The sequence below is a fragment of the Poeciliopsis prolifica genome, unplaced genomic scaffold (genome assembly GCF_027474105.1).
Source record: "Poeciliopsis prolifica strain line A6 unplaced genomic scaffold, Auburn_PproV2 SCAFFOLD073, whole genome shotgun sequence".
In the NCBI taxonomy this organism is placed as follows: Eukaryota; Metazoa; Chordata; class Actinopteri; order Cyprinodontiformes; family Poeciliidae; genus Poeciliopsis; species Poeciliopsis prolifica.
Genome location: NW_026562448.1, coordinates 88,777 through 232,500, shown reverse-complemented (window position 1 = coordinate 232,500; position 143,724 = coordinate 88,777). Strand labels below are relative to the sequence as shown.

General features: G+C 45.7%; 4 protein-coding genes, 1 long non-coding RNA gene and 2 pseudogenes across 8 annotated transcripts in view; 5 read left to right on the top strand and 2 right to left on the bottom strand.

Moving 5' to 3' along the window:
- LOC129352200 (11-beta-hydroxysteroid dehydrogenase type 2-like) overlaps positions 1 to 18,902 on the top strand; it is a 21,405-nt gene extending 2,503 nt beyond the window's left edge. The window contains 6 exon segments of the mRNA XM_055021064.1: positions 4,872 to 4,914; positions 4,916 to 5,082; positions 14,437 to 14,622; positions 15,540 to 15,677; positions 18,116 to 18,185; positions 18,187 to 18,902. Coding sequence (XP_054877039.1) covers positions 4,872 to 4,914; positions 4,916 to 5,082; positions 14,437 to 14,622; positions 15,540 to 15,677; positions 18,116 to 18,185; positions 18,187 to 18,517 — 935 coding nt within the window. The 3' untranslated portion in view covers positions 18,518 to 18,902.
- A 7,783-nt stretch (positions 18,903 to 26,685) lies between these two features.
- Positions 26,686 to 39,784, top strand: LOC129352206 (palmitoyltransferase ZDHHC1-like). 3 transcript variants are annotated; one of them, XM_055021074.1, is made up of 12 exons: positions 26,686 to 27,366; positions 28,152 to 28,218; positions 28,428 to 28,642; positions 29,827 to 30,002; positions 30,384 to 30,485; positions 31,009 to 31,133; positions 31,213 to 31,368; positions 31,443 to 31,558; positions 32,414 to 32,511; positions 33,071 to 33,179; positions 33,357 to 33,438; positions 38,025 to 39,784. In XM_055021074.1, exons 3-12 carry the CDS (start codon positions 28,430 to 28,432, stop codon positions 38,468 to 38,470), a joined length of 1,623 nt encoding a protein of 540 aa, XP_054877049.1. In that variant the 5' UTR covers positions 26,686 to 27,366; positions 28,152 to 28,218; positions 28,428 to 28,429; the 3' UTR covers positions 38,471 to 39,784. The 3 variants fall into 3 exon arrangements, with proteins under 3 accessions (XP_054877049.1, XP_054877050.1, XP_054877048.1); XM_055021075.1 differs by lacking the exon at positions 28,152 to 28,218 and having other exon boundaries at positions 26,687 to 27,366; positions 38,028 to 39,784; XM_055021073.1 differs by lacking the exon at positions 28,152 to 28,218 and having other exon boundaries at positions 26,687 to 27,366.
- Positions 28,635 to 41,582, bottom strand: LOC129352208 (uncharacterized). Its single transcript, XR_008604863.1, has 3 exons — positions 41,475 to 41,582; positions 33,010 to 33,149; positions 28,635 to 28,777 (listed from the first exon to the last, which is right to left on the bottom strand). It is a non-coding gene; the product is annotated as an uncharacterized LOC129352208 (long non-coding RNA).
- LOC129352207 (tubulin polymerization-promoting protein family member 3-like) lies at positions 41,546 to 46,135 on the top strand. Of its 2 annotated transcripts, none has more exons than XM_055021076.1 (4): positions 41,546 to 41,664; positions 44,661 to 44,885; positions 45,050 to 45,203; positions 45,855 to 46,135. In XM_055021076.1, the coding sequence occupies exons 2-4, from the start codon at positions 44,698 to 44,700 to the stop codon at positions 46,050 to 46,052; spliced, it is 540 nt and encodes a 179-aa protein (XP_054877051.1). In that variant the 5' UTR covers positions 41,546 to 41,664; positions 44,661 to 44,697; the 3' UTR covers positions 46,053 to 46,135. The 2 variants fall into 2 exon arrangements, with proteins under 2 accessions (XP_054877051.1, XP_054877052.1); XM_055021077.1 differs by having other exon boundaries at positions 41,566 to 41,664; positions 44,658 to 44,885.
- A 1,678-nt stretch (positions 46,136 to 47,813) lies between these two features.
- LOC129352215 (transient receptor potential cation channel subfamily M member 1-like) lies at positions 47,814 to 82,391 on the top strand (annotated as a pseudogene).
- Positions 82,392 to 89,660: 7,269 nt separating this feature from the next.
- Positions 89,661 to 125,927, bottom strand: LOC129352132 (galanin receptor type 1-like; annotated as a pseudogene).
- A 13,453-nt stretch (positions 125,928 to 139,380) lies between these two features.
- On the top strand, positions 139,381 to 141,744 carry LOC129352220 (chymotrypsin A-like). The gene is made up of 7 exons (XM_055021089.1): positions 139,381 to 139,477; positions 139,653 to 139,756; positions 140,417 to 140,496; positions 140,562 to 140,640; positions 140,715 to 140,895; positions 141,303 to 141,436; positions 141,525 to 141,744. The coding sequence occupies exons 1-7, from the start codon at positions 139,381 to 139,383 to the stop codon at positions 141,684 to 141,686; spliced, it is 837 nt and encodes a 278-aa protein (XP_054877064.1). The 3' UTR covers positions 141,687 to 141,744.
- The last annotated feature ends 1,980 nt before the right edge of the window (positions 141,745 to 143,724 follow it).

The window sequence follows — 143,724 nt, the reverse complement described above, 5'->3', positions numbered from 1 at the left end:
GTTTCAGTGTGTGTGTTGGTGTTTTTGTAATCACCGGCGGTGGAACATTTCAAAATGGCCGCCCTCTCAGCTCTCTCAAAAGTAAAAGACTCGTTGCCATTGAGACCGGGAGCCATCAGGCAGCACTTAAGCTCGCCTCCAACCGACGTCGGGCGAAACTCGGCGTGTCAGAGAATGCTAAAACGATGTAAGCAAAACAGACGACCTTTAACCTTTGGCAGGAGCCAGATAAGACGCTCCGTTCTCTCTGTGACCTCAACGGCATCAAGCAGGCATCTGCAACTGGCGCACCTCCAAATGTCCCTGAGCCGCTGCCATTGAAAGGTTAGAGGTCATAGGTGAGACGGCCGGGCGCCGGTCTAAACAATCGATCATCCTTTCTACAAAGATCAGATTCAAAACTGATCAGCAACCTGGCGAGGGTCAGAGGTCATGTACAAACCATCTGGACTCCATCCAAAACATTTCTTCAGCTGTCAACCTTCAAAGCAGGTTCAGAGGTCAAAGGTCAGAGAAACGACCAGAATCCTCAGAGCTCCTCCTCAGATTCTCCAGGCTTCAGGACATTTGGAGGTGACTGGGTTCGGACCCGGTCAGCTGCCAGGTTCTGTTTGTCCAGTCTTGATCCGGGTCCTTCCTGTGACAAGTGATTGACCCAGTGACCCTAACCCAGTGACCCTAACCCAGTGACCCTAACCCAGTGACCCTAACCAGTCATTTATTCTGCTGGTTTTTCTGCCCCAGTCGTTTTTATTGCTTTCGTTATTTTGCTCTTTATTTCTCCGGTTCTTGTTTTTCTCCAGGTTTGGTTGGTTTTTCGCCGAGTTCTCTCTGTGTTTCGTGACTTTTTGTTTCTCCTCTTGCTATTTTTGCCTCTGATATTCCGTGTCATTCTGTTCCCACGCGCCCTCCGCCCCCTGCTGCTGCCGGGTTCATCAGAGTTCAGCTTAATGTGAAAACCAAGTCAATCGGTGGCGAAGAGTTCGCCTGGTTCAGCGCTTGGCGCTGGTCGGACTGTTGTGCAATGCGCTGCGCTCCGACTGGGTTTCTGCTTATGGAGAGTTTTTCTCTCAGAAGAAGCAATGCTGACCTTTGCTGTCTGTAAAAATGGAGGAAAACAACCCAGAGCTGCAGAGCGTTGCTCAATACTTGTGCAGAGACTCGTCACGATGGTCCGGTACCACAGAACCCTCTGCAGCACCACAGAACCAGCGCCTGGACATCACAGGAGACGTGATGAAATGTTTGGGTGAACGCCAGCAGAGGAAGAACATCTGATGTTATTTATAAAGAAACAACAGAACCTGACGAGTCTCTGATCTCATTACAGACCTGAGAGCAGCAGGGGGCGGCGGCTTTTAATGAGGCTTCAGAATACAGACCACCTCAAAGTATTTCACATTTGTTATTGGGACACGACATGATCACGAGTCTCATGAAATATTTTCCCATCTTCTGGCTGTTACATAACCTGGAGACAGAGAACATCTTGGAGCATGCCCAGAGATCCACAAATTGCTCAACAGCTCTCTGATCCTCATTCCTGCTGTCTCCAGCCTGGCAACCGGCGGCCCGGCTGAGCCCAACAGAAACCCAACAGAAACCCTAAAGGAACCCCACAGAAACCCCACAGAAACCCAACAGAAACCCAACAGAAACCCAACAGGTGCCTCTGAGTGTAACGGGTCCAAACACAGCAGATACAGGACCGACCGATACAAACCTTCTCAACATTTCTGAGAACATCAAGTTTTATCTGCATGTCTCTGGAGCGAGCCGACCCAAAGTCAGAACCTGGTTCCTGTGGAACCTGGACCATGTGAACCAGGACCAAGCAGAAGGTTCTGCTTGGTCCGCCTGGACCCCTGCAGCCTGGGTAATCGGAGCTGCAGATGTTGCTGCTGGCCTCCACTCACACACAGATGTGTTTCTAACCCTGTTCGTGTCTGTGTGTCTGACAGCGTTGGTTTGTTTCTTCACCGTGGGGCCCCTTGGAGCCCTGGCCCCGTTGCATTCCAAAATGTTCAGCTGTCCTCCTCCTTTGTCTAAAACTGGACTCTTGACCCCGCTCCCCCTGCAGACAGAGGGAAGCGCTGAGCTCTCCTCCAATCGGATGCAAGCATTCAGCAGTTACTCTGGAACTCAGACATGAATTATGCAAGCTCAATGAAACAATTAGTTCACAATTGGTTAATAATTAGCTAATAGTTTTAGTTGGAGCACCAGGCTCAGCATGATGCCGTGTTGCATTCATGATGCCGTGTTGCATTCATGATGCAGTGTTGCATTCATGATGCCGTGTTGCATTCATGATGCCGTGTTGCATTCATGATGCCGTGTTGCATTCATGATGCCGTGTTGCATTCATGATGCCGTGTTGCATTCATGCTGCGACTCTGGCAGTAAAACGGCTTCCTGCCCAGGGCAGCAAAGCCTGAGGGGAGGCGCATTGATGCAGGCTGTTGGTTCCAAACCACTTCATGGTTTCTGCTGCTTCTTAGTCGGTCCAGTCAGTGTGCATGAGCGCCCCCCTGTGGTGAGCATGTTGTAAGAACATGCTGTGTCTCTGCTGATGCTCCTGTTGGTGTCTGACTGAGCGGCAGTTAGTGTGCACTTTGATTCGGTTTCTGTACATTTAAATCTGCTCCACTGTGCCGCAGCGCCCCTCGGCTCTGGTCGGACCCCCACACCTGCTTTCATCGCCCCAGCTGTCAGACTGCGACTCGGAATGACCCGGCAGGTGAAGCCAGCTGGCTCGGCCTGCGGCGGGGAGCCGAGCAGAGGATGGATTTCACTCCCACTCAGTGGCTCCTTTCTCAGGACGCGATGCTGGACGTCCTCCAAGGACACGGCAGCAGCAGCGTGCCAACGCCTCGCCGCGCTCGCCAGCAGAGCCGCCACACAAAGAGGCCCAAAGAGAACAGAAAGTTCTGCTGTAGGCCTTGGAAGAGCTGGACAACGAAACGGGTCGCAAGACCACAGAGGATGGACATCAGAAACCTGAAAGTCCATTTAGTGGTTGTGGGCCCAACAGTCGGCTGGTTCTGCCAGAATCATCAATTAAAACATGATGTCAATATGGATGATTTTCCTGTTTCTCCCAGCATGTTGAGTTTCTCCACTTCCAAGTCTTAAAGCAGCTGCTGCAGGTTGAAACCAACCAAATGCTTCTGATCGGTTTGCTCTGAATTCACTTCATTTGGAGAAAACGAGGCAGTTCAAAAATATTCATATCATCAAAACAGGATGTGAATTGAACACGTCACTTTCTTTGCCTTTTAGTCGAAAGACTCAAACCTGAAGTCTGTAGATTTACTTCTGCACCAGATTCACAAAGCAAAAAGCACCAAATGGAGGAAATTCATTTGGAGCAATTTTAGCTTCAGATCTGGATGCTTTAGTGCAGGGGTGTCCAAGTCCAGTCCTGGGGGCCACTGGAGGCCCTGGAACCTTTAGATGAGCCTCTGTTGCATCAGCTGACTGGAATAATGAGCCATTGATCCACACAGGAGGAGGTGATGAAGCCGTTTCATTCCAAACCTGCAGCACTGGAGTTTGATACCCCTGCTTTAGGGTCAGAGGTCACCATGTTTAGATTCTGAATTCCAAACTGTGACCACACGATCATGAATAAGAACATTATGTCTATTACATGTGATGTATAGATCAGTGTGTGCTGCATAGAAAGGATGTCGCTGTTTGTTTCTGTCACATAAATTTATAAAAAATTAATAGAAATCTGTCAGTGAAGCAAAATGATCCTGAGTTTTCAGCAGTTTGACACAAACATCTAAAACAAAGTTACTGAGTGGCTGAGTGGAGCTGCCTCAGGATCAGAAGATAAACCCACAGCAAACACTTCTGACCTCTGAACTTTTCTGCAGGTCTATGTAGAAAAGAAAACATCAGACGTACAGATTTGTGTTCAAGCAATTAAGAAGTCTGTAATCAGGTTTTAGTTTGGATTTTATAAACCTTTTGACAGAATCAATCACAGTTTAAAGGGAACCACGATTAGTGATAAAATAAACCTTATTTGGGAAATATTTATCTTAGATGTAAAAACAATACAGTAATAATACTGTAGGTTATTTAGTTTTTATATTGTAATAAAGTATTGTCACAGGAATGTCCGGCCGGATCGGTGATGTCAGTAGACAGGCTGTATAGCTTCTGTTAGCATCTCAAAGAGCGTCCAGCTCTGCCCGTCTCAGCACAGCATTTATTGTTAGCTCGTTAAGGTCTGCTGGTATAAATGGCTCAAAGTTTTGTGGAGAAATGTCCAGGTCCAGATTAGGTCTTTGGTTGTGTTCCTCTCTGGCTCTCCTCTCTCTCATGTGGGAAATTATCCAGATTCGCCTCAGATTTTATTCTTTTTATCACAGCCGATAGTAACATGGTGTGACATTATGTAAAATTACACCAGTCAAACGCAATATGGTCAACATCTACTGGGGTACCGTTGGCCTTCCTGTGTTTACTCTGTAGACTCCAGTACAGAACGGGCCTGGTGACGTCATCAACCCATCGGTGAAAAATGGAGACCTCCATGGATGACAAAAACAACAAAAGACGTACATTTTTTGAAGTTTTGGTGTAATAAAAACAGCATTCATTTAGTTAATAGGAAAATTAAAAACATATTTAGGTCAAAATGTAAACTAATCCTGGATCCTTTTAATGTTTAGGAAAGTGAGACATAAAAGTGGTGCAGAAACAATGTTTTTACACCTCAAGAGCTTAAATGGAAGATAGATAAATCTGTTAAATTACATGAAATACTTTTGCAAGAAAGAATGAAATGTAATGATGGTTTGGCATGGAAGCAGGAAGCATCATTGATTCCCAGTTTTCCCTCTGTGTCCCTGCAGGCTGCGACACCGGCTTTGGGAACGCTGCGGCGAGACATCTGGACTCTGGGTCTGGACGTTTTCGCCACCGTTCTAGACCTGACAGGAGACGGAGCCAGAGCTCTGCGCAGAAGCTGCTCGTCCCGCCTCACCCTCCTGCAGGTGGACATCACGCAGCCACAACAGGTGCAGCAGGCGCTGCTGGACACCAAGGCCAAGCTGGGCCTCCGAGGTGGGTAAAGGTGGAGCACGTCCATACGCACACACAGCATCCTGAGCTAACACACAGTGGGATGCAGATATGAAGGCATCAGGAAAATAAACCTTAAATGGATCGAAAGCAGAAAAGTTTGAAGGGAGCTGAGGGTTTGGGGGACGGAGAGTTGGGGGACGGAGCGTAGGGGGACGGAGCGTTGGGGACGGAGTGTTGGGGGACGGAGTGTTGGGGGATGGAGAGTTGGGGATGGAGCGTTGGGGGACGGAGTGTTGGGGGATGGAGCGTTGGGGGACTCTCCCAACTCTCCATCCCGCAACTCTTTCCCTCAACTCCTTCCCCCAACGGAGTGTTGGGGGATGGAGCGTTGGGGGATGGAGCGTTGGGGGATGGAGCGTTGGGGGACGGAGTGTTGGGGGATGGAGAGTTGGGGGACGGAGTGTTGGGGGATGGAGTGTTGGGGGACGGAGCGTAAGGGGATGGAGCGTTGGGGGACGGAGTGTTGGGGATGGAGAGTTGGGGGACTCTCCCAACTCTCCATCCCGCAACTCTTTCCCTCAACTCCTTCCCCCAACGGAGTGTTGGGGGACGGAGCGTTGGGGGACGGAGCGTTGGGGGATGGAGTGTTGGGGGACGGAGCGTTGGGGGACGGAGTGTTGGGGGACGGAGCGTTGGGGGACGGAGCGTTGGGGGACGGAGTGTTGGGGGATGGAGCGTTGGGGGACGGAGTGTTGGGGGACGGAGCGTTGGGGGATGGAGTGTTGGGGGACGGAGCGTTGGGGGATGGAGCGTTGGGGGATGGAGCGTTTGGGGGATGGAGCGTTGGGGGACGGAGTGTTGGGGGATGGAGCGTTGGGGACTCTCCCAACTCTCCATCCCCCAACGGAGTGTTGGGGGATGGAGCGTTGGGGGACGGAGCGTTGGGGGATGGAGCGTTGGGGGATGGAGCGTTGGGGGACGGAGCGTTGGGGGACGGAGCGTTGGGGGACGGAGCGTTGGGGGATGGAGCGTTGGGGGACGGAGTGTTGGGGGATGGAGCGTTGGGGGACGGAGCGTAAGGGGAACATGGACGAAGTCTTAAGCTCCAGATGTTTGGCAGCAGCTGCTGGGATTGATGGACAGGTGGCCTGGGACCACAGGAACAAACATCCACTTAACTGGTCTGGATGGTTTGGAGCATAAAAACTAGTCCAGATGGACATGCAGGTCTCCGTCTGCTTTGGACCGGTTCTGGTTCATCTGAATGAAGCTCTACAGCCGCATTCATTCCAGTCCAAGTTTCACTTCCTCTGCTGGTTCTGCTGGTTCTGCTGGTCCCTGCAGTCAGTGGACTGTTTGTGCCACAGCCTTCTAGGAAACCCTGGAACAAGCAGCTGTTCTGGGACCAGTCCCAGAGGCAGCGGCGTCCACTGGGACGAAACGCGGAGGGGCGGTCTCGTGTTTCACCCAGGAGTCAGCCTCTCTGTGATTGGCTCAGAGCTGCAGCCTCTCTGTGATTGGCTCAGAGCTGCAGCCTCTCTGTGATTGGCTCAGAGCTGCAGCCTCTCTGTGATTGGCTCAGAGCTGCAGCAGCCTCTCTGTGATTGGCTCAGAGCTGCAGCCTCTCTGTGATTGGCTCAGAGCTGCAGCCTCTCTGTGATTGGCTCAGAGCTGCAGCCTCTCTGTGATTGGCTCAGAGCTGCAGCCTCTCTGTGATTGGCTCAGAGCTGCAGCCTCTCTGTGATTGGCTCAGAGCTGCAGCCTCTCTGTGATTGGCTCAGAGCTGCAGCCTCTCTGTGATTGGCTCAGAGCTGCAGCCTCTCTGTGATTGGCTCAGAGCTGCAGCCTCTCTGTGATTGGCTCAGAGCTGCAGCCTCTCTGTGATTGGCTCAGAGCTGCAGCCTCTCTGTGATTGGCTCAGAGCTGCAGCCTCTCTGTGATTGGCTCAGAGCTGCAGCCTCTCTGTGATTGGCTCAGAGCTGCAGCCTCTCTGTGATTGGCTCAGAGCTGCAGCCTCTCTGTGATTGGCTCAGAGCTGCAGCCTCTCTGTGATTGGCTCAGAGCTGCAGCCTCTCTGTGATTGGCTCAGAGCTGCAGCCTCTCTGTGATTGGCTCAGAGCTGCAGCCTCTCTGTGATTGGCTCAGAGCTGCAGCCTCTCTGTGATTGGCTCAGAGCTGCAGCCTCTCTGTGATTGGCTCAGAGCTGCAGCCTCTCTGTGATTGGCTCAGAGCTGCAGCCTCTCTGTGATTGGCTCAGAGCTGCAGCCTCTCTGTGATTGGCTCAGAGCTGCAGCCTCTCTGTGATTGGCTCAGAGCTGCAGCCTCTCTGTGATTGGCTCAGAGCTGCAGCCTCTCTGTGATTGGCTCAGAGCTGCAGCTCCCACAGGCCTCATCATTAGAGCTCAGAGACTTGGCTGCTGCTCACAGTCATTCAGGGATACGCTGGCTGCTGTGTGTGTGTGTGTAGTTGTGTGTGTGTGTGCGTGTGTAGTTGTGTGTGTTTAGGTGTGTGTGTGGGTGTGTGTGTGTGTGTTGTAAGGAATGAAGGTAAAGGTCACAAACACTCTCTCAGGGCTTCTATTTGTTCTTATGTTGTGGGGACATAAAGCTCTGCGGTGACTCTCCTCACTTTGAGGACAAAGATCAGAAGTCTTCATCACGAGTCATTAAAGTTTAACACAGCGGTTTGAGGTCTGGGCCAAGTTTCCAGGAAAAGTCAGGGATGCATTGGGACCTCCTGCGAGTGAGAAAATGTTTATGGAACATTGAGCAGATTTGTTTAATCCTTCGGTTGCAGAAGTATTCAGAGGGTTTGTTGAGGCTGCAGACGCTGCTTTGTCCTCAAATGTCCCTGGGACATGTGTCCTAGAAAGAGAAATCGAGGGATGGAGGAATGAAAGATGAGATGTCCTCAGTCAGAGTGGCTAAACATGTGGACCAACGAACCCAGCCTTGGGTAATTTGCTTTATTTCATCTTTAGAGCTCAGCTTTGATCTCCAGAAGCATTTGAAGCCAGAATTGTTCTGAGTTCTTATAAAGACAATAAAAACAATGGTTTGTATTTATTGTCTTTATTCTGGTTTAACCTGATTTTGTTAAACACCTCACACCTTCTCTCAGGCTGGCTTCCTCCTGATGGTCCAGTAGACCCGGTTCTACTGGATCCAGAACATCTGGTTCTGACCCAAACCAGCCTGTTCCCCTGCTGGCCTGTGGGGGCGCTGCACCAAGAACCACTGCAGGAAACGACACTAAAACCTGAAGACACTGAGAGCAACTTCCTGTTTCACCAGATGAAACAAGATGGAGGCGTCAGAGTTTAGTGATTTCTCTTTAGTCTTTGGTTGAAGACCAGGAGCCATTTCTGCTGCTAGCGCTAGGCTAACATATTAGCTTTGGTTGGATTTACCCAGAATGCCCTGCGCTGTAGTCACTTCCTGCTTTTGGAGTGGTCTCGGTCCGCTTGGCGTTCACATTCAAACTAGAGTTCTCATCAACTGAATACTGAGGTTTGGAGGACCAGAGGTCAGAGGTCAATTAGTGTTCACGCCAAATGGACTGGAGTTGAATTAAAGCTCCAGTCCAGAGCTCGGATTGGACTGGAGCTCAGGCACCCCACCTTGCCACCACCTAAGGCAAGGTGGTGGAGGAAGTATGATCCAGGCTTGCAGGTATTGCGTTGAACATGCTGAGACAGACTGGCGACCTGTCCAGGTGACCCTTTTTATTATTAATTCCCACACACCTGGCCCCAAACATGATTTACCCAACATCAGTTTTTTAACAGTGGAACTTCGACATTTTTTTTGTCTTTTTCTTAATAATGAACTCCACAACTGTTCCACTAGACAGCTTGGAATTTTTAACATTTAATATAGTTACTGAGAAAAACAAAACAAAACATCCATCTGAATAAATGATTTCTGGTAAAAACCTAATAATTTTGTATTGATTGGTTGAACATTTGTTGTATTTGAAATTTACCCGGTAACACTTATACCCTATTTACCTGAGATAAGATCCAACTTGTGTATTTTTTTGTGAGTTCTGCTTAAATCAAGCCGAATATACAAAAATGGTTCGGATGGATGGATGATGATGGATGGATGGATGATGGATGGATGGATGGATGATGGATGGATGGATGATGGATGGATGGATGGATGATGATGGATGGATGGATGATGGATGATGGATGGATGGATGATGGATGGATGGATGGATGGATGATGGATGGATGGATGGATGATGATGGATGATGGATGGATGGATGATGGATGGATGGATGGATGGATGATGGATGGATGGATGGATGATGATGGATGGATGGATGATGGATGATGGATGGATGGATGGATGATGATGGATGATGGATGGATGGATGATGGATGGATGGATGGATGGATGATGGATGGATGGATGGATGATGATGGATGATGGATGGATGGATGATGGATGGATGGATGGATGGATGGATGGATGGATGGATGATGGATGGATGGATGGATGATGATGGATGATGGATGGATGGATGGATGGATGATGGATGGATGATGGATGGATGGATGGATGATGATGATGGATGGATGATGATGGATGGATGATGGATGGATGGATGATGATGGATGGATGATGGATGGATGGATGATGGATGGATGGATGATGATGGATGATGGATGGATGGATGGATGGATGGATGATGGATGGATGGATGATGGATGGATGGATGATGGATGGATGATGGATGGATGATGATGGATGGATGGATGATGGATGGATGATGGATGGATGGATGATGATGGATGATGGATGATGGATGGATGGATGGATGATGATGGATGGATGATGGATGGATGGATGGATGGATGATGATGGATGGATGATGGATGGATGGATGATGGATGGATGGATGGATGATGGATGGATGGATGATGGATGGATGGATGGATGATGGATGGATGGATGGATGGATGATGGATGGATGATGATGATGGATGGATGGATGATGATGGATGGATGATGGATGGATGGATGATGGATGATGATGGATGGATGATGGATGGATGGATGGATGATGGATGGATGATGGATGGATGGATGATGATGGATGGATGGATGGATGGATGATGATGGATGGATGATGATGGATGGATGATGGATGGATAATGGATGGATGGATGGATGATGATGGATGGATGATGGATGGATGATGGATGGATGGATGATGGATGGATGGGATGATGATGGATGGATGATGGATGGATGGATGATGATGGATGGATGATGGGATGATGATGGATGGATGATGGATGGATGGATGATGATGGATGGATGATGGATGGATGATGGATGGATGGATGATGGATGGATGGATGATGGATGGATGGATGGATGATGATGGATGGATGGATGATGGTTGATGATGGATGGATGGATGATGATGGATGGATAATGGATGGATGGATGGATGATGATGGATGGATGATGGATGATGGTTGATGATGGATGGATGGATGATGATGGATGGATGATGGATGATGATGGATGGATGATGGTTGATGATGGATGGATGGATGATGATGGATGGATAATGGATGGATGGATGATGATGGATGGATGATGGATGGATGATGGATGGATGGATGATGGATGGATGGATGATGATGGATGATGATGATGGATGGATGGATGATGGATGGATGATGGATGGATAATGGATGGATGGATGATGGATGATGATGGATGGATGATGATGATGGATGGATGATGATGGATGGATGGATGGATGGATGGATGATGGATGGATGATGATGGATGGATGATGGATGGATGATGGATGGATGGATGATGGATGGATGGATGATGGATGGATGGATGGATGATGGATGGATGGATGGATGATGGTTGATGATGGATGGATGGATGGATGGATGGATGATGGATGGATAATGGATGGATGGATGGATGATGATGGATGGATGATGGATGGATGATGGATGGATGGATGATGGATGGATGGATGATGATGATGGATGGATGATGGATGGATGGATGATGATGGATGGATGATGGATGGATGGATGGATGATGGATGGATGGATGATGATGGATGGATGGATGATGGATGGATGGATGGATGGATGATGGTTGATGATGGATGGATGGATGATGATGGATGGATAATGGATGGATGATGATGGATGGATGGATGATGGATGGATGGATGGATGATGGTTGATGATGGATGGATGGATGATGATGGATGGATGATGGATGGATGGATGATGGTGATGATGGATGGATGGATGATGATGGATGGATGATGGATGGATGATGGATGGATGGATGATGGTTGATGATGGATGGATGGATGATGATGGATGGATGATGGATGATGATGGATGGATGATGGTTGATGATGGATGGATGGATGATGGATGGATAATGGATGGATGGATGGATGATGATGGATGGATGATGGATGGATGATGGATGGATGGATGATGGATGGATGGATGATGGATGGATGATGATGATGGATGGATGGATGATGGATGATGATGGATGGATAATGGATGGATGGATGATGGATGATGATGGATGGATGATGATGGATGGATGGATGATGATGGATGGATGATGGATGGATGGATGGATGATGGTTGATGATGGATGGATGGATGATGATGGATGGATAATGGATGGATGGATGGATGATGATGGATGGATGATGGATGGATGATGGATGGATGATGGATGGATGGATGATGGATGGATGGATGATGATGATGGATGGATGGATGGATGATGATGGATGGATGATGGATGGATGATGGATGGATGGATGATGGATGGATGGATGATGGATGGATGATGATGATGGATGGATGGATGGATGATGATGGATGGATGATGGATGGATGATGATGGATGGATGATGGATGGATGGATGGATGATGGATGGATGATGATGGATGGATGATGGATGGATGATGGATGGATGGATGATGGTTGATGATGGATGGATGGATGATGATGGATGGATGATGGATGGATGATGATGGATGGATGATGGATGGATGGATGATGGTTGATGATGATGGATGGATGATGATGGATGGATGATGGATGGATGGATGGATGGATGGATGATGGATGGATGATGGATGATAGATGGATGATGGATGGATGGATGGATGATGATGGATGGATGATGATGATGGATGATGGATGGATGGATGATGGTTGATGATGGATGGATGGATGATGATGGATGATGATGGATGGATGATGATGGATGGATGATGGATGGATGGATGATGGTTGATGATGGATGGATGGATGATGATGGATGGATGATGGATGGATGATGGATGATGATGATGGATGGATGATGGATGGATGGATGGATGGATGATGGATGGATGGATGATGGATGGATGATGATGGATGGATGATGGATGGATGATGATGGATGGATGATGGATGGATGGATGATGATGGATGGATGATGGATGGATGGATGGATGATGGATGGAGTTGAACATGAACCTCTCTGGAGGTCAAGGTTTCTGTCTCAAGCAGAAACGTTTAAATATATTGTTGTCTTGATAATCCAGTCGAGTTCCAAGAATAATCTGAGGTTCTGTTGAGCTGACTGGTTCCGGTTTCCTTATTTGACAGGAAGTCACCTGGTCGCTCCCTCTGAGCCTCTACAGGCCGTTCTCAGACCTAAACACGGATCCCACAGTGACCGAAAACAAAGCATGAGATTCTGGGTCATTGACCCCAGAAGGGGCGATCAAGGCTTGTTTACAGACAGGGAGAGAGACCGACCGACTGCTGCTGACCCGACCGACTGCTGCTGACCCGACCGACTGCTGCTGACCCGACCGACTGCTGCTGACCCGACCGACTGCTGCTGACCCGACTGCGGTCTTATCTGCACGGACCCACCCTCCAGATGTTACATAAACCCTCGGAGACCATTGGTAGATTTCCACAACTGACCCAGAAACAAGGAGCGGAGGTCCTTCACTAAGACCCCAAAGCCACAGAACCCGGTCCAGTCAGGACATCAGAACCTGGTCCGGTCAGGACATCAGAACCTGGTCCAGTCAGAACATCAGTAGGTCAGAGCAGTCTGTGTTTTTCCACTTTCCTCTAATATCAAACATTAACATTCAGGAAATTAAAGTCAAACCAGAACCGTTTAGACTCAGCTCAAAGGCCTCAGCTTCCACTTGATGACTGAGTGTCTCTGTGTGTCTCTGAGTGTCTCTGTGTGTCTCTGAGTGTCTCTGTGTGTCTCTGTGTGTCTCTGAGTGTCTCTGTGTGTCTCTGAGTGTCTCTGTGTGTCTCTGAGTGTCTCTGTGTGTCTCTGAGTTCTCTGAGTGTCTCTGTGTGTCTCTGAGTGTCTCTGTGTGTCTCTGAGTGTCTCTGTGTGTCTCTGAGTGTCTCTGAGTGTCTCTGTGTGTCTCTGAGTGTCTCTGAGTGTCTCTGTGTGTCTCTGAGTGTCTCTGTGTGTCTCTGTGTGTCTCTGAGTGTCTCTGTGTGTCTCTGAGTGTCTCTGTGTGTCTCTGAGTGTCTCTGAGTGTCTCTGTGTGTCTCTGAGTGTCTCTGTGTGTCTCTGAGTGTCTCTGTGTGTCTCTGAGTGTCTCTGTGTGTCTCTGAGTGTCTCTGAGTGTCTCTGTGTGTCTCTGAGTGTCTCTGTGTGTCTCTGAGTGTCTCTGTGTGTCTCTGAGTGTCTCTGTGTGTGCATTTGTTTGTAATACCTTGTGGGAACCATTTTTCTGATACACGCTACACTGTGGGGAGCCACTGCTCCTTATTCCCAGCATCAGCATGGTCTCTGTTAGGGTTAACACCTGTTTAACATATTTAACAAAGATAGAAAAGACAAGAGTCAGTATTCTTGCTATGGACAGAGATGTGCTCTAGTTACAATCTCCTACCGCTCTGAGCACGCCCTGGCTCTCAACGCCTTTTATTTCCTTAGCTTTCCCTGGTTACGTGAGGGTCACAACCTCTATAGGGGGAAGGGTAACAAATGGCTGCAACTCAGAGATAAACACATTCCAACATACATAGTAAGAAAAACAAGAACTGGTTGCAGGTGCGACCTCTTGACCTGCACTAAATCCGTTTAAGGCCATCTGGGTGAGATGTTTCCAGAGCTTCCTCTTCCTCTGTCAAACCGACTCTTACATGCACGTCTCACCAGGGCCGCACCAACTCAACAACTCACAAGAAACAGCAATACCTGGGTTAACTTATATACAATTATTCCAACAGTCTCCACAAGGGGAAACGCCGTTTATGGGAATAAGGATACAGTTTAGGCAGTAGAAATAAATGTGTGTGTGTGTGTGTGTGTGTGTGTGTGTGTGCAGGTCTGTGGGGTTTGGTCAACAACGCAGGTGTGTGTGTGAACTTGGGAGACGCAGAGCTGTGCTTGATGTCCAACTTCAGACGCTGCATGGAGGTTAACTTCTTCGGCACGGTGAGCGTCACCAAGAGCTTCCTGCCGCTGCTGCGACAGGCCAAAGGTCGCATCGTCAACATCTCCAGCCCAGCCGGTGTGTAACACACACACACAAACACACACACACAGTACATAACTCAAGGTGTTGACTTTGTGGCACACATTTGTATCCAGAGCCCAGCAGTTGGTATGTTTCTATAGAACAGGGTGAGAAACTTCAGGCCTGAAGGCCCAGAGACGTGTTTCTACTTCAACACACCTGAGTCACTTAACGAGCTCATTAGCATGAGCTCCTCAATGCAGAACCTGAGTTCTGCATTGAGGAGGAGATTCAGATGTTTGAAGTTGGATGGACCAGGAAGACATGTATGTAAGAGTTGCAGAACAGCAGCCCTGGACGGCCTGTTGTAGAAACCAACACTGTTGTAAACTCATGAACTCCATCCTCCCGGACCTGCTGGATCTCCATAATCCTGAAGAACCTGAGGCCAGAACCAGAACATCTGCGCTCTGGTTCCGAGCTCTGACATCTGAAAGTTGGATTGGATTTAATTCAGGTGGATCAAGATGAAGGCGTTCGCCACCTTAATAACTGAGAAATAACGGATTTCTTAGTGAAAATGCTAAAAACTGCCAGTGCTTTTCTCTCCTGTTCAGTCAGAACCAACTTTCTGTTGGTTCAGCATTTGGCTGCAAAGTGACAGAGTGAAAGAGTTCATGGGGTGTAAATACTTTGGCAGGACTCTGGACCGCTCCAGAGTCAGCCACCTGCCAAAGCAAACAGACTGAGCCAGTCCAACTCAAACTGTCTGGGAGCCAAAACTAATCAATCACAGATCTTAAGGACAGATATTTTCCACCCTGGACAACAAGTTGAGCAAACTGTGTTGTGACATTAACCCATTAAAGTCCAGCTCTGCGCTGACTCACTGGGGGCCGACGGTGGGCAGAGCAGGCATCTCCTCGGTCAGGTTGGTGACATCAGAGTGACGCTCCGACCTCCTCTTCCAGGTGACCAGCCGTTCCCCTGCCTGGTGGCGTATGGAGCGTCCAAGGCGGCGCTGAACCTGTTCACTGAAACCCTGAGGCATGAGTTGGTTCCCTGGGGGGTCAAAGTGAGCACCGTCCTGCCGTCGTCATTTAAGACAGGTAAGCCCTGCCCCCAGACGCCGACCTGGACAGATCAGAGCAGTTCCCCCTGCTGGCCATTGTCCAGCTCTACACCTGTAGCTCAGCTTGGACAGAGCGGCCAACGATAACTAGATGTCTCAAAAACATATCATGTTGTTAAATACAAATATAAATATTCAAGATTAGGAGACTATAAGGGTTGAGAAACCTTGTTTGCCCCTGGGATCTGTTTCTCTTTTATCTTTGAAGGAAGCAATGAGTTTGTCACTTTGGAGACGGATGGCCAGTTGGTCTGGTAGGAAGAATGCGTCGTTTGCATACGACCCAGAGTCTCTGGAACTGAACTTTACGACCCCAGAGGGGGACGGGAACTGAACCAGAGAATCCGGGAACAGAGCAGGATGCTTGCAGTTACAATTGCCCTGACAGGAAGACAAAAGGACAACAGGTGCCAACCAGGGGTAAAGAGGTGACACCAAGCAGGAGAGTGGATCAAAGGCTAGATGTCCCAAGAAACTCTAGTTTTATGGTCCAGAGACAACAAACAACTGTAACGTCAGGAGATGCAAAGACAGAATCTTGAGAATGTGTATTGGGTTTGCTGCTCCTTCTATGCAAATGTTTGTAATTAAGCCTCGTAATAAAATATGCAGTTGCAGAGAATCAGGTTAGAACTGGTCTGGAGACAGAGACAACAGGATGTCTCTGGGCAGAGTCCACCGTTCAATTGGAAGATTGCATAAGAAAATGTAACCGTCTCCCTGTGTCCTTAATGTCCAAAGAGATTGTTAGGAAATAGATCCAACACATGTAAACAAATTTAAATCGTTAGGATCAAAACTCTCTACATTTATGAGAAAGCGTTTACTTCAGTCAGCTTCCAAGCTCAACACCAGTACAGATCAGATTTTAGTGGCTATCGACCCGTTCCGCTCCAGTACCGACCCGTTCTGCTCCAGTACCGACCCGTTCTGCTCCAGTACCGACCCGTTCTGCTCCAGTACCGACCCGTTGCGCTCCAGTACCGACCCGTTGCGCTCCAGTACCGACCCGTTATTCCCAGCATTAGCACTACAACGAGTCCTTCAAACACTTGAAAACTGAGATGAGTGACCATCTCAGTCAAGGAAAACATTTATTATTAAACTAAAATTTTCTATTCACAGACAAAAGTAATAAACCAAACTAATAAAAATTAAGGCTGACCAGAAACTTTCCCTGTGGAGTCTGACATAATTACTGATCCATAATAACCAGATTCTCATTATTGATCCCTGAGAACATCTCCACTCTTTCCTGCTTGCTTTCTCATCCAATCAGATCTAAAAGAAGAAACGTCCCGTTTGAAGTCAGACAGAACCTCTTGGTACACCCAGTGGTTCTGAGAGCTCAGACTCTTCCCAACCCAGAGATCTCGTGTGAGAACAATAAATAAACGCTGCTTGGTTTTCCAGTTAAGGAATGAAATCATTCGATCTGTCTCGGTTATTATAAGCTCCAGTTCCAAACTGAGCTGGATCAGAACCAACAAGAAGGAAGAAAGGTACCAGTAAGAAGAGCTGGTACCGGTTCTCATGGCACAGCTGCATGACAAAAATGTACCTCTTCCTGTCACAACTCACCTTGATGAATTTTTACCACTCTTTATGTGAACTTATTGGTTTTAGTTTGTGTTGATGCAGAGTCAGTTGTGAGTCAGGGAGAAGATCCTACTGTTGGACCAAAACACTGAACTCACTGCTGAGATCGACGCGAGACCAGTCGCCCCGACGCGAGACCAGTCGCCCCGACGCGAGACCAGTCGCCCCGACGCGAGACCAGTCGCCCCGACGCGAGAGACCAGCCGCCCCGACGCGAGACCAGTCGCCCCGACGCGAGACCAGTCGCCCCGACGAGCGACCAGTCGCCCGACGAGCAACCAGTCGCCCCGACGCGAGACCAGTCGCCCCGACGCGAGACCAGTCGCCCCGACGAGCGACGAGTCGCCCTGACGCAAGACCAATCGCCCCGACGAGCGACCAGTCGCCCCGACGAGCGACCAGTCGCCCCGACGCGAGACCAGTCGCCCCGACGCGAGACCAGTCGCCCCGACGCGAGACCAGTCGCCCTGACGCGAGACCAATCGCCCTGACGCGAGACCAGTCGCCCCGACGCGAGACCAATCGCCCTGACGCGAGACCAGTCGCCCCGACGCGAGACCAGTCGCCCCGACGCGAGACCAATCGCCCCGACGAGCGACCAGTCGCCCCGACGCGAGACCAGTCGCCCCGACGAGCGACCAGTCGCCCCAATGAGCGACCAACCCCTTTCATGACATTGTTCCGACCACCCTGGCCCTTTAATGCATCACATCATATGAGCTTCGTAGCATTACTGGTCATTGCAGTAAAGTTTGTTTGGACAATTGGTGCTGTCACGATGTCAGTTGCCATGATAACTCTGCACTCTTCTCCTAGCTCCCTCCAGCAACAATGCGTACTGGGAGCAGCAGCACCAGCAGCTCCTCCAGAGTCTGTCTCCGGCGCTGGGAGGAATACGGCGAGGACTACATCGCCGAGTCCAAGAACCTGTTCCAGAGCTTCGCTGAGCACGCCAACCCAGACTTCAGCCCCGTGGTGGACGCCATTGTCCATGCGCTGCTGTCGCCACAGCCGCAGACACACTACTTTGCTGGGCCCGGCATCGGCCTCATGTATTTCATTCACAGCTACTTCCCACTCAGCATCAGCAACCGCTTCCTGCAGAAACAGTTTGTGAAGAAGAAGCTGATGCCACGCGCGCTGAGGAAACAGTCAGGTCTGGAGGCGAACCTCGGCCTCATCAACAACAACAACGAGGAGAAGCTGCAGCCGCAGTAAAGCGTAGAGGACCACTCCAGTAACACTCATAGAGCCAGAACCCTTCTGTTTGACTCCGCCCACCTAGGAGGACTCACCTGGACGTCGGGAGGCGGAGCCTGTTAGCCATAGAAGTACGAGTCGATCAGAGAACAGCATCAGGTGTGCTCTATGTGCCTTCATCACTAAGAGAGCAGAACACACATGGACCAAAGGGGGGGCTCACGTCAATCATTCAGTCACCGGTTCCTTAGACTCCAGCCGCTTGACATCCCTGAACTCCTGAAGTGAGCGCTCTCAGTCAAACAAGCTACTGCCCGACCGTCAGCCTCTCTGTTTTACCTCATCACACTCCTCTGAAAGGACGTGGCCAATCTCTTCAAAATAAAAGTCCCCACATTGGTGATACCAAGCCTCAGTCCTTCTGCGTGAAAGCTGCTGTACCTGTAGCACATTGCCACAGCCTAAGGCACATATTTCATGAAAAATATCTATTTAATCAGACACATGCTCCAGATTTTATAACTGAATGTAACACACACACACACACACACACACACATCAGATCACGAGAGGGAACCCACCAGCCGCATGGTTTTTCCGTCCCTGAGAAATGTTTGAATCTGTCCCGGTCTGCAGCAGATTTCCAGAGCCGATCCGTTACCGTGTGCCGAGTCCGAAGAACCATCTGTGGAAAGGCCCCATTATACTGTTTTATAATCCAACTATTTATGGCTTATTTTCTTCTATCACTTAAACTGTGAATTTTATACAAAAAACGAAAGACTGTAAAACAAAATGTATGTTCACTTTGTTCATTCTTTCATAGAAATAAAGTTGACTTTTTCAGACATAAGAGCTGCTAATTTTTTGAAGATCTAATTGGAGATCAGTTTCAGGAAGCAACAAGATCTAATGACTTTAGAGCTTGTTGAAAGAAAATGAGTCGTTTATCATTTCATGTCATAAAAGAAAGCAGCAGAGCCACACCTGCAGCTCTGTGTGTGTGTGTGTAGGTGTGTGTGTGTGTGTGTAGGTGTGTGTGTGTGTGTAGGTGTGTGTGTGTGTGTGTGTAGGTGTGTGTGTGTGTGTGTGTGTAGGTGTGTGTGTGTGTGTGTGTAGGTGTGTGTGTGTGTGTGTGTAGGTGTGTGTGTGTGTAGGTGTGTGTGTGTGTGTGTGTGTGTGTGTGTAGGTGTGTGTGTGTTTGTTCATTGAGATGATTGATGCTGCTAAATTTGATTGAATGATTTCAACATAAATTAAAAGATTTCAAATTATTTAAAATTTCTATGTAAGATTTTAAGGAGCTGAAAAGTTTACTTTATAAAAGATCAAAGAACAATATTCATAGTTGGATTGTTTTGTTACCATAGCAACAATCTGATGCTGTGAGGTTGATCTTTGAGTTTGAGCCGTTTGTTCACAAATATAAATGAATAAACTGTAATTATAACTGATAGTTTTTAGATTGGCCAGTTAATCTACTTTAATCTCCCAGATTAAATCCAACAGAAGCTGCTAGAACATCAGAACTTGATTTTCTTTTAACACCATCTCTCAAACTCGTAACATTTAAAGACACAAAGTTAAAATGAGAAACACAGAAAAGTGAGAAGGTTACTGAACGTCTGGTGTTCAGGAAAAGGTAAGAATGAAGCACCGACTCCCTTCCACTGACCTCTGACCAGATAAGGAGATCAGAATGTATTCATCAAACTTGTGAATGCTTAACTTTACCTTATTTATTAATCTGGCCTATTTAATCTAAAAAAACTTTAGAAATAAAGAATACATTTTCCTTGAAGCATAAAGCAGCAGCTTGTGTCTGTGCAGTGGTGATTCCTGCATTACCTCAGGATGTCCAGTCGGGGGTCCTGGCCTAACCCTAACCCTAACCCTAACCCTAACCCTAACCCAGGATGTGTCCTGGCAGTGGACGTGTTTCCTCCGGTTCTGGCTGGATCCATTTTGGGCCGGACTGCAGCTCTTGTTTGCAGGATGCCAGCTCCTTTTGGTGAGTTTCCAGAAGCATCTCGGTGGTTCTCAACCCAACCAGTAACGAGGCCCGGTGCGGCGCCATCTTGGCTAAGATGTCAATGACTTCTTTGCCAGTATCTTGGTTATTTTTTTCTTTAAAGCCTGAATTTTTAAATTCCAACAGTGTTTCTATCGTTCTAGTTCCCACAATCTTTCCTTCATCTCCGCAGGAGCCTCTTTCCAGGCCAGATAGTTTCGTTTTCAGTCTCTCATATCAGCTGCGTTCATTTCGGCTAGCTTAGAGATGTTAGCAACCACCATCAATCTTGTCTGTTAGCTTGTTAACAGCTTGTTAATGGCTTTTAACAAGCTGTTAACAAGCTAACAGTTTCATCCTGAGAGCTGGTTGGTGGTCTGCTTGGTGGTTATACTGCTCATACCACTTCACCCTCCTGCAGGTGGACACGTTTCTTCAGGAATTTCTAGTGTAATTAGAAATCCTTAAAACACTTTATGGAGACTCAACACAAGCTTATTAAATAGTACTGCATTCAAAACGGAAATGGTAGAGGAGCTTAAAAGTTACTTAAAATTGAATGATAATGGAACAGTTAGCCCTACAATTCTGTGGGATGCTGCTAAAGGATGCATTTGGGGTAAAATAATAGCAAAATGTGTTCATTTGAAGAAGATTGGAGAGAAAAAACTAAGACTTGCAGGAAAATTTCAAAGGTTGGATCAGCTGCATTCGATTAAAAAAAGCCTCCCCTTACTAGAACAAATGAGGCCTATCAAGAAGAAGATTCACAAAATTTTAAGTGAGGAAATTGAAAAGAATAACGTAAATATATGAGGCAAAGGTATTATGAGGCAGGGCCTAAAGCTGCTATGGTGCTTTCATGGAGGCTGAGGAAACAACAGGTGGAAAACACAATCTATAAAGTTCGAAACCCAAAAACTAACAAGAAAACTAATAAACTTGATGAAATTCAGAGAGCATTTGAAGGGTATTATGCAGCTCTGTACACACAGCTGGACAAAGTGGGTAATCAAACAATTCAAACATTTCTTAACTCCCTGGATCTCCCATCTCTAGGATAATGACAAGTTAATGGCAGAAATATCAGCTGAGGAAGTGGACCGTGGGATATGAAGAGCAGCAAATCACTGGGCTGTGATGGTTCCCATAAAGCCATGAAGGAGCCGCTTCCTTCAACACCCTCCCGTCATCACGGCGAGAGGCGTTTGGGTTCTGTGAAAGATTTATGCAGTTTATAAAAACTATGTACTTCTCTCCAAAAGCAAAAATTAAATGAATGGAAGCCTTTCAGATCAAATAACATTACAACGAGGATGTAGGCCGGGTGTCATGTTCCGGGGTTTTTTAGCTCCTTTGTGGAGGTTTTGTTTGTGCGTGCAACTTTTCTACCACTAGAGGGAGCCATATCCATTCTGTTGGAGGGTGTGGATGACTGTCATCCCACACCTGAGGTGAATTGAGCTCATCAGCGAAATGTTCAAGAGAAGCAGACTGCGAGTTCTTCAGCGCCTGAGTGTTTGCCAGCCACGGTACCTCTGAGCCCCTAGAACAGGGGTGGGCACTCCTGGTCCTCGAGGGCCGGTGTCCTGCAACTCTTGGTTGTCTCCCTGATCCAACACACCTGAATCCAACAGCTGAATCACCTCCTAAATGCAATCAAGTTCTCCAGAGTCCTGCTAATGACCTCATTATTTGACTCAGGTGTGTTGAAGTAGAGACACATCTAAAAGTTGCAGGAGACCCTCCAGGACCTGGAGTGCCCACCCCTGCCCTAGAAGCTTGCTTCTGTTTATCAGCTCTTTGTGAAAATCTTCCTTGTTGCTGTTCTTACCTTCAGGTGTTTCCTCCTGGCTCCCCGTGTTCCAGTCTACCCTCGTGACGCCGTGGAAGGAATCCACAGGTTGCTCGAGCCCCCAGACTCACCTCATTCCGTGCACCAACCAGTTTCTTCAGGAAATCCACGACTGGCAGTTGCGCCGCTCTTCTACAGCCGCTGATCTTAACCTGCCTGTCCGCCCTCCGACATGCTCCCGTTGCCTCCTGGATCCCTGCCGACAAGTCTCACAACTGCCTGGAACCACAAAGAACTGAGACCCCGGACATTACCGTACCCTCTCGCCTTTCAAAACAGCCGTTCACAAGTAAGATCTGTTCCTTCACTCACAACGCTGTCATTTCCCATAAACCTGAACTCACCACCAACTCTGCCTCTCCAGTGAACAGTCTGTTTCCTGACGCTGCCTTCCCCCCTGGACCCGACCCGAGCGTCCAGTACCCACCAGCAGTATTTTCAATAAACTTTACTCTTAACTCACATATTCTCCTGAGTCGTGTTCTGCATAAGGGCTGGACTATTTACTCCATTATGACACCGGGCTGTCCTTGAAGCCGACTCTTGAATGTTTTTATCGAACCACTGGCTCAGGTTATTAGAGAGGAGTCCAGGTTGGAGGGGGTGACAAATAAAGAATGTGGGAAACAAAATATGTTTATATGCAGATGATGTTTTAGTACTAATTAAAATCCCTGAATCTGGCATATCATCGCTTATGAACATCCTGGAAACTTATGGAAAACTCTCAGGATATAATCTCAAAATACCAAAAAATGAAATTTTGACCTTCCATTGTGTTCTGTCAAAACTGTTAAATAGTTACCAATTTAATTGGCATCAATTACAAATGGAGTATATTAACAAAAAAATTTGCTCAGTTATATGAAATTAATAACAATCAAATAAATAAGAAAATATATGAGGACCTGGCCAGGTGGAGCCTGCTTCCCCTTGACCTCTGCAGTAGAATCTGAACAATGAAGAGAAATGTTCTTCCAAGACTATTGTACAAATGTGCAGCACTTCCAGTAGAGGTTCCAGCAAAACAGCTTAGGGAGTGGGATCAGCATTTCATAAGGCAAGAAGGCAAGAAGAGGCCAAGAGTAAGATACTCGACCCTGCAGCTGCCTGGGGATCGGGGGGAAAGAGGGTTGGGAAAGATTTCTACCGTTATTTGCAGGTCCAAAGTTTCTTTAGGAAGGAAATCAAAATACCTGACTTGGGTGCAGAACCAGGAATAGTACAAATATTTATAGTTTCAAAAATACAACAGGCACCATCGGCAAATATTACAGAAACTTTACATCTAAGAACTCAACTGATTACATCAGACAAAGATGGGAAAAGGAAGCAGGAGGAACTCTTTATCATGGCAGCGTTTCTGCTGGAAGAATCTAGTCCGACTTTTATTACGCCAAAGCAGAGGTGGAAGCTGGACTGAGTGCGGTCTGGTCGCTGCAGACTGCTTTCATATCTGTTAGGACTGTCCTCAGTTGAAGACCTTCTGGAAGGACGTTAATCGATTCATCTATGAAATTAGGGGTATAACTTTAGTCCTTTCATTTCCTGCTATGTACCATGGAATACTTCAGCACTGGGGACACATACCTGTCGAAGATATTTATGATTGCAAGCATGAAAGCGATTACTAAATGTTGTATATTTAAAAAATGATCATTGTGAAAACTTTTTCTTTTATTTTAAAAAAAACCCAAAACAGCTATTTTACTAATGTTGAACCAGGACCGTCTGGCCTGGTTCTGACCTGCTTCCATTCCAGAACCTGGTTCTGACCTGCTTCCATTCCAGAACCTGGTTCTGACCTGCTTCCATTCCAGAACCTGGTTCTGACCTGCTTCCATTCCAGAACCTGGTTCTGACCTGCTTCCATTCCAGAACCTGGTTCTGACCCGCTTCCATTCCAGAACCTGGTTCTGACCGCTTCCATTCCAGAACCTGGTTCTGACCCGCTTCCATTCCAGAACCTGGTTCTGACCTGCTTCCATTCCAGAACCTGGTTCTGACCTGCTTCCATTCCAGAACCTGGTTCTGACCTGCTTCCATTCCAGTTTGAAATGATATATAATTAGCACCAAATGCTCAGAAGCAGGACACATAAATAAGGATTTGGTTTGATGTTGACAGAATGTATGAAATATTCTTTCATTTCTCTTTGGGATTGAATTTAAGAATTTTTAAAATATAAACCTCATCTATTTTTGAACTATTTTATTCAGAAATGTAAATGCAAAAATACAGTTCTTTGTTGATCTGATGAAATATTTTCATTTTCTGTCTTGTTCAAAAAAAGTGAAAGAAAAAAACACTCCACATATTCTCTAATTTCAGTTAATTCTAACCCATTGGCTGACGCTATCCTTTATATTCTATTATTTTCTGTTATTATTTTCATTTCAATTTGTTATAACAAATATAAATACAAGGCCTGGACGGGAATCGAACCGACATCTGCATGAAGACTGTGTTGCTGTGGCAAACCATTTTAAGATAAATTTGGGCTTTCCGGCCTTACAGTCCAGATATCTCTAATTGTTTTATGAAGATGTTTTAGCAATTTATGATATCTCTAATTACATTCTGACGTCAAAATGACGTCACATTTACCATTGAGTTGTCTGGAGACTTCAGTTTAAGATATTTACAATAAATTACATTTCAGAAATCTTCAACTAAATTATGACTAGTCATAAAGTAAATTCAAAATATCTCAATTTTAGTTTTGACTAGTCATAATCCTAATTATAGATATCTCGAATGATGCCAGTTCAGGATATCTTAAATGTATTTTTGGATTGGAGAAATGTAGTTTTGACTAATGAAAACTAAATTAAAAGCAAATAATGACTAGACAAAATTAAACTAAATTAAAGATATCTTGAATTGTAATTTTGACTATCCGTAAAAAATGTTCCTGACTTGCGTGGCAATTTGAAAGTTTAATAAAACAATGAAAAATAGAAAAAAGAGTTTGAAAATGCACAACGTTCATGTTGAAAATGCTTTGACAATAGCAATTTGAGCTTTTCAAAGTGCATTCGGTTTGTTGGACGTGAATAAGCAGGAAATTCTTTGCTGATTTGAGAAGCAGTTTCATATTTGAAGGCTATAAGACTCTTTATAGTCTTATAAGCAACTTTTAAGGCCGATGTTGGCAATATCCAACATTGCTGAGCTCTTTCTAATTTTCTAATCTTTCTCATTTGTGGCATTTACTGACAATTTTGTGCAAGAAAAATAAAGTTCTGCAGGCCACTGTTGGGACAGCAGGAAGGGGCTTCACGCAATTCTTAATTCAAATATCTAAAATTGTAATTTTGACAAGCCATCATTAAGTTCCTGATATCTTACATTGTAATTACGGATGTGTCCCGTTTAATGACGGATCCAGTGTCGTAATTTGAAATATCTTGAAAGGAATTTTGACTCGTCAAAATGTAATTGAAGATGTCGTCAATTATTATTCTTACTAGTCAGAATGTAAATGCAGATATGTGAAATTACAATTCCGGATAGTCCAAATGTAGTTTGTCTAGTCAAAATGCATTTTTAGAGATCTAGAACCAGTGGCGGAGCTAGACTTTTTTTCAAGGGTGGCCAAAGGGTGAGCAAGGCTTTATCAGAGGGTCCATATACAAATGGACAGTTCCATGGAACGAAAGGAAAAAATATTTGTTTCCTTTCGTTCAAAATTAATTAATATAACTAGTTAGGTTATAATTCAAAGCTTTCATATGACATAGCCTACTTACATTTCAGTCATTATAAAACTTAATGGTTTTTCTCATATTCTTACCACACATTTCAAGCAAGAGCTGGGAGAAATAAAACATTAGAGGGCAGCATGTCACTAAAACATGTTAAAAGAATCTGTCTAAAACACGATCTATCAGCACTAGCATGGCTAATATAATAAACCAGGCACCATGCAGCGGTACACAACCATTTTGTTTCTTTTTAGAAATGTATGACAAGAGCCGCCTCTCATTAGGAAGGTAACAGCGGTTACTGCTGAGCGGTAAAATGTTGGAAATACCTGCAGAACTCCTGATGCTGTAACTCTAAAGCCGTTGATGTGTTTAGGATCAAGCAGGAACCAACATGTCAGTTTAACCAATGAACAACGTCGGGCATCGGGCTGCCTTCAGGGAGAGTCGGAAATTACAGTTTTCCTGGCAAATCTTTGCCGATCTCATAAGTATTATATTTTAAAATGACCATTTCCAGTGGGGTGGCAGTAGGGGTGGCCAGGGGCCTGTTAGGGTGGCAAGTGCCACCCCGGCCACCCCTCTGGCTCCGCCACTGCCTAGAACGTAATTCAGGATAGTCAGACGAAACCGAGTTTATGCTAAAATGGCTTGCCATATAGTCAAAGTAATCCAGACTTTCTCACACCGGTGCGTCAGACGTCGGTCGGTTTGTCCTGGCTGACGTTGACCAATAGGAGCAGATGTGGAGCGTTACCAAGGAAACGGCGTTCAAGGCTACGTGACGGTGAGAGGCTACAGGAGCGCAGCCAGTGGAGCCGAGGCGCAGCTGCTACAGTATAATTTTGATTTTTTTTTTTTTTTTTTACAGATTTCTGATTAAAAACGAATATTTCCGGAAGCGTTTTGGATCTCCGCCGAGGTTGACGCTTCTGTGGCCGGTGTGGGCGCTCAGTCTGACGACCAGCGGTTGTTTAGGGTTAGCCCGTTAGCCGGTTAGCCCGTTAGCCGGTTAGCCGGTTAGCCCGTTAGCCGGTTAGCCCGTTAGCCGGTTAGCCCGTTAGCCAGTTAGCCGGTTAGCCAGTTAGCCGGTTAACCGGTTAGCACGGGACCACAGAGCGGGCTGCATCTCGTTTCCTCTCCCGGACCTTGGGCTCTGCTTTGTGGATGGAGCTGAGCTAGCCGCCGGGCTGGGACCGTCTGGCCTGGTTCTGACCTGATTCCTCCGGACAGACCGACCCAGGGATGCGGGATGAGATGAGGCGCCGCGGACCGAACCAGTCGTGTTAGCCAGGTGAGCTGCCTCCAGAACCGGGCTCGGTTCGACCAGAGGAAGCGTCTCGGGTCAGATGGACCCGCTACACTGAATCAATGATGATCAAGATTGATCTGATCATTTCTGTTGGGATATTTTCGTGCTCAGTTTAACGATTTAAGGATGAAAACAGTGCAAGATTCCAGGCTGACAATTAGTTAAAATAACACCATCTGCTCTCTATGAAATATGTCTATAACTGTAAATCGATTCAGTACGGATTATTTATCCTGACGTCATCTTCAGGGAGCCTTTCCTATTGGTCCATGTCCTGTCAGCTTCTCGTGAATCACAGGTCTCATTCAGGTCCACTTGGAATTATTATCACAACAATCTGAGTCAGTTGATTATAGTATCTAAACCCAGCTGACAGCAGCAATCACCAAGCATGTGGCGACAGTGGAGAGTACCGCTGTGTTCCAGCAGGAACCCTCCAGCAGAACCAGAACCAGAGATAATGCAGCAGCAGTCCGATCTGGAAAACCCTCAGCATGATGCTGCCAGCACAGCTCTGTGACTAGTGGAGGAACTCGACCGGCTTGCAGCTTTAACCATTGATCTTATGGATAAAATGCATTAAAATGCAAATAAACAAATAATTCTTTTTAAAATCTAAAAGTCAAAAACTGGATTTGATTATGGATCATCTGTAGCATGAAAAAAGCTGAACATCAGTTCAGAGTAGAGTTGATTGGCTGATGAATTATTGATTAGTTGATCAATAGCTGGATGCCAAAGGTGATTAATTGAAGGTTATTTTTCAGAATGTGAACCATGTGAAGTTAAAAGCCGGACCCGGCCGGTTCTGGAGGAACGGATTTACAGAAACAGGTTTTTATCTGAAATGTTTCTATTTATTGATCCGTTTTTATAGAGTTATTGGTGATTATTCCAAAAATCATCTGAGCTCCAGATGTGAAATACTGACCAGTTGGACCAGTCTGGAGTAATGAGACCAGTGACCCCAGAACCAGGAGCTGAATGGATCTAGTGGTTCTGGTTCTGGGTGAAGCTTCAGTCTGATGATGCCCCCCCCTCAGGGATGGAGGTGTGCGGCAGGAACCCGAACCGCACGGCGCCGACCCCTGACCCCCAGCGCTCTGAGGTGCCGCTCTGCTCACGGACCAACGGCTGGACCTGGCCGCCTCACCCCTTCCAGCTGCTGGCCTGGCTGCTCTACGTCTACTTCGCCGTCACCGGCTTCGGCGTCTTCGTCCCGCTTCTGCCGCCGCACTGGGTCCCTGCGGGCTACATCGTATCCTTCCTGCTGTTGGCCGGGGTCAGAGGTCAAACCGCGTCACCCTGTGCATCTTGTTGAGCAGAGAGGGCCCGATCCAGTCGTTCAGTTCCGGTCTCAGCCGAACCGAAGTTCTGATCTTCCAGAGGTGATCTGGAGTTTCACAAAAATCATAAAAATAAACTTGCTTAATGGAAACAACTATTTTGAAAACTCTGGTTCTGATAAAAGATATCTCGAATGATGCCAGTTCAGGATATCTTAAATATATTTTTGGATCGGAGAAATGTAGTTTTGACTGATGAAAACTAAATCATAGATATCTTAAAAGCAAATGAGTAAATTAAACTAAATTAAAGATATCTTGAATTGTAATTTTGACTATCCGTAAAAAATGTTCCTGACTTGCGTGGCAATTTGAAAGTTTAATAAAACAATGAAAAATAGAAAAAGAGTTTTGAAAATGCACAACGTTTATGTTGAAAATGCTTTGACAATAGCAATTTGAGCTTTTCAAAGTGCATTCGGTTTGTTGGACGTGAATAAGCAGGAAATTCTTTGCTGATTTGAGAAGCAGTTTCATATTTGAACGTTTTGGTGCTGGGATGAAGTGCTTTTCATACATTTATTTTCAAAACTGCAATGGAAACATTTTAATCACTTCATCCGAGTCAGATGATCAACAGCTGGGCGTTACTACTGGTGGAAATGCAGAAGACGACAACAGGAAGTAGCAGGAGGAGGACATTGGGTTTTGGCTCCATCACAGCTTCACTTCATTATGTCATTTCAGTGTGTTGAATTATTCTGGAAAATCTCAGTTTTTCCAAAAGTTGCCACTCTTACGTAGACTGGGCTAGTTGCTGCAACGCCTGAGTAAGACGCTGACGTCTCCTCTGATTGGCAGATGATGATGAGCGCGAGCGAGCGGCTGGATTATTATCACGAGTAAATGTTACGTTTTAACGACAAATGAACAAAGTTAATGTCTTTTCTTTAATGGAAACACTATGAATGTGAAATTGTGTTTTTTGACAGCAGCAGAATATTGACAAAGATTTTCAAACATTAGTAACAGAAACGCAGCAACAAAAAACAAGGAAACGGCGGGACGGCAGCTCAGCTGCTGTGGCCGAGTCCGGCTCCAGGTCTTCAGATCTCTCATGGTCTCCACCTGTTGCTGATCCCTAAACGCCACTCAGTGCACCGGCATCCTGTTCGTGTCCCACCTGTGCGTCCACGTCCTGGCCGTGTCCGTCGATCCGGCCGACCTCAACGTGAGGATGAGGAGCGACAGAGGGCCGGTCCCCGCCTTCGACCGCTCCAAACACGCACACGTCATCGAGAACTCCCACTGCTACCTGTGCCAGGTGGATGTGTGAGTAACAGCCTCACAAACCGCTGCAGGCGTGTTTACCTGCACCGCCGCTTAGGGAGTCATTAAATCGGCCCCAAGAGGTCGGAGTGCCCCCCGCAGGCCGCTCAGTGCGCACACAGCAGCAGCAGCTCAGTCAGCCGGTTCGGCTCCGACTCACATGAGCAGCTTCTGCTCAGGAAACACGGCTTCAGAAAGTGATCAGTAAAACATGGAGGACAGAGCTGCTGGGCAACACGTGGCATTAAGTGCCTGTGAGGTGGACTGGAAACCTCCCATGATCCTCTGCTGCTCATCCAACATCTGAAACATTTAACCTGGCATACTGCATTGCATCCTGGGGATTGTAGTATTTTACTTCACTTGGAGTGTGTGTTGTTTCAGGGGCCCCAAGTCGAAGCACTGCAGCGCCTGTAACAAGTGCGTTGCTAACTTCGACCACCACTGCCGCTGGCTCAACAACTGTGTGGGCAGCAGGAACTACAAGTGAGTACTTCCTGTTTCCTCATGTCAGCTGGCGGGTTGAAGGAAGTTCTGCGGGTGACAACACGACGAAAGCATCAGGACACTTTGAGGGAAACGCGGGGAACTCCAAGTCTTCCTGCCAGTCTGAAGCAAAGCTACATGTCAGAAAATGAAAAGCTGATTATGATCCAGAAAGCATCTCTACTGCTGGGAGGAGCCCAGTTTTGGACATGAAAATGTTTATTAGTCTGAAGTTTTCATTGGTTGGAAGCAGAAACTCATCAGAGTGAATAGTGTTAGCAGTGTTGAAAACATGAACATTATGTGTGACTTCATATTGTCTCATATTCCCATTTATTGAGATGCAGCAGCCTGCTGAGGGAAGCAGAGTTCTGCTGCGTCATGACCGGTTTCCTCACTGCTGCATCCGGACGCCACCTTGGTCGCACTTGTGTTACTGTCCTCTTTGTGACTTCTGATTGGCTGACCCACTACAGTGGGGCGGGGCAAGACATGTGTCCTCATGTGTCTCCCTGTCCTGCAGGTTGTTCCTCCACAGCGTCGTCTCCGCTCTGCTGGGCGTCTCTCTGGTTCTGGTCTTCGCCTCCTATGTCTTCGTCGAGTTCTTCAGAGACCCGTCGAACCTGCGCAGCGACAAACATTTCCTGGGTAAGACTTGACCTCTGACCCCGTGGAACAAGGCTCAAAGCTTGGAGCGTGAGACGGGACGTGTTTGTCGTGTCCACAGTCCAGAATCAGACAGGCGTGTGGTTCGTCTTCCTGCCGGTGGCTCCTCTCAGGTCAGCGGCCGCCGTCATCCCGGTTCTGGCTGCCGTTACCATGGCGACGGGCCTGCTGTCGTCCGGGCTTCTCTGCCACCTGCTGTGCTTCCACATCTACCTGAGTAAGAGCCTCGCCCTTCTCACCTGCGTGCCCCGCTGGCCGCTCTGGCTCACCTGGAGCCCTGTGTCTCCTCAGTGTGGAACAGACTCAGCACCTATGAGTACATCGTGCGACAGCGCCACCGCCTGGACAGTAGAGACCCGAGGACAGCCGCAGCAGCTAAGCAGAACAGACGTCCATCTGTCGTCCAGGTAACAAACCGTTCACTTGAATGCTGCGTCCTGACGGGGCGCGTCCTGACGGGGCGCGTCCTGACGGGGCGGGTCCTGACGGCGCTCGTCCTGACGGGGCGCGTCCTGACGGGGCACGTCCTGATGGGGCGGGTCTTGACAGCGCGCGTCCTGACGGGGAGCGTCCTGACGGGGAGCGTCCTGACGGGGAGCGTCCTGACGGGGAGCGTCCTGACGGGGCGCGTCCTGACGGGGCGGGTCCTGACGGGGCGCGTCCTGACGGGGCGGGTCCTGACGGGGCGCGTCCTGACGGGGCGCGTCCTGACGGGGCGGTCCTGACGGCGCGCGTCCTGACGGGGCGCGTCCTGACGGGGCGCGTCCTGACGGGGAGCGTCTTGACGGGGCGGGTCCTGACGGCGCGCGTCCTGACGGGGCGGGTCCTGACGGGGCGGGTCTTGGGGGCGCGTCCTGACGGGGCGGGTCCTGACGGGGCGCGTCCTGACGGGGCGGGTCTTGGGGGCGCGTCCTGACGGGGCGCGTCCTGACGGGGCGCGTCCTGACGGGGCGGGTCTTGGGGGCGCGTCCTGACGGGGCGGGTCTTGGGGGCGCGCGTCCTGACGGGGCGCGTCCTGACGGGGCGCGTCCTGACGGGGCGCGTCCTGACGGGGCGCGTCCTGACGGGGCGGGTCCTGACGGGGCGCGTCCTGACGGGGCGGGTCCTGACGGGGCGGGTCCTGACGGGGCGCGTCCTGACGGGGCGCGTCCTGATGGGGCGGGTCTTGGGGGCGCGTCCTGACGGGGCGGGTCTTGGGGGCGCGCGTCCTGACGGGGCGCTTCCTGACGGGGCGCGTCCTGACGGCTCTGCTGTCCTGACAGGATGTGAACTACTCAGGGACCCTGGGGTACACCAACCCCCAGCTGGACGTCCAGCAGGGACAGGCGGACACCTGTGCTGGTTCCGATCCGGTCCCCAGGTAACGTCCAAGCCCAGAGCAGGTCCTTGTTGCCATGGAATCGCCGAGTGTCTGAGCTGAGGGAGTGTGTGTTGTGGGGAGGGTTTGTACGACGCACATCCACACCAAGTGTCATCACAATGACCAAAACAAACAAGAAACACTGAGGGCAGCTGACTTGTCATGGCGGATGAAAATAAACACATTAGTCTTTAAAATACCAGAATTTTTCCAGAAGTATCTGATGACATGACTTTAAATCATGTGTTAAATGGTAAATGGACTGAACTTATATAGCGCTTTTCCAGTCATTTTGACCACTCAAAGCGCTTTATGATTAGTTGCTCTGTGGTTGAGTCAAGTTTTTACCAACTACTTTTTACACTTGATCAGTTAAAGCTTTAATGTGTTAACATGTTGAAGTTATTCTGCTCTGATTGGGCTCTTTGGTCTCACCTACAACCTGCAACCTTAAAATCCTCTGAAATTACCAAGAGATGTGGCAAAACAAGATCAGACCTGCTCCCTGGTGGTCACAGCTGGAACTGCACCGTCACGCCTGCTCCCCTCTCTGTTTCAGGTTCCTGGCCAATGGCAGAGCGAGGAGCGCGTCCGATCCGGTCCATGACGAGGAGGCTCCGCCCACCGCCTCCACAGAGCTGAAGGCACACACACACCAACACACACAGGTCAGCACACACACACCATCATCACAACCCAAACAGGTGTTTTGTCTCATCTCAACTCTGAACTTCATCTGAACCATGGTGATTTCGAAGCATTTTCATCCTGCTCCGTTTGGCCCACTCTTTATGATTCTGGTTCTGTTCAGTCACTTCTCTGTGTTTATCTCTTTTATACCACAGAAGAAGAAGAAGAAGAAGAAGGGGCGTCAGGTTGCAGCGGAGGTGACCAGAGGCCACTGCCCACCTGTAGCTCCGCCCCCAGGTATGAGCTCGCCTGCCTCTCTGCTAGCGGCCGACCCGCCGGCTCTGGAGCTAGCTGTGAAAAGCGAGTTTGCTCCAGCGTGGAGAGCGGCCGTCTGCTGCCGCAGGTCTGGATGATGAAGACCTCTGATCGGCTCAGAGGCCCAAACAGAACACAAACTTTTAAATAAAGAGCAGAGATGAGGCGTCCAGCTGCTGGTCGATTCTTAGTGAAACCGGTGGGACTTCTGATGCATTTAATGAACATCTGATTGTTCACTATTTGTAGAAGTCCTGATTAAAAATCAAAATTTGATCATAAAAATCAGCGAGATGTTCATTTCTGGAGCAAAGTTAAGCCACCAAGTTCCTGCAGAGCCAGGGCTTTTTCCATCAAGAAAACCAAGCGGTGCAGAAGCAGGGCTCCCACACATCTTGTAGCCTCCGACTGTCTTGCATGAGCTTAACTCCTCCAAACTCTACATCCTCCTCTTGGATATGGCGGCGTCTCTCCTTTCCTCTGTGTCCATCCGAGGACTTCTGAAAGACCGTAGCCCGGCTCGGTTCTTCCTCTTTCCTCCATTTCCTGTTCATCCTCAGCTGGATACCAGTTTGGCCACCTTCAGGTCTGCAGTGTGGCTCTGCAGACTTGATGAGGGTATTCATGGCCAGGAGATCGGTCACAGAGATGGTGCACCCTGCGATGATACTTTCCGTTGAGTCAGTCGCAGCCGTCGCTACGCTAGTCATGGTTGTAATTGGGCCTATAACAGATAGGCTTAATGACAGAATGTGATTAATTGTCTCAAAAATTATTGCAATAAACAATAATATTGTTTGAAGACCATTTAAAACTGATTTAATGGAAATTACATAATAATACATGCAATTTCCTGCCAAACATAGATACACTTTATTGTCAGAAGAACACTTAACATTGGAGTTGAGAAACAAAACAACCAAACCAAAAATAAAATGGATTCTCAGTCTCCATTAACAATAAATTTACTTGAATGAAAACTAAACAACATGAAGCCAAAGTGGAAATAAATACTGCATTCATCCAAAAGAGTGCAGATTATGAAGTCTGTATTCTATATGGTCCTTCAGTAATCACTAGATTTAAATGGAGAAGACGGGCACGTCCGACTGCCTGATGCAATAGTTCACACAACACGATTTTTTACCCCAGTTTCCCTTTAGGACAATCTTAGAATGTTGGCCGTCTTAAGATTGTCACTTGCGATTTCGTAACCGATTATTCTGTGGTGTGTTACTGTAGATTGTCGTTGCCTCTCCAATCTAAATCAGGGGTTTTCCCAAACTGTTAACGCAGCCTGTTGAATGTAACAGGTAGCCAATCATAAAGCACGGATTCCCCTCCGTGCTTCCTGCAGGAAAACACAGAGGAGAATCCCAAAAAGCTGACAGGCGCAACCTGAAATCCAGCGGACATTAGAGATGATATGTGGAAACAATATTAATGTCTATTCAACAGTTTGTGGAAAGAAATAGAAATGACAAGGGGAGGAGTTTCTCAAATGCTACCGCAGTTAATAAGCCCTGTAACTTCTCAGCTGCTTGTCATTAAAGTGACATAAATAGGTTACAATGATTTTCATTCAGTCAGGACTGACACTAGTCATATGCATTGCAGGTAGATTGTAGTAAATGCCTTTTTTTAAATGAGTTAACTAGACTTGTAGCCATTATTTTGTGCCCATTGTTGGACACCACACGGCACGATTGAACCTGATTGAACCGTTATACTGAGGAGTTCTGTCGACTAGTATGTGGTCTCTCAGGTTTTGAAAATGGGCCGACAACCTGCAGACAGCTCTAAGATGGTGCAGCGTGCGCTGGGCATTACGCAAATGAGGAAGGGAGGGTCAGTGGAGAACATCGGAGTTGAGCCCTTTTCATTCAGTGTCATCAACAGAAAGAGAAAAAGGCCGGAAGAAACGATAAAGCCGGTAATTAAAATGAGATTGATAGTTTTAAGTTATCGTGCGATTAATTGACTTGTTTATCGCGACAGGCCTAGTTGTTCCTAGATGTTCCTGGCATCATTGCGTGTTTTGAATCTTTCATCTTCACGCACTCTCTTCCAGGTGACCCATCCAGGGATGTTCAGTCCCTGCTTTTATCCAGATGGCTAATTAGCTACTTTGACTCCACAATTCTCTCTTAAGCCGCACCCATCTTGAGGCCATCTCTGCTGCTTCAGTGATGCAATGGGGGGCTCTTGTCTTGCGTTCTCCCTCAATACTCTGACCAAAGACTCAGCCATAAAATCTGCAGCAACCTCATATGTGAAGCATTTGCTCTCCAGCCTGCCTGCTTGCAGTCACTGATCAGCCATTTGTTCTTGGAGAACTTTTTCTCAGGCTCTTGTTCAAACTTCCCCTGGGACTGTCAGCTCCAGCAGCACGATTTGCTGGATGACCGCAGACACAAGGACGTGTGTCTGAGCAATGAGGCAGCAATGAGGCTGGGGAACTTCAGTTGCTTTTCCAGATTCACCAATAGCTTCGTCTCTCTAGCAGAGGTAAGGATGCTTTAATCGGAGAGACTTTGCTCAAATGAGTCCTGTGCGGATGGTTGATCTTTAGTTCATCATAAAAATTACAAAACATTTATCACTGTGTTGATATCTGGAATAATATAAAGATCTGTCCCTGTCCCCATACTCCATGTTGTTTTGATGTAAAATAATTAGCTTTGGTTTCAAACAATAATGGAAGATGTTGTAGTAAGCTTTCTTAGCGGGTATATAATTATAATGATAATAATAATTGCTATAATAATATCAACAGCTAGAACTGCAAGCAGTTGTGATGGGTTCCTTGCTCTGCCTGAGTCAAACTGCTCACCGTTTTCCAGGATGGCTTTTGGACCCGAAGGGTTTCAAATGCAGGAATCTTGAAAATAAATGTACTGTCACGCCCAGTGTGAGCCAGGGTCACTTGTTGATCTCCACAGTCAGCTAAACGGTGTCTTGCATCACCTCCTTCAAAGAACACGCTGGTGTCGTATATGAAGAGGATTTAATGCAAAAACGTATGAAACCCGTCACCGGATCAAAAATTTAATTTTAAGGCACTTTACACAAAAACAAATCAACAAATTCAGAAAACACAGCAAACAAATGTCTCAAAAAGGACCATAATAATAAGACATTATCCTATGAGTCATCCTACCCAAATAGGACAATAAAACTGGTCAGAAGTTGTTGTTAAACTTTTGACAATGTTCACATGGAAAGTATCTTTCAATTCTATACAACTGAGATAGTTACTCATATGGACAGTCACAGCAATAGAAAGCATTGGATGGCTTCTGATTGTGAGAAAAGCACCACGCTTGGTTGGCTGTATTTAAAGACCTCTTTAAAATCTTACTGGATTTTTTCCTCTCTCATTTGAAACAAAGAAACTTCAAAGGTGCATTATTTTAAGATAAATTTTTCAAAAGAAATTTCATTGTGAAGGTGTGGCGGTATGTGTGGATGAAACGATTTGACATTGATTGTAGTTGAGATAAACACACTGAACTGAAATGGAGCAGAATTGAAGTACTACATGCAAATGTTGCTGGCCCAGAGAATATGCATTTGGCTCCATCAAGTGGCCAGTTAGGACAACTACACTACGGAGGTGGCGTGGTTGTTCTTTGTTCAATAAATTTTATATGTTCAAAATGTCCAAAATGTGGTAATTTGTAGTGAAAATCTGGAAATTTACCAAATGACTAACCTTGCTTGTCATTTATGCTGAATTTTGTCAATGCTGTTCTCTTAAATGATCACGGATCTTCAAAGAACTTGTATGAATGACAGCATTAGGTCACTGCAGATGAAGCACACGGAGGCAGTTTACGTGGTTGCAGGGGACGAAAATGGCCAGTTTTTACCAGCATGTCGCCTTTCCTACATGCAGAGGCAACACTCTGGACTGTGTACAGCAACATTCAGAGCTCTTCCTCACCCCTAGCTTGGCCTCAACGACCACATCTGCATCCTGCTGGTGCCAGCATATCGTCCCTGATGAGACGGATTAGACCAACGAAGAAGACAGTCACTGTGTGGCCCAGGACTGTTTTCAGTGCACAGACTGGCAGGTCTTCAGAGAGGCGACTACTTATGAAGGAGAGGTGTTCCTGGGGAATACACCTCCTCTGTTCTTGGCAGAAGCTTTTGCACAGCTGCTCATCTGTCTATTTCTAAGAAACGTTGAACACAGCAATTTTGTGAATGGAACATTCAGTTTTATAATTGAAAGCTGAAACCCTTATTTCTACCATAGCGCCACCTCCAGGTGAATCTACCTGAATATGTGTAACCAAGTAGCAGCGTGGTCCTGAAGGTTTCAACAAGATTTCAACAGGGCTCCAACAACAAGGTTCCAACAAGGTCAAGCGGACTGCCTTGCATTGGCGGTCTAACCGCTCGCGCAGGTTGGGAACCCCAGTGTTTTTTATTCCAGAAAAGCTTTGAAGAACAAAACATGGTAAACTGTTGAATGGCTGAAGATGACCCCAGTATTTACTGATGAGTTCATCTAAAGTTGTGTTCCTAACCTCTGACCCCATTGTCCTTTCGTTCTCCAGCAGAGTCCTCCTTTGGTCAGCGGCTTCCTTTCCCACCATTGCCTCTGAGGGTCCCCCCAGGACACACCCCGGCCCCGGGCCCCATCCAGGCTGCCGCCCCCCCGGCCGAGTACCATTCGGATTCTGCCGAGTCCCTGGAGGAAATCCCCGTGGCGCTGGCCAAGCTGGGCTCCTCGTCCTCCGGCGATGCCACCGGGGCGTCTCGCCGGCCGGACCGCCGTCTGGCCCGAGGGACCCACAGCCCCCTGCCGGACCGACCCGCTCCTGTGCTCAACAAGACCAGGAAGAAGAACCTATCCTCTCGAGTGAACAGAACCACTGCTCAGCTGAGGTTTGAAATGGCGTCAAAGCAGCCGCCATCTGTGTTCGTCAGCCGTGCCAGCAGAGAGACGGCTGAAGTTCTCGGCTGGACGCAGATCGGGTCTAGACCGCTTCTGGAGTCCTGACCGGGTTCGTTGGTTGTGGTCCAGCCTCGAGGACCGAGTTCTGACTTGACACAACAACTGCTGTTGGAAAGGGACTTTTATTGTGAAAGGTTATGTGTATTTATTGGTGGGCAAGACTTTTAATTTGAAAGCCAAGGTGACTTCCTCTGAGTTTCAACCCCGTCGGATCGGACGCCGTTCAGTGGGTTCAGTTGAAACGGATCAAGGTGATCACTCAGACTGGACCAATATATTTGGTGAAAATGTGAACTGCAGAACACTGCTTCCGGGTCAAAGGTTGTTTCTACTCTGCTGTGCCTCTTCTCTTCATCTTCCTGCTTCTGACCTGAAGTCTGAATGTGTGGATGTGAATTGTTCCTTTAAATCTGAGAAGCAAGGGGGCGGAGTCATCTGTGTGATGTCACTGTTTGCAATAAACGCCACACTCGCACAATCCTCTTCATCACAACCAAAAAACATCATTTTACTGAACCAGCTGGGTTGCTGCATGCAATAATACTAATGGAAAGTTTAATGAAAGGAAAATCGTAGCAGAAAAGGTTGGACTGATTTCCATACGTTCTTTACAGAACACATTTACATGAAAACGCAAAACATTCAGAGATAGAGGAAGAGAGCCGAAGAGCAAGCGGCATGGAAAGGCCTTTGACCTCTGACCTGCAGCCTCGCTCAGGCTGCGGGGTCACCGAGGTTTCCAACTAACAGAGGAACAAAGAGAACATAAAAGAAGGGGTCCGAGTCCACAGCTCTGAGCTGTCCCTCAGTGGACGACACAGGAAGTTCTGTCAGAACGCTCTGGGCTTCACCTTCACACCAACCAAGCCATCTGGGGTCAAAGGTCAACAACATGATGACTGAAAACCTCAGGAAGAATTTGTGTCAAATTCTCAGAGAATGTTCTGTTCTCAGTGCATCTGAACCAGAACCTTCAGAACCAACCCATTTCAGCTTAACTTCTGAATCTAAAAGCTGAGCTGAACTTTGCATCCTGACACCCAAAGGTCCTGACCTTTATTAAAACCAGACCTCTGGTTCTGACTGCTCAGAACCACAGGACACCCAGCTCCACCAGAACCGGCCCACATCACGTCCTGCTGCTGGGTTCTGTCTCTGTCTTTCCATTTTTTTCTAACCTTTGACCCAAACTCAAAACCCAAACCAACATCTCCCCTCATGGGGCCCACCAGGTGCAGTGGGTCCCCTCAATGCATCTGATACATGGTTCACACACACACACACACACACACACACACACACACACACACACACACACACACACACACACACACACACACACACACACACACACACACATTAAAGCCAACCAATATGATCTGTCAGTCACAGGCAACACTAGAGGCTTTTATTTTGACAGGCTGATATCATTGGGGTGTGTTGCTGCATGTCATCATCCTCCCTGGATGAGGAGCGGTTGCTCTGGCAACCAGCCTCCAACAACATCAAAACAACGTCACTCACAAAGGAGGGGCAGCGAAAAGAATGTGACACACACACACACACCCCCCCACACACACACACACTCACACACTCACACACACTCTCACACACACACACACACACTCTCACACACTCACACACACACACACAGCCAGGCTGCGGTTTGTAAAGAGTGCATGAGGCGTGACGGCCAACAGGAGGACAGGTTTCCATAGTTACTCCATCCTTCAGACACATCCAGACCATAATAATCTCTAGTTGCGTTATTACAGTTTAAAAATCACAAAGAGACGCCTGACAGACAGAGAGCAGGAAAAACTGGATCAGCAAAGACTGGTGGACAGAGACGTCCATCCATCCTCTATCTGAAAATGCTTACCCTGCAGGCTGGTAGGACGGACGCTTAAAAGTGACCCATCATGGCCGTCCTCCATAATGACCGTCCTCCATCATGGCCGTCCTCCATAATGACCGTCCTCCATCATGGCCGTCCTCCATCATGGCCGTCCTCCATCATGGCCGTCCTCCATAATGACCGTCCTCCATCATGGCCGTCCTCCATCATGGCCGTCCTCCATAATGACCGTCCTCCATCATGGCCGTCCTCCATCATGGCCGTCCTCCATAATGACCGTCCTCCATCATGGCCGTCCTCCATCATGACCGTCCTCCATCATGGCCGTCCTCCATCATGGCCGTCCTCCATAATGACCGTCCTCCATCATGGCCGTCCTCCATAATAACCGTCCTCCATCATGGCCGTCCTCCATCATGACCGTCCTCCATCATGGCCGTCCTCCATCATGGCCGTCCTCCATCATGACCGTCCTCCATCATGGCCGTCCTCCATCATGACCGTCCTCCATCATGGCCGTCCTCCATCATGGCCGTCCTCCATCACGGCCGTCCTCCATCATGGCCGTCCTCCATCATGGCCGTCCTCCATCATGACCGTCCTCCATCATGGCCGTCCTCCATCATGACCGTCCTCCATCACGGCCGTCCTCCATCATGGCCGTCCTCCATCACGGCCGTCCTCCATCATGGCCGTCCTCTCGCCTTCCAGGACAGCATCTGGGTTTAGGTCCAGGGTACTGGAGCACGTTAGCTTAGCTAGCTACGATAGCAGCTGTATGTGGATCAAATGAAGCTTATCAGGTGTTTTCAACAATTGTTTGGTTCAATAATTAACTGGATAACTGAGCCGTAATTATTTTTATTGATTTTTTCATCAACTCGTTTTCTCTCGCATGTTTACAGTCTTAATGTGGATCATGGTTGTCATGGCGATGGACACACAAACAGCAACAGCTGTGGGACATCAGGAAGTTCAAGAGCTTCAATTTCCCACAGATGTTTACGTTCCCGTTTACAAACTTGGGGTTTTTTTGCTGATTGATGAAGGAGCAAATAATCAAACCTATTGATTATTCTGCTTCACAAGGAACAGAATGTGACCTCTGACCTCATCATGTTTCCATCAGTTTGAATCCATTGTGCCTCACTGTGGCTTCATCAAGGGAACGTGTGTGTGTTGACCTCTGACCTGAAGCACTGGGAGCTGCCCGGCTTCGTCCTCCTCCTCTTCCTCCTCTGCCTCACTGCCCCTCCCCTGATGTGGGACAGGCTGGCGTCATGGCGACGGGGTAAACAGACGATAACAAGCGCCTCGGAGCCTCGAACCAGAGGACAGTCGGAGACAGACGCAGGAGGACGTGAGACATCAAGGAGCTCAGGTTTGAACTTTGACCTTATTTCAGTTTTTGAAGCTTTTACCTTGAAAGGATTTCCTGGTAGACCTGCTGGGTTCTGGTCTTCAGAAACCATCGGACCTGAGAACTGCTGCTTCGCCAAGCATCTGACTGCTGCAGAGAAAACTGGATTAAAACAGTGTGTGTGTGTGTGTGTGTATGTATGTGTGTGTGTGTGTGTGTGTGTGTGTATGTATGTGTGTGTGTGTGTGTGTGTGTGTGTGTGTATGTATGTGTGTGTGTGTGTATGTATGTGTGTGTGTGTGTGTGTGTGTGTATGTATGTGTGTGTGTGTGTGTGTGTATGTATGTGTGTGTGTGTGTGTGTGTATGTATGTGTGTGTGTGTGTGTGTGTGTATGTATGTGTGTGTGTGTGTGTGTGTGTGTGTGTGGGTGTGTATGTATGTGTGTGTGTGTGAATGTGTGTGTGTGTGTGCGTGTGTGTGTGTGAGTGTGTGTGTGTGTGAATGTGTGAGTGTGTGTGAATGTGTGTGTGTGTGAGTGTGTGTGAATGTGAGTGTATGTGTGTATGTATGTGTGTGTGTGTGTGTGTGTGCATGTGTGTGTGTGTGTGCATGTGTGTGTGTGTGTGCGTGTGTGTGTGTGAGTGTGTGTGTGTGAATGTGTGAGTGTGTGTGAATGTGTGTGTGTGTGAGTGTGTGTGAATGTGAGTGTGTGTGTGTGTGAATGTGTGAGTGTGTGTGTGTGTGAATGTGTGAGTGTGTGTGAATGTGTGTGTGTGTGCGTGTGTGTGTGTGTGTGAATGTGTGTGTGCGTGTGTGTGTGTGAATGTGTGAGTGTGTGTGTGTGTGTGTGAATGTGTGTGTGTGTGTGAATGTGTGAGTGTGTGTGAATGTGTGTGTGTGTGTGCGTGTGTGTGTGTGTGTGAATGTGTGAGTGTGTGTCAGGGTTTGCCATCATATGCTCTGGCTGTTTTGTTATCACTGCAACAAAACAGCCAGAAGGATCTTATGAATTATTTTTTTAATCCAAACTGCAGTGTGATTTTTATGATGACAAATGTCTGCTGGGTTCTGGTCTCGGTCCAGTTCCACTGGTCCAGTGCTCTGATGTCCTTCTTTACCTTCTTAGCCCAATTCTACAGCTGTGACATTCTATAACTCATTAATTAATCTGCAGAGGTCAGAGGTCATGAATCTGCTTTAATATGATACCATTTAATGTGGGGGAAGGAAGGGTCCATATAGTTCTGGTGAAGTGGTGAAGAGGTCCATTTGGGTCAGAAGACTGCAGAGAGGTTCTGTTCTGGTCAGTGGCTCCAACTCATGATGTTTTCCTCCTTCTGTCCAGTCGACCCGGTTCTACTTGACCCAGAACATTTAACATCTCCAGCTGCAGTGGTTCTGAGTCCAACCAGCCTGTTCCCCTCCTGGCCTGTGGGGGCGCTGCACCAAGAACCACTGCAGGAAACAACACTAAAACCTCTGAAGACACTGAGTGCAACTTCCTGTTTCACCAGATGAAACAAGATGGAGGCGTCAGAGTTTAGTGTTGGAGGATTTCTCTTTAGTCTTTGGCTGAAGACCAGGAGCCATTTCTGCTGCTAGCGCTAGGCTAGCATGTTAGTTTTGGTTGGATTTGCCCAGAATGCCCTGTGCTGTAGTCCACTTCCTGCTTTTGGAACATTCTCTGATCCACTTGCCGTTCACATTCAAACCAAACCAGAGTTCACTTCAACCGAACCCAGACCAAGGTCTGGAGGACCAGAGGTCAGAAGTCAGAGGTCGATTAGCATTCACACCAACTGGACCGGATTTTCTAAACAAAAGGACTGAACCGGGCTGGTGAGAATATAATGATTGTGTTGGTCAGAGATGTGATGAAGGGAAAGAACAAATCACTGTTGCAAAGATTTCATTCAATGAAATCAATTCTTTTCTTACTGCTCTTCATCTTCCTCACCTGATGACACTGATTGGTTTTTTTTTGATGAAGCTCTGTGGTGATTGGACAGCTGGAGAACCAAGAGAGAACTGATGCAGGATTCCTGTTGGACAAAGGAATCAAACCCTGAAGGCAACAAAGTGCTGCAACATTTCGAAAAGAGAGTTTACAGAAATATCAGTTCATTAAGTATTCAAACTGATTCAAATTTCTGTCAAAGGAAACCCAGCAGAGCATCATTCCACCTGGCCAGCAGGGGGCGACAAAACAGGAAAAACTCCCTTTAACAGGAAGAAACCTCCAGCAAATAACCTGGGACTGATGGATCCACCCCCCACTGCAACCAGAACCTCCAGTACCAGCAGTCTGGTACCAGAGGGTTCTGGTAGGAACATCGGGACCAATTGGGTCTGAGATGGTTTCATATGTGAGGATATGGGATTATAATATGGATTAACAAGAAGTTGTTGAAGAGAAGCTAAAACACACTGAGAAAACACACACACACACATCCCCCCACACACACACATCCCCCCGCCCCCCCCCACACACACATCCCCCCCCCACACACACATCCCCACACACACACACATCCCCACACACACACACACACACATCCCCCCCCCCCCACACACACACACATCCCCACACACACACACATCCCCACACACACACACACACACACACACATCCCCACACACACACACACACACACACACACACACACACACACACACACACACACACACCTGTCACACCAGGAAGAGGTCATCTGATTGGCTGCACGGTGTGGATCAACTGAATCCATCTTATTCACCTTTAATGGCACCAGAACCAATCAGAACTGGACCTGTTGGTGACTGGATCAAACCAGATGTTCCGGAAATGACAGAGGTTCTGTAGGAGGTTCTGGTCCGGGTGAGGACCATGGTTGTTCTATGGTTCTATGGAGCCCAGAACCTTAGAAACGTTTTCTGGTTCTTGAACTGCTGTTAGACTAATGGAGTCTTTGTTTCTGATCTGTTATTGAATGCTTTGATTTCTGAGATCTTCTGCCTACTTCCTGTTGCCAGCAGGGTTCTGTTCAGAGTGACGGTGCATTGACTGACCATCATGGCGGTCAGTTCGGACACGGAGCCGCTCTTCGTGGCCTTCAAGAAGTTCTCGGTCTACGGCGACACGAAGGCGAGCGGCAGGGAGCTGACCGGGAAGGCCTGGGCCAAGCTGTGCAAGGACTGCCGGGTCATCGACGGGAAGAGCGTCACCGGCACCGACGTGGACATCGTCTTCTCCAAAGTGAAGTGAGTTTTTCTGCAGCGGATCCACATGGGGCCGGGGTCTCCTCTCATGACTCATGGACAAGCAGCAGATTCAGTTTGGATCCATTGGAGGTTCTGGAGCGAATAAAGGTTCCGGTGAAGGTCTGAGATGCAGGTTGTTGATGGAATATCTCTGTGTCTTGCAGACAAAGGTCGGCTCGGGTCATCAGCTACAAGGAGTTCCAGCAGGCACTGGAAGAACTGGCTCCCAAGAGGTTCAAAGGTCAAAGTAAAGAGGCTGCGCTGCAGTCCATTCACAAGCTGGTGGAGGGCCAAGAGCCGACCAACGTCGGCGTGACGGTGAGCCTTCGTCAGACGTTTCCTGTTCAGTTGAATCACGTTGAGTTTCTGTATCCGACTGGAAGCTTCTAGAAATGCTGGATCGGGTGAGTTTAGAGCACAAAATGTCCGACTGTCGATTAGCTTCTGCTAATCCGACTTTCTGAGAAGCAAAGATGTTCAGAGGAAAATCACTGAACTACTGATGAAACCCCGCCCCTACAGCCCCACCCCCTACAGCCCCACCCCCAGCCCCCCCTACAGCCCCACCCCCTACAGCCCCACCCCCTACAGCCCCGCCCCCTCCAGCCCCGCCCCTACAGCCCCACCCCCTACAGCCCACCCCCTACAGCCCCACCCCCTACAGCCCCACCCCTACAGCCCCACCCCTACAGCCCCGCCCTAAATCAAACATAGTGGTAATGTTACATTATGTCATAAGATCCTCCAACTGACTGACTTCAGTCGCTGCTGGGACCAAACACTCGTTCTGTTCATTCTGTTCTTCATCATCTGTTTTCCACTTCCAATCAGGAGCATTGAAGTCTTGATTTTTATCGAAATATTTCTGATCAAGTCAGGAACTCCCAACTTTTCTGTCTCATTCTGCTGAGCAGACAGGAAGTAGCATCACTTGTCCCCCATTTCTTTCCTGTCCTCTGTGTCCCTCAGAAAGTGGCGAAGACGACAGCGGTGGACCGTCTGACCGACACGTCCCGCTACACCGGCTCCCACAAGGAGCGCTTCGACGACAGCGGCCGCGGCAAAGGCCGCGAAGGCCGCGAAGACCTGGTGGAGCACACGGGCTACGTGAACGCGTACAAGGACGCTGGAACCTACGACAGCAAGGTGAAGGACGCTAACAAGTGAGGAGACGCCCCCTGCTGGAAGCTCAGAGGAAGCCCTCTGGGACTGGACCGAACCGCTGGAACCAATAAACAACATTTAGAGCTTTTGGTTTCACAGTGTCTCCTTCCTGTAATAAACTTTACATATGATGGAGGTCATGAAAATATGATTTATTCAATCACTGTTAGATTTCTGAGGTGAATAGAAAATCTTGAGTTGGAGAAAAAAATATTTACAGATCATTTTAATTAACATCAAATAAATTAGAAGCTCAAAAATCTAAAACATAAAATATTCCAAGAGGAAATTATTTATTTATTTAATAATCGGGAAATATTAGAATTAGCACATAGCATGTGCTCCAGTTCTCCAACCTGACCTACACAAAATAATAGTGTTAGCATGCATCAAATGTTATAAAGGCGTAATAGCAACTTAAATGAAAATACCCAAACACCTATCAATAACAGAAGGAAAAAGAAACATTGAAACAATATAAATAAAAGGATTCCAATGGATTATAAAAGTCCCCATGAGTAACAAAAGGAAATAGGAAATGAATAACTTAATATTTATAATAGTCCTGGAGGACCCTGAACAAGAGAAGAAGAAAGTGAGGCAGAGCAAAATGTTTAGAGAAAACATTTTGTGAAAATATACAATTATTTAAATAGATCCAGTTACAAGTAACTGAAATACAAAAAATACTAATGAAGCACATTTATATTATATCAAAAATAAAATACTTAATGTATACTAAGTGTAACTTAAATCGTTCCAAAAAAGTATGTGAAAGTACACTTTAAATTGTAACAACTAACAAAATTAATTTTGTTAGTAATTTGTATAATATGTACATAGCTCTCATATTTATATTTGTAAAAACATTTTATTTATAGTGCATCAATATTACTCTCTGTTTATATCTTTGTACAACTGTTTCTAAATATTTCAATCCTGGATAGCACTTCTACATTTCGTTGCTGTGTACATGTGACAGTACAATGATAATAAAGTTGAATTCTATTCTATTCTAATTAGTTGTTCCAAAATAGCACACTTTGACTTAACTAATCCTAAGTGACTTTATAATATACTCATGATTACTTTGACTGAAGTTATGCTCAAGTAGACTAAAATTTAACATACTTAGTGTATTTATTTTTCACTATGGCAAAACTGTCATGAAGTGCAGCAGTTGGTGAGGATGCAACGCGGCAGCACCCAGACGATATTGAATAAATGATGGTTCATAATCCAGGTAGCACAGGTCGGTAGAGGTCAGGAGGTCAAACGCTGGTAGCAACTGGTGCAATGAACAGAAACAAGACCAGACTTCTGACAATGACAGAAATGACAAGGACCTGACAGAGAAAGAGAGACACAGGTGGGTAAAAATACACAGGGAAGGTAATCAAGGTAAACAAAAGACAGTCGGGAACAATCGGGCCGATGAGACAACACAGGAACTAAATTGATCCACAGAAAACCAAATCCCCACAGAAACTTTCATTCAACATGAGACTCACCAACTGCTTTCAATTTCCTTTCAATGTCAGGCTTCAACGTAGTTGTCTAATGTTGTTTCACTCAGATTTTGCTATATTCATTATTGTTCTTAAGAACATAAAACACATGAAGCTGTTAGCTTCTGAATTTCCTGACTGCAGGAAATATGAAAACAATCGTGTTTTCATCCAGAGCCAGAGAGGAAGAACTTCAGCTGATCTGGTAAAAAGCCCGACCCGCAGCACCACTAATCCAGATTAGAGAGCGAGACACTGAGCTGAGGACAGAAAGGACGGCCAGGAGAACACTGGACATTCAGGATGCTGATGCAGGAACTGTGACATCATGATGGACAGCAGAGGACGCAGAGGAACCGATGGGTCAGTGAAACGCTCGTCCATCAAGCGCAGCGTGTCTTCTGGATCCCAGAGGGTAAGACGCTGCTGAGAGACGAGACTGTCAGGAGATGCAGGGATGGAACAGTCTCTGCATTTTCTGGAGACAGTTGGACCAGACATGACCCAATTTCAAACCCACATAGTATCATAGTTAACATTTACAGTTAGGGCCAGAAATATTTGGACAGTAACACAATATTTGTGAGTTGGGCTCTGCATGCCACCGCATTGGATTTGAAATGAAACCTCTACAACAGAATTCAAGTGCAGATTGTAACGTTTAATTTAAAGGGTTGAACAAAAAATATGTGATAGAAAATGTAGGAATTGTACACATTTGTTTACAAACACTCCATATTTTAGGAGCTCAAAAGTAATTGGACATATAAACATAACCCAAACAAAAAAGTTTTTTCTCAATATTTTGTTGCGAATCCTTTGGAGGCAATCACTGCCTTAAGTCTGGAACCCATGGACATCACCAAACGCTGGGTTTCCTCCTTCTTAATGCTTTGCCAGGCCTTTACAGCCGCAGCCTTCAGGTCTTGCTTGTTAGTGGGTCTTTCCGTCTGAAGTCTGGATTTGAGCAAGTGAAATGCATGCTCAATTGGGTTAAGATCTGGTGATTGACTTGGCCATTGCAGAATATTCCACCTTTTTGCTCTCATGAACTCCTGGGTAGCTTTGGCTGTATGTTTGGGGTCATTATCCATCTGTACTGTGAAGCGCCGTCCGATCAACTTTGCAGCATTTGGCTGAATCTGGGCTGACAGTATATCCCGGTACACTTCAGAATTCATCCGGCTACTCTTGTCTGCTGTTATGTCATCAATAAACACAAGTGACCCAGTGCCATTGAAAGCCATGCATGCCCATGCCATCACGTTGCCTCCACCATGTTTTACAGAGGATGTGGTGTGCCTTGGATCATGTGCCGTTCCCTTTCTTCTCCAAACTTTTTTCTTCCCATCATTCTGGTACAGGTTGATCTTTGTCTCATCTGTCCATAGAATACTTTTCCAGAACTGGGCTGGCTTCTTGAGGTGTTTTTGGGCAAATTTAACTCTGGCCTGTCTATTTTTGGAATTGATGAATGGTTTGCATCTACATGTGAACCCTTTGTATTTGCTTTCATGGAGTCTTCTCTTTACTGTTGACTTAGAGACAGATACACCTACTTCCCTGAGTGTCTGGACCTCAGTTGATGTTGTGAACGGGTTCTTCTTCACCAAAGGAAGTATGCGGCGATCATCCACCACCGTTGTCTTCAGTGGACGCCCAGGCCTTTTTGAGTTCCCAAGCTCACCAGTCAATTCCTTTTTCCTCAGAATGTACCCGACTGTTGATTTTGCTACTCCAAGCATGTCTGCTATCTCTCTGATGGATTTTTTCCTTTTTTTCAGTCTCAGGATGTTCTGCTTCACCTCAATTGAGAGCTCCTTTGACCGCATGTTGTCTGGTCAGCACAACAGCTTCCAAATGCAAAACCACACACCTGGAAACAACCCCAGACCTTTTAACTACTTACTTGATTACAGGTAACGAGGGAAAGGCCTTTTGAGTTACTTGCAGCCTTTGGAGTCCATTGTCCAATTACTTTTGGTCCCTTGAAAAAGAGGAGGCTCTGCATTACAGAGCTATGATTCCTAAACCCTTTCTCGATTGGATGTGGAAACTCTCATATTGCAGCTGGGAGTGTGCACTTTCAGCCATATTATATATAAATTGTATTTCTGAACATATTTTTGTCAACAGCTAAGATAACAAAACCTGTGTCACTGTCCAAATATTTCTGGCCCTAACTGTATGTATCAAAGTTTAATAAGAAAAAAAGAGTGTAATTGAACTAAAGTATTTTAAAATATAGGGACTAAATAGTCCCAAAAAACAACGTATTTTGTCCTGATTAACTGCCGATGACTTGTTAACAGTAGTAAAAACTTTGTAGACGGCAAACTGAAGCATGAGAAAAAAAAGTAATCCAGCAGCTTAAGAAAAGTCTGGTACAAAATAAATGAAATAAACATTACCATAATCTGCGTTGAAATAAAACACTTGAAACAAAACTTCCACAGGTAGGACGGATTTATAAGAAATCTGCCGAGTCAGCAGACTGTGATGTAGCATTTATGTGCATTACCACAAGATAGGACGGATTTACCACAAGGTAGGACGGATTTACCACAAGGTAGGACGGATTACCACAAGGTAGGACGGATTTACCACAAGATAGGACGGATTTACCACAAGGTAGGACGGATTTACCACAAGGTAGGACGGATTTACCACAAGATAGGACGGGCAGCACAGACATACAGAACAGCGGCACACTGAGAAATGTCCCGATTAGCCAACAAACTGGGACTAACGAGTCTCAGAAATCACTGGGCTCGTTGTCTCCTGATTCAGTTTTCTTCTGATCTGTTCACACTATTGGACCTTCACTGGAGTTCTGCTGAGGTTCTTTATGTCCAACTGGGCTGTTTAGTCCAGTTGGAGTGAACTGCTTTACTGAACCTGAGGTTCCACCTGGTCCTGCTCTTGCTCAGCAGAATGAAGCTTCCTCGGCTCAGGAGAGTCTCCATGTCTGCAGGTTCAGTCAGAGCTGAAAATGTTCGAACCAAATGGGTCAAAAGTCCAGCTTCAACCAGGAGGAAGAGAACAAATGTTTTTGTTCTCAACAACAATCAGAAGATATAAAAAAAATCCAAAAAATTAGCAGAAAAATAAAAATAAAAATGTATTTTTGTTCAATTTCACTGAAGATGAATCTTTTTTCCCCTTTATTATGCAGTTTGAGTCACTCCTCCACCATGTGATGATGATGATGATGATGATGATGATGATGATGATGATGATGATGATGATGATGATGATGATGATCACTGCAGCTCATGTTCCATTCAGACAGTAATCCATTCATTTAACAAAGTGGAAATTCAGGAAGACACACACACACACACACACACACACACACACACACACACACACACACACACACACACACACACACACACACACACATGCATGCATGTGGATTTAAAGGGCCAGTTTTTGTGTTTTTTTTACTGACTGGAGGAAAAAACCATGAATCTCCCAGAAATGAACCTGATCCTGTGCAGGAGGAACTCTGGTGTTCCTGTTAAGTTTTATAGCAAAACAAAGATCAGAAAATCAGTTCCTGTCTTTAGTTTCATTGATTGGCTCTCCAGTAACATTCTGCTTTTAAAAACCAGTAAGACTTTGATTCAAACTCCCAGTTCCCTGGAATCAGTCAGTCGCCTCCTGGCCCAGCAGCCAAATTCCAGGTCAGACTCCAGATAATTCCTGTTCTTGTTTTATTGACGAAACATTTCCAAAATACAAAACATGGCCTCCAGAGCTGATTTAGAGAAAATTATTTGCGCTTCCTGTCACCTTGACAACGGCTTTAACTAGCCAGGTTCCTGATTGGCTGAATCGGCCACTGGACTCTGCTGCTCTCTGCGTTCGCTGCCGAACGTAGCGGCTGAAACCGAAAAAGGCTTTTCAGTCCATGACTGGGACCAGTTTGCTCAGCGACTGGGACCAGTTTGCTCAAGCAGCTACCTTTTCTTCAACTTTGTGGAGGATTTTAAAAACCAACTAATAACATTTATTTTCATAGTTTATTTTTGTCTGGATTTTTTTCTGTATTCTTCATGTTTGTTTGGATCTTCTGTCTGTGAGAAGAGCTTTATCAATAAATGGTAGTTATGATATCAAGCCTTGGTGAGTCTTGAGCGTTTTAGAGCAGCAACACCTTAAACTCTGCTTGCTGTTTCCTGCTGCAGGTTCACAGAGCGTGGATCGAGAGAACCTTCCAGAAGAGAGAATGCATCCAGATCATTCCCAGCAAAGATGCCAGCAGGTGAAACGATGTACAGATCTCTGTTATATTGTTGATGAAGAGAAGCTCAGGTGTTCTGAGCAAGGCAGTCAGCTGACCAGGTGTGAGTTTTGATCCTGTGACTCTAAAGGAATCAGTCCTGGACAAAGCAAAGCAGCTTCTCATATATTTCCTGAAAGTGGAGCAAAGTAGGGAAGCTAAAATCTGAAAACATCTGTTCCACCTCCAGCTGCAGTGGCTCTCTTTCTGTCTGCTCTGAGTCAAACCAGCCTGTTCCCCTCCTGGCCTGTGGGGGCGCTGCACCAAGAACCACTGAAGGAAACAATACAAAAACCTCTGAAGACGCTGAGAGCAACTTCCTTCTTCACCCGACGGAAACAAGATGGAGGCGCCAGATTTTAGCAGTTGGAGGATTGCCTATGGTCCGGACTTCACAGGCAAACGGACTGGAGTTGGGTTGAAGCAGACTGAACAGTAAATGATGCAGTCAAACTGACTTCAGGTTTCAGTCAAAGACTGGTGCTGTGTTTCCTTGATCATCAATGAGGGGTTGAAGGTCAAAGACAGTCAGCTCTTCTCTTACAGGCATAATAATCTCTGGAAGGGGCTTTTTATTCTGTTTTAGTTGGTTTTTGTTTTAAAATCAAATCTCCGGTCAGTGAGACATAGTGAGTTTTCTTTTGCATAATGGTCCTTCATAAATAAACTTGCCGATAGTGTGAGGTAAGGATGTCTTCTTCCTGTTGCGTAGGTGCAGCTGTGGCCAGCTGGTGGTGCAACACCCCTCCATCCCTGCAGGGGCAGTGGAGGAGACGGGCCAGCTGGTTCAGTTGGATGTCCAGCCTGCAGAGAGATGGGCATCCTGAAACACACCCAGACCTTTTCCACAGACGCCTATGGAGTCCTGGAGTTCCAGGGCGGAGGACACGTCAACAAGGCCATGGTAAGACAGAGCAGACTAGTTACTAGGATGATGGTAGCAGCTCAGACTGACTCTCTCCTTTTCACGCCGTCTCTGTCTCGCAGTACATCAGGGTCTCCTATGACTCCAAGCCAGACTCTCTGCTCCACCTGATGGTCAAGGAGTGGCAGCTGGAGCTGCCTACGCTCATCTCCGTCCATGGAGGACTGCAGAATTTCGACCTGCCCCCCAAACTGAAGCAGGTCTTTGGGAGGGGTCTGATCAAGGCCGCAGTCACCACCGGAGCCTGGATCTTCACAGGAGGAGTCAGCACAGGTGCAACACTCAGCTAATATCCATCACTGTGCCTGTCATAGCCACAAATACCCAGGATGAGAACCTGATGAACTGATTACAGCAGAACCAAACCAAGAGACAAGTGTAATCATATTAACTCTGATTCTGCTGCGCTCCCTCCGTCTGCTGTTGCAGGGGTGATTCGACACGTTGGAGACGCTCTCAAAGATCATTCATCCAAGTCCAGAGGAAAGGTCTGCGCCATCGGCATCGCACCCTGGGGAATTGTTGAAAACAAAGAGGACCTGATTGGGAAAGATGTAAGAAGAGTCTGATTAAATCAGCTGGACAAGTCCAGAGCATCTCTGAGCTTCTGCCTTTGTTTACTCAGTGGTGGACTTGCCTGGTGGTAGCTTGCTCTGATTGGTCTGTTCATTTCTATTGATGAAGGGATTCTCTTCACCCTTAGTTCATTTGGTTTCAGCTTTGTTGGGTTTGTAGAGGACATGAGCGAGTGGCTCTTAGGGTATCATTGGAGGAGTAGGAGATACTGTGCGGCTCCTCCCATGACCTTGTTAGCTGGGTCCAGATTTCTGACACACTGTGGAGGATGAAACATGGAGTCTGTCAGGCAGAAAAAAACATACTTCTTTAGAACAAATCTACAAATCTAATGTCTTAAGGTACCTGCAGGAAGAAGACCTGCAGAACCTCGGGTTTGGTCTTTGGTTGGGATGCTGGTATCTTCAATATGCACTCTAGATGCTAACAGCTGAGTTTGAAGTGACCAGGATAAGAGTCATGAGCTGGAGTTCAAGAGGTCATGAGAGAAAGTTGGAGCAGGAGTTGTGTCGATGGCCAGGGTGATGATGCTGTGATCTGCTGCTCTGGTGTCGAAGAGAAGAAAGATGGGTTGGTCCATCTGTGTTTGGACCCTTATCCTCAGTCGGGAAAGTTCATTGATCTGTGAAAGTGTTGAATTCATTGTTATTGATGATGTTTATGTCACCATGATAACCCTAATGGAAGCCTGCTGCGGTGTTTCAGGTGACACGCCCCTACCAGACCATGTCCAACCCGCTCAGCAAGCTGTCGGTCCTGAACAGCAGCCACTCTCACTTCATCCTATCCGACAATGGCACTACTGGCAAATATGGAGCTGAGGTCCGCCTCCGCCGGCAGCTGGAGAAACACGTCTCCTGCAGAAGATCAACAACACGTGAGTCATGTGACCCTGCAGCAGCCCGTCCCCGGTCTACTAAGTCTCCTCTACTTGCAGGTCAGCTGGTCAGCTGACCTGCGAGTTTCCCTTTGTCATCCTATGCCTGGAGGTGTCTGTCACCCCTTCCTTCAACTCCCACAGAACCAGGCAAACCCAAACGAGAGTCCAACCCTCCAGACAGGAACAGAACAAACCCATCAACATAAAGACAACCAAACAAAACCAAAGAAAGGTTCTAGAGTCTCTCAATCCAATGTCAGGAAATCAGTGAAACTGCTCAACCTCCTTTGTGTTATGATCCACAGAACAGGAAGGAAAATTAAAATAGTTTTTAAATATGGCTAAAGGGTCATGTTTACATTGCCTCAGATGAAAAAGCCTTTCCTTTGGTTCTCCAACCATAGAATAAAACACACTGATACAATCACATCATCACAGAAAAAGACATTTTGTTTGCCATGGGCAGCTGTAAAGCCTTCTGTTCCTGGAAGGCACAAAAATCTGATGAAATGTTTGTACCTCCTACAACAGATCCTGTTTTTACCAACGATCCTCCATTACTTCATCTTTAGTTTCACGAGAGTCCCTTCTCTCCTCCTGTGTGAGTCAGAGCGTGGCTTTGGGAGGCTGGCGTTGGTCATCCTGACAGGCACTTTGCTGTGTTGCCAGGTTTAGGCCAGGGTGTCCCAGTGGTCTGCCTGATCCTAGAGGGGGGCCCCAATGTCATCTCCATTGTGCTGGAGAGTTTGAAGGAGGAACCACCTGTCCCGGTTGTGGTTTGTGACGGCAGCGGCGGGCCTCTGATATCATCTCCTTTGCTCACAGATACTGTGAAGAGGACGGGTGAGAACATCTCTGCTGCTTTGGTGTATTTGTTGGTGGTCATTTTCAAGGTGCGTGTGTGATGATGCTTAAAGGCTGTGCAGACACGACCTCAGGTTGACAGCAAAGGATTTATGCACAACCATCGAATCAGGAATCGACCTCTGGTTCTACTCACATGCATCACCACAGCTGGGCTTTCCCCTTTAATTCAAATCTTTCTATGCATTCTGTTATCAGTTCCTGATTCCTACCCCATGTCCCCTTGTGTGATGCTGGAAACCAGTCATCTTGTCAGTCCCGTGAAAAGCCTCCATTTTAAGCTGCAGACCTGAGAGGCCGCTGTATTATCTGACACAAAATTATCTCAGGATGTCAATGTACCTCTGGTTTCTCCTCAGTGTCCTGTTCTACCTCTGTAGGCTGGTGAATGAGAGTGTCAAAGATCAGCTCCTGGTCACCATCCAGAAAACTTTCAACTATAGCCGCAGCCAGGCGCAGCAGATCTTCCAGATGGTGATGGAGTGCATGAAGAAGAAGGCTTTGGTAGGAGAGCAAAGCTCTACCTGTTGTAATGGCTGCATTGTCCTGTTCAGTTCCTTCATCGCTGCATCAATAAATCTCCTTCTTATCACCCTGTCTGTCATCATTCATCTTCTTGATATCAGAAAATAGATCACAGCCCTCCCAGGTTCTCTGCTGATTCTGACACCATCTTAACAAAACCAGCAGGAATGTTTTCAGGTTTCACATGGTTCAGTCCCCACTTCCCACGTGTGACAGCAATCCAAGAAAAACATCCTGGCAGGGTTGGATGTACTGAAACAGTGGTTTGCTATGACAGGACGTTATTGGAGGGTATGCACAAAACTATTTCTGCACAAGACACACAGGAGAGACACATCACCAACACACAGATAGATAGATAGATTTCTATCTATCTCTGAAGTATTTAAGATCTGGATAATCACCTGATTCATCAAGTTCATCCACAACTATTCTGGCTGCATGGTTGGTGATACTATTATTAATCACTTAATGTGTGTTGATGACATTGTGATGTTTAGTCCAAGTTCAGCTGCTCTTCAGAAGCTGCTTCATGTCTGTTCAGCATATGGTGAAGTGCATGATGTTAAATTCAATCCATCAAAAAGTATCATAACCGTAAGTTTTTCTGTTCTGATGAAGTAAAACTGAACTTGTTTAGATCATATTGTTCATCACTGTATACTTCACATTTGTGGTGCAACTTTCAAAAAGCCAGTCTTCAAAGATTGAGGATTGCTTATGATGATGCATTAAGACTTGTTAAATAAGCCCAGATGGTCCAGGGCCAGTGAGCTGTTTGTATCTGCTCACATCAGCACTTTGATGGCTGTTTTCAGAAAGCTTATGTATAAATTCATTTGTTGTGTAAACGAGTGTAATCATAGAATTATTCTATTGTTCACGAATGTTAAATATAGTGCAGTAAAATACTGATCTGCTCTCTGGAGACATTGGTATGACTGACTCCTGAATGGTTAGTAGCTGTTTTTAATGTACTTTTTATTCTTTATTATTTTTAGTTTTCTTTTTTATGTAATTTGGACGTGGAGTCTGTAATCTATCTATCTATCTATCTATCTATCTATCTATCTATCTATCTATCTATCTATCTATCTATCTATCTATCTATCTATCTATCTATCTATCTATCTATCTATCTATCTATCTATCTATCTATCTATCTATCTATCTATCTATCTATCTATCTATCTATCTATCTATCCGACTCCACTTGTCAACAATCCATTCAGGTAATTTTTTGAGCAAGTTGTAGTTCTCTTCAGTCACTGAGGATAGTTGATCCCTTGACATGTGGAATTGCTTCTTTGCAGCCTTGGAGGAAGTCAGAAAACTCATGTAGTGCAAGTGAGCCATTTGCATTGATCTTTGGCCGTCTTGTAAGCTTATAACAAAAAGCTTTCTGAATAATAAACGCGTTCCCATATCTGTTCTATAAGACTTTCAAAGTTCCAATGTATGCACTTTCTGAGTCATGGTAAACGAAACCTGCGACAGACTGGCGACCTGTCCAGGGTGACCCCGCCTCTCGCCTGGAACGCAGCTGGAGAGGCACCAGCAGCTCCCGACCCCGTTGGGGAGAAGGGTGACTGGAAAGTGGATGGATGGATGGATGGATGGATGGATGATGGATGGATGATGGATGGATGGATGGATGGATGGATGATGGATGGATGGATGGATGGATGGATGGATGGATGGATGGATGGATGGATGGATGATGGATGGATGATGGATGGATGGATGGATGGATGGATGATGGATGGATGGATGGATGGATGGATGGATGATGGATGGATGGATGGATGGATGGATGATGGATGGATGGATGGATGGATGGATGGATGATGATGGATGATGGATGGATGGATGGATGGATGATGGATGGATGGATGGATGGATGGATGGATGGATGGATGGATGGATGGATGGATGATGGATGGATGGATGGATGGATGGATGGATGATGGATGGATGATGGATGGATGATGGATGGATGATGGATGGATGGATGATGGATGGATGATGGATGGATGGATGATGGATGGATGATGGATGGATGATGGATGGATGGATGATGGATGGATGATGGATGGATGATGGATGGATGATGATGGATGGATGATGGATGGATGGATGATGGATGGATGATGGATGGATGGATGATGGATGGATGATGGATGATGGATGGATGGATGGATGATGGATGGATGATGGATGGATGATGGATGGATGATGGATGGATGGATGATGGATGGATGGATGATGGATGGATGATGGATGGATGGATGATGGATGGATGATGGATGGATGGATGGATGGATGGATGATGGATGGATGATGGATGGATGGATGATGGATGGATGATGGATGATGGATGGATGGATGGATGGATGGATGATGGATGGATGATGGATGGATGATGGATGGATGATGGATGGATGGATGATGGATGGATGATGGATGGATGGATGATGGATGGATGATGGATGGATGGATGATGGATGGATGATGGATGGATGGATGGATGGATGGATGGATGGATGATGGATGGATGATGGATGGATGATGGATGGATGATGGATGGATGATGGATGGATGATGGATGGATGGATGATGGATGGATGGATGGATGGATGGATGGATGGATGGATGGATGATGGATGGATGGATGATGGATGGATGATGGATGGATGGATGGATGGATGGATGGATGATGGATGATGGATGATGATGGATGGATGGATGGATGGATGATGGATGGATGGATGGATGGATGGATGGATGGATGGATGGATGGATGGATGGATGGATGATGGATGGATGGATGGATGATGGATGGATGATGGATGGATGGATGATGGATGGATGATGGATGGATGGATGATGGATGGATGATGGATGGATGGATGGATGATGGATGGATGATGGATGGATGGATGATGGATGGATGATGGATGGATGGATGATGGATGGATGATGGATGGATGGATGATGGATGGATGATGGATGGATGGATGATGGATGGATGATGGATGGATGGATGGATGATGGATGGATGATGGATGGATGGATGATGGATGGATGATGGATGGATGGATGATGGATGGATGATGGATGGATGGATGATGGATGGATGATGGATGGATGGATGATGGATGGATGGATGGATGGATGATGGATGATGGATGGATGGATGGATGATGGATGGATGATGGATGGATGGATGATGGATGGATGATGGATGGATGGATGATGGATGATGGATGGATGATGGATGGATGATGGATGGATGGATGATGGATGGATGATGGATGGATGGATGATGGATGGATGGATGGATGGATGGATGGATGGATGATGGATGATGGATGGATGGATGATGGATGGATGATGGATGGATGGATGATGGATGGATGGATGGATGATGGATGGATGGATGATGGATGGATGATGGATGGATGGATGGATGGATGATGGATGGATGATGGATGGATGATGGATGGATGGATGGATGGATGGATGGATGGATGATGATGGATGGATGATGGATGGATGATGGATGGATGGATGATGGATGGATGATGGATGGATGGATGGATGGATGGATGGATGATGGATGGATGATGGATGGATGGATGATGGATGGATGATGGATGGATGATGGATGGATGGATGGATGATGGATGGATGATGGATGGATGATGGATGGATGATGGATGGATGGATGGATGATGGATGGATGATGGATGGATGGATGGATGGATGGATGATGGATGGATGATGGATGGATGGATGGATGGATGGATGATGGATGGATGGATGATGGATGGATGATGGATGGATGATGGATGGATGATGGATGGATGGATGGATGGATGGATGGATGATGATGGATGATGGATGGATGGATGATGGATGGATGATGGATGGATGATGGATGGATGGATGGATGATGGATGGATGATGGATGGATGATGGATGGATGATGGATGGATGGATGATGGATGGATGATGGATGGATGATGGATGGATGGATGGATGGATGGATGATGGATGGATGATGGATGGATGGATGATGGATGGATGGATGATGGATGGATGGATGATGGATGGATGATGGATGGATGGATGGATGGATGGATGGATGATGGATGGATGATGGATGATGGATGGATGGATGATGGATGGATGGATGATGGATGGATGATGGATGGATGGATGGATGGATGATGGATGGATGGATGATGGATGGATGATGGGATGGATGATGGATGGATGATGGATGATGGATGGATGATGGATGGATGGATGATGATGGATGGATGATGGATGATGGATGGATGGATGATGATGGATGGATGATGGATGGATGATGGATGGATGGATGGATGGATGATGGATGGATGATGGATGGATGATGGATGATGGATGGATGATGGATGGATGATGGATGATGGATGGATGATGGATGGATGATGGATGGATGATGGATGATGGATGATGGATGGATGATGGATGATGGATGGATGATGGATGGATGATGGATGGATGATGGATGGATGATGGATGGATGATGGATGATGGATGGATGGATGATGGATGGATGATGGATGGATGGATGGATGGATGGATGATGGATGGATGATGGATGGATGGATGGATGATGGATGGATGATGGATGGATGATGGATGGATGATGGATGGATGATGGATGATGGATGGATGATGGATGGATGATGGATGGATGATGGATGATGGATGGATGATGGATGGATGGATGATGGATGGATGATGGATGGATGATGGATGGATGATGGATGGATGGATGGATGGATGATGGATGGATGAGATGGATGATGGATGATGGATGGATGGATGGATGGATGATGGATGGATGATGGATGGATGGATGGATGGATGATGGATGGATGATGGATGGATGATGGATGATGGATGGATGGATGGATGGATGATGGATGATGGATGGATGATGGATGGATGATGGATGGATGGATGATGGATGGATGATGGATGATGGATGGATGGATGATGGATGGATGATGGATGATGATGGATGATGGATGGATGATGGATGGATGATGGATGATGGATGGATGATGGATGATGGATGGATGATGGATGGATGATGGATGGATGATGGATGATGGATGGATGATGGATGGATGGATGATGGATGATGGATGGATGATGGATGGGATGGATGATGGATGGATGATGGAGGATGGATGGATGGATGGATGGATGATGGATGGATGATGGATGGATGATGGATGGATGATGGATGGATGGATGGATGATGGATGATGGATGGATGATGGATGGATGATGGATGATGGATGGATGGATGATGGATGGATGATGGATGGATGATGGAAAACAAAACCTTCAGCAGGTTTGGCTGCTTCTCCAGCAAGATCATTTCTGAGATAAAGCATCTTCTCACTAGCTGGGAGGAGTTTTCTGTCAATAAGAGTCATAAATGACATTTTCCAATCAGTAAATATTATACTGTGGGTTCAGGGACTGGAAAGCGACTCATAATTAATGAGCTGGCGATTGCTTCAGCTATATTGCATGACTCTGGATTTATTGTCAGCTCAGGAGTTGATTGGTACGGCTGGAACGGTGTAGCGTCTGGACTTAAGCAGGGTTTATCTCTAGAGAAGACCGGTTAGTTCTGTAATTAATATCTTCAACATTGTTTTGAAAGCGTTCAAATTCATCATATGCTCTCACATGAGCTGCTGCTTCAGCTATTTCCTTTTCTTCTCTTAAGAGTCCAACCCTGTCGCTCAGGAAGAGCGCTTTAATGTCACAGTCGGTCAACGAAGAAGCAATCAGGATTTACCATCAGCTCCTCAATTCCTGAAAACCACCCCACCAACACAGATGGGGGTAAAGATAGGATGTTTTAACAGAACCGTTTTCATTTATTGTCCACAATATTAATAGTAAAGGAGGAAAAACATAAGTCCAATATCTATAATAAAATGTCTGATGGTTAGCATCCAGCTAACAGCTCCATGTGACTCCGGGACGACGAGCCCGTACTGTCCTGGATCTGAGCCGGTTCTGACCGTTCACTGCAACATTAACATAATGATGAAGGTTTTACATTTCATGCAGCACTTAACTGAGATTGTTCGGTCCATTTCTTTAATCCCACAATCCCGTGCTTCTTCCACCGAACAGCTGCAGCAGCATGTAAAACAATCAGAGCATCACTTCATTAAACTGATCTGCTGTCAGATTAACAGGATCACATGACCTCACAAAGCTCAGGCAGCTCAAACAGCCATTTGCTTTCAGAACAACTTTAATCCATCATCTCCTCTAAAAGGTCCAATCCTCCAGAAGAATCAGCAGATCTTCAACCTTCAGGTTCTAAAAGTTCAGCTTGGAGCCACTGCTGTTCTACCTGACAGCTCTGGCTCCAGGTGAGGCTTCCCGCTTTCCTCTTCCTCAGTCCCCTGGTTGCTGGTTAAAATCCCAGTAGATCAGCAGGTTCTGAAACATTTAATGGCTGAATGTGCTGCTGCTGATGAAACCCTGATGAAGCTCTGACATTAGCTCAATTTATTTTGAAGTAAAGAGCTTTCCTCCCAGCAGATGGAGCTGCTCTGTGATTGGCTCGTTCCGTGGAGGAGCTGCTCTGTGATTGGCTCGTTCCGTGGAGGAGCTGCTCTGGTCCTCAGCAGGAAGCTGACTGAGCAGCTGGAAGGCGCGTCCTGATTGGTTGTGTCTCTGTGCAGATCACCGTGTTCAGGATGGGCTCAGAGGGCCAGCAGGACATTGAGATGTCCATCCTCACAGCCCTGCTCAAAGGTAACCATGGCAATGAAGACGGCAGGTATTCTTCACTCAGACGCAGCGAACCTGACCGTCTCCGTGTCTTCAGGTACGAACGCTTCTGCGTCCGACCAGCTGAGTCTGGCACTGGCCTGGAACCGCGTGGACATCGCTCGGAGCCAGATCTTCGTCTACGGCCTGCACTGGCCCGTGAGCTTCAGCGTTCCTCGGTCTGTGGATCTGACCTCACGTCTGACCTCAGCATCTCTGTTTCTCAGCCTATCAGCGCCGTGGTGGCCGACCGGCCCAAAAGCCCGGCAGCGCAGCGCCAACTGGCCGGAAAAGGAAAAGCTAGAGGAAAGAAAGGCAAAGGAGGAAAAGCCAAAGCGGAACCGCCGGAGGAAACCGACCCGCGTAAACTGGAGCTGCTCAGCTGGGTGAGAGAGACGGGTCCATTAGAAACCGAGAGCCAGTTTCACTAGAGCTGAGGTCCAATTAGAACCAAGAACTGGTTCCACCAGAACCTCAGAGCAGGTTCCACGGTCTGATGAAGCCTCTGTGTCGGACAGGTGAACTCCCTGGAACAGGCCATGATGGATGCTCTGGTTCTGGACCGGGTGGACTTTGTGAAGCTCCTGATTGAAAACGGCGTCAACATCCATCACTTCCTGACGATCCACGCTTGGAAGAGCTGTACAACACGGTGAGGCAACACCTGGAAACCACATGTACCAGAAACCCCCACCAGGCCGAAACATGGCCGACTGACACACAGTGGGACGCTGCTTATTGATTGGTTATTAATTAATGCACTTAAAGCCAACAAGCTTTTAGATGTTGAGAGTTTTACAGTAAATCTGTTGTTGAGTCAAATTGAGGTTTTATTCAGACAAATTGAATCAAAGGACAAAAGCTCTTTGTTTCGTCCTCCATCTCTTCTGCCGCTGCTGTTAAACCTTAATCTGTCCAACAACATGCAAAGCTTTTAAAACAACAGCAGCTACTCTCAGATTACAGAATAGCTGATGGTCCAACTCAGGGATTAAGGCCTGACTAATGTTCAGGGTCACAGTCACCGGAAAAGGTCAACCGTCGATTGTCTTTGTTTCTGCAGAAGCTGGGTCCTGCGAATACGCTGCACTTTGTGGTGCGAGACGTGAAGAAGGTGAGTGCTGTTACTGGTGACCAGTTTCCCACTGAGCAAACACACTGGTTTCCTCTGTGCGCCCGATTGTTACACCGCTAAGACTAAAGGCACGTTAACCGCACATCAACGTGCAGTGACGTCCAGAGTCCAACGCAACGCCAGGAGTGAGCTGACACAAGCAACTGTTGCTGTCAGTCTGGGAAGGGTCAAAGGTCATCTCCTAACCATCTGAGGCCTGTTAGCATCCAGCAAGTTTCCCTTGGAGGGTTTGTTCAGGCGGCAGATGTTTCACATGTTACCTTGTGGTCTACAGAGAAGGGTAGAACAGCAGGTTGATTTCCTTCTTAACGAAAGTGACTGGTGTGTGTTTCAGGGTAATCTTCCTCCAGATTACCAGATAAACTCTGATCGACATTGGGCTGGTTCTGGAGTTCCTAATGGGGGGCGCCTACCGCTGCAACTACACCAGGAAGAACTTTAGGACACTGTACAACAACCTGTACGGTTTGAAACGAGTGAGTGAGGAAGGAGAACATCAGCAGACTCCAGACCAGTCTGATCTGTTGGCTCATCTCCATGTTTTTGTCTTGCAGCCCAAAGCTCTGAAGCTGCTTGGGATGGAGGTGAGGATGTGTCACTGTCAGTCTGAAAGGAAAGGGAAAGAGTGAGAGAGAGGAAGAGTCGGTCAGCTACTCTGAATTCTGTCTGTAGGACGATGAGCCGCGGCCAAAGGGGAAAGGGAAGAAGAACAAGAAGAAGGAGGAGGAGGTGGACATTGATGTGGATGACCCTGAGGTCAGCAGGTTCCAGTATCCCTTCCATGAGCTCATGGTGTGGGCTGTGCTGATGAAGCGCCAGAAGATGGCGCTATTCCTGTGGCAGCGGGGCGAAGAGGCCATGGCCAAAGCTCTGGTGGCTTGCAAGCTCTACAAGGCCATGGCCCACGAATCCTCCCAGAGCGAGCTGGTGGACGACATCTACCAGGACCTGGAGAACAACTCCAAGTGAGTCCACACTGTGAAGTGCACAATTCAGAGACTGAGGTCCAGACAAAAGTTAGGGAGCAAAAACAATCTTTAATACATCTGCAGACGGAGAGCAAGAAATCCACTGCATTAGGCACAAATTAGGATCCGCTCTGAGGAACCCAGAGCTGCATAGTTACTTTATTCATCTCTCTTTACTACAGAGGCTGAGACTCAATCTTCTAAGACCAAACAAAAGAAACAAAGGAAAACATACGAAACCTTGTATGTTCATTCACTGTAATGTCTATGGGAGGTGAAAACTAAACACTCTATCTCCATGCAGAGAAGGCCACGGGAAAAACAGCGAGTTCCCAAATAACTGTCTGGGGAAGTTCAGCAAACCTGGAAACTTACTGCAGTAGACACATCTTGGTTCATTAGTTTGTACACCTTTCCAGCTGCACAGAAAAACACCTTGACTATGATTCAAAAAACATTACATTTATATGACACATAAAGGAACATCAACGAATAAAACTTCTTCACAACACGCAGGTCCATTTGTGGTTCCATGTTTGGAACATAAGCTCTGTTCCTGGTAGTGGTTCTGTGGCTCTGAATGAAGCCAGTTTTCAGGACAGCGGTCAGGTCCACTTCCTGCTCCAGGCTGACTCATGTCTGCTCATCTATTAGGAACATGCTGTGAAAAATGGTTGTTGTACATGACATGAAAACGGTGCCGCTGTGTTTCTGTTTAGGGAGTTTGGTCAACTGGCCTACGAACTGCTGGATCAGTCATACAAACATGATGAGCAGTCAGCCATGAAGATGTTGACCTATGAGCTGAAGAACTGGAGTAACTCCACCTGCCTGAAGCTGGCTGTAGCTGCCAAACACAGAGACTTCATCGCTCACACCTGCAGCCAGATGCTGTTGACTGACATGTGGATGGGCTGTCTGAGGATGGGCAAGAGCAACAGCCTGAAGGTACAACAGCAAACACAGACAGCAACATGTACACCAGTCCATTTTTCTCATGAACAATCGCAAACATTTTAATCTTCCACATAAAAGTTGAAGAAGAATCTGAGGGACTCCAGCAGTGCTTCCACATAAAGGCTGCATTATGACTCCTTCCCCACCCTCACAGAGATCATGTATCCAAACAGGTTGTCATCGTTCAGACTTTCTGTCCTCAGATCCAGCATTTTGAGACCAGATATGATCATTTGTGAAACCGGGCGGGTTCCAGAGCGAATGTTTCTATGAGGCAATGTCCAATCTCTATTCTGCTTGCTTCTCACTCTCACAAATAAAACATAAGGCGTTGTGCTGTGTTTTTCCCTTGTAGTGTTATACCGCCACCTATTGGCCTGGTTGACCCACTACAGCCTTTTCAGTGGAGCTATGGTCATTTTTCTAAACGTTTGCAAATTTTTCTGTGTTCATCACTGTGTAGAAGGAGTCTTAATTTTGTTAAGTTTTTGTCTTTTATGAAATGTCCCCAGGTGATTTTAGGAATTATTTTCCCTCCTGCCATCCTGCTCCTTGAATTCAGACTTGGAGATGAAACTTCTCACCATTCATCGAAAGAAAACACTACTGGAAAAACTAAAGAGGGGAATAATCCAACAAGGTACAAATCAAGCAGAGTAGATGTTGTTAATGCCATTATCAAAGCAGTTTGAGTCATGGCTTATCATTTTCAGGATGCCGCCTCCAATGTCGACACAATGTCCAACAAAGGAGATGAAGAAGAGAACCAGAAGAAGAACCTGAGGATTCCCATTGGGAGGAAGATCTACGAGTTTTACAACGCCCCTTTCACCAAGTTCTGGTTCAACACGGCGAGTTCACTTCACCTTGAAGGGACAAGCTTATATTAATGTTTGTGGTAGTGACTGGACTCTCATAAATCAGAAACATTCAGTCAGTATTCTATGGTTTTTATCTCACATTTGGAGAGTTTCCTCTTTCAACAAAGGTTTGAGAACCTGAAGTGAGTTTCTGGTTTGGACCCCTGTTGACTACAGTGGGACACAAGCATAATCAGACTAGGAGAAATTATGATGGCAGTTCTGCAGAACATGGCAAGAGTACTGAAAGTGGGGTTATACTAAATATCCGAAGTTGTTTCTGGTTTCAGAATAAATTTTTTTGGATTTACCGCTGAAGTTAGATGTCACATAAACACGAAGCAGCAGCAGAATCCGTAAGACGGCCCGTCGGGTTTCTTTAACGCTGAGTGAGGAGCGCAGCATGAAGCAGCCTAAAGGAGAGTCAGCTCCTCTAAAGTGAAAAACTAGAATAACATGAAATGCTTCAATCCATTGGTAATGGGTCTCTCCCTGAAGTCAAGAACTTCTTGTGTCTGGTTCTCTTGTGCCAACGTTTGGCTGGATGCAGCAGAGCTGTGAGGGCAGCGCTCTAGTCTGTTCTGGTGTAGAGACAGCAAAGTGAATTTATGTTTACATTCCAAATGATCTTCTGTTGGGCTGAGAGTCTGTAAGGTAGGAGCCGTACGGTGGCGCAACTTCTTCTCACTAAAAAGAATCAGGAACTCACCAACCCAGACTCCAAACTCACTGGATGGACCAAATGTGCCTTGTCATGTTTTAGGGGGAGACAATGTCTGACGGGTGGGTGGACAACGTTATGTCTGGAACTGTCTGAAGATTGTTATTTATACCTCTGGTCAATTTGTTTTTCCAGATTTGACCCTTACGTCCCGTCAGAGTCACCTAAACTGAAGAATTGGATTCATTTGTACTGATGTACTCTGTGTTTCAGATCTCATACCTGGTGTACCTCATGCTCTATAACTACATCATCCTGGTGAAGATGGAACGCTGGCCCTCTCTGCAGGAGTGGATAGTCATCTCCTACATTATCACCCTGGGGCTGGAGAAAGTCAGACAGGTAGGGGTTTCTCATTGACATCGTAACTGCCGTATTTCTTTGGCTAAGAACCCTGACAATCTTTCTGCTGTTAGATCCTCATGTCCGAGCCAGGGAAGCTGAAACAGAAGATCAGTGTGTGGTTGGAGGACTATTGGAACATCACTGACCTGGTGGCCATCTCTGTCTTCCTGCTTGGCCTCCTGCTGCGGCTCCAGGGAGAGCCCTCCATGGGCTATGGACGAGTCATCTACTGTGTTGACATCATCTTCTGGTACATCCGAGTCCTTGACATCTTTGGAGTCAACAAGTACCTGGGCCCCTATGTCATGATGATTGGCAAGATGGTAGGTAGCCAGGTGTAAAAACCAGTGATATGTGATGTGTACTTTTAACCAAGGCTGTGACACCACACAGTGGACTGAGAAGACATTCAGAAACCCCAGAGAGCTGTTGATCAAGATTGCTTTTAAAGATTACAAGAAGATGTGTATTCTTGGACAGAACTAGGCTTTAGGACAGAACTATGGCATCACAAAGTTCTAAATAAAGTTGGAATTTTGAATTTGTCGCTTTAAATTTCTCAAGTTTTTTGTCGCCCGTCTCCTGCATGTCTCCAGATGATTGACATGCTGTACTTCGTAGTCATCATGCTGGTGGTGTTGATGAGTTTTGGGGTGGCTCGGCAGGCCATCCTCCATCCGGATGAGGAACCCACATGGCGCCTGGCCAGGAACATCTTCTACATGCCGTACTGGATGATCTACGGAGAAGTGTTTGCCGACTCCATAGACCGTAAGACTAGCGTCCATAGTAAGCCATCTGCTAATCTTCCCTCAGTCTCCCCCTTCCTGATCATGTGGTCCCTCCAGTCTCTATCTGTTTCCATCTTGGTTTCACTGTCTCCCACCTGCTCTCCTCATGTTCCTTCTGTCCATAAAGACTTCTGCTTCTTTGCCACTTCTCTCCACCTTCTTTTTTCTGACACTCACCTCATCTTCTCACTCATCCTGGCCGTTCTGCTCCTCTGCACAGCAGGGGGCAGTAGCAACTCAAACATGGCTGTTGTATTCAAATCAGAACCAGCATGGATTATAGGTAGGTATGGAGAATCCACATGGATTTCCTATACCTGCACAGGAATTTCACCTGTTTATAAAATAAACCTGAAATACCTTTTATTGTTTAAACTGAGCTGGGCTCAAAGTTTCTGGAGAATTTTCTAAGTAAATATTTCCAACAGTATCAGAAGAACAAAGTCTTTGAGTTCAGGTCAAAAACAGAAAATTCAGTTAAATATTATGATGTCACATTGAAGACTGATGTAAAGTTACATCACACACACACACACTCGCACACCCCCCCCCCCACACACACACACACCCCCACACCCCCCCCCCCCCCACACACACACACCCCCCCACACACACACACCCCACACACACACACACACCCCACACACACACACACACCCCACACACACACACACACCCCACACACACACACACACACACCCCACACACACACACACACCCCACACACACACACACACACACCCCACACACACACACACACACACACACACCCCACACACACACACACACACCCCACACACACACACACACACCCCACACACACACACACACACACCCCACACACACACACACACACCCCACACACACACACACACCCCACACACACACACACACCCCACACACACACACACCCCCCACACACACACACACACCCCACACACACACACACACACACACCCCCCACACACACACACACACTCCACACACACACACACCCCACACACACACACACACACCCCACACACACACACACACACACACACATACACACCCCCCACACACACACACACCCCACACACACACACACACTCCACACACACACACACCCCACACACACACACACACACCCACACACACACACACACACCCCACACACACACACACACCACACCCACACACACACACACACACCCCCCACACACACCCCCCCACACACACACACACCCACACACACACACACACACCCCACACACACACACACACCCCACACACACACACACACACCCCACACACACACACACACACACACACACCCCACACACACCCCACACACACACCACACACACACCCCACACACACACACACACACACACACACACCCCACACACACCCCACACACACACACACACACACCCACACACACACACCCCACACACACACACACACACACACACACACACACACACACACACCCCACACACACACCCCACACACACACACACACACACACCCCACACACACACACCCCACACACACACACACACACACACAATTTTAGTCACCTGTTAGCCCAATCAGCCAATCACAGCTTGGCAGCTCGGTGCATCATAATGACAACGCTGGTGACGTCAAGGAATGGTTCCACTGGATCTACTGGGATCAGAAGGTCCAGTGGATCTGGTTTTCAGGAGCAGCTGCTCTAGAGGTACCAGGTCAGAGGTCAGAGGTCAATGCTCAGAGTGGCTCTAGACAGAACAGGAAGGAAATTCTTTGAACCTCCACCTGGTGGTTCTGCAGGTAAAATGGACCCGGCAGAACCTTCCAAACATTTCTGGTCAGTTATCTGTCATGATTTGTGGACTGAAATGCAAAAGTGATGGATTTGAGTTAATTTGGTGTTTTTATGTGGAAATTATGAAAAAAATATTTTTACAAAAGAAAAATGGGAGCCAGAGCAGAACAAACCAGTGAGGAGGACAGGTGAGCGATGGAGCCAGCTGATTGGCTAACAGGTTGCAGGTGAGGCGAGAGACAGAACGGCACAAAGGACGAGTAAACAAACAAAATGTATCTCACTACAACAAAAAATAACTAGACATGAAGGACGCACCAAAGAGCAGACGGAGTGTAAACCAGCTGATCTAATCACAGAATAAGAGACTAAAGAAAACAGAGCAACAAAAATCCAGACTATGAACCCAAACAAGCCCAGATTTATCCACCAGCTGGTTTCAGCTAAAAACAGGCCAGAGCTGCAGAGCTTCAAAGTTTTTCACCTCAACTTTTCCTTTCTCATCTGATCAAAGATATTCTTGATGTTAATGCAAACATGGACAGCAGGTGGCAGCATTGCCTCATTTTCACCTGGAAGACGCTTTGATCTAAATCGGTTTGTTCAGATGTGACTTGTTGTTAGTTTTTGTCTCAGATTAATGATGTTTCTTCTGCTTCTCCTCTGCTGCTGATGGACAGTTTATGCCATGGAAATTAACCGTAAGCAAATATGAACATTTCTGCTGTTTTCTGTCAAATTGTGTTCAAAGCTTCTCACTCCAGTCTCATTCACTATTTGTTTCAGCTTTTTCCACACAATTTATGCTTCAATCTGTCATGCTGATCAAACACAGGCTTTTCAAAATAAGAGCATATTTCCCCTCCTCTCCCTGATCAGCTTTGAAGTTCAATTTCATACTCTGGTTCTGCAGAACCAAACGTTACACAACAGCCATTATTTCTGTTGTCACAAACAGAAACTTTTATTCACACCGAATTATAAACAGAGTTGAATATGACAAACAAAGATATTTAAGTGGGAGAAAATCTACAATCCAAAGAGTTCATGTTGTCATGTTTCTTCATTGGTGGAAGGTCTTTGTTCAAATCCTAGTTGGGCCAACATTACTGATGGGACTTCACTAATGTTACTTCATGATTGCTGAAATGATCCGCATTTTAAAGCCATTTTATCCCCAATATAATTTCATATGAACAGTTCTTGTGGGTGAAGTTCACCCAAAAATTCAAATCTTAGCTATTAATGCAGTTTGTATACTAGAGAAAAAATAATCCATATTTTTATAAAACATAGAAATCCATCCATCCCTCTTCTTCAGCTTATCCGGGTCGGGTCGCGGGGTCAGCAGCCTAAGAATGGAGGCCCAGGCTTCCCTCTCCCAGCCTCTTGTTGCAGCTCCTCCAGGGGGATTCCCACGGCGTTCCCAGGCCAGCAGAGGATCATCGTCCCTCCAACATATCCTGGTCTTCCTCTCCTCCTGGTGGGACTTGAACTCCTCACAGGGAGCCTCCATCCTGACCAGATGCCTCAGCTGGATCCTCTCCATGTGGAGGAGCAGCGGCTCTACTCTGATCCCTCCAGGATGTCTGAGCTTCTCTCTCTCAGGGAACCCAGCTCCCTACAGAGGAAACCCGTTTCAGCCGCTTGTGTCCGATCTCGTTCTTTCGGTCATGACCCAAAGCTCGTGACCATAGATGAAGGTAGGAACGTAGATCGACCGGTAAATCGAGAGCTTTACTTTCTGGCTCAGCTCTCTCTTCACCAGGTCGGGTCGCTCCAGCGCCGCTTCACTGCAGACGCTGCGCCAATCCGCCTGTCGACTCCCACTCCTTTGTTCCCTCATTCGTGAACAAGATTCTGAGATACTAGAACTCCTCCACTTGGGGCAGGACATCCCCCTCGAGCAGAGAGAAGCACTCTACCCTTTTCCAAATCCGACCATGGCTCGGATTTGGAAACGATAGTGCTTCACACTCAGCTGCAAACCGCTCCAGTGAGAGCTGCAGATCACGTCCTGATATAGGACCACATTATCAACAAAAAGCAGAGAAGGATCCTAAGGCCACTTAATTGGATCCCCTCAACACCTTGGCTGGTCGAGAGATTCTGTCCATGAAAGTAATGAACAGAATCGGTGACAAATGGCAGTAAATGGGAGTATAGAGCGTTGGTGCTGTATTGCTTCCCCTTGTGAAACACTGGTGTGTTTCACAAGGCCCCAGTGACCCCAGTGACCTGCGTCCAGCTGAGGGAACGCTGAACCAAGAGTCTCACTCATCATAACGGGTCTTCAGGTTGCGCTCTGTCTGGTTCCTCACCTCGGACCTGGCTGCCTTGGGTGACCTTACCAGGGTCATGAAGCCCAGACAGCAGAGCGTCTCGGATCAGTAGGACACTGAAACCCTCCACCACAATAAGGAGGCAGGCAGGCAGGCCGTGGGGGGAAAATATAGAAATTTAAATGTTAAATATTCCTAGTGTTAATTGCATCAATACTTTAGTGCTATTTTCAAAATAGAAACAACATGTGACAAACAGTTGAGGAAAAAAGTTAACCCAGTTTCTTTGGCAGAAACAAAAATTGTTGTCATAATAATTAAGACTCCAGAAGTGATCAGTCATGGTGACGTAACTGTATGCAGGAGGAAGGTGACCCTCCTCATCCTCCTGCATCAGAGCCGCCATGACACCTGACCAAAACAGACCCAAAGACCCTGACATGTGTTTCATTTATTCACCAATTAAATAAATCCCATTTTAAATGAAATACTTTAGTAACAGCTTCTGCTGTGTGTGAAGATCATCATAAGCAAGCAAAGAGTTTTGTTCTGGTGAAGAAGTTTGTTCTCCCTGTCCATGTGGGGATTTTCTCCAGGTACTCTGACTTCCTTCCAGCTCAAAGTTACATGGAGGCTTTACTTAGTGTCAGATTTGCTAGGTTAGCCTCTGGTTCCCCACGGCACCATGCAGGGGCTAATAATGGTAGACAGAGACTAACGATGCTGGTCCAGAGAGACTCACCTTCTCTCTGGTGAGTCTCAGTCAGTTACTGATGGTTCTGATGACAACAAGCAGAACCAGGCAACGTTCCTGATGACAGATCAGCTGCAGCTGGGAATCTGCAGTCCATCCATGAAGACTGTAGAGGAACGGGCACTAACGTATCCGTCTGTGTTTCCAGCTCCATGTGGAGACAACATGTATGATGAAGATGGGAAGAAGCTTCCTCCATGCATTCCTGGAGCCTGGCTGACTCCGGCCATCATGGCGTGTTACCTGTTGGTGGCCAACATCCTCCTGGTCAACCTGCTCATCGCCGTCTTCAAGTTAGTTCACATGCCAACAGATCCAACAGGATCCAGACGCCACAGATCAGTTCCTGGTTTTCAGCCGAACGCTGCGTTCAGTCAGACCAGAAGCTTTTATAGATGTTTCAGACACATTTCCAGACACTATCGCATCTGTCTCTTCCACAGCAACACCTTCTTGAGGTGAAGTCCATCTCCAATCAGGTGTGGAAGTTCCAACGGTACCAGCTGATAATGACCTTCCACGACCGCCCATCCTGCCGCCGCCCCTCATCGTCTTCCCCCACATCTATTACATCGCCCTGAAGAGGCTGTGCTGCACCTGCAGGCGAAAGCCGGAGGGGGAGCGGGACGACCGCGCGCGCCGGCTCCGTAAGAACCTGAAGGTCGTCAGACCTGAGAAAACAGCTGCTGGTAGAGAAACCGTGACCCGGGTCCAGGAACTCAGAACCGCTAACAGATACATCCCATAGTTCTCAGGGACGCGTCTAGATTCATGTACCCAGTGAGTTTACAGATAGATGGATAAATTCCTCAGCAGCACTAAGAGCAGCGACACATCAACACGATTTTTACTCCAATGACTCAAGATTTGAAATGATGCAGAGAAACATGTGGTATAATTTTGTTACTTTATAGACTAAAATAAAAATATTGATAGACATGAAGAACATAGTTCCAAAATAAAAATATTTACAACATGCTAAAACTGTAAGAATGTGCATAAACAGACTCAGAGTGCACAGCCTACTGTCTGTCGCAGGTTATCTGCTGTTTCATGAGAAAACAGCTGGCAGGAGGAAGAGTGACCGGGCCTCCAGCTGTTCCTGGCTCCCCGGTCCGGAGGCTCCTGTAGCGCCTCCCGGAGGCCAGTAGGGTGAAGAGTCTGTGTTCCGGGTGACTGGCATCGTATTGCCTTGTCTTTTCCAGATCAATTGTATTGAAGCGGTTTCATGCAGTGGGTAAATATTGAAGTGAGAAACAAGGGGAAGCGACTTCATGCTGTTCACTGCAAGCTTATCAGACTCAGAATCAGGACGTCCCTTTAACATGAACCCAGTCTCTGGTTTCAACGTTTCTTCTTTGTTCAGTGAAGTTACAGCAGAAACTGTCAGGATCTTTCAGTTTGTTTCAGGTTTTCTTTGTGTTCTGAAATTCTGTTAGTTCTGCCTTGAACCAGTTTTATTTCAGTAAAACTGGACTAAACATAACTAGAATCCATAGTGACTCGAGTTTTGTTTATTACTTCTTTCTAGTCTTTTTCTTAGTTACTCTAGTTTCTTATGTCTCCTTATTTTTGGTAGATTAATTTCCTATTTAGCGCTTTAGCTCAACCCAGGACTTTGTTCAGCATTCGCTGTCCACTACTGAGGCACCTCATCCAGGTCCTCCCTGCTGGTTCCTCCTGTTGAATTTCATTATTCCCTGTAATTCCCTGTAATTCCCTGTGATTCCCTGTGATTTCCTGTAATTCCCTGTAATTCTCTGTAATTCCCTGTAATTCCCTGTAATTCCCTGTAATTCCCTGTAATTCCTTGTAATTCTCTGTAATTCCCTGTAATTCCCTGTAATTCTCTGTAATTCCCTGTAATTCTCTGTAATTCCCTGTAATTCCCTGTAATCTCTGTAATTCCTGTAATTCCCTGTAATTCCCTGTAATTCCCTGTAATTCTCTGTAATTCCCTGTAATTCTCTGTAATTCCCTGTAATTCCCTGTAATTCTCTGTAATTCCCTGTAATTCCCTGTAATTCTCTGTAATTCCCTGTAATTCCCTGTGATTCCCTGTGATTCCCTGTGATTCCCTGTAATTCCCTGTGATTCCCTGTAATTCTCTGTAATTCTCTGTAATTCCCTGTAATTCCCTGTGATTCCCTGTGATTCCCTGTAATTCCCTGTAATTCCCTGTAATTCCCTGTGATTCCCTGTGATTCCCTGTAATTCCCTGTGATTCCCTGTAATTCTCTGTAATTCCCTGTAATTCCCTGTAATTCTCTGTAATTCCCTGTAATTCCCTGTAATTCCCTGTAATTCTCTGTAATTCCCTGTAATTCCCTGTGATTCCCTGTGATTCCCTGTGATTCCCTGTAATTCCCTGTGATTCCCTGTAATTCTCTGTAATTCTCTGTAATTCCCTGTAATTCCCTGTGATTCCCTGTGATTCCCTGTAATTCCCTGTAATTCCCTGTAATTCCCTGTGATTCCCTGTGATTCCCTGTAATTCCCTGTGATTCCCTGTAATTCTCTGTAATTCCCTGTAATTCCCTGTAATTCTCTGTAATTCCCTGTAATTCCCTGTAATTCTCTGTAATTCTCTGTAATTCCCTGTAATTCCCTGTAATTCTCTGTAATTCCCTGTAATTCCCTGTAATTCCCTGTGATTCCCTGTGATTCCCTGTAATTCCCTGTAATTCCCTGTAATTCTCTGTAATTCCCTGTAATTCCCTGTGATTCCCTGTGATTCCCTGTAATTTCCTGTGATTCCCTGTAATTCTCTGTAATTCCCTGTGATTCCCTGTGATTCCCTGTAATTCCCTGTATTCCCTGTAATTCCCTGTAATTCCCTGTGATTCCCTGTAATTCCCTGTGATTCCCTGTAATTCCCTGTAATTCCCTGTGATTCCCTGTAATTCTCTGTAATTCTCTGTAATTCCCTGTAATTCCTGTGATTCCCTGTGATTCCCTGTAATTCTCTGTAATTCTCTGTAATTCCCTGTAATTCCCTGTAATTCTCTGTAATTCCCTGTAATTCCCTGTAATTCCCTGTGATTCCTGTAATTCTCTGTAATTCCCTGTGATTCCCTGTGATTCCCTGTAATTCCCTGTAATTCCCTGTAATTCCCTGTGATTCCCTGTAATTCCCTGTGATTCCCTGTAATTCCCTGTAATTCCCTGTGATTCCCTGTAATTCTCTGTAATTCTCTGTAATTCCCTGTAATTCCCTGTGATTCCCTGTGATTCCCTGTAATTCTCTGTAATTCTCTGTAATTCCCTGTAATTCCCTGTAATTCTCTGTAATTCCCTGTAATTCCCTGTAATTCCCTGTAATTCCCTGTAATTCCCTGTAATTCCCTGTGATTCCCTGTAATTCCCTGTGATTCCCTGTGATTCCCTGTAATTCTCTGTAATTCCCTGTAATTCCCTGTAATTCCCTGTGATTCCCTGTAATTCCCTGTAATTCCCTGTAATTCCCTGTGATTCCCTGTAATTCCCTGTAATTCCCTGTAATTCTCTGTAATTCCCTGTGATTCCCTGTGATTCCCTGTAATTCTCTGTAATTCCCTGTAATTCCCTGTGATTCCCTGTAATTCCCTGTAATTCCCTGTAATTCCCTGTGATTCCCTGTAATTCCCTGTAATTCCCTGTAATTCTCTGTAATTCCCTGTAATTCCCTGTAATTCCCTGTGATTCCCTGTGATTCTCTGTAATTCTCTGTAATTCCCTGTAATTCCCTGTGATTCCCTGTAATTCCCTGTAATTCCCTGTAATTCCCTGTGATTCCCTGTAATTCCCTGTGATTCCCTGTGATTCTCTGTAATTCCCGGTAATTCCCTGTAATTCCCTGTGATTCCCTGTAATTCCCTGTAATTCCCTGTGATTCTCTGTAATTCCCTGTAATTCCCTGTAATTCCCTGTAATTCTCTGTAATTCCCTGTGATTCCCTGTGATTCCCTGTAATTCCCTGTAATTCCCTGTGATTCCTGTAATTCCCTGTAATTCCCTGTAATTCTCTGTAATTCCCTGTAATTCCCTGTAATTCCCTGTGATTCCCTGTAATTCTCTGTAATTCTCTGTAATTCCCTGTAATTCCCTGTGATTCCCTGTAATTCCCTGTAATTCCCTGTAATTCCCTGTGATTCCCTGTAATTCTCTGTAATTCCCTGTAATTCCCTGTAATTCCCTGTGATTCCCTGTAATTCCCTGTAATTCCCTGTAATTCCCTGTAATTCCCTGTGATTCCCTGTAATTCCCTGTGATTCCCTGTAATTCCCTGTAATTCCCTGTGATTCCCTGTAATTCTCTGTAATTCTCTGTAATTCCCTGTAATTCCCTGTGATTCCCTGTAATTCCCTGTGATTCCCTGTAATTCTCTGTAATTCTCTGTAATTCCCTGTAATTCCCTGTAATTCTCTGTAATTCCCTGTAATTCCCTGTAATTCCCTGTGATTCCCTGTAATTCTCTGTAATTCCCTGTAATTCTCTGTAATTCCCTGTAATTCCCTGTGATTCCCTGTGATTCCCTGTAATTTCCTGTGATTCCCTGTAATTCTCTGTAATTCCCTGTAATTCCCTGTGATTCCCTGTAATTCCCTGTAATTCCCTGTAATTCCCTGTAATTCCCTGTGATTCCCTGTAATTCCCTGTGATTCCCTGTAATTCCCTGTAATTCCCTGTGATTCCCTGTAATTCTCTGTAATTCTCTGTAATTCCCTGTAATTCCCTGTGATTCCCTGTGATTCCCTGTAATTCTCTGTAATTCTCTGTAATTCCCTGTAATTCCCTGTAATTCTCTGTAATTCCCTGTAATTCCCTGTAATTCCCTGTGATTCCCTGTAATTCTCTGTAATTCCCTGTAATTCCCTGTGATTCCCTGTAATTCCCTGTAATTCCCTGTAATTCCCTGTAATTCTCTGTGATTCCCTGTAATTCCCTGTGATTCCCTGTAATTCCCTGTAATTCCCTGTGATTCCCTGTAATTCTCTGTAATTCTCTGTAATTCCCTGTAATTCCCTGTGATTCCCTGTGATTCCCTGTAATTCTCTGTAATTCCCTGTGATTCCCTGTAATTCTCTGTAATTCTCTGTAATTCCCTGTAATTCCCTGTGATTCCCTGTGATTCCCTGTAATTCTGTAATTCTCTGTAATTCCCTGTAATTCTCTGTAATTCCCTGTAATTCCCTGTAATTCCCTGTGATTCCCTGTAATTCTCTGTAATTCCCTGTAATTCTCTGTAATTCCCTGTAATTCCCTGTGATTCCCTGTGATTCCCTGTAATTTTCTGTAATTCTCTGTAATTCCCTGTAATTCTCTGTAATTCCCTGTAATTCCCTGTGATTCCCTGTAATTCCCTGTAATTCCCTGTAATTCCCTGTAATTCCCTGTGATTCCCTGTAATTCCCTGTGATTCCCTGTAATTCCCTGTAATTCCCTGTGATTCCCTGTAATTCTCTGTAATTCTCTGTAATTCCCTGTAATTCCCTGTGATTCCCTGTGATTCCCTGTAATTCTCTGTAATTCTCTGTAATTCCTGTAATTCCCTGTAATTCTCTGTAATTCCCTGTAATTCCCTGTAATTCCCTGTGATTCCTGTAATTCTCTGTAATTCCCTGTAATTCCCTGTGATTCCCTGTAATTCCCTGTAATTCCCTGTAATTCCCTGTAATTCCCTGTGATTCCCTGTAATTCCCTGTGATTCCCTGTAATTCCCTGTAATTCCCTGTGATTCCCTGTAATTCTCTGTAATTCTCTGTAATTCCCTGTAATTCCCTGTGATTCCCTGTGATTCCCTGTAATTCTCTGTAATTCTCTGTAATTCCCTGTAATTCCCTGTAATTCTCTGTAATTCCCTGTAATTCCCTGTAATTCCCTGTGATTCCCTGTAATTCTCTGTAATTCCCTGTAATTCTCTGTAATTCCTGTAATTCCCTGTGATTCCCTGTGATTCCCTGTAATTTTCTGTAATTCTCTGTAATTCCCTGTATTCCCTGTGATTCCTGTAATTCTCTGTAATTCCCTGTAATTCTCTGTAATTCCCTGTATTCCCTGTGATTCCCTGTGATTCCCTGTGATTCCCTGTAATTCCCTGTAATTCCCTGTAATTCCTGTAATTCCTGTAATTCCCTGTAATTCTCTGTAATTCCCTGTGATTCCCTGTGATTCCCTGTAATTCCCTGTAATTCTCTGTAATTCCCTGTAATTCCCTGTGATTCCCTGTGATTCCCTGTAATTCCCTGTAATTCCCTGTGATTCCCTGTAATTCCCTGTAATTCCCTGTAATTCTCTGTAATTCCCTGTGATTCCCTGTGATTCCTGTAATTCCCTGTAATTCCCTGTAATTCCCTGTAATTCTCTGTAATTCCCTGTGATTCCCTGTAATTCCCTGTAATTCCCTGTGATTCCTGTAATTCCCTGTAATTCCCTGTAATTCTCTGTAATTCCCTGTGATTCCCTGTAATTCTCTGTAATTCTCTGTAATTCCCTGTGATTCCCTGTAATTCCCTGTGATTCCCTGTGATTCCCTGTAATTCCCTGTAATTCTCTGTAATTCCCTGTGATTCCCTGTGATTCCCTGTGATTCCCCTGTAATTCCCTGTAATTCTCTGTAATTCCCTGTGATTCCCTGTAATTCTCTGTAATTCTCTGTAATTCCCTGTGATTCCCTGTAATTCCCTGTGTTCCCTGTGATTCCCTGTAATTCCCTGTGATTCCCTGTAATTCCCTGTAATTCTCTGTAATTCCCTGTGAATTCCCTCTGCTGTCTTTTTGCTTGCTGTTTAATGTGTTTTTTGTTCTTCCTGGCTCCCTGTGTTCCCTGTTATTTTTTTTAAGTTTTGGTTTTTCTTTTTCATTAAATCTACAACTTGCTTGGTCAAGAGCTGGTTCTGAACGCAGAGGAGATCAAGAGTCTGTATGAGTTCGAGGAGCAATGTGTGGAGGAATACTTCAGAGAGAAAGAAGACGAGAAGCAGTCCTCCAACAACGAGCGAATCAGAGTCACGGCTGGGCTGAAAGGTCAGCACCCAATGACCTCTGACCTCCAGCACAGCAGTAGCTCTGAGCTGAGAGTTGACCTTTGACCCCCTCAGCTGCTGAGTGTGTGTGGCCGTTGCAGGGTGGAGAACATGGCGATGCGGCTGGAGGAGGTGAACGAGCGGCAGCGCTCCATGAAGCGTCGCTGCAGACGGTGGACCTGCGCCTGGCCCAGCTGGAGGATTTCTCGGCCGGACGATGAACGCCCTGGAGAAGCTGGCCGGGGTGGACCGGGCCGACCTGGTCCGGTCACGCTGCGGGGGGCTCGGCGTTCGAGCCGCCGGCTCGACGCGGCGGCAGCGTCTGCAGCGTCGACGGCTGCAGCCTGTACCGGTACCAGCTGGACCACGACGACCAGAGGACGTGGAGGAGAGGAGAGTCCGTCTGAGTCCAGAGAGAGAAACGGCGAATTCCACAGCAGGTATGGAAACATGACGACGTGGCATTGATGGATTTATTGGGTCTCCACAGAGCAGCTGGACACAAAGATCTGAACCAAAGAGTTGATGCATAAATGATCCAAAATCAAACAGTGAATGGACTGAACTCTTTCAGTGCTTTCAAATGACTGAAAGTTCTTTACACTGGATTCACATTGGATACACAGACCGGTGAGCAGCCTGGGGCTGAGTGCCTTGCTCAGCAGCACATCAGCATGTAACAGCTTAAGCAGGGTTTGAACCAACAACCGTCCAATCACTGCTCTACACACATAAGGTTCTTTAAGAGAAAGTCAGAGAAACTAAAAGCCCAAGCAACAAGGAACAATCAGGTGCCTCCCCCTGGTTTTTACTCAATTTGGTTCCCTCACCCTAACCCTTAGTTCCCCCCAGTTCCCCTTAGTTCCCCCCAGTTCCCCTTAGTTCCCCCCTGTAAGCCCTTGTTACCCCCATCACTTTACAAAAGGAAATGATTTCATTTGCTCTCCAAATGAAATATTCAGGAGGAAGCTAGCATTGCTCAGCTAATGTTTCACCACTTAAACTGAATTTCTCTCCTTTATATTTAAACTTGCTTTATGACAGAGTTATCCAAATCTGTGACGAGATGTGATTTCTGAAACAGCTTGTGTTTTGGCCAGAAGGTGGCGCTGGTTCTGAGTTTCTGAATCAATGAGGAACCGGGTCTGAACGCCTCCTTCTGGTTTCAGGCGATCTGGCTTCCAGTCTGGACGTCTCTGGTCTGAGGGACAGGACACAGTCTCTGTCCAATGTGGACATCTTCATCTCGCCGTGTGGTCCCGCCTCTCCTCTTCATCACGGCAGGCCGGCAGACGCCGACGCTCTGGCCCAGAGGAGCCGGCCGCAGGCTGTGTCCTCTGTCCCCCTGGACAAAGCGATGCGGTATTTATTGTCTCCAGATGCCCAGCAGGGGGCGCTCCACGGCCCAACCCCCTCCACGATGAAGGGCACTGATGAAGAGGAGGGAGCCACGCCTCCGGCTCCTGAACCAGATGCTGAGGAAGAGGAGCTGCTGGTGGATGAAGACAGGATGTACCCGAGCCTCCGATCCAAAAGTCTCAGCAGTAACCGGGCGACGAAGAGGATGAAGAGGCGTGAGGAAGAGGAGAAGCCCCGCCTCTCCAGCAGCATCACAGACCTGGTGTCAGTGTTCAGACAGAACCAGAACCAGAACCAGAAGTAGAACCAGAACTAGAACCAGAACTAGAACCAGAACCAGAACTAGAACCAGAACCAGAACTAGAACTAGAACCAGAACTAGAACCAGAACCAGAACTAGAACCAGAACCAGAACCAGAACTAGAACCAGAACCAGAACTAGAACCAGAACCAGAACTAGAACCAGAACCAGAACCAGAACCAGAACCAAACTAGAACCAGAACCAGAACCAGAACTAGAACTAGAACCAGAACTAGAACCAGAACCAGAACTAGAACCAGAACCAGAACTAGAACTAGAACTAGAACTAGAACCAGAACCAGAACTAGAACCAGAACTAGAACCAGAACCAGAACTAGAACCAGAGGGTCTTCTGCCTCTTGAGTTCTGGAGGTTTTTCTGTTTCTGCTTTTTTTTTTCAAAGTGAAAAACATTTCAGTTTCTGCAGCAAAACAGGAAACAGGAAGCTACAGAAAAACAGAGCGTTGTCTAAATCAGGTGTCGGTTGGGGCCACTGGGCTGGAGCACTGGAGCACTGGGATCCAGTCTGCTAACGGACGCTCGTTCTCTGGATGTTGAAGAGACGGTTTGTTGGAGAACATGAGCGTAGTCAGTATCTGACAGGAAACAGGAAGTAATTGTTAAGAATTAAAAGAGGAATAACTTGATTTAGCTCGTTAATTTTTCCTCTTGTCCTAGGTTCTGTGTCTGTATAAATGTGCAGGGAGAAAGAGCAATCATACGACGTCAGACTTTAGATATCCAGAGTTTTATCCAGAGAAAATCAATGCAAGAAGAATGTTACAATAAGCATCTCACCTAGATCATCAAAAGTCCAAGACATGACAAAACAGAAACAATTAACTGAGTAAAAAGGACAGAAACAGAAACAGAAACAAACAAAAGATGCATCTTTGGGAAACTCTCACTCAGCACAAAGAGATTTGAACTCCTGCTGTAAAACAAACCATTTTATAATAATGTGTATTCTCCTCATTTAAATATATGCATTAGGAGGTGTGTGTTTTCCTTTGTGGGCCTTCCCATTGATTTTATTACCTCCTGCTAAAGATATATGGATCGTCCAACTGGGTCTCTGCCGTACCAGGCGTCTCCTGCAACTCTCCCTGAGCTAAATTTACTTCCTCTGTCTGTTTTAGTTTTCTGACTCAAATGTTCCACAAGAAAGTAGTTTGTATTTTTAACCAAGCTTGCACAAATGTAATGCTAAATAATGACTATAACTTTGGATCTAAGAAGTAACTAATTCAAAACATGCTTAAAGAAATATATTCTAATATAGATCAAATTATTTATAAAAAGTGTTAAGATCCTAGTGAACTTTTGAACCATGCTCAGGAATTTAATTGTCTGGCAGACAGACTCTCTGTGTAAAGAGAGTTAAGGAAGTCTCAGTCTGTCTTTCTTTAAGATCCTCTCTATATAATTCATGTAAAACTTTTAGAGTGGCCAATTGTTTTAGTTTGGATCTTTATCTAAGTTTGTCTTAACGTAAAGATTAGCCTGTGTGCTATTGTGCTAATTTAAAATTCTATTTCAACATGATGCAGCGTCAATTTAGAACATTTTACATTAAAACTTTAAATCTGAAATACATAAAAGACGCCAGCAGTGATCAACTGGGATGAGACTAAGATCTTCACTAACTCATACTGGTTACTTTAGGAGAAGTTTTACATTTGTGAAAATCTGTTTGCTCATCATGTCTGTTCACATTTTATTCATAAATCATGAATGTATGTGATGGTCAGTTTGATTATTTCTATACACCAAATTAAAGAAGTCATGAAAAGTAAACATTTTTAGAAGCTCACTGTTCAGAGAGATTATTGCAACACCTTGTCTGGCCACAAGAGGGCGCAGCTTCAATCAGCTGAGTGTGATGGTCGGGTTGCACCAAACGAGTTATGGCTAAAAATGATGAACAATATTCTAAGTTGTTGTCGATTTCTGACTAAAAACGCCCTGAAATAAAACAGTAGCAAAAGGATTCCGGGACTTTTCATAGAAATAATAATATTTCATTGGACTTTTATGTGAAACACAATGTGGTTTACTATTGGCAAGCCTAAAGAAAATTATGCAATTCAAAATATTTTTGCAAATAAACTTTAAAACAGTATTCAGCCCCTGGCCCCCTTCTCTGAGGTCAGGCATCCAAACTGAGCTTCAGCTGTTTGGCAAAGAGTCACTCGTTGATTAAAGCTGGCAGAGACAAACCCTAAAGACTAGCAGCTGCAATTACAGGAACAGGGTTCCACAATGACTCAGGGAGCTGAATACTTTTGCACACCGCACCTTGGAGTTTTTAACTTTTCAAAATGTTTTGAATCGTGTAACTCTTTCTATTTATTATGTGCCGCTTTGTGTTTCACATTAAATTCCAGTGAAACGTATGTTTGTGGCTGTAATGTGACAAAATGTGGAACAGTTCAAGAGGTATGAATACTTTCTGCAAACCTGCATATTAGAGAAGAAATGTGTAGAAACTATTCATGGTTCAGAATATAATACAACTGATAAAATATGAAACGCCAGGCCTTATTATGCTATGACTTAATAGCACTGATAAACATTAATCTTCCAAATTGCTTCTGTTGACCATAAATAAGGTTCTAAATCTGGACAGAAAGTGTTCGGTGCCATGATGGGTCCAAGTTCCTTTCGCCACATACAGAATAAAGTTTATTTGAACAATGACAAAGTGAGAATGTGTGGTTGTTGTTGTTGAGGACGGCAGCCGGGGTCGTCTCTCCTCTCAAGAGCAATGAGACAGATGGGGAGTTTCAGGTCAGGGTTGGGCTTGAGGTGATACAGCGGTTTCTGGGGTTTGGGCTCCTTGTGGAGGTCCTCGAAGCGGTCCGGGTTCTAGAGTGGGGTTTTGATGAGGCGAGTTCTTTGGTAGATGATGGAGAACTGCGGTAGAGGGCAGACAGGTAAGTTCAGGTGAGGAGGAACGAGGAGCAAACCGACTGCCAGCTGGAATCCAGGAACGATTTATGGTTCATTTGCAGAGGCGAAGAGGGGAGATTTCTCACGAGGGGAGGAATCCGGGAAGCCAGGAACTCGGGCTTCACGCAGGTATTTCCAGAGCGTCACAACCTGAGAGAGGCAACAAGAATAAAATACTAGAAGCAGCTTCAGAGAAAACGGTGAGAGCAACCATTCCTTGCAAACACTCAGGTGTTGAAGTGCTGGCAGCCTGCTCCTCAAATTCTCCTGGATGACAGGCGATGAATCACAGGTGTGTAGGACCCAGGCACGCCCTCCAGGTGGAGTAGCCTCTGGGCACCATCTAGTGGACAGAGAGGGAAGCAGCAGGCAACAGAAAACCCCCAGGAAAGAGAACCAAAGTCCTGGTTCTCAACAGAAGGAACCACATTAAAGGTCCAAACAAAACCTCTGAAAGACTTCAGGATCAGATTTATTTGTGTCCCAGAGAGGGAACTGATATTATAGCAAGGCACAAACTGGAACTCAACATGTAAAGGGTGAGACTTTCACATTAAAAGCCTCAAAGCATGAGGCTTAATCTGTTGCTAAGGAAGCATCAGAAGAAAAGCATGAGCCGTCACAGATATACACAGGCAGATGTTACCTCAGCTCGGCGGCCATGTTTGATTCCAGCTGCTTCCAGATGTTTAATGATAAAAAAACAAAAACAAACTGAACAAATTTCCAGGAGAAAAAAAGTTTCTGGGATAATTTAGAACTGAACTGTTAGATTTTGGGAGCGATGTGGAAAGCGGTGCTGCAGCTGCCGTTGGGTCAACGGGCAGAAATACATCCTGAAGACGATGATGAGCAGAACCACAGCGGGATGCGACTCTGCAGCCAGAACCAGTATACGAGTGAGTTACTGCATCGCTGTCACCTCTCAGCCTGCATCCAGCGATGCCACCATTTGTGAAGTAGCGAGGTCAAAAGGTCAGAAAGGTGAACAGAACACAACTTTCAGATTCTTCTGAAGACGTTTATTCCAATGTCTGACATCCATCCAAGGACTCGCTGCTCCGACAGTCACTTGGCATCACACCTGCACCTGATTGGACTGAACCACCAGCAAACCAAACTAAATGTAAACAAGAAAAAGATTATTAATCTACTTTACAAACTGCTTTACTTCATTAAATAATTTGCTAAATGAACCAGGTGATATCAGCTAAAACTTGATGACGTCACCACCACCATCATCATCATCATATTACATATTACAGGAACTATAGCATAGAACCCATAACACCTTCACATGGTTTCCCCCACTTGTTCCCTCAGACTCTCTTCTGTTCCCTCAGACTCTCCTCTGTTCCCTCAGACTCTCTTCTGTTCCCTCAGACTCTCCTCTGTTCCCTCAGACTCTCTTCTGTTCCCTCAGACTCTCCTCTGTTCCCTCAGACTCTCTTCTGTTCCCTCAGACTCTCCTCTGTTCCCTCAGACTCTCTTCTGTTCCCTCAGACTCTCTTCTGTTCCCTCAGACTCTCCTCTGTTCCCTCAGACTCTCTTCTGTTCCCTCAGACTCTCCTCTGTTCCCTCAGACTCTCTTCTGTTCCCTCAGACTCTCCTCTGTTCCCTCAGACTCTCTTCTGTTCCCTCAGACTCTCTTCTGTTCCCTCAGACTCTCCTCTGTTCCCTCAGACTCTTCTGTTCCCTCAGACTCTCCTCTGTTCCCTCAGACTCTCTTCTGTTCCCTCAGACTCTCCTCTGTTCCCTCAGACTCTCTTCTGTTCCCTCAGACTCTCCTCTGTTCCCTCGTCCATCTGGTCACTAGGAGAGCAGAGCATTCAGCTGCTCTGCTCCAAACTCTGGATCTCATTCCCACTCGATCTCCGTAACATCGACTTTTTTCCACATTCAAGTCCAAACTCAAAACCCTTTTGTAGTTTTTTAAATCTAGTTTTGAACTTAATTTTTTACTATATATTTCAATTTGTGTTTGTTTTTATGTCAAATTATGTTGACAGGATTTGAGTTTTCCATGTGTTTAAGTCTGTGCTCCTCGTTGTCCCGTCTTCCTCTTGAGGTGTGTCGTCTTCATGACGACCCTCTGTGTGTTTAATCCCTCCTGTCTCTGGTTCTTGTCTCTGTGGTTCCTGTCTCTTCGGTTCCTGTCTCTTTGGTTCCTCTCTCTTTGGTTCCTGTCTCTTTGGTTCCTGTCTCTTTGGTTCCTCTCTCTTTGGTTCCTGTCTCTGGTTCTTGTCTCTGTGGTTCCTATCTCTTTGGTTCCTCTCTCTTTGGTTCTTGTCTCTTTGGTTCCTGTCTCTTTGGTTCCTGTCTCTTTGGTTCCTCTCTCTTTGGTTCTTGTCTCTTTGGTTCCTATCTCTTTGGTTCCTGTCTCTGGTTCTTGTCTCTGTGGTTCCTATCTCTTTGGTTCCTCTCTCTTTGGTTCTTGTCTCTTTGGTTCCTGTCTCTTTGGTTCCTGTCTCTTTGGTTCCTCTCTCTTTGGTTCTTGTCTCTTTGGTTCCTGTCTCTTTGGTTCCTCTCTCTTTGGTTTTTGTCTCTTTGGTTCTTGTCTCTTTGGTTCTTGTCCCTTTGGTTCTTGTCTCTTTGGTTCTTGTCCCTTTGGTTCCTGTCTCTTTGGTTCCTGTCTCTTTGGTTCCTCTGTCTTTGGTTCTTGTCTCTTTGGTTTTTGTCCCTTTGGTTCCTGTCTCTTTGGTTCCTATCTCTTTGGTTCTTGTCTCTTTGGTTCCTGTTTCTTTGGTTCCTCTCTCTTTGGTTCCTGTCTCTTTGGTTCCTGTCTCTTTGGTTCTTGTCTCTTTGGTTCCTATCTCTTTGGTTCCTGTTTCTTTGGTTCCTCTCTCTTTGGTTCTTGTCTCTTTGGTTCCTGTCTCTTTGGTTCCTGTCTCTTTGGTTCCTCTCTCTTTGGTTCTTGTCTCTTTGGTTTTTGTCCCTTTGGTTCCTGTCTCTTTGGTTCCTATCTCTTTGGTTCTTGTCTCTTTGGTTCCTGTTTCTTTGGTTCCTCTCTCTTTGGTTCCTGTCTCTTTGGTTCCTGTCTCTTTGGTTCTTGTCTCTTTGGTTCCTATCTCTTTGGTTCCTGTTTCTTTGGTTCCTCTCTCTTTGGTTCTTGTCTCTTTGGTTCCTGTCTCTTTGGTTCCTGTCTCTTTGGTTCCTCTCTCTTTGGTTCTTGTCTCTTTGGTTCTTGTCTCTTAAGACATATGGAAGGTGAGCTTGAATCTCAAGAAAGATGCCTAGACATTTATGCCCCTTTTTTCACTGGTTCTTCTCCATCAGCTCAATCTGCCCAACTCGGTTCTATAGCAGGGTGACTTAGACTCCCTCAGGAAATTAAAGTTACCAGCAGCTCACAGGCAAAAAAGTGGCACACAGTAAGCATACGCAAAAGAATACAAAAATACAAATTAAATACAAGGTACACAGTACCGCCCCCTGGTGGTGGGGGGTGTAGCGCCCCACCACCAGGAACCATGTGCTTCGTTATGATGCAACAGAACATCAGTTGTGGTTTTTCTGAGACAAAAGAAAATACGCAGTGGAAGGGAGGAAGCGGTCCTCCTCACATTTTGGGAGGATTGTATTAGGACCTCGATGCCAAACAAACTGCAGTTTGTCCAATAATGTGTGGAGAGAATATAAAAGAGACTTTGTTGACTTTTATTTTCTGGTCTGCCTGGACTCCATGCAGCTCTGCCATCAGCTGGTCGCTGCTGAAGGAGATCCAGTTGTTGTTCTGTGGTTCTCCTGGTGGTTCTCCATCATGTCGGCCATGTTCCTCTTCTTCTGGAGAACAAACCAGATGTTACAGCTTGTGGCACATAAACGTAGAGAGATGACAGAGTTACTGATGTGGAAGTTACACAGAAGGAATTCTTTCAAACTGACATGTTGCTTTATATATGCAAACAATTTTTACCATCCAGACATGGAGAATTATGAATAACTGGAATAGTTATGTAAATTACAGACAAAACTTAATTATGTTGTTAGTTTTAGACCAATGCAGACATACATGCCACTATTGTTTTCTTCAGGTTTATTGGTTTTATGTCCTCAACAATTAAGCATTGATAACCAGTTAATAACTGATATGTAGCCATTTCACAATAATAGGATGTAATATAACATGTTTTATTATCTCACAATGGGAGAAACGCCGCTGTCACTGAATCAGTCGCTGTTTGTATCTTTTGTCACTTCCGTGTTGCAGCGAGTTTCGTTTTTCTTCTTTCTGTCCTCAGCCAATCACTGAGCAGGAGCGAAGCTTGCGTCACCAACAAAACCAGCAGGTCCTTAAAAGCTAAAAGTTCCGAACCGAGCCGGGTCGAACCGAACCGGGCCTGGCCGGTTACCCCTTTCGATGGTTTGGGACCGGCAGCAAGCCGATCCGACTCTGGGCTCTGGAACCAACCAGCAGAGCCTGCAGGTGAGTTTTACCTGCCTGAAGGCAGAAACCGCTGGATGAACTCTGAACTCTGGAATCGGCTTTACTGAACTGGTAGAACATTATGGATAGAAACCTGGAGCCACCGGGTCGCTACAGAACATTTGTTTCAGGGTCCAGATGTTTCTGGTCTCATGGTTTGAGATTTGGATCTGATCCATCCAGTGTCTTTGAGACAGACTGAAAATCCATTCTTCTTCAGAAACTTTATTTATGGTTAACAGCTTCAGAGTCTCTGTGTTAACATTCATGTCATGTATTTATGTTAATGTACGAATAATTAGAACCAAAACCGCTGACTTGGTTTGTCTCAGTTGGAGTTCAGGAGAAAACTGAGAAATTTGACACATTAAAATAAAATCATTGTTCAGTTTGTGGAAAATTCTCTCCACGATAATAAAAGCACAAGATAAATCAGGTCTCTGCTCGGTTCTCCGTCAGCCGCAGGCCGACCAAAGCAGCCAATCACCTGCAGCCTCCCTGGTCATGTGACCGGCATGACCTCCAGCTTCTCCTTCAGATGTTGGTGCTGGAGTGCGTGGTGGAGAAGTTGTCCAGCGGAATCGAACCACTCTGCCGTCGGCCGGCGCCGCGTACAGCAGGTGGCGGGCGAACACCTGGCGGCAGGCTTTGCGGAAGTTCTCGGACAGGAAGGCGTAGAGGATGGGTTGATGCAGGAGTTCCCATATGACAGGCAGTGGACACGATGCGGAGCGCGAAGGTGGCGTCGTTCAGCGGGTAGGTGCCAAACTCCACCCACATGGCGATGATGTGGTGCGGCATCCAGCAGATGGTGAAGCCTGTGACGACCAGGAGGATGGTCTGGACCGTCTGGAGAGGAACCACAGGAACACAACCAGTTTAACACACCAGACAGAAACATTAAACCAGAGAGGGGTGGAGGGAAGGTCCAGTTCCAGAACCGGATTCTGCTGGGAAACCAGATTCTCTGACTCCTTCCAGTTCACCCGTGAAATAACTTTGCACTGTAGTTTATGGGTAGGGTTAGGGTTAGGGTTAGGGTATATGTATATGTATATAGGGTATATGTGGATCATATGAATTTAATCCCATTCGGTGTCTTATAGGCTTTATGATTGATATGCAATGATTCTGGAAAACCTTAGTTGATTTCACTGCAGAATTATGGATTCAATACTTCCAATGACAAGCAATGAGTGAGGAACTGCGATGCTGTGAGACCTCTGGTGGCAGCAGCTGGTACTGTCCAATAAGCTACTGGATGCAAACTGTATCCAGCAGCTTATATCCTGCAATAAGCTGATGCAAAAAAGGGTCTCTGTTGAAATTATGTGAAAAGCAGCAATGTTGATACATCGTCAGGTCTTTTCATCAAACATTGAGATGTTTCAAAATTGCCCTGTTTTCACTAAAATCCATTATCAGAATTTGAATTTGATTAATTTAATGGTCAATGGAAACACAGTGATTGACTCTAAAACAGCAACAGTGGAAACAAAAAACTATTTTACAGCAAGAACATTTCAGTAGAACCAGAACCAAAGTGTCTGAATGACTGGGGGTGGAGTGGATCGATCAAAAACCACGAAAAGCAGGACTGGTCCACTGAAGCCCTGATTGGGTTCTGATGGGGCTCTGAGGGGCACTATCGGGCCCCCAGGGGCCGGTGACCTCCATCCTGGGAAGGTCCCCTTCACAGATGTCCTTTTCTAATCCGCAGCCCCCCTGCCTCTGGTTTACTGTGGACTTTTTCCAGTGATCCTGGTTTTCCTTTTGTTGGATGATGACGTGGCTGCTGCTCTTGTTATGGATCGGTTTTCCAGAACCGTCTTCAGTTGGAAACAAACTGAAGCTTATCTGCTGTTTCTCTGGTGGTTCGTTTAAAGCAGCTCTATAAATAACTGGAGCTGCAACAGGCCGGCTCTTTACGCTGGGTAGCCGCTCCTGGCTCCATCTTCTACACTGTTTCTACACACAGTAACTTTCATACAGTGCTTCCCATCACTGCATGGTGGGGCTATGCATGTTCATGATCTCATGTCAAATATTTAGAATTTTTCCTCATCTGGAACAGAATCGTGCTGCTCCTGAGCTGCTTCATCAGATGATGTCAGACTTCATTTATTTTAGACTTTCTTTTTCTGAGTTTATGACTTGTTGAAAGTTGATGAGCACCAGCCCATCAGGAAGCTGCTGAGCTTAATCCGAACCCTGACCCTAACCCCAACCCGAACCCTGACCCCAACCCGAACCCTGACCCTAACCCCAACCCTGACCCTAACCCCACTAAAAAAGGTTTGATTCCAAGGGAAGAAATCCCGTCTCAGGAAAATTCCTTAAGAGCAATTTTGGGGTTGGAAAAGTTACAGTGAAATGTCACGTAAAATGTGGTTTATAAGCTTTTCGACCATATTCAAGACCAAAGTGACGAGAAATGCATATCAAACATGTTTTTCACAGAAAACAAATTGTTGAGAGGTAAAAGTAAAATATAAATGTTGCTCAGATACGAGTTTTGTTCACTCTGACGGATCTAATCTCTGCTACATTTTTACAAACATTTAAGGTTCTAAGTAAAAAGCTTTAATGAGGAACTGCTCTTAGTAAAACTCCTCATAAACTTCGATTTATAGAAATGGCTCCCAATACAAGTTATTATGGGATATTTAAATTATAACTTGTCCTGGAGAACCAACAAGTAGAAAGAAACGAATGAATAAGTTAAACGTAACAATTTCTTTTTGTGGTTTTAAAGGCTCTGTGTTGAAGACGATGAGAAATGAAGACATTACTTTCTGTTTTTTCTATTTTTCTCCCATACAGAGCTGTTGCTCAGCCCCTCCCTCCCATTTCAAACTCTTCTTATTAACGTAAGAGTTAAAGGGATAAATGTGATTAGATATTTGCTACATTTAACAAAAACAGCCAAATCTATCAAACAATGGAGCCAGTTTTGCTCGTTTTGATTGAAGGCATAACAAGGCAGTTTATCGTGATTCATCCAAAGTAATAAAATAACAAACTGCAGTCGGATTATTGCTGATGTGTTTCTTCCTATTGAGCAGTAAAGAAAATATAATGTGTTTCATATATTTTGCTATAAGTATTTACTCAATGGAAGGTTTGTTATTTGTGCGGCAGAACCACAGTAAACAGCTAGCTAACGGTCAGCTAACAGCTAGCTAACGGTCACCTAACGGCTAGCTAACGGTCAGCTAACAGCTAGCTAACAGTCAGCTAACAGCTAGCTAACGGTCAGCTAACAGCTAGCTAACAGTCAGCTAACAGCTAGCTAACGGTCAGCTAACAGCTAGCTAACAGTCAGCTAACAGCTAGCTAACGGTCACCTAACAGCTATCTAACAGTCAGCTAACAGTCAGCTAACAGCTAGCTAACAGTCAGCAAACAGCTAGCTAACAGTCAGCTAACAGCTAGCTCCTTTCTTCAGTGGCTCTAACGGAGCCGGTACCGTTCCTGCTGTTGCTCCTCCTACACTTTGGACTGAACCATTGTTCTGACCTAAACATTCATTCTTATTTTTTCTTAGATACATGGGAGATTTATTTTGTTCTTTGCATCTTTTGTGTTTTCATGTCGAAATTGTTAAAATGTACTTTTCTTGTATCATTTTTTTCGGTGGGTAATTTTAGACTTTTCCAAAATTGGCGGCCGCTGACCTCTGTGCCCTTTTGAATCCTAGTTTACTGAACGTACGCTTCTGTTTTAGCTCAACTGTAGTTTCTGAACAAAGACAAATGAAGTAGCTTCTTTCACAGCAGCCAGTTAGTGAGAGATTAGCTATCAATCCTTCCTAACCCTTCCTGTCTAGCGGCGGGTCGTTCTATTGAGGGGCGGTTCAGTTTGACAATGGATCCCTAACCAGATATTCCTCCTCTTTGCTCTGAAGATGACTGGATCAGACGGCTGTGCTGCTCCTCAGCTGCATTAAGTTATCTGGCAGCAGAAGCTGAGAAGCTTCATAGGAAGCTGTATTTTATGTTTTCTCCTACATATAATGATGTTTCTAAGTTATTTAAGTGCCCAAATGTCTGTATTATCATTATTATTGTTGTTTTTATTAATAATATGAAAACAGGAGAACCTGGTAACAGGTTCTCCTGTTCTTCATCCATCCAGGTTCTTCATCCATCCATATGTCCTCCATAAAATATGCCCTTAATCATAAACCCTACTCCTGTTTCTAAATATATCCTCAGCTCCCTCCAGACCCAAACCACCAATGAGCTGCTCGCTGTCCACAAGCTGTCCAGAAACATCCTGTCTTCTGTCAGAGACATTTCAACACAAATGTTCCTATGAGGTTGTGAAGAAACCTGATCACTGAACATTTATTCAACGTCTCCAACAGTAGACTGATCCTTATAGACCAGGGGTGTCAAAGTCAAATGGACGGAGGGCCAAATAAAACATTTGGCTACAAGCCGAGGGCCGGACTGTCCAATCTTCATTGAAACCAAGATTTAACCTACTGAAAGCATAACAAATATATTACAATATGATTGGATAAATAAAGCAATATTTTCTTATGACTCTGTCAGTCATTTTTAATTTCAGCAGGCACAAAATACAAATGTCCTTTATATAAAAAACTCATAACATGAACATTAAATGTATGAAGTGATATTATTTAAGGCACCATCAGTATATTCTCTCATTTAGCAAAAATGGGCTGAATTTAGGCAACTTCAAAGAAATAAATAATAAACAATTTTCTATCATTCACTCAACTGAAATAATTAAAAAGAAATATTGCCTCGAAATACAATAAAATAAAGTGCAAAAATCTCTTGTTACTTAAAACCAATAGCAATTAACACACTGGACTGCATCTGTCCTGCTCAAATGTACATTGACTTTCCTTTCTGTGCTTTCTCTGGGTTAGTGTGAAAAAAACAAATAATAACAATCAAAAGTCATTTTCTCTGTTAAATAGGAGACAATTTTATCAAAAGACTATTGTCCACTTCATGATCTATTTTCCATGAAAGGCCGAAAAACAAGAAACACTCCCAGGAACGGAGTCGGCAAACAAAAACAACATAGTCAACACAGACAAGAAAGCTTTAAAATCCCTGAGGGGAACAACCAAAAACAAGACCTTCTTTGTGTGCATATTTAACTTTTAAACTTGAACAGAGTATTAACTTCAAATATGTAATTGCACAGTAAACATTACTGTATTATTACTGTATTTACATACATTTATATACATCACTGTATTACTGTAACACTACATTACTTGTTTGAGGCTGATACTTGGTGGTGTTTCATCTTTTGCACAAGTTCATCAAAGTTCGGGGTCAGGCTCTGAGCTGAGGAAATCCTCAGAACTGAGTAAAGGTGTTCAGCAGTAAGTCGACTTCTGTGTGATGTTTTGTTCAGCTTCATTAATGACAACAGTTGTTCACACAGGTATGTACTGCCAAACATAGACAACGTTTGAGCAGCCTGGGTGCGCAGCTGGGGCATTGTGTCCGGAAGGAAGCGCGCAAACTCCACAGCACCCACTGCTTTGTAATTTGCCTTCAGCGCATCATCGCATTGTAGCTCAATCAACTCCATTTGGAGATTTGGCGGTGAGCTTTCCACGTCAACGGCAAATGGATTGCTGAGCAGTGCAAACCTGTTTTTTTGTGCTTCAAAGTCAGCAAATCGGTGTCGAAAGTCAGCAGCGAGTATACTAATTTTATCAGCAAATTCTGTGCTCGGGAAAATACTGGTAGATAGCTCATTTCATGGTCTGACAGCTTGGAAAGTGGCTCAAGTTTTCTTTCCGCATGTGTGCCTCCCACAGAGTCAGTTTGGTTTGAAACGCCTTCACTGTACTGTACATTTCAGAGATGACACGAGCCGACCCTGCAGTTGCAGGTTCATTGCGTTCAGGTGACTCGTAATGTCACACAGAAAAGCCATTTCACACAGAAACCTTTTGTCTCGGAGTTGTGTTGTGTCTTTCCCTTTGCTGTCCAAGAACAAACAAATCTCCCCACGAAGCTCGAAACACCTGCGCAGCACCTTTCCCTGGCTTAGCCACCGCACCTCAGTGTGATGGGGCAAATCACCATGCTCCGTTTCTAACTCGCTCAGAAATGACTTAAACTGGCGGTGATTTAACCCTTTGGCTCTAATAAAGTTAACTGCGCATGTGATGGTGCTCATTACATCTTTCATTTTCAAGGCTTTACCACACAACGACTCTTGGTGTATGATACAGTGATAAGCTGTTAGCTCACGTGTGACGTTTTCCTTCTGCGTCTTCTCCCGTATCTTTGCCACCAGTCCACTCCTATGTCCACACATCGCAGGTGCTTCGTCTGTTGTCAGACCCATGAGTTTTTCCCAAGGCAGCTCCATCTCGTTTACACATCTTGAGATCCTCATACAAATCATGTCCCGTAGTTGTGCCATGCATAGGACGTAGCGCTAACAACTCCTCTGTCACGTTTAGGCTGGAGTCCACTCCGCGGATGAAAACTGACAACTGGGCAATGTCAGAAATGTCTGTGCTCTCGTCCACAGCCAGGGAATATGCGATGAAATCTTTTCCCTTTGTAACAAGCTGCTCTTTTAGATTGTCAGACAACAGGTCTACGCGATGAGCAATAGTATTTCTGCTCAGGCTGATGTTTGAAAAGAGCTGTCTTTTGTCTGGGCAAAGTTCGTCACAGACTTTAAGCATACAGTTTTTGATGAAATCCCCCTCTGTAAATGGCCGGGCTGATTTAGCGATCTCCTCTGCTAAAATAAAACTGGCCTTGACAACAGCCTCGCTTTGTGACTGGGCTTTTCTGAACAGACCCTGTCGAGATTTGAGGCCTCGTTTTAATTCCTCGACCTTCTGTAGCCTTTGTTCCATGTCCAGAATCTTGTTTTTGTCTTTGTGTTTTGTTTCATGATGCCGTCTCATATTAAACTCTTTCATCACCGCCACACTTTCTCCACATAGAAGACACACAGGTTTTCCAGCTACCTCCGTGAACATGTACTCCAACTCCCACCTTGTTTGAAACCCCCGGTTTTCACTGTCCACCTTCCGTTTTGCCATTGTTGATGGGTATCTGTAAGATAACTTTTGCTGGTATGCTAATGACTGATGCTGAATGACTGCCGAATAAATTAAGCCGCCTCCCACTATGCTCCCGCTCGGCGCGTCCCTGTTGCATTGTGGGAAATGTAGTATTCGTGCGTACATTATATCTGCGGGCCAGATCTAATAATAGATTAATATCATCACGGGGGCCAGGTAAAACCCTCTCGCGGGCCTGATGTGGCCCGCGGGCCTTGACTTTGACATATGTGTTATAGACCAAGGTAGCTGAACACGGGTCCAAACCGACGGTGGAACATTCAGAACATCCTGGAGCACCAAGCAGTTCTCCAACCCGAAGAACGTCAATCCATCATCCACCCATCCATCATCCACCCATCCATCATCCACCCATCCATCATCCACCCATCCATCATCCAACCATCCATCATCCACCCATCCATCATCCAACCATCCATCATCCACCCATCCATCATCCAACCATCCACCATCCACCCATCCATCATCCAACCATCCATCATCCACCCATCCATCATTCAACCATCCATTATCCAACCATCTATCATCCAACCATCCATCATCCAACCATCCATCATCCAACCATCCATCATTCAACCATCCATCATTCAACCATCCATCATTCAACCATCCATCATCCAACCATCCATCATCCAACCATCCATCATCCAATCATCCATCATTCAATCATCCATCATCCAACCATCCATCATCCAATCATCCATCATTCAATCATCCATCATTCAACCATCCATCATTCAACCATCCATCATCCAACCATCTATCATCCAACCATCCATCATCCAACCATCCATCATCCAACCATCCATCATCCAACCATCCATCATCCAACCATCCATCATCCAACCATCCATCATCCAACCATGGATGATGGGTTTTCATGAGCTGTATGCCAATAAGCTCATGACAATAAAGGATCTGAAATATTTCAGTTGGTGTGCAATGAGTCTAAAATATTAATGTTACATTTTTATCATTACATTGTGGAAATTAATGAACTTGATCACAATATGCTAATATTTTGAGAAGGACCTGTAGATCGAATATGTCCGATCTAAAATCGGGCTTATTCATCGTGGTCTCGGCCCGATTATCGCAGCCTGTTGAATGTGACGGGAGCCAATCAGAGAGCGCGGTGACGTAAGAATGGAGGGATCCCAAACATCGGAGGTGACATGTGGAAATGTTTATTACTACATGTAAAGCTCATTATTATATATGTTTATTATATGTGTTTATGTTTATTCAGTTAAAATGTTATGAATCATAGAGCAGCAAATAGAGCAGCTGCTCCTTTTATCAAACGACTTTTCTTTTTGTTTCGTCTTTAAAATGATCCACAAACTATCACTGCTGCTCCTGCATCATGTTGATTATTCTGAATTCACTGTGGGATGTTGTTTTTACTGGATCTTCTTCTGGAACCGGGACGTTCAGTGGAACCGGGACGTTCAGTGGAACCAGGACGTTCAGAGGAACCAGGACGTTCAGAGGAACCGGGACGTTCAGTGGAACCGGGACGTTCAGAGCCGGGACGTTCAGAGGAACTGGTTCTGGTGCCGTGGAACCAGGACGTTCAGTGGAACGGTTCTGGTGCCGTGGAACCAGGACGTTCAGAGGAACCAGGACGTTCAGTGGAACCGGTTCTGGTGCAGTGGAACCGGGACGTTTCAGTGGAACCGGTTCTGGTGCCGTGGAACCAGGACGTTCAGAGGAACCAGGACGTTCAGTGGAACCGGACGTTCAGAGGAACCGGGACATTCAGTGGAACCGGGACGTTTCAGTGGAACCGGGACGCTCAGTGGAACTGGGACGCTCAGAGAACCAGGACGTTCAGTGGAACCGGTTCTGGTGCAGTGGAACCAGGACGTTCAGTGGAACCGGGACGTTCAGTGGAACCAGGACGTTCAGTGGAACCGGTTCTGGTGCAGTGGAACCAGGACGTTCAGTGGAACCGGGACGTTCAGTGGAACCAGGACGTTCAGTGGAACCGGGACGCTCAGTGGAACCAGGACGTTCAGTGGAACCGGGACATTCAGTGGAACCAGGACGTTCAGTGGAACCGGGACGTTCAGTGGAACCAGGACGTTCAGTGGAACCAGGACGTTCAGTGGAACCGGGACGTTCAGTGGAACCAGGACGTTCAGTGGAACCGGACGCTCAGTGGAACCAGGACGTTCAGTGGAACCGGGACGTTCAGTGGAACCGGGACGTTCAGTGGAACCGGTTCTGGTTCCGTGTTGCTCCTGGACTCTCAAACCGACCGAACCTGTTGGACTTTTATCGGCTCTGAGGTCACAGAGGTTTGGGAAATCGGCCAACGATCCTTAAACCAACCAGACCTAAAACTCACATCTCCTCTCCTCTTGACCTCTGACCTCACGCTGTCTGACTCTGGTCACCATGGTAACCGTTACATATCCCTTCAAAATAAGATGCAGATGGGCCACAAAACCAACATTTTCCTTTTCTAAACATTTAACTCAGGATATCGACTGATGGACCCTGAGCTGTTTCTCCTGCTGGAGACGCTGAAGTGATGCTCAGGGAGACACTGGGTCTCCATGGTGATGCAGTCTGAAGCTTCATTGGCTCATCAGGTCACCTGACCATCCAGAGCAGCTTGGACTGTGGGAATCAACCCACCGGGACAAACCCATCCTCCTGCCTCTCTGGGCCTGCAGACAAACTTTCCAAAGAATCTGATCTGGTTCTGTTCATTTTGCTGCTTGTGGATCAATGTTGGCGCCAAAACGCAGCCGAGAGAATCCGGTAAAGGATTTTCAAAATAAAAGATCCTCCAGAGTCAAATGATACAGAAAACTGACATATATTTAATCCTCTGTTGCGTGGCCCGGGACCAACTGGTCCACGGACCGGGACCAGTTGGTGGCCCGGGGTTGGGGACCACTGCAGTAACATGTTTCAATAATATTTAATACTAATCACTGGATCGTCTTGTCTACTGATGTCCTTTTCTGATGTGGTAGCTGCATCACATTCCTCTGTGACCAGAATGTTGATGGTCGCTGGCTGTGGCTCAGACTCCTGAACTTGAACAGCAAGTGCTTGAATAATCACCTCTAGTTTTACTATCTGTGTGCAGGTTTGCATGGACTCCTCATGCTGAGTGACATGTGGGAGACCATCTGCACCTCCTTGTAATGATGGAGGGAGAATCTAGACCCACTTTTAATAGGTACTCAATCACATTGTAACCAATGACTGATTCTTCTCCCACCACTTCCTCCTCAGCAACTAGAACCGACACCCCCAGAGCTCCAGCTGAGTTCGACTCACAGAAGGTCATTTAAATTTGACCTCAACCTGCCAATCAAAGCAATTGGTGTCTCATTCACTGCAGGTCCAATCATTTCAGTGAGACTTCTGACAGTAACATGGGGGACATTCAGTTTTCTCCAATTTTCACTCAGGAGGCAAATCTGGGATCCAGTGTCCCATAGATCTGGGATCCAGTGTCCCATAGATCTGGGATCCAGTGTCCCATAGATCTGGGATCCAGTGTCCCATAGATCTGGGATCCAGTGTCCCATAGATCTGGGATCCGGTGTCCCATAGAGATCTGGTTTCCACTCCATCCTGCAGGCAGATAATGGTTGGCTTCTGTCTCTTTGTGATGGAGAGAGGAGGTTGATACTAACACTCTCATTTAACTCAGGTTCTGAATAGTGTGTGATGTCAGTGGTAAGCTGGCATCCATTTCTTGTTTGGTCATTTTTCTTTTTGTCATCTCATATTGCTGGTGCAGATGTCGCTCTGCTCAGACATATCTGCTTCTCCAGGCCCATCTGATGTGTTTTTAACAAATCTACCCATGTGACAGATGCCCACCTTGTCCACATTTGAAGCAATGGTCACACCACTCTCCTCTATTGTCCTGGCAATGTTTACAGCCACGTCTCTGGAAACAGGTAAAGTCATGAACCAACCTGCTGATGTCTTCGTCTCACTTTGTCTGATGGCGTCTAGGAACTCGGTTTCTATGTGAGAGGCAGATGATTGAACTTTTCCAGTTTTAGTCTTTATCCCCGTGGAAGACGGCTGTTGTTGCTCCAACTGTTGTTTTGGGAACTGCCGGTGCTTCCATCCATCCATTATCCATCTGTTCTACGTTTCCCATCTCTCTGCGTTTCTCAGAAGTTGTCGGTGAACAGAATTGATCTACCGAAACCTGGTGGATCCAGTTTATCTTTCTGACAGGAAATGATTTCTGTGAGTGGGAAGGTTCAACTACCTGCAGACGGGTTGGTCCATGTGAAAGGTTCTGTTGTGGCCCGCCGGTCCGGTGAGCTGACGGTTTGGGTCATAGAATCAACAGACTTCTGGGTCGGAGCCGTTTCCTGCAGCTCATCATTTCTCCTTAAGGGATACTGCATAAATCTGCTTTATGACTTCATGTGTTTGTTCTGGTGACTCAGCAGATTTAATAATTCCTCTTATCAGTCTGAGCAGATCCATAAAGCAGAACCAGGTTGTTCCAGAAACCGGACCGAACCCAGCCCGGCCCGCTGCTCTGGGCGAATCTGTGCCAAGACTTCAGGTCTCCAGAGGAACCTCCTCTATTCTTAGACGCTGTCTAAATATTTACCCAGCAGCCTTTGTTCCTCTGCAGCACCGCGCAGCAGAACCTGTAAACGACCCGGTTCTGCTGCTGCAGGACGCCTGCTCTCTGTCGCCTGCCAGCCGGGCCGGGACCACAACCAGGACCAGAACCTGTACCTGGATATGGTACTGCTGGTAGCACTGTGTCTAAACCCGGCCGGCTTGGACCCAGAACCCTGCAGACGTGATGAGATCAAATGTCTGAACAGTAGAAGCTCATTATCATCATCAGCCTCCTCTTCATCACGAGCCCAGATGAAAAAACCCAGAAGAACTCTGAACCCTGAACTCTGAACTTTCCACCAACTTTTCTTCTCACTGTGAGTCACTGACCTGAGGAGGAAGAGAGGAAGAAGAGGAAAAAGAAAAGGAAGAAAAGAAGGAGGAAAAGAAGGAGGAAGAGGAAGAAAAGGAGGGAAAGAAGGAGGAAGAGAAGGAGGAAGAGAGGAAGAAGAGAAGGAGGAAGAGAGGAAGAAGAAGGAGGAAGAGAGGAAGAAGAGAGGAGGAAGAGAGGAAGAAGAGAAGGAGGAAGAGAGGAAGAAGAGAGGAGGAAGAGGAGGAAGAAAAGAAGGAGGAAAAGAAGGAGGAAGAGAAGGAAGAAAAGAAGGAGGAAGAGAAGGAAGAAGAGAAGGAGGAAGAGAGGAAGAAGAGAAGGAAGAAGAGAGGAAGAAGAGAAGGAGGAAGAGAAGGAGGAAGAGGAAAGAAGAGAAGGAGGAAAAGAAGGAGGAAGAGAAGGAAGAAGAGAAGGAAAAGAAGGAGGAAGAGAGGAAGAAGAGAAGGAAGAAAAGAAGGAAGAAAAGAAGGATGAAGAGAAGGAGGAAAAGAAGGAAGAGAGGAAGAAAAGGAGGGAAAGAAGGAGGAAGAGAAGGAAGAAGAGAAGGAGGAAGAGAGGAAGAAGAAGGAGGAAGAGAGGAAGAAGAGAAGGAGGAAGAGAGGAAGAAGAGAGGAAGAAGAGAAGGAGGAAGAGGAAGAAGAGAGGAGGAAGAGAAGGAGGAAGAGGAGGAAAAAAGAGGAGGAAGAGGGAGGAAGAGAAGGAGGAAAAAGAGGAGGAAGGAAGAAGAGGAGGAAGAAGAAGGAGGAGAAGGAAGGAAGAGGAAGAGGAGAGGAGAAAGGAAGAGGAGAAGAAGAAAGAGAGGAGGAAGGAGGAAGAAGGAGGAAGAAGAGAAAGGAAGAGGAAGAGAGGAGAGAGGAAAAGAAGGAGGAAGAGGGAGAAGAGAAAGAAGGAGGAAAGAGAAGGAGAGAGGAAGGAAGAAGGAGGAAAAGGAAAGGAGGAAAGGAGGAAGAAAGGAAAGAAGGAGAAGAAGAAGGAGGAAAAGAAGGAGGAAGAGAAGGAAGAAGAGAAGGAGGAAGAGAAGGAAGAAGAGAGGAGGAAGAGGAAGAAGAGGAGGAGGAAGAGGAGGAAGAAAAGAAGGAGGAAAAGAAGGAGGAAGAGAAGGAAGAAGAGAAGGAGGAACAGAGGAAGAAGAGAGGAGGAAGAGGAAGAAGAGAAGGAGGAAGAGGAGGAAGAAAAGAAGGAGGAAAAGAAGGAGGAAGAGAAGAAGGAAGAGGAGGAAGAAAAGAAGGAGGAAGAGAAGGAAGAAGAGAGGATGAAGAGAGGAAGAAGAGAAGGAGGAAGAAGAGGAAAAAAAAGGAAGAAAAGAAGGAGGAAAAGAAGGAGGAAGAGAGGAAGAAAAGGAGGGAAAGAAGGAGGAAGAGAAGGAAGAAGAGAAGGAGGAAGAGAGGAAGAAGAGAGGAGGAAGAGAAGGAGGAAGAGGAGGAAGAAAAGAAGGAGGAAAAGAGGAAGAAGAGAGGAAGAAGAGAAGGAGGAAGAGGAAGAAGAGAGGAGGAAGAGAAGGAGGAAGAGGAGGAAGAAAAGAAGGAGGAAGAGAGGAAGAAGAGAGGAAGAAGAGAAGGAGGAAGAGGAAGAAGAGAGGAGGAAGAGAAGGAGGAAGAGGAGGAAGAAAAGAAGGAGGAAGAGAAGGAAGAAGAGAAGGAAGAAAAGAAGGAGGAAGAGAAGGAAGAAGAGAAGGAGGAAGAGAGGAAAAGAAGGAGGAAGAGAGGAAGAAGAGAAGGAAGAAAAGAAGGAAGAAAAGGAAGAAAAGAAGGAAGAAAAGAAGGAGGAAGAGAAGGAAGAAGAGAAGGAGGAAGAGGAGGAAAAGAAGGAGGAAGAGAGGAAGAAGAGAAGGAAGAAAAGAAGGAGGAAGAGAAGGAGGAAAAGAAGGAGGAAGAGAGGAGAAGAGAAGGAGGAAAAGAAGGAAGAAAAGGAAGAAAAGAAGGAGGAAAAGAAGGAGGAAGAGAAGGAAGAAGAGAGGATGAAGAGAGGAAGAAGAGAAGGAGGAAGAAGAGGAAAAAAAAGGAAGAAAAGAAGGAGGAAAAGAAGGAGGAAGAGAAGGAAGAAGAGAAGGAGGAAGAGGAGGAAGAAAAGAAGGAGGAAAAGAAGGAGGAAGAGAAGGAAGAAGAGAGGATGAAGAGAAGGAGGAAGAGAGGAAGAAGAGAGGAAGAAGAGAAGGAGGAAGAGAGGAAGAAGAGAAGGAGGAAGAGGAGGAAGAAGAGAAGGAGGAAGAGGAGGAAGAAGAGAAGGAGGAAGAGGAGGAAGAAGAGAAGGAGGAAGAGGAGGAGGTACAGGAAGAGTAGATCACCTTTCGTTTGGACAGCTCGGACCTCTTGGACATGTTCTTCATCTTTTTATGCAGGTGCCACAAAACCTGGAAGACAGACATCAGACCTGGGATCAGTCAGCAAAGCTTTGGGTCGGAGGTTCTGGTCTGGCAGAGGGTGGATCTGTTTCCAGAACCTTCTTAACAACACCTGAAAGCTTCAAAAGCTTCTTCAGTTCATATCCAGATTTTCTCCTTAATTAGCAGGATTTTGCCTTGGAGACCAATATGACGGTTCTGTCAGCCGACATCAACCGGCTTCATGCAGAAATATTTATTTCGTCAGTAAACAGGAAGGCTTGACGTCGTTTCTGCAACTGAATCTGGGAAAAACCAGACGTTTCCTCCTGGTTCCCATCTGGTTCCGAACCAGATGGGAACCAGTAGCAATAGTAAAGATGACTGGTCCAGAGGTTGGTTCCTGTCTCTGTTCTATCAGCAGTTGGCCAGTAGGGGGCGCTACAGGCAGCTTGCTGTCAGTCAGACTGACCCAAAACCTGACCTCGTGCTGCCGGATGCATCTGCTGATCATGTATCGATCAGCATCGGTCTGCTCACTCAGACATGAAAACATCGACGCCTCATTGGACGCCGAGTCCTACGTTACGTCGCCGCCATTTTGAAAAAACTGGACCCGTTTCATTTCACAGGTAAGAATGAGAGAAAATAATATTTCATGAGCAGAATTTCTGGACTTTGCTTCTAAACCAAGGAATGTTTCCCAGGTCAATAACTGGGCCAAATAAAGCACTCGGGCCAGAATCCTGTTAGCTTAGCTAGCTTTCACTCTGCAGGGTTAGCTGAGGGGATTTTCTGATGAGAAACTGCTGTTAGAAGAGAAACGATGCATTCCAGAGCAGCCAGTCAGGATCAGAGCTAATGCTACAATATGCTAAAAATGTATGTTTTTCCAAGATGTGAAGGAGTCAGGATTTCATTTTCTATCACATTCTTAGGTAATTTCTCTTTTGTCCAACAGGCCGTGTCTTCCATATATTTCAAACATGCTTACATTTATCCAAGTACATTTTAAGTATTCGTAGTATTAAGTGTACTACATATAAATATGTAGGAAGTATAGTGATGATATGCTTGCACCAATTTTGACATAACTTTAAAAGCATTTAAATATAATTGTACCAAAATACACTTAAGAAATATATTAAATAAAAGTATACTTTCAGTGAAGAAAACATTATTTGCTCAAGTGTGCTAATGAAACAATATGCTTTAGAAGACATTGTATATATTTGAAAATATATGCTCAAAAGAGAATTTTTCAAAATTCACTTAAGGCTTACTTTAAAAGTAAACTTTTTAGGTTCCTTATTAATCTTTTTCTATTTCATTAAAATGGCAAAGAATAAAAAAATAACAATTCTTAATGTTGTTTAATAAAGTAAATAATTGGGTCCCATATGGGGGAAAGAGAGACAACAGTTCTAAAGGCCCTTGACCACAAAAAATATATATTTTATTCTCAGAAATAGAAAAAAAATTGGGGCCCTGTCAATTACTGTTATTGTGGGTTTTTTTAAAAAATTGTTTTTAGCAGTAAAATTAAAAGTTGGCCCTCCCAGAGCAGAAAGCACACATCCATATTTGCACTGAACTCCCTCCATATCTGAGTCAAATGGTCCCTTCCTGCTTCGCTTTCAGCAGCAGTCACTAGAAGACACTGTGGCAGTTCTTATGCTGTCTAGGAAATTAATAAAGTCAAGTTTTCAAGAAATAGAAAGATAAGAGAGAGAAAAAGACAAGAGTGTCAACCATTTAGCATAGTTAGCTTAGCCACAGGCTGCTGTTTGCCTTCATACATTTAATGAATTAAGGACAAGAAATACCAAGATAATAACACATTTAACTTGTCCCTGTACCTTTTACCACTTAACAACAGGTGAGTCAGTCAGCAGCTCCAATAACCTTTAACCCCTGACCCAATGAAAAAGGTGAGCTACACTGTGTCCAATGACAAGCTAGTTTCTCTACGTCTTTGCTCTTTTTACAATTACACAACAAAAACAATACATTGTTGCTGACAGAAATTCAAACAATTTTTATGAAATGGTTAAAAAAAACCAGCCTCCTGTCTGGACTGCAGCCAGTCTAAATAGTTTTACCTTAACTTGCGTCTAAATGACAGATATCTGTATCCTGACCCGTCCTTATGTAACTTTTATAAAACTTTTTTTTTTACATATTTGTTTGAACTGTCATTGTATTGTGACAATATGGCATGAGAGGTCATTTGTTAAAAAATAAGATCTCATCTGCTTTCTCCAGTACAATCTAGAAACAACCAATCAGAGGCAGGTTTTAGTGCTGTCAATCACAGTCTCATGTGGCTGCTCATCCCTATGCTGCAGCTAGCAAAACCTGTTGGAAACAGTTATTGGTAAATAACTGTTAATCTACCAATGACGGCAGATAAACAGTTTTTCGGTAACAATAAGTTGTTTCTCCACCATTACCACATTTAGCAGTGAGTGAATGAGTTGATTGACAGCACTAAGACCCTCCTCCTGGTTCTGATTGGTCGTTTTTGGACAGAAATTTGCATTACTTTAGCCAGTAAAAGTAGTTCAGGTGGAGATTGATTCTTTTCACAGATTATCTGTCTCATAACAAACTGTCACGACATGATAACTGCTTTAACAAGTACAGAGAAAACATATTTCTTTATTAATGTTATATACTGCAGCTTGAATAAATGCAACTACATAGCATATTTTGAGAAGTCTGGATTGTTTTATGTCTATTTTGCATGTTGTCTGTGACTGTTGCTGGTGGGAACAGACATTTCAATGAGATAAAACTAATAATAATAATAATAAAAACATTAGCCAACCTACTTGCATATTGTATGCAGACTATTGGATGTAAAATTTATGAGCAGTAAATATTGTGCTAGTTATCAGTATTGGACCAAAGAAAGCAAGGCAGTCGCAGACCTTTAAAATTGAGGTGCTTTTTATGGGTCAGATAGACTCAAGAAACTGTAACAGTAGTTGTGCAGGGGGCCCAATCTCATTTTATGGCCCAATATTCCCCATCCTGGCGGCGCCCCTGTGTGTTCATGCTTCAAAATGTCAAACATTGACAGTTTAATGACAGAATAAAACAAAACTTGTCCTTAACACTAAATGTAGCTGGTATCGTCAGTTACATCTCTCCGAATGTGATTTGTTGTTTTCAGTTGAACTAAAACAGAAGCTATTTTTACCCAATCCATTCTCAGGATGTAGGATCTATATGGAAGTGTCATGATGTGTGGTGGTGAGGTAGACGCAGTGGACCCAGGTATGAAGGCTAAATGATAATTTCATGGTAATAAACACAAATAATTCAGGCAGCAACGGAGAGCAATGGCAAAGACTCACACAGGTAACAACTGGACAGACGAGGCCTGACAAGCAAACGAGACACACACCGGAGGATTTAAACACACAGAGGATAATCAGGGAACACAAGATACAGCTGGGAGCAATGAAGGGTAAACGGGGCAACTTGGAGTCTCAACAGAACACAGAAAAACCAAATCCTCACAATTAGTGAACAGCTTTAGCTTCAGTTCACACTCCGGACCAGATGGTGGCAGTATTGCACACTTTCAGATTTTTTTAAGAGCCCCATAAAAAGAAAAGCCATGAAGCCAGAGAAGATAACAGACGCTGTTCAAATTTGCCATTTTTACTGGTATAAAACTGAATTAAAGCTGCAAGCAGCCTCGAACGGCCCTCGCAGCCAAGCGCCGCTCCGGCCTATTGCCACCGCGGGGTATTAGCAACCGGCGCCTCACGTCAGCCACCACAGAAGCTCTCACGCAGTTTTCATCTCCTCCGCCCGCACCGCGGAAGCTGTTGCTCAGATTCCATCAACGCTGGCCACGTGCTAACACAGAAGTTGTTGCGCAGTTTCCGCGCCCGTCCACCAGGCGGTACGCACTGATGCGTTCGGAAGCACTCCTTGACGATGCAAAAAATGTGTTGCAGATTCATTGGTTTAGCGAGGAATATAGCTGGCGGATTAATGTAGGACGCGCAGTGGAGTCAAAATATATTTCAATGCTGTTGTTCTCTTTAGAGGTCAACAAAGGTCATACGTATCCAATTTGGCGTCAGTCGGATGATCCACGTGTCATTTACAGCCGATCATATGCACATGGCGAAGTACTACTGTTCGTCATTTTTCATCATTTTCAGCTGTGTTTCTAAAGCACTCTATTTCATTGTTGGAGTAATACTTACTCAGAGTGGCGAATTACTGAAATGGTTTGGAAGAAGTAAGAAAACGCTACATTTACTGCATGATTTAATTCAACAAAAATTATCTGAGACATTTCTATCCTTTTAGAAATTTCATGGCAACGCTCTCACAAAGTTTTCGTGCCCATCCGCCCGTGGACCTGTCATTGGTGGAGGAACACTGACACCTACTGGCGAAATACTGATATTGTTCTTCATCCTGTTTATCTGATGTTTCATTTGTGGAGCAATACTGACCCCAAGTGGCGAATTACTGAAATGGTTTATAAACGCCAAAAATGGGATCAAAATCTGAACTTCAATCTAAAATGGCCGACTTCCTCTGGGGTTTAGACCATGGCTCCAAGAGACTTTTTTGTAAGTCCTGACATGGTACACACGTGTACAAAGTTTCGTAATTGTAGGTTAAAGCATGGCTTGGGGCTGATCATTTAAAATTTTCTAGGGGGCGCTATAGAGAAATTAGGCCACACCCTACAAATATTGTGATGGATTCCTGTCGGGGAGTGGATAAAGATCCATCCTTGTGAGTTTGGAGCAGCTGCGCCCAAAAATGTGGAATTGAGAGCCAAACGTATGGCGATGGCGTTACAGGTCACTTCGCCACGCCGCCACGCCCAGCTGCTCCATCGAAGCTGGTCGGGGTTGGAATCCTCAACACACCAACATGTCTTCTGTGTCTGGGCACAGTTTCATGTTGATGAGGTCAAAGGGGTCAGATAGCGACCGTTCAAAGTAAAACATGACACTTCCTTTTCTCAGGGGGCGTGGCCTAAGTGATGTCATCATTCGACCATAGGGTATTGTAGGACCCGATGATGATCAATCACAGAAACTTTGGTGCCTCTGTGAGTTTCTGTGTAGGAGATATAGCAGTTTATTTTTTTATGGCGAGTAGGTGAACTTTGACCCTGCTAACCCCCCTTCAGCATTCTCAAAAACTCACCATTTTGATAACTTTAGATGGGACATGCCTTATGAGCAGACTGACCGAGTTTGAAGCCAATCAATCAAAATCTCTAGGAGGAGTTCGATCAAATAGGAAGGCTGTAAACGGCAAAATGGGGTCAAAATCTGAAATTCAATCCAAAATGGCCGACTTCCTGTGGGGTTTAGACCATGGCTCCAAGAGACTTTCTTTTAAGTCCTGACATGATACAAATGTGTACAAAGTTTCGTAATTGTAGGTTAAAGCATGGCTTGGGGCTGATCATTTAAAATTTTCTAGGGGGCGCTATAGAGAAATTAGGCCACGCCCACCAAATATTGTGATGGATTCCTGTAGGGGAGTTGATGAGGGACCATCCTTGTGAGTTTGGAGCAGCTGGGCCTGAAAATGTGGAATTGAGAGCCAAACGTATGGCGATGGCGTTACAGGTCACTTCGCCACGCCCCCATGCCCACCTGCTCTATCGAAGCTGGTCGGGGTTGGAATCCTCAACACACCAACATGTTCTCTGTGTCTGGGCACAGTTTCATGTTGATGAGGTCAAAGGGGTCAGATAGTGAAAGTTCACAGTAAAACATTACACTTCCTGTTCTCAGGGGGCGTGGTCTAAGTGATGTCATCATTCGACCATAGGGTATTGTAGGGCAGCCAATGATGATTAATCACAGTAACTTTGGTGCATCTGTGAGTTTCTGTGTAGGAGATATAGCAGTTTATTTTTTACGGCGAGTAGGTGAACTTTGACCCCTGCTAACCCCCCTTCAGCATACTCAAAAACTCACCGTTTTGATAACTTTAGATGGGACATGCCTTATGAACAGACTGACGGAGTTTGAAGCCGATCAATCGAAATCCCTAGAGGGAGTTCGATCAAATACGGAGGCTGTAAACGGCAAAAATGGCCTCAAAATTGGACCTTCAATCCAAAATGGCCGACTTCCTGTGATACTTGCACTATGACATTAATTGTAAATTTTGAGCGTCCTGGGGAGCTCTACAAGTGTACCAAATTTCATGTCTCTAGGATAAAGTAAGTGAATAGCAAAGGGTCCTTAGAAAATTTCTAGGTGGCGCTATTGAGCCATTTCTTGTGGGATTTTTGTGATGACCTTAAAAATCAAAATTTTTAAACAGGCTTAAGGCCTCCGCCAAGATTGGTGAGTTTTCCAATATGATAAGGCCCCCAAAAAGCCCCCCAAAGAGGTGGGAAGAAAAATAATAATAATAATTAAAGCTGCAAGCAGCCTCGAACGGCCCTCGCAGCCAAGCGCCGCTCCGGCCTATTGCCACCGTGGGGTACTAGCAACCGGCGCCTCACGCCAGCCACCACAGAAGCTCTCACGCAGTTTTCAGCTCTTCCGCCCGCACCACGGAAGCTGTTGCTCAGTTTCCATCAACGCTGGCCACGTGCTAACACAGAAGTTGTTGCGCAGTTTCCGCGCCCATCCACCAGGCGTACGCACTCATGCGTTCGGAGGCGCTCCTTGACGATGCAAAAAATGTGGTGCAGATTCATTGGTTTAGCGAGGAAATATAGCTGGCGGATTAATGTAGGACGCGCAGTGGAGTCAAAATATATTTCAATGCTGTTGTTCTGTTTAGAGGTCAACAAAGGTCATACGTATCCAATTTGTCGTCAGTCGGATGATCCACGTGTCATTTACAGCCGATCATATGCATATGGCGAAGTACTACTGTTCATCATTTTTCATCATTTTCAGCTGTGTTTCTAAAGCGCTCTATTTCATTGTTGGAGTAATACTTACTCAGAGTGGCGAATAACTGAAATGGTTTGTAAGAAGTAAGAAAACGCTACATTTACTGCATGATTTAATTCAACAAAAATTATCTGAGACATTTCTATCCTTTTAGAAATGTCATGGCAACACACTCACAAAGTTTTAAACGCCCATCCGCCCGTGGATCTGTTTATCATCGGTGGAGGAACACTGACACCTACTGGCGCGAAATACTGATATTGTTCTTCATCCTGTTTATCTGCTGTTTCATTTGTGGAGCAATACTGACCCAAGTGGCGAAGTACTGAAATGGTTTATAAACGCCAAAAATGGGATCAAAATCTGAACTTCAATCTAAAATGGCCGACTTCCTCTGGGGTTTAGACCATGGCTCCAAGAGACTTTTTTGTAAGTCCTGACATGGTACACATGTGTACAAAGTTTCGTAATTGTAGGTTAAAGCATGGCTTGGGGCTGATCATTTAAAATTTTCTAGGGGGCGCTATAGAGAAATTAGGCCACACCCTACAAATATTGTGATGGATTCCTGTCGGGGAGTGGATGAAGATCCATCCTTGTGAGTTTGGAGCAGCTGCGCCCAAAAATGTGGAATTGAGAGCCAAACGTATGGCGATGGCGTTACAGGTCACTTCGCCACGCCGCCACGCCCACCTGCTCCATCGAATCTGGTCGGGGTTGGAATCCTCAATACACCAACATGTCTTCTGTGTCTGGGCACAGTTCATGTTGATGAGGTCAAAGGGTCAGATAGCGAACGTTCACAGTAAAACATTACACTTCCTGTTCTCAGGGGGCGTGGCCTAAGTGATGTCATCATTCGACCATAGGGTATTCTAGGAGACCCGATGATGATCAATCACTCAAACTTTGGTTCCTCTGTGAGTTTCTGTGTAGGAGATATAGCAGTTTATTTTTTATGGGGAGTAGGTGAACTTTGACCCCTGCTAACCCCCCTTCAGCATACTCAAAAACTCACCGTTTTGATAACTTTAGATGGACATGCCTTATGAACAGACTGACGGAGTTTGAAGCCGATCAATGAAAATCCCTAGGAGGAGTTCGATCAAATAGGAAGGCTGTAAATGGCACAAATGGGTCAAAATCCAAACTTCAATCCAAAATGGCTGACTTCCTGTGGGGTTTACACAATGGCTCCAAGAGACTTTTTGTAAGTCCTGACAAGGTACACACGTGTACAAAGTTTCGTAATTGTAGGTTAAAGCATGGCTTGGGGCTGATCATTTAAAGTGTTCTAGGGGGCGCTATAGAGAAATTAGGCCACACCCACCAAATATTGTGATGGATTCCTGTCGGGGAGTAGATGAGGGTCCATCTTTGTGAAATTGGAGCAGCTGGGCCCAAAAATGTGGAATTGAGAGCCAAACGTATGGCGATGGCGTTACAGGTCACTTGGCCACGCCCCCACGCCCACCTGCTCCATCGAAGCTGGTCGGGGTTGGAATCCTCAATACACCAACATGTCTTCTGTGTCTGGTCACAGTTTCATGTTGATGAGGTCAAAGGGGTCAGATAGCGACAGTTCACAGTAAAACATTACACTTCCTGTTCTCAGGGGGCGTGGCCTAAGTGATGTCATCATTCGACCATAGGGTATTGTAGGGCAGCCGATGATGATCAATCACAGTAACTTTGGTGCCTCTGTGAGTTTCTGTGTAGGAGATATAGCAGTTTATTTTTTTATGGCGAGTAGGTGAACTTTGACCCCTGCTAACCCCCCTTCAGCATACTCAAAAACTCACCGTTTTGATAACTTTAGATGGGACATGCCTTATGAACAGACTGACCGAGTTTGAAGCCGATCAATCGAAATCCCTAGGAGGAGTTGGATCAAATACGAAGGCTGTAAACGGCAAAAATGGGGTGAAAATTTGACCTTCAATCCAAAATGGCTGACTTCCTGTGATACTTGCACTATGACATTAATTGTAAATTTTGAGCATCTTGGGGAGCTGTACAAGTGTACCAAATTTCATGTCTCTACGATGAAGTAAGTGAATAGCAAAGGGTCCTTTGAAAATTTCTAGGTGGCGCTATTGAGCCATTTCTTGTGGAATTTTTGCGACGACTTTAAAATACGTAAATTTGAAACAGGCTTAAGGCCTCCGCCAAGTTTGGTGAGTTTTTGAATATGATAAAGCCCCCAAAAAGCCAATTCATTTGGAGGGAGAATCGTAATAATAATAATAATAATAATAATTAAAGCTGCAAGCAGCCTCGAACGGCCCTCGCAGCCAAGCGCCGCTCCGGCCTATTGCCACCGCGGGGTATGAGCAACCGCCGCCTCACGCCAGCCACCACAGAAGCTCTCACGCAGTTTTCAGCGCCTCCGCCCGCACCGCGGAAGCTGTTGCTCAGTTTAAACTTCTCCAACTCCGGTCCAACAGAGCCTTCTTGCTCAAAAGCGTGGTTTGGATTTGCAACTCCAAAATCCAAGCAAAATGTTGAGCGTAGTCCAGTTCTGTGGCTCCAAAAAGCAGGCAAAATGTTCAGGAAAACTTCGCAGCTCCAGCTGTCGCCGGCTGACTGTTATTACGTAGCGTCGATCTGTTTTCTCATTGATGGAGTACCACTGCCTCCTGCTGGGGCAATACTGGTATTGCACTAGCAGTACCAGTATTTCTCCACAAGGTGCCAGTAGTACTCCATCAACACTGACCCCAGTGTGTTCTTACTTCGCTGTCATAAGTTTTGCTGAATGACTTTGTTTGTATTATTTCTAGCAAAAATGAATGAATGTTTGTACTTTAACCCACAAAATAAACTTATATATATATAAAAAGTTATAATAATGTATATTTAAATAATTAATAACAACATAACCTATGGGCTGCTGTTTTCTAGGGGGCGCTATAGAGAAATTAGGCCACGCCCACCAAATATTGTGATGGATTCCTGTCGGGGAGTTGATGGGAATCCATCCTTGTGAGTTTGGAGCAGGTGGCCCAGAAATGTGGAATTGAGAGCCAAACGTATGGCGATGGCGTTACAGGTCACTTCGCCACGCCGCCACGCCCACCTGCTCCATCGTAGCTGGTCGGGGTTGAAATCCTCAACACACCAACATGTCTTCTGTGTCTGGGCACAGTTTCATGTTGATGAGGTCAAAGGGGTGAGATAGCGACCGTTCAGAGTAAAACATGACACTTCCTTTTCTCAGGGCGTGGCCTAAGTGATGTCATCATTCGACCATAGGGTATTGTAGGACACCCGATGATGATCAATCACAGAAAGTCTGGTGCCTCTGTGAGTTTCTGTGTAGGAGATATAGCAGTTTATTTTTTTACGGCGAGTAGGTGAACTTTGACCCCTGCTAACCCCCCTTCAGCATTCTCAAAAACTCACCGTTTTGATAACTTTAGATGGGACATGCCTTATGAGCAGACTGACCGAGTTTGAAGCCGATCAATCGAAATCCCTAGGAGGAGTTCGATCAAATAGGAAGGCTGTAAACGGCAAAAATGGGATCAAAATTTGAACTTCAATCTAAAATGGCTGACTTCCTCTGGGGTTTAGACCGTGGCTACAAGAGACTTTTTTGTAAGTCCTGACATGGTACACACGTGTACAAAGTTTCGTAGTTGTAGGTTAAAGCATGGCTTGGGGCTGATCATTGAAAATTTTCTAGGGGGCGCTATAGAGAAATTAGGCCACACCCTGCAAATATTGTGATGGATTCCTGTCGGGGAGTGGATGAAGATCCATCTTTGTGAGTTTGGAGCAGCTGCGCCCAAAAATGTGGAATTGAGAGCCAAACGTATGGCTATGGCGTTACGGGTCACTTCGCCACGCCGCCACGCCCAGCTGCTCCATCGAAGCTGGTCGGGTTGGAATCCTCAACACACCAACATGTTTTCTGTGTCTGGGCACAGTTTCATGTTGATGAGGTCAAAGGGGTCAGATAGCGACAGTTCACAGTAAAACATGACACTTCCTGTTCTCAGGGGGCGTGGCCTAAGTGATGTCATCATTCGACCATATGGTATTGTAGGGCAGCGGATGATGATCAATCACAGTAACTTTGGTGCCTCTGTGAGTTTCTTTGTAGGAGATATAGCAGTTTATTTATTTACGGCGAGTAGGTGAACTTTGACCCCTGCTAACCCCCCTTCAGCATACTCAAAAACTCACCGTTTTGATAACTTTAGATGGGACATGCCTTATGAACAGACTGACCGAGTTTGAAGCCGGTCAATGGAAATCCCTAGGAGGAGTTCGATCAAATACGGAGGCTGTAAACGGCAAAAATGGGCTCAAAATTGGACCTTCAATCCAAAATGGCCGACTTCCTGTGATACTTGCACTATGACATTAATTGTAAATTTTGAGCATCTTGGGGAGCTCTACAAGTGTACCAAATTTCATGTCTCTACGATGAAGAAAGTGAATAGCAAAGGGTCCTTTGAAAATTTCTAGGTGGCGCTATTGAGCCATTTCTTATGGGATTTTTGCGATGACCTTAAAATACAAAATTTTGAAACTCCCTTTACGGGTCTGCCAAGTTTGGTGAGTTTTTGAATATGATAAAGCCCCCAAAAAGCCAATTCATTTGGGTGGAAGAATAATAATAATAATAATAATAATAAGAAACAGTACAGAAACAATAGGCCTTCGCAGCGCTTAGCTGCTCGGGCCTAATAATAATAATTAAAGCTGCAAGCAGCCTCGAACGGCCCTCGCAGCCAAGCGCCGCTCCGGCCTATTGCCACCGCGGGGTACTAGCAACCGGCGCCTCACCCAGCCACCACAGAAGCTCTCACGCAGTTTTCAGCTCTTCCGCCCGCATCGCGGAAGCTGTTGCTCAGTTTCCATCAACGCTGGCCACCTGCTAACACAGAAGTTGTTGCGCAGTTTCCGCGCCCGTCCACCAGGCGGTACGCACTGATGCGTTCGGAGGCGCTCCTTGACGATGCAAAAAATGTGGTGCAGATTCATTGGTTTAGCGAGGAAATATAGCTGGCGGATTAATGTAGGACGCGCAGTGGAGTCAAAATATATTTCAATGCTGTTGTTCTCTTTAGAGGTCAACAAAGGTCATACGTATCCAATTTGTCGTCAGTCGGATGATCCACGTGTCATTTACAGCCGATCATATGCACATGGCGAAGTACTACTGTTCATCATTTTTCATCATTTTCAGCTGTGTTTCTAAAGCACTGTATTTCATTGTTGGAGTAATACTTACTCAGAGTGGCGAATTACTGAAATGGTTTGTAAGAAGTAAGAAAACGCTACATTTACTGCATGATTTAATTCAACAAAAAATTATCTGAGACATTTCTATCCTTTTAGAAATGTCATGGCAACGCTCTCACAAAGTTTTCACGCCCATCCGCCCGTGGATCTGTTTGTCATTGGTGGAGGAACACTGACACCTACTGGCGAAATACTGATATTGTTCTTCATCCTGTTTATCTGCTGTTTCATTTGTGGAGCAATACTGACCCCAAGTGGCGAATTACTGAAATGGTTTATAAACGCCAAAAATGGGATCAAAATCTGAACTTCAATCTAAAATGGCCGACTTCCTCTGGGGTTTAGACCATGGCTCCAAGAGACTTTTTTGTAAGTCCTGACATGGTACACACGTGTACAACGTTTCGTAATTGTAGGTTAAAGCATGGCTTGGGGCTGATCTTTTAAAATTTTCTAGGGGGCGCTATAGATAAATTAGGCCACACCCTACAAATATTGTGATGGATTCCTGTCGGGGAGTGGATGAAGATCCATCCTTGTGAGTTTGGAGCAGCTGTGGCCAAAAATGTGGAATTGAGAGCCAAACGTATGGCGATGGCGTTACAGGTCACTTCGCCACGCCGCCACGCCCACCTGCTCCATCAAAGCTGGTCGAGGTTGGAATCCTCAACACACAAACATGTCTTCTGTGTCTGTGCACAGTTTCATGTTGATGAGGTCAAAGGGGTCAGATAGCGACCGTTCAGAGTAAAACATGACACTTCCTTTTCTCAGGGGGCGTGGCCTAAGTGATGTCATCATTCCACCATAGGGTATTGTAGGACACCCGATGATGATCAATTCCAGAAACTTTGGTGCCTCTGTGAGTTTCTGTGTAGGAGATATAGCAGTTTATTTTTTACGGCGAGTAGGTGAACTTTGACCCCTGCTAACCCCCCTTCAGCATTCTCAAAAACTCACCGTTTTGATAACTTTAGATGGGACATGCCTTATGAGCAGACTGACCGAGTTTTTGAAGCCGATCAATCGAAATCTCTAGGAGGAGTTCGATCAAATAGGAAGGCTGTAAACGGCAAAAATGGGGTCAAAATCTGAACTTCAATCCAAAATGGCCGACTTCCTGTGGGGTTTAGACCATGGCTCCAAGAGACTTTCTTTTAAGTCCTGACATGATACAAATGTGTACAAAGTTTCGTAATTGTAGGTCAAAGCATGGCTTGGGGCTGATCATTTAAATTTTCTAGGGGGCGCTATAGAGAAATTAGGCCACGCCCACCAAATATTGTGATGGATTCCTGTAGGGGAGTTGATGAGGGACCATCCTTGTGAGTTTGGAGCAGCTGGGCCTGAAAATGTGGAATTGAGAGCCAAACGTATGGCGATTGCGTTACAGGTCACTTCGCCACGCCCCCATGCCCACCTGCTCTATCGAAGCTGGTCGGGGTTGGAATCCTCAACACACCAACATGTTCTCTGTGTCTGGGCACAGTTTCATGTTGATGAGGTCAAAGGGTCAGATAGCGACCGTTCTCAGTAAAACATGACACTTCCTGTTCTCAGGGGGCGTGGTCTAAGTGATGTCATCATTCGACCATAGGGTATTGTAGGGCAGCCAATGATGATTAATCACAGTAACTCTGGTTCCTCTGTGAGTTTCTGTGTAGGAGATATAGCAGTTTATGTTTTTATGGCGAGTAGGTGAACTTTGACCCCTGCTAACCCCCCTTCAGCATACTCAAAAACTCACAGTTTTGATAACTTTAGATGGGACATGCCTTATGAGCAGACTGACCGAGTTTGAAGCCGATCAATCAAAATCCCTAGGAGGAGTTCGATCAAATACGGAGGCTGTAAACGGCAAAAATGGCCTCAAAATTGGACCTTCAATCCAAAATGGCCGACTTCCTGTGATACTTGCACTATGACATTAATTGTAAATTTTGAGCGTCCTGGGGAGCTCTACAAGTGTACCAAATTTCATGTCTCTAGGATAAAGTAAGTGAATAGCAAAGGGTCCTTTGAAAATTTCTAGGTGGCGCTATTGAGCCATTTCTTGTGGGATTTTTGTGATGACCTTAAAAATCAAAATTTTTAAACAGGCTTAAGGCCTCCGCCAAGTTTGGTGAGTTTTCCAATATGATAAGGCCCCCAAAAAGCCCCCCAAAGAGGTGGGAAGAAAAATAATAATAATAATAATAATAATAATTAAAGCTGCAAGCAGCCCCGAACGGCCCTCGCAGCCAAGCGCCGCTCCGGCCTATTGCCACCGTGGGGTACTAGCAACCGTCGCCTCACGTCAGCCACCACAGAAGCTCTCACGCAGTTTTCAGCTCCTGCCCGCACCGCGGAAGCTGTTGCTCAGTTTCCATCAACGCTGGCCACGTGCTAACACAGAAGTTGTTGCGCAGTTTCCACGCCCGTCCTTCAGGCGGTACGCACTGATGCGTTTGGAGGCGCTCCTTGACGATGCAAAAAATGTGGTGCAGATTCATTGGTTTAGCGAGGAAATATAGCTGGCGGATTAATGTAGGACGCGCAGTGGAGCCAAAATATATTTCAATGCTGTTGTTCTCTTTAGAGGTCAACAAAGGTCATACGTATCCAATTTGGCGTCAGTCGGAAGATCCACGTGTAATTTACAGCCGATCATATGCACATGGCGAAGTACTACAGTTCGTCATTTTTCATCATTTTCAGCTGTGTTTCTAAAGCACTCTATTTCATTGTTGGAGTAATTCTTACTGAATTACTGAAATGGTTTGTAAGAAGTAAGAAAACGCTACATTTACTGCATGATTTAATTCAACAAAAATTATCTGAGACATTTCTATCCTTTTAGAAATGTCATGGCAACACACTCAAAGTTTTAAACGCCCATCCGCCCGTGGATCTGTTTATCATCGGTGGAGGAACACTGACACCTACTGGCGAAATACTGATATTGTTCTTCATCCTGTTTATCTGCTGTTTCATTTGTGGAGCAATACTGACCCCAAGTGGCGAAGTACTGAAATGGTTTATAAACGCCAAAAATGGGATCAAAATCTGAACTTCAATCTAAAATGGCCGACTTCCTCTGGGGTTTAGACCATGGCTCCAAGAGACTTTTTTGTAAGTCCTGACATGGTACACATGTGTACAAAGTTTCGTAATTGTAGGTTAAAGCATGGCTTGGGGCTGATCATTTAAAATTTTCTAGGGGGCGCTATAGAGAAATTAGGCCACACCCTACAAATATTGTGATGGATTCCTGTCGGGGAGTGGATGAAGATCCATCCTTGTGAGTTTGGAGCAGCTGCGCCCAAAAATGTGGAATTGAGAGCCAAACGTATGGCGATGGCGTTACAGGTCACTTCGCCACGCCGCCACGCCCACCTGCTCCATCGAATCTGGTCGGGGTTGGAATCCTCAATACACCAACATGTCTTCTGTGTCTGGGCACAGTTTCATGTTGATGAGGTCAAAGGGGTCAGATAGCGAACGTTCACAGTAAAACATTACACTTCCTGTTCTCAGGGGGCGTGGCCTAAGTGATGTCATCATTCGACCATAGGGTATTCTAGGAGACCCGATGATGATCAATCACTCAAACTTTGGTTCCTCTGTGAGTTTGTGTGTAGGAGATATAGCAGTTTATTTTTATGGGGAGTAGGTGAACTTTGACCCCTGCTAACCCCCCTTCAGCATACTCAAAAACTCACCGTTCTGATAACTTTAGATGGGACATGCCTTATGAACAGACTGACGGAGTTTGAAGCCGATCAATCAAAATCCCTAGGAGGAGTTCGATCAAATAGGAAGGCTGTAAACGGCAAAAATGGGTCAAAATCCAAACTTCAATCCAAAATGGCTGACTTCCTGTGGGGTTTACACAATGGCTCCAAGAGACTTTTTTGTAAGTCCTGACAAGGTACACACGTGTACAAAGTTTCGTAATTGTATGTTAAAGCATGGCTTGGGGCTGATCATTTAAAGTGTTCTAGGGGCGCTATAGAGAAATTAGGCCACACCCACCAAATATTGTGATGGATTCCTGTCGGGGAGTAGATGAGGGTCCATCTTTGTGAAATTGGAGCAGCTGGGCCCAAAAATGTGGAATTGAGAGCCAAACGTATGGCGATGGCGTTACAGGTCACTTCGCCACGCCCCCACGCCCACCTGCTCCATCGAAGCTGGTCGGGGTTGGAATCCTCAATACACCAACATGTTTTCTGTGTCTGGGCACAGTTTCATGTTGATGAGGTCAAAGGGGTCAGATAGCGACAGTTCACAGTAAAACATTACACTTCCTGTTCTCAGGGGGCGTGGCCTAAGTGATGTCATCATTCGACCATAGGGTATTGTAGGGCAGCCGATGATGATCAATCACAGTAACTTTGGTGCCTCTGTGAGTTTCTGTGTAGGAGATATAGCAGTTTATTTTTTTATGGCGAGTAGGTGAACTTTGACCCCTGCTAACCCCCCTTCAGCATACTCAAAAACTCACCGTTTTCATAACTTTAGATGGGACATGCCTTATGAACAGACTGACCGAGTTTGAAGCCGATCAATCGAAATCCCTAGGAGGAGTTCGATCAAATACGAAGGCTGTAAACGGCAAAAATGGGGTGAAAATTTGACCTTCAATCCAAATGGCTGACTTCCTGTGATACTTGCACTATGACATTAATTGTAAATTTTGAGCATCTTGGGGAGCTCTACAAGTGTACCAATTTCATGTCTCTACGATGAAGTAAGTGAATAGCAAAGGGTCCTTTGAAAATTTCTAGGTGGCGCTATTGAGCCATTTCTTGTGTAATTTTTGCGACGACTTTAAAATACGTAAATTTGAAACAGGCTTAAGGCCTCCGCCAAGTTGGTGAGTTTTTGAATATGATAAAGCCCCAAAAAGCCAATTCATTTGGAGGGAGAATCGTAATAATAATAATAAGAAACAGTACAGAAACAATAGGCCTTCGCAGCGCTTAGCTGCTCGGGCCTAATAATAATAATAAGAAACAGTACAGAAACAATAGGCCTTCGCAGCGCTTAGCTGCTCGGGCCTAATAATAATAAGAAGAAACAGTACAGAAACAATAGGCCTTCGCAGCGCTTAGCTGCTCGGGCCTAATAATAATAATAATAATAAACAGTACAGAAACAATAGGCCTTCGCAGCGCTTAGCTGCTCGGGCCTAATTAAAAGAAGAGAGGGCCTGGTAATAGTCTGCAGTTTTGGTAAATTTGGTGATGTCCTAGTCCAAGTTAGATGACAACACAACAGGACCAGAACCGATGGAAATGAAATGAGGGTCATGAAAGGAGCTGAAGGGACGCAGGCTGCTAACGTGTCACTAGCTAGTGGTACGTTTGCTTCAAAACACTAATTATCTTTGATTAATTATAAATAGTGCAGTGAAGATATAAACAAACACAAAGTTTTCAGAAATAATTTGATCAGCTTTATTGTCATTTTAAGGATATTATTACAATAATCATTCAGCTTCATGTTCTGATTTTTGCAACTTCATACAGTTCTATTCACAACCTGGTTTTAATGAAGTTCATTATCCCAAACAGACTTTGATATTGTGAGGCTGTTATCAGAACTCCTTTATCATTTACAAATCATTGTTTTTATCCTCAACACATTTTTGCAGTCTAAGCAGATTAAGATGAAAGATGAAGCCAGAGATCAGAAATTAGAAAACCTAAATCCTTTCCTGTCTCAGAAGAGGATTTGGTTTCACCAGATCACCAACTAGATCACCAACCAGATCACCAACCAAACCACCAACCAGATCACCAACCAGATCACCAACAAACCACCACCACCAAACCACCAACCAGATCACCAACCAGATCACCAACCAAACCACCAACCAAACCACCAACCAGATCTCCAACCAGATCACCAACCAGATCTCCAACCAGATCTCCAACCAGATCACCAACCAGACCACCAACCAGATCACCAACCAGATCACCAACCAAACCACCAACCAGACCACCAACCAGACCACCAACCAGATCTCCAACCAGACCTCCAATCAGATCACCAACCAGACCCCAACCAGATCTCCAACCAGATCTCCAACCAGATCACCAACCAGATCACCAATCAGATCTCCAACCAGACCACCAACCAGATCACCAACCAGACCACCAACCAGATCTCCAATCAGATCACCAACCAGATCACCAACCAAACCACCAACCAGATCACCAACCAGACCACCAACCAGATCTCCAATCAGATCACCAACCAGATCACCAACCAAACCACCAACCAGATCTCCAACCAGATCACCAACCAAACCACCAACCAGACCACCAACCAGATCACCAACCAAACCACCAACCAGATCTCCAACCAGATCACCAACCAGATCTCCAACCAGATCACCAACCAGATCTCCAACCAGTCCACCAACCAGATCACCAATCAGATCACCAATCAGATCTCCAACCAGATCACCAATCAGATCTCCAACCAGACAACCAACCAGATCACCAACCAGATCTCCAACCAGACCGCCAACCAGATCTCCAACCAGATCCACCAACCAGATCTCCAACCAGATCACCAACCAAACCACCAACCAGACCACCAACCAGATCACCAACCAAACCACCAACCAGATCTCCAACCAGATCTCCAACCAGATCACCAATCAGATCACCAATCAGATCTCCAACCAGATCTCCAATCAGATCACCAACCAGACAACCAATCAGTTCTCCAATCAGATCACCAACCAGACAACCAATCAGTTCTCCAATCAGATTTCCAACCAGACAACCAATCAGTTCTCCAATCAGATCTCCAACCAGACAACCAATCAGTTCTCCAATCAGATCTCCAACCAGACAACCAATCAGATCACCAACCAGATCACCAATCAGATCACCAATCAGATCTCCAACCAGATCACCAATCAGATCTCCAACCAGACAACCAACCAGATCACCAACCAGATCTCCAACCAGACCGCCAACCAGATCTCCAACCAGATCACCAACCAGATCTCCAACCAGATCACCAACCAAACCACCAACCAGACCACCAACCAGATCACCAACCAAACCACCAACCAGATCTCCAACCAGATCTCCAACCAGATCACCAATCAGATCACCAATCAGATCTCCAACCAGATCTCCAATCAGATCACCAATCAGATCACCAATCAGATCTCCAACCAGATCTCCAATCAGATCACCAACCAGACCACCAACCAGATCTCCAACCAGACAACCAATCAGTTCTCCAATCAGATCTCCAACCAGACAACCAATCAGATCACCAATCAGATCTCCAATCAGACCACCAACCAACCAGCTCTCAGGATGAAGCTCCACATCGTCTTCATGGTGAAGGAGTTTTACTTTACTGAGCAGCTGACCACAGTTTAACAGCAGAAACTGGTGAATTTCCAACACTGAGGGCTTAATAAACATGATTTGAACATTTTTGGACTAAGGTAGTTTGTCTCTCTTACTTAACCATCTTCATAGTTAATGCCCGCACCAGCTGATTCTATGATATTGTTGACTATTTATCTACTTCTGACATCAACAGGTAAAGACACCCAGAAAACCATCTTCACTTCTGATGATGTCACATACAACGTCTTCAAATTGTCAGTTATGCTTTTGTCTTTGCTGTTTTTCTGTACTCTTTAAAATGCAAGAGCTTTCTCTGTTAACCTGCTGTGTTGCTGTTCTTGTCGGTTTCTGTAAAGTGCAGTTAGCGGGAATCTTCTGCTCCTCTCTGTTCTTTGGATGGAAAAATGCAGTAAAACTGGGACATTGCATTAAAACAATACTCTGTCCTTGGTGGAATTTTCTCACATTTCCCCTAAAGTGTACCTGTTGTTTCATTGTGCTAATTTTCATCAGCATGTTGACTGTAAACGTAACAATTTGTACAAGTCTGTGATCGTATGTTGGCAACATAGTCTTGAAAAATGGTGACATATTGAAGCACAATGTCTTTAGTTTGACCCGTAAAGTTCATGGATCTTCTGTGTTCTGGTACCTGATGTGTCTGCAGTGACTATGAAGCATTAATGTACAAAGTGGCAAAGCAGAATAATTAAAGACAATAAGTAACTAAAGTTACTTCATTAGCAATTACAATAGAAATGTGTAACTGTAACATACTGTAATCCCACTACTAATATATAAACTATGTAAGGCCAATTTACTCACAAGACATTCTAAATGTATAATCACAAAAATAGTACATTTAAGATATTGCAATCAAGCATGTCTATATTACATATAAACCTTAAAGTATAAAGTAGAACTTTAATTGTTCCAAAGAAGCATATAATGATACATTTAGTCCACTTTGAATTGATTCTCTACAATTTAATTACTATTACACTAAGCACATGATTATTGTTCTGAAATAATACTTCAAGTTAACTGACCCTAAACCAAGTATACTCATGACTAGTGTGATTAGACTAGTCATGCCAAAACTTTACATACTTACAATATTAATTCTTCAGCTGAACATTTGGACCAGCAGCTGAGCTGGTCCAAATGTTGGCAGCATAAATTAATCTGCATGTTAATGTAAACTTTATGTTTGTTTGTATGTTCATGAATACAGTCCAGTGTGTGTCTTCATCAACGTGAATATAAGAAGGATTAATCAGAATCAGCTGGACCAAATATAATCACTGATTCCCAAATATATTAGTGTGTGAGAGAGAATGTGTCAGTGACAGATATGAACCTGAAATACAACGACGCTTTGTGAATGTGCCAGTGTGGCTCACTGTGCCGAATCTCAGCGGGGGGCGACCCGCTCCGTGTTCATGTCTGTCTGTGCTCAGCGACTTTTTACTCCACAGACTGACAAGCTGTTTAGATTCCTTCCTATAAGAACCATGAACTCGCTCTGCAAACCGTCATCAACGTCACCAGTTCACCGACCTTTGACCTGTTTGACAGACCACATGCTGGGACCACCAAACAGCCCTAACTCACTCTTGACATTATGAAAATATTCAATCATAGAAGGAAAACATCATTATTGTTTGGAGCATTTATCTTTCATTTTTTGCTGTATGAAAGAATTTCTGCCAAGCTGAACTTTCAAGTTTCTGAAAGCGGAGATTTTAGAGGCTTTAAAAGCTTGACAGTGTGAAAGACCTCTGCTCCATTGGGTCAGTTCTGACCCAGTTCCTCCTGTAGAACCTAAAGACCAGTTCGCAGAAGCTCTGGCCTCCTATCTGTCTCTTGGTCTTCTGTCGGACCGCCGCAGGTGAGTGCGTGGCGCGGCGCGCCCCGCAGCAACTCTTTACGCACGGCTCAGCAGGTTTACGCGCGGCCTTTGGCCCCTGCTCATGCCATTAACGCGGGTTTTACGGCGGCGTGAGGAGTGAAACATTAGCCTGGAGCTGGACTGACCCTGATGTAGCAGCAGCAGATGAGCAGCAGCGGCAGGATGAAGCCCAGCAGCAGGATGGACACCTTGTAGGCGCGCCGCGACGCTCCCAGCCCGCCCTCCCAGCAGAAGGTCTTGTTCGGTGCGCTGGAGTGGCTGGTGAGCACGTAGTTCTGCGCCACCGGCACCGAACACAGCAGGGACATGGTCCAAATGACGCACAGCCCGGCCAGCGCGTTCCTGCGGCTGCGGATGCACGCAGAGCTCTTGGAGCGCACCACGGCGATGTAGCGGTCCACGGACATGGCCACCAGCGTGAGGATGCTGACCAGCATACTGGCAGTGGTGAAGAAGTGTCCGAACTTGCAGAGGAAAGCTCCGAACACCCACTCTGGCAGGGAGTAGATGGTGGCGTGGAGCGGGACGCAGAAGAGGAGGAAGAGGAGGTCTGCCGCGCTCAGGTTCACGATGAAGATGTTGGTGGGGCTGAGGGGGCGCGCGCCACCGCTGGGTTTCACCCTGCCGATCACCAGCATCACCAGGGAGTTCCCGAGAGCCCCACCACGAAGATCAGCCCGAACACCAGCGGCACGATCACCACCTCCGGCCCGGGCTCCCCCGCGGTGCGGTTAGTCTCAGCCCGGCTGTACGACTCGTTTCCCGGCGGCACCATGCTGGAGCTCCGGGCGCCGGCTGGAGGTCAGAGCCGAGCGCAGAGCGGGGCCATGGTTCGGTCCGACACGTCCCACAGCAAAGTCCAAGCGCAAAGAACAGCTGGAAGCGCGTCCACTTAACGAAACCGCAGAGATCTGCTTCCGGTCTGAGGCTTTCAAAGTAAAACTGCAGGTCCGAGTCTAGAAGAAAGCCGGTACCAGTCCTAATGGTTCTGTGAGCTCTTCCGGAACAAATCTATGGGGGGTGTTTCCTGCCATAATCCAAGAGCACACAGTTTCAGTCTGAAAACAGAATTTCATGTCTTTTGTTCTCAAAACTTTTAATACTTTAGCTTACAAACACACACAAATATCATATAGATAGATAGATAGATAGATAGATAGATAGATAGATAGATAGATAGATAGATAGATAGATAGATAGATAGATAGATAGATATCATGACTATGTTGTCTTTGGTTGGGTGAACAAACCCAACCAAAGCTCTTAGCAACCAGTAGCTGCTAGCGACCAGTAGCTCTTAGCAACCAGTAGCTCTTAGCGATCTGTAGATGTTAGCGGTCAGTAGCTCTTAGCGACCAGTAGCTCTTAGCGATCTGTAGCTGTTAGCGGTCAGTAGCTCTTAGCGACCAGTAGCTCTTAGCGATCTGTAGATGTTAGCGGTCAGTAGCTCTTAGCGACCAGTAGCTCTTAGCGATCTGTAGATGTTAGCGGTCAGTAGCTCTTAGCGACCAGTAGCTCTTAGCGATCTGTAGCTGTTAGCGGTCAGTAGCTCTTAGCGACCAGTAGCTCTTAGCGATCTGTAGATGTTAGCGGTCAGTAGCTCTTAGCGACCAGTAGCTCTTAGCGATCTGTAGATGTTAGCGGTCAGTAGCTCTTAGCGACCAGTAGCTCTTAGCGACCAGTAGCTCTTAGCGATCTGTAGATGTTAGCGGTCAGTAGCTCTTTAGCGACCAGTAGCACTTAGCGATCTGTAGCTGTTAGCGGTCAGTAGCTCTTAGCGACCAGTAGCTCTTAGCGATCTGTAGATGTTAGCGGCCATTAGCTCTGCTGGTGGATGTTTAATGTACCGCAGAGCAGAAGGCTAATGTCGTTGTCTCTCCCTACATCCAGTGAGTGACGCAGGTTGCTACAATCGATAGTAGCCACACAGGCACACAAGGTAGAAGGAAACAAACACATCCAGTACAACACCTTTAATGTATTGGCTGTGAGGTTGCCAGGCGACTGTGCCAAAAGGCAGTTCCATGTTTCATAAGCGAGCAGAGGGAGTGCGAGGAGAAGTGTTGAGTACAAGTTTTGAGAACAAAACACATGAAATCCTGCTTTCATACAGAAAGTGTGTGGTCTTGGATTATGGCAGGAAAATTCCCCCATATTAACGGACTTTAACTGGACCAATCCAAAGAAGCTGCTGAAAGTGCGTCAGAACCAGCAGGACTCCAGATGTGGTTCTGCTTCTCTCCTTTCACATTGCTTGTTGAGGAAGGTTTTATTTTGTCAACTGTAGTTTCTACTTCCTGTTGGGAGTCTGGTCCTGAAACACCTTCAGCTTTTGGACCTCAGGTTTCTTATCATTTATGATAATAATCCAGAATATTTACATTTTTCCTGGTGGTAATTTGTTGTTCTTGTTCAGGCTGGCGGAGCCCAAAGACCGGTTCACCAGAACCAGAACCAGGACAGAATCAGGAGATTCACAATGTTGATCAATTCAGAAGATTTTAGTTACAAATCAATAATTATGGAAATGTCTCCTTCCTTTGGGTCTTATTAGTAGTTTGTGTTTCTTTCTACTCCATGTTCTGCTTTTGGGTTTGGATCTTGGGCCCATTTCAACTATAAATCAGAACATTCAGCTTCTACTGGAAAAAGACTTTTGATCATTTCAGATATTAAACTTTTGAAGAATTCTGTGGATTCCTGAACAAATTCTTGTTACTTATTTGTTTGTCTCTCTCTCTACATAATTTGTACATGAAAACATAGAAATTCCTCACCGGGTTCTGAAAATCTACCTCTCATACATCTGGGACTTGCAGCTTTCTGGCAATTGCTGCAAAGGAAAGAAAAGTCTTGATATTTATAGGGCAGTTTCATAGACTTTTATACATACTGTAGTCAACATGCTAACATTAGCATGTTGGCTAATATTGGCTAATATTTGCAGATTAACCAACATTAGCATTCTAAATAACTTTAGTAGTTTATTATCTAATTTGCATTAACTATTGAATAGAGTATATTAACATAGTCAGTGTTGTATAAAGTAGTGAAATCTCAGAGTCCAGTAAAAGTATCGGTACCGCTCCAAAATATGACTTTGGTAAAAGTAAAAGTCACTGATTGAAATGTTGCTTGAGTTAAAGTATTGAAGTATCTAAAACGTCTTGTACTTAAGTATAGAAATTACTGTAACAATGGATGAACTCAAGTAATGTAATGAAAAGTAAAAGTAAAACAAGGCAAATGCAGTTTGAATGACATTTTTTATATTTTGGTAAACTTGTTAAATACACTTAAAATAATGAACAGAACCAAGTGCAGGCAAAATGAAACCTGCTAATAGATAACCTGCAGCATCATTTAGTTAAGAACATTAGGTGCTTTACCTACAAGGTTAACTTAACCTGTTTTAGGTTAACTTAACCTGCTTTAAGTTAACTTAACCTGTTTTAGGTTAACTTAACCTGCTTTAAGTTAACTTAACCTGCTTTAGGTTAACTTAACTCGCTTTAGGTTAACTTAACCTGCTTTAGATTAACTTAACCTGCTTTAGATTAACTTAACCTGCTTTAGATTAACTTAACCTGCTTTACAACTGAACCAGCTTCTTAATAAACCCTCCAGGACAGAAAATACAAAGTTTCTATAAGCCTCAAGTTTTCCCTTTCAGTAAGGTCAGTGCTGAAAATGAGAAAAATAGTCAGTACAGAAAATGTGGCCAACATGAAGAGAAAAAGCCGTTAGGATTCCTCTACTTCACACACTATAGGTGCAACAACTGGTCATTATGCAAAAGAAAAAGAATTGGGAGGGAAATGCAGCTTATTGGCATCTGAAGAGGGAGAGATTTCAGTTAACTTGGTGTTTAATGGGAGAAGTGAAACCTGTGCATCCTATTGGTGGAGATGAACAACCCAGGCAAACAGGCTTTGTTGCAGTTGATCAGTAGGTTGATCAAAACATTTGCGTTTTTCTCTCGTTTTTTTTAACGAGTAACTAAACCACACATTGAAAATGTATCGGAGTAAAAGTATAAAATTAAGTTCGGAAATGTAGTGAAGTAAAAGTGAAAGTATCAAACATTTTCATACTGGAGGAAAGTATGAAGTACTCCAAAATATACTTAAGTAAAGTAGTGAAGTATTTTTACTTTGTTGCTATTCAAGACTGAACATAGTAGTAATAAAACTAAACTCCATCGATTGAATGGAGTGAGAAAATGCTAGTCAACATGCTAATCATATCCCACATGCTTTTAGCTCATTTTGACCTAAAAGCTGAAATGAGCTGAGTGAATGGACTGAGTTGGTGTTAAAGTGCACATGCAGTCAACAACTGAGACATCCAGTAACATTGTATCTTAATGAGTGACTTCCTTAAAATGACACTCATTTAAATATGCTGGTCATTGTTGCATTAATGCGTCCTCTGATGTGCGACCAAATGACCTACATCAGTGGTGCCCAAAGTGGCCCTGGAGGGCCGGCACGCTCCAGTTCTTTCCCTGGTTTAATGCACCTGGATCCAGTCATGAACACTGACTTGTTACTACCAGCAGAGAGAGACTAAAACGTGCAGGACCACTTTGGACACCACTGATCTCCAACAACCCATGAAGCAGCACGACTCATCGCACTTTTGTCACGTGTCCTATGCAGTGCAGGCATCGTTTGTCGACAGTCACATGGTTTTCAGCAAGACGACACAAGAAGTCTGGCTTTGGATGTTCCATCTCTAGAAAACAGAAACCAGGTGAGACATGGGGACAAGGACTGATCGTTTCAGTGTGGGGTTAAAGGAAACACGGTCACATTCCAAACAAGATTCACAAACCAGGGAGAAAAACTAAAGAGTCTAACCCAACAGGTTCGGAGCTGAAACCAGAAGCTCAGCACCAGGAATCCTGTATATGGAGGTCAGCTCTACTCTGGAACCCAGTTCAGCTTCTTGTGTTCATGATCTGGCTCTTTCACTCAGCTGAGTGTCAGGAGGCAGAAGGAGAAATAAATCCTGAGCCTCACCTCTAGTTATGGACATGAACCGTCTCCATGCTGATGTCTGAGGACAGCAACACCATCGCCTGACCGACACTTTCAGATTCCTGAGCTGAAATTATGAAGAGGCTGAGGTTGGATTAAAGACAGATGTTTGGACTCAGATATTAATCTTTGAATGACTTGAAATGTGTTTAGGACATTTCCCCACAGTCAGGCCTTCCTGGTTCCCAGCAGGAAAAGCCTGGCGCCGGATCCCGTCCATCAGATGTGAGGGAGAACCCGGAGCAGGTTTCTCCTTCCACAGCCAACAGGAAGTTAACATGATTAACTCAGACGTGCTCATGATGACAGAAGGTGATCGGACGTTGTTTACAGACGGCGGACTTCATTTCCTGTCTAATGCTTTATGATATCAGAGGAAAATGACATGAATGGGTGTGTGTGCGATGACTCCTGATCTGGGACAGAGATGGAAACATCCTCCACTGTTTATTCCTCCCTGACAACCTTTTCTGACTTTGTTCTTCCTCGTCAGTACTTGTAGAGATGGACCGGTTGCCATAGAGTCAGAGCCAGCGGCTGATATTTCACTGACACACAAACAAGACAAACGAAGAGGAAGATCGGCTGGGGTCGATCTGTTTCATCTCCAGACATTTAGAGGATTACAGCAAACATCTTCAGCTCAATTTAGGTTGTTGTCAGTTATTGCCATCATATTTTCATCTTGACAAATGAAACATTTTCTCCTGATTAATGACCTTCCCATTATTTCTGCTCCTGGCTGGTTGTCCTTCATGAGTGGAAAACTCTTCACCATGACAGATGGTCAAAAGCTGGACTTTGGGGTGTGGATTAAGTGTCAGTACATAGTAGATGTGTTTTGAGGAAACTCTGACTCAACTTCATTATTTCACCCTAAATAATCTTTAAAACTTCTGCTTAAGATAGGTGTAGTGTCATGTTATGCACAAGATGACAAAGCCCAAAGGTAATAGAAAAGACAAAGGCTCTCAGAGGATGAGACTCTAGATCATGACCTGATGAAGCCAGTAGGGTCTCATCATCTGCAAAAAGCAGAGGCGTGATCCCAAAGCCACCAAAATGGATCCTTTCAAAACCCCGGTTGCGCACAACGTGGCCTTGGACTCAACATCCCCCAAATCAAAAAATACATTTTGTTGCTACATATCAGATTATTCATTCATGTTTCGTTATGCATGGTTCTCATCTTGAGCCATGCGATGAGATGAGACTATTTATGGTTGGAACCTCTCACCTCACACACCAGCTCAGGCTCCTTCCCCACCAGAGAGGTGACACTCCAAGCCCAGTGAGAAAGCTCCTGCAGCCCCGGGTCACATTGCCAAGGTCCCCACCCTCGGCCTTCCAACGTCTCACTCTGCACCGACGTCTCACTCTGCACCGACGTCTCACTCTGCACCGACGTCTCACTCTGCACCGACGTCTCACTCTGCACCGACGTCTCACTCTGCACCGACGTCTCACTCTGCACCGACGTCTCACTCTGCACCGACGTCTCACTCTGCACATGGCCCTTTGGCTCATCCTACAGGTGGTGAACCCACTTCTCCACTTCGGCCTGAGGCTGGCCAGACTCCATAGGGAAAAGCCTGGGCACCACGTGCTTCCCAAGCGTCCTCACCTCCAGGCCCGGCTGCAGAGTGGGGCCCTGGTGACCTGTGTCCGGCCGTGGGGACACTACATCCACCGATTGTACTCTCCATAAGGCTCTTTGGGCTGCTCTTTGTCTGGTTCATCACCAAGGACAGGTGCCCAAAGTCAGTCCCAGAGAGCCGGCATCCTGCACGTTTCAGTCTCTCCCTCGTGGTAGTACCATCCTTTTCAGCAAGTCAATGTTCTTCTTAGACTTTTTAATGAGCCATCATTTGATCCAGGTGTGTTAAACCAGGGAGAGAAATGAAGCATGCAGGATGTCGGCCTTTGAGGACCAACTTTGGGCACCCCTGACCTTTGACCTCGAGACTTGGGTGGCCCTAAATGGGGTATGACAGCAGAACTCCTAGAGTTGCCTCAAATCCATTCGCCACTATAAGGTGGCAACCTATGGAGAGGTGAAGAAAAAATAAGAAACATACTTTTAATATAAAATTACCTAGGAAATAAAAAATAAAATAAAAATGACTGCGCCTCATCCTCCTGTCTAGTAGAATAATTTCACACTGATGTATAGCACTAGAAGCTAATAGGTCAGCAAAGCTCCTGGTCCTGACAGAATCGTTCTTCAAAGTATTCAGTACCAAACTATCGACTCTACTTTTACGTATGTTAAATGACGCTAAGCAAGCATCAAGACTGCTTCCCACTTCATACAGAGCCAATATGTCGCTCATTCCTAAACCTTTCCGAGATCCAGACGATGTTTCATCCTATTGCCCAATTTCATTGCTATCTCGAGAAACTAAATCCTTAGGGAAATTTTAGCCAATAGACTCAAAAGACGCATCGGTTTAATCATCCACCTGGATCAGATTGGCTTTATGACATATGTTTTTTAATTTGCACCATCTTTTCAATATATTATCCTCAAATCATTCAGATGAGTCTATTGTTTCACTAGAAGCATAACATGCATTTGATCAACTAGGGTGGTCTTATATGATGTATGTTCTCAAAAAATGTGGTTTTGGACCCATGTTTACAGAATGGATAGAAATAATTTATTTGCTTTACTAATCAGAACATCTTCTGTCCCTTTGCTTGTGAGGGTTTGCTTTTTCTGTGTGTTAATTTAGGTTTCTGTGTTCTGTTGGGTCTGAGTTGTCCCAGCTTCCCTTCATTGCTCCCAGCTGTGTCTCGTGTTCCCTGATGATCCTCTGTGTATTTAAATCCACCTGTGTCTCTTGTTTCCTAGTCGGATCCTTGTCTGTCCAGCTGTTTGTCTCTACATTTGTTCCAGTTGCTACCAGTTTCTGAGCTCCTAACCTTCTGCTTATCTGTGCTGCCTGGACTTTGCATTTTCGTCATTTCATCATTAAAACCATCATGAATTTTTCTACTGCCTGGATCCCCTGCGTTTACCTCACCTCCTTCATATCACGCATCATGACATTGCTGTTCATCGGGGGACGGGTCAGGGACGGGTCAGGGCCGCCTCCACTCACTGTTTCTCTTCTCAGTCATTATTGAACCTCTGGCTGCCAGCATCAGGCAAAACCCCTTCAAATCTCCCTTGGGCTGATCCGGCGTATTTGAGGTCCACACCATTTAAGATAGCTGATGATTCCTTCACATATTTGGGCGTGATGGTAACAAAAAACTTAGAACATCTCCTACAACTGAACTGGTCGAGCAAAATTCTACAACTTTAGCAGAATATTGATCGGGGAAGATCAACAGCATTAAAATGGTGGCGTTACTGCGATTTCTTCTTGTATTTCAATCTGTCCCATGTTTCATTCATAGATCTAGAGCTCTAGATCTAGATTCATAGATCAGAAACCCTGACTTCCTTTAAATCTCACCTGTTTAGAGTTTTATTTGAAACATGATCAATTAAAAATGTAATGATGGAACAATATATTGTTTATTCTACTTTCTGTTTTTGTGTTTATGATGTGAAGCACTTTGAAATGCCTTGCTGCTGAAATGTGCTATACTAATAAAATTTGATTGATTGATTGATTTGGAGTTTGACCCTGCAGGCAATAAATACATTTGATCGCGTTCTACTTTTCTAAGATCTTCAGACAGTTTGGGAGGGTGAGTTCGGAGTTCGGACCGCATCCGCCTGATGAAGTGGATAAGACTGTTCAGTCAAAGCCAGATAATCTCACACAGTTTCAAAATATTTCATAGACTCCACTACTTTCTGTACAAGTGTGTCTCCAATTTGTAACAGTTGCCAGACTGCTGTTGGCAACTTGACACACTCCTTCTGGTCATGTGTTCAGCTTCACTCATTTTGGAAGGAAATCTTTCATTTTTTGTTCAGTTTTTGGAAAATAATGGGAGCAAGAACCAATCACTGCCAGCATGGGGCCTCCAGTGCTTTGCAATCAGCCACTAAAGGTGACAAAATGTTGATCAGCAACAAAAAAGAGTTGATTCTGATTTTGGAAGAAGGTCTCTGTGCTCACAGTCGATCTGTGGTTGGGGGAACTAGCAAATACTCAGACTGAAATATCACAATGAAAATAGAGTCAATGTGTTTGAGGAGATATGAGACCCTGTACTAAAATTTCTTCAATGAAATTTTAGAAAGACTGTTAATGACAGACCTGCCACTGCTTAGTTGTTTGTGCAGATGCTTTTTTATTACCTGTGGAAAGATTTGGATCAATTTGTGGTGTATTTATCCCATGATGTCTCTGACTGATGGTGCTGCAGCTGGGACCGCTCCGTCTCTGCTGCAGCCTCCCAGTCTGGCCCCACCGGCTTTAATCTCATGAACAAAGTCACATCCTGACAGCTTACTGAGTAATGTGGCGGTCGGAAGTACTGAAGGAACGCTGGAGGAAGATCTCCAGATTGCTCCTGTGCTTTCTCTGTGAAGCTGCACCTGGCCAGGTGTTTCTGTTTCACTGGTCGCCTGAGACATGAACTGATGTCAGAGCGACGGAGATGAATCGCTGCTGTGATTTGATTGTACACTAGATGTGCAGGATAATCATACAGTGCATCACAATCTTCATTCTTCTCCTTCACTGCATCTCTTATGAAGTCACACCAGAGATGGCGCTTATTAACACTGGCAGCATTTGAAATAAGCTAGCAGTGTTCCACACATTTCATTGTGAAATGACAATTCATCATACGGAATGCATATGAAGCTGACTGGGCGGGTCCCAGCACCTCGTGTTGAAACGCTGTGATTTTCTCCTTATTAGAAATAATTAAGATTTCTAATGTTACTGGTGAGACTTGTTGCCATGGTGAATCTGTCTACACTCATTCAGGACAGACCCGACTCAGAACCCAGAACATCAACCCGACTGGTTGATGTTGGACCTCCACGGAGCTGGGATGGTGAACTCAGACCGTCTGCCTTCTGCTGTGAAGCTGCACCTGGCTGAACCCTCAAACGTCTCCATTACAACAACCCGGTTCTGATAGAAACACAACAACATCCATTAATCCTTGACCAAATGAGACAAAACCATGAAAACCAACTGCATACATGATGGAAAGACGACTAAGGTAAAAAATAGAAACAATGGAAATTCAACTCCATCAAACCGTTTCCTCATACTTTAGATTAGAGCAACATCTGCTGCAGTCGCTTGGAGTTCCTCTGATCCTCTGCAGGAGTCCTGAATTATTTCAGTTGAATCTGAGAAACTGAAAAATGAATAAGTCAGTTTCACATGAATCTGTTGCTCATTGAATCTTAATGTCTGAGCTGCCAATGATCTGCTGCCCTCTGCTGCCCTCTGCTGCTCTCTGCTGCTCTCTGCTGCCCTCTGCTGCCCTCTGCTGCCCTCTGCTGCCCTCTGCTGCTCTCTGCTGCTCTCTGCTGCCCTCTGCTGCCCTCTGCTGCTCTCTGCTGCCCTCTGCTGCTCTCTGCTGCCTCTGCTGCTCTCTGCTGCTCTCTGCTGCTCTCTGCTGCTCTCTGCTGCCCTCTGCTGCTCTCTACTGCTCTCTGCTGCCCTCTGCTGCCCTCTGCTGCTCTCTGCTGCCCTCTGCTGCTCTCTGCTGCCCTCTGCTGCTCTCTGCTGCCCTCTGCTGCTCTCTGCTGCTCTCTGCTGCCCTCTGCTGCCCTCTGCTGCCCTCTGCTGATCAACTTTTAGTTACTGCTTGTTGGAAACTGGAGAAAAAGAAACAAATCAGAATGCAGAAAAAATAATTCCATTTCAACTGCTAACCTATAAAAACCAAGAGAAATTATAAATAAATTAGTCTCCTCCTCCTACTGACTGGATATCCGACCCACAGCTTTCTTCAGTGAAGTCCAGCTGCATTGAACTGGACTGGACTGGACTGGGCTGGGCTGGACTGGACTGGACTGGACTGGACTGGACTGGGCTGGGCTGGACTGGACTGGACTGGACTGGACTGGACTGGACGTCCGGCTCTCATCAGGTGCTTTGGAAGCAGGCGGTATCAAACCGGGTCGAATGGTTCTGGATGAATCTCAGCCGATCTCCCAATGTCGTTCATCAGTATCGTTCCTGGAAAATCTGTAAAATGATGAAACAGCCATTTCAGTCTGGTTTCCATGGTTACCACCCTCCAAGCATGGTCTAGTCAAAGTGTCAAATGACATCATTATGCACACAGACAGTGGAAGAACCATGGAGGTGGTTCTGGTTCTGCTCTGCATCAGAACCAAATGAGGAGACGCAGCAACATAAAAACTGCAAAACAGCCGAAACCCTGAGAAAAGCAGCTGGTTAGAGTTGATTTGGAAACAATCAATGAAAAATGAAGAATCTGATGTTTCATTTGTTTCTATGTTTTTATGATGCGAATCATCTTGAACTGCCTTGTTGCTGAAAGTTGCTTCTCTAATAACTTGGTTGATTTTATTGAGTCACATTATGAACCAGTATAAACTCGTACAGGTGCAGTAAAGTTAACCTTTGAACTGAACTAAAGATATATTGAGCCTTTGGCAGAGCTGATGAGTGAAGCCAAGTCCAGTTCATCAGCAATACGGCTCTGCAAAGAGCTTTAAACCACAAAAACACACAGCAACCTGTTATGAAGCAAGAAATAGACGTTACATTTTGTTCAATCAACAGTTTCATGAAATCATGAAACTGTTGATCAAAGTTTCATTTCAAAGCAGCTCCAACCTGCTGACTTCATTTCAATCCAGAAACGAACTCAGGGCTTCTGGATGTTTGTTCCAGATTTGTGGTGAATAGAATCTGAATGCTGTTTCTTCATGAATGTTCTGGTTCTGATACAGAGCAGAACCAGAACCAGCAGGTTAATCCAGCAGCAGCTGATCGTTAATCCGTTCTGTGATTTATAAACTAGCAGCAGTTTAAAGTCTCAGTGAAGACAGGAGAACCGGCTGAAGACAGAAGAACCGGCTGAAGACAGAAGAACCCGCTGAAGACAGAAGAACCGAGTGAAGACAGTAGAACCGGATCCGTCCGTCTTCCTGGTTTTAGTCAGAACTCCAGTAGCAGCGTTCTGAATCAGCTGCAGCTGGACCTGGATTCGTTAGTCAGACCCAACAATCTAACAAAATGATGATGATTTCTGTTGCTATTTACTTCTGAAGCCAGCGGCCAATCAGAGCGGCCGTTGGCTCTGGGGTCAGTTGCTTATCAGAGCCGAAGCAGAAGCTGCGTTCTCATGGGTCATGTGACCTGACACGAAGCTCTGATTGGCTCAACTGAACTTTCAGAAACAAAGCAGGTAAAAATTAAATGTAACAAGAAATTGAAATAGTTTTTTCTGCTGGATGAACTCTAGCTGAAGACGCACAATCACAAAAACTTTTGCTCTGTGGATGAAGTGACTGAAATCGACAAGATTTTGTTCCCCAACAACTGGTTCATTTCTCAGGTTTTTGATGAAGGTCATTTGATCATTTTTCTAAAACAGTGCTGGGAAATTTTGGATGTATTCTGGCTAAAGTAGAGTTTTAGTCCAGCACATTGCCAGCTGTCAGTGATCTGTGGACACAGCGATAACTGAGTCAACATTTAGGAGGCTGAGCTCAGAACAGCTGCACTATCAACAATAATCACATATTATTGCTGATAGTGCAGAGAAAGAAGAGATAAATTCAACAAGCACCCATTAAAACATCAAGGCATAACTTGACACACAGCAACTGGAAGAATCTCATGGATCCCAGCAAAATCTGCTGCATGGAAAACCAGTGAAACTGCAATGAGTTCCCACCAAACCTGTCCGATCCCTTCGGTCCCGTCTTTGGATGGAAAGTCTCTGAGCTGTCTCTCAGACATGAGACCAAGAGGACATCAGGTGTCTTAGGATGCTGAGAGTTTCAGAAACACAATGCAAGCATCAACTGGTCTCTGCAGTGAATTGATTCAGTCAGCCGTCTCTTCTTGCTAGCCATCTGTCCAAAGCAACAGTTCACAAAGTGTTGGTTATGAACACCCAGAACCTCACAGACCCACTGACTGATCTTCTTTCAGGAACCCTGTTAGCACCGAGCAGTCATTCACAAACTGCCTCAACCTGAAAGCCTCCTACTGTGTTTTCCAGAAAATGAGATGAATGGAACAGTTTTTGAGATGCATGTGGGTCACTTGGGTCACTTGGGTCACTTGGGTCACTTGGGTGCTTGTTGATGGGGCTGTTAACAAATGCCCCTGCTGTTTTCCAGGACCTTGTTAATTTTGTTCTGACATCTTCTCCTCATCCACCTGGATGACATGCTCTTCTTCTTGAAAGATGTTGCAGAACATCAGGTATATATTGTTACATCTGAAAAGACCCAAATGCAGAGAAACCTGTTCAACATATGATCTTCAGAAAATAAGTACAACTGGAAGGAGGACGATCAGACGAGATCATGCAATGCAGGAACTGAACAGAAGGATTCAGCAATGACACAACGGGAGCTGAAATACTGAGGCAGGGTGGAAAATAAAGCAAGACTAATGAACACAAAGGGAGCTCAACTAAGACTCAAAGTAGCCAGAAACTAAAAAAGAAGCAAAGGTGTCATGGTGGCTGAAGGCAGAGAAAAAGGCATTGTGAAGGTCTGGAGGTCAAAGAGCTTTCAGGAGGCTGAGGCTCAGGGAGCCTCAGCCTGAGCCTTGGTAGGAGTCCAGATGGGCCCTGGACCTGTGAGGCAGCCCTGCAGAGACACTGACGGATCCACAGCAGGAGTTTTTCAGAAAACACAAGTGAGTCCACTTGGACTCCCTCACTGGAGAGCCGGGAACAGAAACACAAGGCGTCTGTGAAAACCTCCAGAAAGGAAGTGGAGGAGTCGTGACCACAACATCTGCAGCAGGATGTTGGCGCCGAGACAGGTGGTGGACGAGTTCATGTTGGGAGACGAAGAGTCCTCTGGAAGCTTGCCAGACCAACAGACACTCAGATCGCAGAAAGCTGGCTCCGTTTCACCCGACAGCAATGGAGAAGTCAGACCCTCAAGATCTGGGCTGAAGTTCTCCTTCCTGTCATCCTGCAGGATCCACCGTTTGGCAGAATCCTCAGGGAGATGTTTGATTGCTGCTGATATTCTCTTGACTTCAATAGAACTTAATGAAGGCTCTGAGCTCCAATTATTTGGTGGCTTTTTATTCAGAACTCAGTGATGAACTGACATCCAGCTTCAGTTTGATTTGACTAATTCAAGCTCCAGGCTTATGGTCTGAGTCTCACTCTGACCTTCGTGTTCCTGCCTCTTCAGGTGGAAAAATACCCACACCTGTCCAAACTCCCACTGTCTTCTGATAAGATGTCCCTGCTGTCCCGTCCAATCATGTCGCTCCGCTGATGTATAAAAGCAGCGGGCCCAAAGGGAGTGGACATGATCGAGCCATGGCCTTCCTGTGGATCCTCTCCTGCCTCGCCTTCGTCGGCGCCGCCTACGGTGAGACAACCTTCATCAGCAGAGTGGCTCAGAGACGAGCGCGTCTGCAGACCGCTTACCAACGTAGAAAGACCTCCAGCTTCTGTTGAAGGGAGAGGAAACACGTCATTTTCCTGAGACGTCAGGAGTTTGTTTCTAATCCTTGTTGCTAATGATGTAATGATGATGTCATCAGGTTGCGGCTCACCTGCCATCACTCCCGTCGTCAGCGGTTACGCTCGTATTGTGAACGGCGAGGAGGCTGTGCCTCACTCCTGGCCTTGGCAGGTGTCTCTTCAGGTAAACTCCCACAAACAAAGATCCTTTATTCTGTTGGCTTCAGGGATGCTCTCCTCCTTTCAGGAATCATCTGTGATATAGACATATTTTCTAACTGAACCACTGCTGGTACCTCATCCTCCTGCAGATCACCAGTTAAACTCAACAACTCTAAGGAGATGTGATCATTTCTCAACTTTGGAGGATGTTGATTTGTACATGTGAAGCCAATAATAAATGAGTGGAGACGACAAAAATGTTGCATTTTCCAACCTCAAAAAGTTGATCTTTCTTAGACTGCATGCTCCTCAGTGTTTGGTGGAATAATCCTGCTTTGCTGCTCTTCCATGCATCTTGGCATGCTCTGCACCAGCCTGTGACGTTGTGCCGACCTCACGGCCACGTCAGCAGATCCAGGTCTGACTAGGCCGGACGAGAAGTCACACACGCAAACACGCTGCTGTAGGAGAAACGCATCCAGCCTCTGATTTTTTCCAGGACTGGAAAACCCAACCCAGCCACTCTTTGCCGTCAAACGGCGACCTTGACGTGCAGCCGTCGACTCCTCGTAGTTCAGCAGCTGCGTGTCTGAGCCGACCTCCGACCTGCGCGGCCTTTCGTCAGGCTGCAAAGTTCTCACAACATGCAGAGCTATTAAAATGGGACCTGCCTCTGTTTCAGGATTACACTGGCTTCCACTTCTGCGGAGGCTCTCTCATCAACGAGAACTGGGTGGTGACGGCTGCTCACTGCAATGTCAGGTAAGCGTCGCACACCTGAGGTCTGCTTTAGCAAAGAAGAGGAGATCAAACTGTTTGTGTTGCAGGACCAGCCACCGCGTGGTCCTCGGAGAGCACGACCGCTCCTCCAACGCAGAGAGCGTCCAGGTGATTTCTCCTAGCCAGGTAAGAGAGACCGTTCACGTCACATCCTCTGACCTTTGACCTGCCGCTCCTAAACATGCCACTTCCCCCCCCAGGTGTTCAGACACCCCCAGTACAACAGCTACACCATCAATAACGACATCACCCTGATCAAGCTGTCCAGCCCCGCCCAGCTCAACATGCGGGTTTCCCCCGTGTGCCTGGCCGAGTCCTCCGATAACTTCCCCGGAGGCATGATGTGCGTGACCTCTGGCTGGGGTCTGACCCGCTACAACGGTAACAGCCGCTGACGCTCACAGAGCTCTGGCTCCCTGAGGCGCTTCACCAGTTTTTAACCAACACCAGTTAAATGCAAAGGACCCCAACCCTAACCCTGCATCCAGCAGGGGAGTCATGTGACCACATGTTGCTTTATTCCACTGAATTGAATGAAATGTCTTAGATTGTTCAGATCAGAAGCTGTTTTGGTTCTTGATTACCACCAGGAGAAAGAAGCATCATCTCATCATCTGAGCACATTAAACTGGAACAGAAGTTATTCTGCTGCACAGGAAGCTGTTCAAGAGAAAACAGGACAACCTTGAACCTTTTACCACCTTTGCTGCTCTGCCAGCAGATGGAGCCCTTGTTCCCGTATCACTTTGATGTTCTGGCAACTGTTGCAACTGTTGTGTGTTTTGCAGCCCCCGACACCCCCGCCCTGCTGCAGCAGGCCGCTCTGCCCCTCCTCACCAATGCTAACTGCAGCAATTACTGGGGCAGCAATATCACCCACCTGATGATCTGCGCCGGAGCAGCTGGAGCCTCCTCCTGCATGGTGGGACTTTAGTTTGGACCGGTTCTGTCCATCCAGTTTGAGCTCCAGGTTTCATTGCCCTGCTGGGTTTCTTTGCTCTGATCCTCAGGGTGACTCTGGAGGTCCTCTGGTCTGTGAGAAGAACGGAGCCTGGACTCTGGTGGGCATCGTGTCCTGGGGCAGCAGCACCTGCAGCACCAGCACCCCAGCTGTCTACGCCCGCGTCACCGAGCTGCGCGCCTGGGTCGACCAGACCATCGCTGCCAACTGAGCGTGCTCAGCGGTTGGCTGATCCAGCTGATCTTCAATAAAACACAGAAACTGACAAACCCTGCAGCCATGTTTTCTTCTCCTGCAGACCCTCGTCTTGACTAACATAAGACACGTTTTCCCCTAACAGAACAGCTTTGAAACGTCTCAGCGTTAGTTTTCCTTTTCCTCTATGCAAAACACCAAATTCTCATTTGTTTGTCGCTTTGTTGTCCACCAGTCTTTACTCGCAATTTTTGGCTCCGACCTCAGATTCTTTTATTTTATACGCAAGTGTTAAATACCAGGTTGTTATGTTGGGGGTCACTGTCTGTGTCAACATGCCTGTAATACCCTAAACTCAGCTTAAAGCAAAGAATCAACAGTCTAACCCTCTCTTATCATACTTTAGACCTTTTGCTGACACATGTGTAGGTCAGGGGTCGGCAACCCGCGGCTCCGGAGCCGCATGTGGCTCTCTGATCCCTCTGATGCGGCTTAACTTTTGAAAATAATTAATGAGTATTTAATTAAGATGTATTTTATTTTAGTTGGTTCATTTTCAAAATGTAATTCTATTAAGATTATGTCGATCTTGTAACATCTAAAAAAGTTTAATATTTCAAATATTTTTGTTGCTATTATTACGTCACAACTTCCAATGTGCGACACCCGCCACTGCCAGTGTGTGGTTTCTTGAACTTTTTGACCCAAGACAGGCCAACTATGGAGAATTCAAAGAAACGAAAAGTGTCTGATGAAAACAGGACGTTCAGTGCTACGTGGGCAGATTCATTTGCTTTCACTGCTGACGAGACTGCTTCACCAGTGTGCTTAATATGTAATGAGAAACTAGCTAACAACAAAAAGTCAAGTGTCGCAAGACATTTCCAGAATAAACACGCAGCCTTTGCTCAAAAATATCTGGATGGGAGGAGAGAAGCTCTTGATTTACGGGTCGATCTACGTTCCTACCCTCATCTATGGTCATGAGCTTTGGGTCATGACCAAAAGAACGAGATCTTGGATACAAGCGGCCAAAATGGGTGGCTGGGCTTCCTTAGAGATAGGGTGAGAAGCTCGGTCATCCGGGAGGGAGTCAGTAGAGCCGCTGCTCCTCCACATCGAGAGGAGCCAGTTGAGGCTCGGGCATCTGGTCAGGATGCCTCCTGGACGCCTCCCTGGTGAGGTGTTTCGGGCATGTCCCACCGGGAGGAGGCCCCGGGGAAGACCCAGGACACGCTGGAGGGACGATGTCTCTCGGCTGGCTTGGGAACGCCTCGGGATTCCCCGGAGAGCTTGAGGAAGTGGCTGGGAGAGGGAAGTCTGGGCCTCCCTTCTTAAGGTGCTACCCCCACGACCCGACCCCGGATAAGTGGCAGAAGATGGATGAATGGATGGATGATGGATGGATGGATGGATGATGGATGGATGATGGATGGATGGATGGATGGATGGATGGATGGATGGATGGATGGATGGATGGATGGATGGATGGATGGATGGATGGATGATGAATGGATGGATGGATGATGGATGGATGGATGGATGGATGGATGGATGGATGATGGATGGATGGATGATGGATGGATGGATGATGGATGGATGGATGATGGATGGATGATGGATGGATGGATGGATGGATGATGGATGGATGGATGGATGGATGGATGGATGATGGATGGAGAGAAAAAAAGCTGTTTCAGCACTGACACGGAAGGCTGATCTGAGCAAAAATCACTTCAAGAAGTGGATGAAGTCAGCAAATTCAAGGGCATATGCTAGTTTTGTTGCCGCTCAGGAAATAGTGAGGCACGGGAAACCGTTCACAGATGGGAAATATATAAAAGAATCTTTCATTAAGACTTCAGAACATCTATTCACAGACTTTAAAAACGAGTGAAATTGTGCAGAAAATCAGGGATATGCCCCTCTCTCCAAAGACTGTCAAAGACAGAACCATAAAAATGGCAGAAGACATCACCAGACAGCAAATTAAAGATATCAAGTCAGCTGTGGCCTGCTCAATTGCTTGTGATGAATCCAAAGACAAAGCTGAT

Bases quoted from the DNA above. Each gene is read 5' to 3' on its own strand.
- LOC129352220 (XM_055021089.1), top strand. From the start codon at position 139,381: ATGTATAAAAGCAGCGGGCCCAAAGGGAGTGGACATGATCGAGCCATG. The intron at 140,497-140,561 runs GTAAGCGTCGCA...TTTGTGTTGCAG, and splicing joins GCTGCTCACTGCAATGTCAG to GACCAGCCACCGCGTGGTCC. The intron at 140,641-140,714 runs GTAAGAGAGACC...TTCCCCCCCCAG, and splicing joins AGGTGATTTCTCCTAGCCAG to GTGTTCAGACACCCCCAGTA.
- LOC129352206 (XM_055021074.1), top strand. From the start codon at position 28,430: ATGGAGGTGTGCGGCAGGAACCCGAACCGCACGGCGCCGACCCCTGAC. The intron at 32,512-33,070 runs GTAACGTCCAAG...TCTCTGTTTCAG, and splicing joins GGTTCCGATCCGGTCCCCAG to GTTCCTGGCCAATGGCAGAG. The intron at 33,439-38,024 runs GTATGAGCTCGC...TTCGTTCTCCAG, and splicing joins ACCTGTAGCTCCGCCCCCAG to CAGAGTCCTCCTTTGGTCAG.
- LOC129352207 (XM_055021076.1), top strand. From the start codon at position 44,698: ATGGCGGTCAGTTCGGACACGGAGCCGCTCTTCGTGGCCTTCAAGAAG. The intron at 44,886-45,049 runs GTGAGTTTTTCT...TGTGTCTTGCAG, and splicing joins ATCGTCTTCTCCAAAGTGAA to ACAAAGGTCGGCTCGGGTCA. The intron at 45,204-45,854 runs GTGAGCCTTCGT...TGTGTCCCTCAG, and splicing joins CGACCAACGTCGGCGTGACG to AAAGTGGCGAAGACGACAGC.